At 40.1% G+C, this 107,844-nt stretch overlaps 2 protein-coding genes across 2 annotated transcripts; both read right to left on the bottom strand.

The window, feature by feature from the left end:
- Positions 1 to 7,307: 7,307 nt before the first annotated feature.
- LOC134531296 (serine/threonine-protein phosphatase 2A regulatory subunit B'' subunit delta-like) lies at positions 7,308 to 36,344 on the bottom strand. Its single transcript, XM_063366990.1, has 6 exons — positions 36,229 to 36,344; positions 31,669 to 31,795; positions 14,644 to 14,814; positions 11,391 to 11,458; positions 7,912 to 8,068; positions 7,308 to 7,542 (listed from the first exon to the last, which is right to left on the bottom strand). The coding sequence occupies exons 1-6, from the start codon at positions 36,342 to 36,344 to the stop codon at positions 7,537 to 7,539; spliced, it is 645 nt and encodes a 214-aa protein (XP_063223060.1). The 3' UTR covers positions 7,308 to 7,536.
- A 3,321-nt stretch (positions 36,345 to 39,665) lies between these two features.
- LOC134531295 (serine/threonine-protein phosphatase 2A regulatory subunit B'' subunit delta-like) lies at positions 39,666 to 75,968 on the bottom strand. Its single transcript, XM_063366988.1, has 7 exons — positions 75,745 to 75,968; positions 74,074 to 74,172; positions 50,836 to 50,922; positions 47,142 to 47,323; positions 46,737 to 46,750; positions 41,260 to 41,536; positions 39,666 to 39,817 (listed from the first exon to the last, which is right to left on the bottom strand). Exons 1-7 carry the CDS (start codon positions 75,966 to 75,968, stop codon positions 39,666 to 39,668), a joined length of 1,035 nt encoding a protein of 344 aa, XP_063223058.1.
- Between the last annotated feature and the right edge of the window lie 31,876 nt (positions 75,969 to 107,844).

The following is a 107,844-nucleotide window of genomic DNA, read 5'->3' as shown; positions in this document are numbered from 1 at the left end:
TTGCAGTGGCCCATAATCGCTCAATTGATAATCTCTTAAGAGGAAAAGTTGCAAATATTTTTTCGTCTAATTTTCTCGTAAGAAAGCATCTGCAAAGCGATGTAGTTGATTGAATATTCTGCAAAGAGGCACTAAAAGGTTTAGTCTCGTGTGATTTGGGCATCCTACTCTCATTTTTGAAGACTAGTTTTCTTTCAGCAATGTAATTTTTTTTGTAAATGGAACAGAAAGAATCATGTAAAATTACAGATATTTGTACAATTGTACATTTGCATGAAAACAACTGTATCACTACAAATTATACTGCGTTTGGATTCTTACTCGGGCATTTATGCTTTGTGCTGTCCCAGTACCTCCAATAGTTAACGTTATTTGGAAACCGTTCCCTGAATAGCTTTCCAGTATTATGCGCAAAATTATAAATATAATAAAACCAAATAAATACAAATTATTGAATACTCGATAATCTTATCCATTGTTTAAAAAAATATGCTTGAATAAAACATAAATTAAAATATAAAATTACGCATCGATTTTGGTAATAAATACTCAGTATTCTTATATGCAAAAATAAGCATAGCCATAGGCTGTACAAATTTCTTGTAGTATTGAAAACTTTTTGTTGGCAACTGGTTTCCAAAGGAATGTCTTATAGAAATAGAGAAATATTTTTTCTGTGCAGCGAAAATGCCGTAAAAGGCCCATAACAGAAGACCTGTACATCTAGGATTGAAAATTTTAATTCACTGTTACTAAGAATATTTCATGGAGTTAGTAGATGACATGCTGTGACGTAGTTAAGTCACTTTTACCTCACCATTGCCACGTTTCAACACCTAAAAACATTGAGTGAAATGGTGTTCGACCACGCCTGGTGATTGATGTAAAGTATTAATTAGAATATCCGTCGTTATAAACAGTCGCTGCCAAAAAAAATAAACAGTCCTTTAAAACTACACTTCAGCGAATGTTATTTTGGGTGTCTCGCAAACGTGTTGAAGACAATCCGCTGGACGACGAGAAGAAGCTTCGCGTAGAATCCAAGTAGTAATGCCAATCCCTGGGATATTTTCTTTTTAGTTAGCGAATTTCAGAGGAACAGGCTGCAAAAGTGATCTCCCTCACTACCCTCGCAGTTCCTAGTGAATTCGAATATCAATTATAAAATTACCGTTACAATTTTTCTATTGTCTGATACAGGATTATATATATATACTAGCTGCAGTACCCGGCGTTGCCCGGGATAAACACAGGGTGAAGGGGACCTTTTTCGAAATCAGATGTAGTTAGTAATTGTCTTCTTAATTTGAATGTCAAGTGTGCAAAATAATTTATATCACTTTCAGATCCCGACAGACGTTGTTCTGCCAGTGTATAGTTATTTACCTGTATACATCTAAAAAAAAATTGGTGGTCTGTATGTAATTTAGACTCTATAAAGCACTATAGAATAAAACATTTGCCCTGTATCTGAGGATGCAGTCTCGGGGCCGGGCTCATGGCTCTCTCCAAGAACAGGACTGGCCAACGGGCACTGTCCAGGTGCGCTGTCTTTCCCTCGCCGGCCGAGAAGACACCCGCACCGGATATCGTCATGAGGGCGGAGGGAACTGAGCACTTACCGCACTCTCGAGACCGCACCCAGCAAGTTTTGAGCAAACTTGCAACCCGGATTGAAGTGAGACATATTCCTCTTCACCCTAGCACACACTCTTTCGGTCTGGGACGGACCAGTTGTGAAGGTAGTGTCCAGTCCAGTTGTTGAAAAGTTGAATTAGATTAATGAATCCAGAGCAAGAATTGACCTACTTGGGCACACACACGGTGTGCAGAGCTTCAGAAGGAAAACCCACGCTATTTGAAAACTGCTTAAGATGTCCTAGTGAGGCATGTTTATGAAAATCATTTAAGGATACGCCGAGGGCGGATGAGAAGTTTCGTTTCCGGTTTTCTTTTCTAAACTGTATTGTAAGAAGAATAAAAATGGCTAAAACACACGTTTTAAGAATAATATTTAGGCATGAAACAACCGGCACAAAATTTTGAAAACACTCAAGGGACTTGGATTAGATCTTTATCCTAATTTCGCCGCCATATAATGTTACTGTTAACACTCAAATTTCGCAGTTGCCCCTATGTACGACGGAAAGACTGCGCGCCAGTCCACAGCCTTGCACTTAGAGGCGACACCACGCTAGAAGCACCACCGGACGTCGAACTTATCATCCAGCATCACTAATATAAAAGAACTTCTGACTATACACCAATTACGCTCATCGTGAAGTCTGGAAAAAATGAATGACGAATGATTGAATAAATGACGAAGAATGAACAAATGAAGTAGCCTATGTTTTAACTTCCCATCGAGGTCGAGGTCAGAAGAGAATGATGAAGTATGAAACTATGATGATCGGTGGAATGCGGCGGTGACGGAAGGAAGAGCCACGCCGAGAAGACTCGCGGCAACGTCCGCCACGTTCCCCCTTGTAGATCTTCCGGGAATCTAACCCGGGCCGCCTCGGTATGAAACGAGTGAGCTTACCTCTGTGATCTGTCACCTACCTGGAGAAATATCTGCTGATCCGTGAAAGTGTTCAGTTGCTTTAAAACTGCGGTCAATTATTATTATTTTTTGCTTAAAGTGGTTACCGGGTAAATCAATTTCTAATCATTTCAAGATAGCCACTATTTTAGATATAAAAATTTCGTATTTGAAATAGACTATCATTACAAATGTCCTTGCAGATGTTTCAAATTTTTTTTGTTAAAACTTTTTGTCCATCCAGGTTTTTTTTATACCATGGTAGATAATAAATAATAGATTTTCAAACTTATTTTTAACGTTTTAATTAAGAAAGAATTATAACAACAGAGGAAATAACCTCCAGTGACTCACTGAAGAACCATAATTTTTAAAAAATGCTTTTATGAAAACTTAATTTTTATAACAGATAAATGAAAACTATTTAATTATGTCCATACTACGAACGTGAAATAATGATCACAATTGTGCCAAAACAGCCCTTTGATAGGACAATTTGAAGTCAAAAGAAATTTATGTTTCCGTTATTTGTTTTTCACAGTTAGCAAGCAGCGCCAATATTTTAGAATGCCGTATTTTACAATAATTTAGATTACGCTATATTATTGAAAACAATTAAAGAACGTTGTTTTTTAGTGTAAGTAGCTACTTGCTAACAAACAATCGTTATGCAGTATTTATGCGTTTACTGGTTCTGTCTAAACCAAAATTGTTTACAGTTTACAGTTTGTAAGTGTATGATCTACATTAAAATTTACGTAATAATTTCTGGACAGGTGTAATGGTAGAACAGGTTTGAAGTTATTCTTTTTCGTCGTAATACATTGTTGGAAATCGATAACTATTTATGTTCATTTTGTTCTGAGCGTGGTTCATGGGTTTAGATCCTGTGAATAGACCTCCTCCCTGTGAATGAAAATATATGTGCGTCCTTGGTGTGGTTCATATAAATTTATATATTCCTTGATGTACAAATCTTTGAGTTACTTTTCGAAAGGAAATGTGGCGGACGTTGCTGTGAATTGGTAGGTTTTCTCGGGGTGCTCCCGTCTCCCATCCACTCTCCAGGCTGGCCCGAACGACAGGTCTGTCTCTCTACAGTCTGCTCACTTCGAGTACCAGCCCTATTCCATCCGTGTTGATCTTGCCAAGGACGGGAGATATACACGTGGACTTCCATTTTCCATGCTGGAGTCACGATAGAGCGACGAGTGCCACCCGATTGGCGCGATGCGGACGCAATGTTTTGCTAACGAATCACGTTCGACGCATCAGTCAAGTCAGCGTGACCAAAATGGCAGACGCGACAGATTTCCCGATTAGAAAGTTTTTCTATTTACGTTTCTATTTCCGGGTGCGATGTTACCGAAACGAGCAATGGAATTACGGTTAAACTTGCGCATTATTAGGGTATATTTAAATTTTCTTTATTAAATTATTTTGTGAAATTTGTTCAAATATGTTCATAAACAATAATATTTCCAGATAACTATTATATTTTTATTAAATATTTTCCATGTGTAACATCTTAGCTCTCTGTATACGGCAATTGGTGGGAAAATTTCGTGAATGCGACGGAAGTCAAAGAACGTAAATGTGTATCAACCACGGTGCTGCCATCTGTAATGGATGGCGCAAACCAAAGTTCACAAATGCAGAGAGAAACGTTATAGTATTAATTTATGAATACATTTTAACAAGATTGGCGATATTTTTAATAAAATTTCTTGTCCAAATATGGTCCAAAGTTGGGGTTTAGTATGTTTTTTTTTATTTTTTTTTTTTCACTTTTATTGAAGCCGTTAAATTACATAGTTTAAAATTTCGGTCTACTAATCAAACAATTTTATAGTCGACGTAGATGCTCCGGCAGCGAATTCTAGCAGCGAGTGTGGAAACTAAGAGGTGTGATTCGCGTCCATAAATGTTGAAAACACAATATGCGTATACATTAATAACGTATGGCATTATTTTAAAGAATTCTACGTTAAATTTCGTGTCCGAGTTTCGTATTAGAAGTGTATTTGCAACACGAGTACACATGAATTTGCTCGTTACCGAGATTAGATGTTACACATCACTGGCTAGTACTGAAATTCTCGCTTGCGTTTTCTTTCTTCTTCTGAAACAAGTACATTAAAACAAACGTGCACACATTAATGGCTGTAATAGATGCAGGGGCGTAGCCAGGGGGGGCGGGGGTTAGGGGTTAAACCCCCCCCCCCTCCCCTAGCACCAAATCTTTAATTATATTTCTTATTCATCACTCAAACAAATTTCATATTAAAAATTATTAAAAATTTTACCATTACAATATTTAAATTTAAGTACCGAAAACTGCTAAAATAGCACTATTTTACACCTTAAAATCCTAATTTTCCCGGGGGAGAACCCCCGGATCCCCCGCTTTAATACAGGGGGCCATGCTGTAACACCCCCCATACACAAATCCTGGCTACGCCACTGCATATATGTAATGGGAATGTAATGACAAGGAACATTTTGTATCTAGTTATTTGTTGTTGTTTGCCGCGTGGTTAAATACCACATGGTCACAATAGCGCGATATTTTGCTGTTGCATCGCGTCCTTCGCGTCGCGTCTATCGCACTGTTGTGATCCCAACATCAATGCCACGTTGACGAAAGCGGATGCGCTGTAAAGTGAACGCCTGTAGTAAGCGTCAATTTGGTGCACTGCGCAGTACGACGTATTGCCTACACAGAATAAACAAGGCGGGATAACAGTAGTAATAAAAAAAACGTATGTATAGTGCATTTCTGCTAGTATATACATTTTTGAATCGATACCCGGCAGTCATTTCCGTCAAAAACGGCGAAAAATTGAACACTTAAGGCAGAGTCTCACAAGGCAAGATTTAGATATCATTTTTGTTACAAAACTTTGCTCTAAAAGTTTTTCCTGTACATTTCCCGAAATAGCTGTTTTGCATTTGTTGTTTGCACGCATATTGTGTCACTGGAAACGTATATAATAAAGGTTATTTGTGAGATGTAAAACATCACGCAAATGATAAAAGTTATGAACACTGGCGTCACTTTCACCTGATGTTAGATTATACTCAGTAAATACTTGTCAAAATTTGTGACGGAACACAATACGTAAGAGAGCTATGGCGGTTCATTTACAGAAATAGCCCTTAAATGATAGTAATGACAAGATAATGAAGAAACCAACTAGGCGTGTGAGGCCTAAACTTAATGAAAATTCCAAAGTGTTTATTATTTTCTGGAATGCATTGTAGTCGTTTCCTCGTTACTTCCATCTGTAGTAGTACATTCATGTCAGAGATTAGGAAAGGATACAGATGGAACCTTAGCCATCAGACGTTAAGCCGTTTTTTCCATTTTTTTTTCTGATTTTCACATACCAATATGGTGGACGTTTATTTGTATCAGCTGTTCTAGCCTGCTTATTAACGACTAGCTACAAGTATCAGCTTCGCTGGTTTTTTTGGGTCGTTATTTATTTATAATAATATTTTTTGTATGAATGACATGTGTTAAAAGACTTTTCTTTTATCAAATTCTTTTTCATTTTATTTCAAATTTTTGCATAAAAATTATAAATACTAAGTAAACACAAATATCTTACACATAATAAATTATTTAAAAGAAATCGGATTATTTATAAATTATTTAGAGTATTCCAGCAAATCACAGATCCACCGCTTTAAGGCCCATAGAAACGAAATACCGAGAAGACTGCACGCTAGTTCAGCGCCTGTTGCGTAGAGGCGAGAAGGCGTGAGATTCGCGAGCCAGTATCGCCCTTAGCGCCCCGCGCGTTTTGAGCTCTTGCAGTTCCCTCAGCTTTGTGTCAGACACCAGTCATAATTTAGGATACAACGTAGTCATGATAAACCCAAACTGCCAAGCATTTACGTCTTTTTACTTACAAAGTGAGCCTTATTAATCTTTTTAAGTCATAGAGTACATAATATAGGTACCTAATATAAGTGATGTAAAACTTTTTTTCTGCGGAATTATGTTCGTCAGGTTGGTGCATCAAGTACAATAACTGGAAGGAGCTTCCGTAATCAAAACACGGCATACAATTGTGTCAGTCATTCATCAATAACTAGTCGGCTTCCGTAGCGTAGTCGGATGCACACCGGATTACGGTGCGATGAGTTTTGGGTTCGAGTCCCGGTAAGGCATGGGTACTAAACTCCATATTTGATTGATGATATAATAATAAAAAGGCCTCGACTAAGAAAAGGCATCTACCATTCAACCAATTAAAAAAAATCATCACTCATTGTCACAGTTTGGGGTGATTACAGTAATTTGGTAACTGAGCTGAACAATAACAGGTGTAAAGTAACCTTCCGAGAACATTTACTGTACCTCTGTAAGTCCAGCACAGATCCCGGATAGGTGTGTACTGTCTGTTGTGTTGGAACACACAGATATAACTCCATGTTGTTTGTCACAATTTGTATCAAGAAATGTATATAAATGTCTTGAAAGATGACTTCTTCTTAAACTTTGCCATATTCTAGCACTCAACTTTGAATCCAAAAGGATATAATATTTGTACAAACATCTCCTCATTCATTATTTTAATTTTTCTTTCTATCTCTCTTTTTTCTCTACTGTTTTATACATGTACATATATCAAGGCTAAGATAGTGAAAGTCACGTAAAGTATGCACATAAAATGTATACAGTATGCTTAAAGCATTATTAAAATACCTAAATTCTAGGTACAATTGATTTATTTACAATAAAAAAATCCATACAAACATTCATCAAGTTTTTATATTACGGACACAATAGCGTCAAATATTTACAAGAAGTGTACACGTAACATCTCAATATTTTAAACCTTAAAATTTTATCAATGTTAATAACATTTTTCTTGTATGCAATATTTACATATGTCCATTAGATTATATTCGTATACTTCTTCAGAGCACGTTTTCGTGAAGGCTTTTTTTGTTTCATTTTTACCAAAGCAGGAACTTCGACATCAAACCTGTGAATAAAAACTTGTATTAATATTTTTTTTTCTTCAATTAATCACTGAAAATATTGATGTTTTTGAAGACCAGCAGTTGGAATACTTTTTATGAGACAGGGCAGTCCAATATATACTAACGGGATTTGAGCAAATTGAGTAACTGACTCATACACTAGTTATACAGGTTAGTAAAATGATTATACAGAGAATATTTCTCACATTAGCTACCTGGAAAAGTTTACAGTGAACAATAAAAAATTACAGCGTGACAAATCTATACAACCATAACAAGTGCTGTTTAATGTAGCCAATAAATTAAATAATGAATTGGCAGGGGGAGGGGGGGGCCTCTCTACCACTTGTGGCCTTGGCGGACTCGCTCACTTTAGCCATGTTGTCCATGTTTATGAGGTGTTGGGCCTGCTCGACTGTCATGTCCTGTATCCTGGCGTCCGTCCAGTCCTCGCCGGCGGACTCCCCGGCGTCCTTGCGGGGACGCTCGCAGCACGAGGTGACGGCTCTCCAGCACAGCTTGCCGACCCTGCCATCAGTTACAACAGTCACCACTTGCAATCACCAAACAATCCGCGCAACTTAGGGAGGCGTTCCAAGACGTTCGGGCAAGGCAGCGAACAAGCACTGCCTCGTTGAGACACAACCTAACACGCGGCCTGTATTCCAGAACCTGTCCGAATCTAATCCCAGCAAGGGAACAGATCGGCAACAATTTAAATTTAAAAATAGGTGACCTGAACGAGGCTAGAAACTAGTTTCAACGCATTCTAGCGGACGTTTGGCAACCATCGATAAAATTGTTACGGCAAAAATACTAGAGATAGGAGCACCATCGCACAAAAATATAACATCCTTTAAAATTTTACCAAGTACTTTTTAAGTTGCGATTATTTATTGTTATGGCCATTGAAGTGGGCAGAATGTATTCCAGGATAATTTCGCTATCATGGAGTTTAATTTGACACACCAATACTTTTGGTACGACCCAGATGATCAAAAAATTACTATATACGAGTTAATGGCGCCAGACGCGGGTTCGCCATATGGACGAAATCAACGAAAAAGTGAGCTCTGCGCATGCGCGGAACAGAACGGCAACGGATAGGACACCGAAATCCGTTCTCCAAAAATAAGAAACTGGCCGTGTTCTATCGTACATTAGGAATACGGTTAGGTTACAAACGTATAATATTCTTGGAATACCGGCCTTAGTACTGTCGTGCATTAGAAACACACAATTTAGAACCACCATAACATAAAAAAATTAAAAACATCGTAATTTAGAACTGTACCAACTTATAAACGCCGACTTAGGACTGTAACAGCTCATAATCACACAACATAGAAATATCAGAAGTTTAAAACACACAGCTTAGACCTATCGCAAGTTAGAACCACATAACTTATAACTGGCATAACTTGGCTATATTATCTTGGGTGTTTCTAAGTTGTTTGTTATGAAAGGGCCCCACACACGTTTCGGAAATCCTGGCTTGCGCAGTTTTTCCTCTGAATATTTCCGGAAGTGTGTGGAGTCCATAAGTAGTGTTTTCTGAGTTACAGCGCCGCGGTGTGAGATGGCGCAGTGGTAAGGCACTGCACTCGCAGCCAATCCCGGTGCGACCATCCTGATTTGTTTTTCTATGGTGTCCCAAAATCACGCCAGATACGGCTAAGTTTGTTTTCTGACAATAGGCGATGGTTTACATAATACTTTTCCAGCGCTCCTGATCTGGTTGTGTGTTTAACGTCTTAAGTGATATTACCGATCGTCAACTGTCCATCCGCCATTCGTTCGTCCGTCAACTAAACAACCGATTCACATCACTCCACACGTTTGGCATAATATTTTCCCATTTGGATGTTGCTAACTGACTAGAAGGCTTACATTTTTGAGAAAATTTCTCTAAAGGTTTATAAGTTTGAAGGTTATATACACTAAGCACTCATAAAGCATTAAAATATTTTATTTTTTCACTATAATATTTATTTTAATATATTTTTGAATTAACGGAAGTTATAAATTACACTTTTTTTATCCCGGTCAATTTTTATTTCAAATTTCCAACCATAAAACGTGTTCAAACGCAACAGTCGTCCGTGATGTGGCTGACCCAGACTCCGGCTCGCTTACGGGAACTATACTCGCCGATCGACGGCGTAACACCTCTTAAGCGGGCCGTCTGGTCGGGGTGTATGTGTGTTGGTGAGGCTGGTTGATAAGCGCGACGCTCGCTGGTATTTCTAGCGAAAGGCAGTGAACTGGCGCGCAGTCTTCTCGTCGTCACAGGATAACTGTGTAATATTTGTGATGACCGTACCATTATATGACGGAGAAATTTATGAAGATAAAGGTGTAATGCAAGTCCCTTTAAGTGCTTTCAAGAATCTGAACCGGTTGTTTTAGGCCTAAATATACTCTTAAATCACGCGTTTTAGCCATTTTAACTCTTCTAAAAATACAGTTTAAAAACTTAATCCGAAATCAAAAGTACTTTTCGGCCCTCAGTGAATTCTTAAATGCTTTTCGTAAGCAGATCCCACTCGGAGTAGTTTTGAAATCGCGTTGTTTTTCCTGAAGTTCTGAGCACCGTGTGTGGCGGAAAGGCGGAAGAAATAACCCCCAAAGAAAACGACGTTCGGGGGCTCTACCCTGGAAAATTTAAAAAATAAACGATTTGAAACAACTCTATTTTTTGTTTTACCAAACTGCAACTTAAAATTCGATTTTTTTTGTTAATTTGGATTAATGGTTTTAAATATTCTTTACTGATAATTTATACTCGGGTTAGATTTTTTGAAAACTTTAACGATCAAACATTTTAGAAAAAGCGCTATTGCATGAAGCAAGAAATTCTTTGAAAGATTTTTTTTTCCTAAAAGGAAACCTTGAATATCCCATTTAAATTGAAAGGTATTGACCAGCACTTAAAATTACACGCTAGTTTCAATTTCAATGTTCCTTTACCCATTATTTCAATTATTTTCCACAGAAACTTCGACAAAACCGGGGAGAGGAAAATAAAACGGGTCGGCGCGGGACCCCGGGCAAGTTGCCCGGCTTGCCCGACTCTGGAGCCGTCCCCGCCGAGATCACGTCGATGCGCCGAACTACAGCGAAAAACAATAGAGCACCGAAATGCAACTTTTGAACCTGAAATTAATCAGAATTTCAACCAAAAAATTATTCAAATATCAAAAAAAAAATATTTTTTGAAATACCTTAATACAATTAACGTAAATGTTTTAGCACGTCTAACATATATAAATAAACGGAATAAATGGGGAAGGGGGGAAAAAATAATTTTACTTTGTTTGGCTCTGCTTTTCTTGTTTACTCATTTCTTCACTACGGGTGGTACGATTTTAAACTCACGAATGCTTGCTGAATTATATTGTTCCGAGTAATACTGTCCTGGGAATGCTTATTTCAAGTTATTTTATTATAAAATTGCATCTTATACATATCACAGTATCACGTATATTTTGGTGAAGTAAGCATTGAAAAACGTTCAACTTATTTGTTGAATTATTATTTTTATTAATGCACCGAATTTGTTAAAATAAAAAATATATATTCTGTTTAAGAAAAAAAATTTCTAAACATAAAACGATCAAAACTTATATTCACCTGTAATGCATTCCATCTCGGCTAAAGTCTGGCCTGCGATTCCGGGAATCTGTCGCATTGTGCATTACTTTTAAGTGGTCCGGATTCATCAAAGGCGGGACATTTCTCACTGTGTTGTAACATAACGTTGTAACATTAAGTAATATGCAAGTCTTTACAAATTTGCATGCAATGAATAAATAATACCAGCAGAAGCAGCAATTAGTGAGTTACTCACCATTTCAAACCTGTGTTCCTGATCATCATATTGTATTTTGTATCAACGTACTGGTTCCATGTCGATACCTGTAAAAAAAATAAAAAGTAATCCTCATGCCAGACATTATTATTATGGTTATCAGAAAAAAAACACACAAGTCATGTAGCATTAAAAACTGCGCCAGTAAGATGGAAAAAAAAATGTGAGCGAATCTTTCAGTACTCTCCAGTGATTTGTAACATCTAACATCGGTAACGAGCAGATTCACGTTGCAAATACAGTTATAATACAAAACTCGTACATTGAATTTAACGTAGTATTCTTTAAAATAATGCCTAGCATGATTAATATACGCATATTACGTTTTCAACTACATTTATGAACACGAATCACACCATGTAGATTCCGCACCCGCCGCTAGAATTCGCTGCCGGAGCATCTACGTCGACTATAGAATTGTTTGATTAACAGAATTTTTAACTTTATAATGAAAAAGAATTATAAAGGCAAGTATTAAAAAAACCAGCTTTGGAACATATTTTCGACAAGAAATTTTACAAATATTGTTAATATTCATTAAAACGTTAATACAATAACCTTTCACTTTGTCTTTGTGAAGTTGGGTTTGCACCATCCGCCACAGACGGCAGTTAATATGTTACTCATAAAAGAATAATTCAAGTGAATTTTTTTACTCTGAAAGCCGGTTGATAAACAGGTTTATTGGGTAATTTTGAGTCTTTTTTTTATTTTTAAAATAAATCCGTTTTAGGTTTCGTTAACAGCGAGGTAGTCATCATGGACAACAACCAAGTAAGCTGAGGAAGTATTCGGACATTTCTCAAGGAACCACCGCGGGCGACTTCGGGAGGGGAACCGGGACTGGATCCCTCTCCGGTGCAACGGCGGTGCCTCAAGTGCCCAACCCCCGCATGGTAGATTCTTTTCTACTCTGACCAACACTTCATCCAGACCATCCTCTGTTTCCTGTAAATTCCTGCACGCAATGCATGCCAAATTGTATCCCGCATGAATGTGCCCAGGGTTTTCCCTGTGTCTATGCAGGTTTTACCTGGGCCCAACCTATCTCTAGTTATAGTCTAGATTTAAGAGTGAGGGGAGTTAGTCATGGCGCCAATCGTTGCCATGGCTGGCCAATCCCCTCCTAGCACATGATGCATGCGACCCTCTCCCTGCATGGCTAATCCCAGCATGACTAGGCGTATAGGCTTCGGCCTGAGACGCACCTAGGTCCCTCCCTAACCCGGACCCCTCCAAAATAAACATAGTTTTAGTTAAGTTAGGAAAAAAAATTACAAATCGCCGCGGCGTCACCACGCTCCGGCTGACCGTCGCCGACGAACAGACATCGCCCGCAAGTCTCCGTGAACGTCAGCGATCACAAAACAAAGTACTTACCATTGTATCATCATGATCAGTTTCGAAACTCTGCCTTCGTCAAGACAGAGATCTGAAATTAAGGCACGGTCTCAACACGCCAAGTTAATTTTGTTCGGTTTTTCATCATTACATTTATTTAAGGGCTACGTCTAAAATTTAAACTCGTCACCTTCCTTGCATTTTTTGCTATGCCACAAATATTTTCAACAGATATTCGCTCCGTGTAGTATCATGGGCCGGCAGACTTTAGAGTGAGATGAGCTAAATATTAAGTAAACAAATTCTTCAATTTTTTTAGAGAGCCGCAACATGTATTTTCTCTGTATATACATGGTATGTTAAAATAAAAAAGGGATATAATCTAAATATTTTATTCCCAAATTCAACATAAATTCTTAAAAATAAAGGCTACTCAGGGGGAAAAAAACACGTTAATGTAAAAACAATGGTAGTAATTAGTAGAGCTCTACTGATAAAACCATAAAACCCAAAAATTTCGAGTTAATTATTAAAATATAAAAGCACATGGGCTTTGTAAAATATATTACTTATTGGGAATGGTGATCTTGCATCGCATTCGGAAGCTTAGCTATGTCTGACAAGTAACATGCTTGTGATTGTACTTTTTGAATTTGTTCGGCATATTTTTTTTTTTGTGCTGTGGCAACGCAGTGAGTGTATAGAGCCGTAAAATCCTATGAAATGAGCCGCATGTGACTCGCGAGCCGCGGTCTGCCGACCCCTGCACTACGTGATCACCTGTTAAAAATATTTGTGGCAGAACAACAAATGCAAGGAAGGTATAAAGTTTAAATTTTTTAAATGGCCCTTTAAACTGGGGGGAATATATATATATATATATATATATATATATATACATACATACATACATACATACATATATATATATATACATATATCGTCATGGAGAGTGAAACCGAGCCTTTAAGAGATTTTCAAAACCAAAACATAATGTCTATTGACAGAATGTTTACAGTTGTCGTCATTCCAGAATATGAATTAAATGCTAAACACCAATTACAGTACTTGGTTGAGGCGTTGAGGGGGGGGGATCAATGTTTTATATATATATATTTTTTCAATGTGGCGTACCTTTTCGATCAAGTTATGAATTTGAGAGGTTATTCTACATCGAAAATGACATAAAAACAATAGTTTCGAAATTTACGAAAACGTTATCATAAAGAAAAAAATAATAATAATTTCGGAAAAATTCGCCTATTTCAAATGGTAATAATGAAGATTATGAGCTGTTATTTATTCCGAGTATAGCCTTTATGTACCTCTATAATGAGTCCAAATATAATTCAAATCGGTTAAACAGTTTTTAAGAATTATTTTTTTTTTAAATATTTATTCAAAAACCAAAATATAAAGCGATTTAAAGCTTACAGGATCATCGTATCTTATTAGTACCAACATACCCTGAAAAGATGACCCAGATATATTTCTGGGGCTGATTCACTATGCTTATCATCCTGTGTTATTTATGCAAAACTATATCGGTACACGGAGTTAAAGAGTGCAACTAAACAACCCTTAATTAGTAGAGACCTGCAAAATTCGCGGATTCATTTCGTGATATGCTACAATTCAAATAATTATACCTTAGCGCTGCTTCTACCACTGGTTCACTGTTAATCTGGAGTAATGAGGGCCAATTAGAGATCCTCGCTCAAAGAAGTGTCGAATCACAGACACTCAGTCGAGACGACTCACAAGTCAGCAGCCAATGAACAGGTGGCATTTGCCCAAGTGTGTAGAGTGTAGTAGAGTCTATCCTGGAGGTCATTGAACCCGCGAATTTTGCAGGTCTCTATTAATTAGTCCAAACTGGCGAGTTCCTCACACATCCATCTTCATTGATGTTCCTGTATCGTTTGAATTTGTCGATGTCTTCGAACTCGAAATATCTGTTGGCGTTGACGAAGACGTTGAAGAAGGGGGCCACCATCTTGAACCTCTTGACGTCACCCAGTGTTATGCCGTCCGGGAGGGACGGGCGTAGCATGTAGAAGATCTGGAAACGAAATAAAATGCTGTACCATTCATACATCTGTGCCTGAGGTACGCGGAAACTACACGAGGAGCTCTGGGGTGTTGAACGCTATTGAAAAATGAAAAAAAAAACAACATATATACCACGTTTTGAAAACGGAATAAGAAGTATGAAATAAGTTTTCCTAGCCCCAATCAGATTTATAACCCCATACATATTCCTAACCCCATAGAGATTGTCCTGAACATTTGTAATTGTGAATTTTTAATACATTAACACATTGACGCATTAATATTTCACTTAATTCACTAACACGTTTATTGCTCTGCAACTGATATGAACTGTTATGTGAGTTTTGCCAACGTCATCTACTCCCTACATTCTTACAATTATCTATCGCATGTGCCCAACGTTTTCGTTTTAAATCTTACAAGTATTTTCATACGTATTAGAAATTCACACTCACAAATTTGTAGGACAATCTGTATGGGGTTAGGAATCTGTGTGAGTCTAGGATAAATTATTTTATACTTTTCAGTCCGTTTTAAAAAGTGGTATATTAAAAAATAATATTTAAACAATTATTTTCTGCTTTTTAGTCTTGTGTGAACATTGTATTCAGTTCTAAGCTACGACTTTAGTTCATTAGGAAGTTGGGTTAAAAATAAATTTCAAAATTTGTACCTTACAGAAAAACAAACAGACAGACAAGAAAGCGAGTTAATAAAAACGTGGCAAAATGCTCAGCATTATGCTGTGAATTCAGGTTGCAAATATAAACTATCACTTCTATCAACCAATTATATATTTAAAAAATAAAAACTGTAATTTTCTTTAAATATAGTAAAGTTTACTTAGCTGGTGGGTGAAAGTGTCTGTTTTCAGGATAAAAATATTGATAAAAATTAGCTTAGAGGCTCGATCTCATACGCCATGTTGATTTTTCATTTTCTCATTACTATTATTTAATGGATATTTCTGAAATTCTAACACGATACTTAACTCACTTTCATTTATTATACTGTCACCATATTTGCAACAGATATACTCCAAGTTTAATATAATGGCTTTAAAATGTTTCGCAAGTAATAATAATGACGAACACTAGCGCGACGTTTTACACCCATTATATTAAATTTAGCGAATATCTGTTGAAGATACAACAAATGTAGGGGAAGCATCGTTTTGAAATTTTATAACTAAGTAATAACAAGAAAATAAATATTTAAAAATGTGAGCGAGTCATTCAGCAGTACTTGCCAGTGATGAGTAAATATCTAATCTCGGTACCGAGCAAATCCATGTGTTCTCATGTTGAAAATAAAATAATTCCGAGCGTGATAAATTTACGAAAATTGTGGTTTTAACAACATTTCTTGACACGACTCACACATAGTTTCCACACCGGTCGCTAGGAGAATTCGCTGTAGAAGCAGCTACGTCGACTATCGAATCATTCGATTTGCTAAGCGAAAGGTAAAACTATACAATGAAACGGCTCCGATAAAAGCGAAAAATACAAAAAAAAAAAATACTGAACCCCGGCTTTGGACCTGATTTTCGACAAGGAATTTTATTAAAATACTGCCCATATTGATAAAATTCATTGAACAGTTAATACTATAGGTAAATTTTGCCTTTATATTTGTGAACTTTTGGTTCACGCCATGCGCCACAGATAGCAGTACCGTGGTCACATATTTCTGTTCCAAGCGAATTCCGCCCCATTCACGAAATTACTCCTACCAAACGCTGTATACCGACAGCTAAGATGTTTACACATCAAAACATGAGCCTTAACTATGTCAGTGTGGGAATTTTAAAGAATTGCACGGACAACTCGTACACATACGCTTATATTCTGAGTTACTTAATCTTCATACACTTGACAAGTTCTACTAAATAAATTCTTTAATACCGCGTGCATCTTGAAAGGGCTAGTAGTTCACTGTCCGCGAACAAAAACCTCGACGAGGCTTTTGACACGCATGAAAAATTATCACGTAAACGAGTGCTCGGTGCCACGGGCAACCTCTGCGCATTTTTTGGCGCATATTTGCCTCATCGCCTAGCGTGGAAATAGCACCAAGCGGGCGGGACTGCATATAAACTACTCCGAACTGTGCAGCTGTGTTGAGAGGGAAGTGGCTGGCTAGCGACACGCACACCACACACGTATCCTTTCTCCAGCTAACATTAGAACTGAGGATTCATAAAATGACTTGCACGATGAGAGCAGAATATGTGGACTGAATATGGAGTTGAACCCGTGGCATTCGATTAACAACAACAGCGCGTTTGTTAATTCTTCCCACCCGACGGACTGAATTTAATAGCGGCCGGATATTAGCTATACTTTTTTAGGAGCCTGTAGCCGCCGGCGATGTTTTATGGAGCTCGTATAAAAAAAAAGTCGCTTGACAGCAACTGGTCCTTCAAGCGATGCCCGAGGGTCAGATACAACCGGTGCTTTCGTCCGTTTGCGCCGACGAGCCCGACTGCGGCTAGGCCCAACAGGCTTAAGCTGTACTCTCAATGATCCGTCGTGTCCGTCCGTCATCCGCCCGTCCAACAATTGGCGGAGCGATTCCAAACACTGCGCACTTCCGTCATAAAACCTTTCCATTTCAATCCCTACCAACTGACGAGAAGACTTAAAATTTTGGATAAAAGGTCTGTTGTACAAATATATAAATTTTAAGCTCTCATAATCCAAGAACTTAAAAATAATTAAAAATTTTCCTCGTTATTATATTTACTTAGCGTGATTAATTACCCTTCTGAGACTTGGTCATTTATTTTTGTTTAAATACTTTGCAAATAATTTGGAGATTGTCATTTCATCCGTCCGCCGAATGTTAGAGCTTGGGAAGATTTTGACGGACGGAAGGATCGAACTCTCCGGACCATATGATTGGCTGCAGGTCGCGTGATTGACGGATGATGAAGGACGGACGGATGGAGGCGGACGGGAGTTCAACCTTATCCCGGACTTGCAGGTTGTCGGGAGGAGCGAGAAAAATGCAACTGAAAGAGTCACGTGGCTAAGAAGCTGTGAGTGGCACTCTTAAAGAATACTGAAGTATATTTTCTTGTATGTTGACTTCAGCATAACTAACTTTAAATAATCATAACAGTTATTTGAGGCGTCAAGGAGAGATGAATTCTGAATAAAATGCAGATGCTAGGAGTACAAAATCATAATCATGAAGAAGAACATAACTTGAAACGTTAACAGACTATGGAATTAAATGACATGTTAAATTATAATTTATATCTATTTATAGATATTATTTACGTAATAATCAGTACATGTTTTTGCAAACACTTCAGTTTTACGTCAATTTTAATTTTTCAAAAAGTTTCCATAATGTCAGTCTTCGTTCTTTTATATCGATGGCTTAGTTTTTGTAATTAGGGCTATTATTTTTTTGTTATTTTGCGCGTAAAATAACGCTGAAGGTAATTAGGTAGTGTTACAATCACATATACTTTAACCGAGACTCACAAGGTCTGCTGAATGACCATATAAACAGTCCCATGAAAGGTAAGCATGTAAATGTCGAAAGTTCCACAAAAGTTTAAAAAGTAGGAAATATGAAATTCAGATTCAAATATTCTACAGAACGTTCATCACAGTAATTAAAAATTTTGTAAACGTTAATTCAGTATATTTTAAGTTAAATTTTTTGAAAATGCCATTTTTGTTTGCGTCAAGAGCTTCAAAACAACTCGTACGATTAACCAATTGTTAAGTATTTGATTTAAGGGAATTAATTTGGAGAACCTAAATAAATAGTTTAAGAAGAGCGAAATAAGGTCCCAAAGAACTGTAAAATAAGTAACTGTGAATAAAGAGTTTTATGTCATGTAGGTTCGAATCACAATAACACGTCAAAGGGACGCGAAAGACGCGATGAATTCGCACTACATATATGACAGCTATAAACGTTTACAAACTGGTTTGAGATATATTTGTTTTATCAAATGAAATATTTATTCGGAAAAATCTTTGCACGTGAACATATTTTAAAAGATTCTATAAAATAATTTAGAAAAACCAAAACTAAAAAAAAAAAAAAAAAATACATAAAATATAATTGCATTACCAATGCACCATTTCAACCATCATTTGAAAACAAAATTATATGATGCTCATTTTAGTCTTCCGCGCTGACATCACGTATGTGCCGAACGTGATTTGTTAGAAACAAATAATAGTTGTTTCCTTCTCATCGCGCCCATCGCGGTATGATGCACTAGGGCGACTGGACCCACACTCGGGCGGACATGGGTTCGATTCCCGACCCGATCATCGTCTTTAGTTCGGTTTCCAGTGGTTTTCTCGAGATAACTCCAGGGATTCTCTTACTGTAAACCACAGTCGTGCGTTTCTCCACTTTCACTGAATCGCGTACGTCTCTTAACGGGACAGGATGGGAGGGTTTTTATATCTTAATATATATAAATCTCGTGTCACAATGTTTGTCCTCAATGGACTCCTAAACCACTTAACCGATTTCGATGAAAATTGGCATTTATGTGTAATTTTTTCCAACTTGAGAGATAGGATAGTTTTTATTTCGATTAATGGTCTTAATCTGATAATTTTAGAGTTTTCTAATGTGATGTATGTATGAGTTGGCAGAAAATCACCACGGCAACGGCTGTAGCATTGTTGATGCTTCATTCGTCTCCATGGCAACGACTATTTCATTGTTAGTGTAGTCCTCATCACTCATTAAATACAGACCACCAATTTTTAGATATATACAGGTAAATAACTATACACTGGTAGAACAAAGTCGGTCGGGATTTGAAAGTGATATAAATTATTCAAATTAAGAAGACAATTACTAACTACATCTGATTTCTAAAAAGGTCCAGTGAACTCTTTACCAAGTCAACCGATTTCGATGAAAATTGGCATTTATGTGTAATTGTTTCCAACTTGAGAGATAGGGTAGTTTTTATTTCGATTAATAGTCTTAATAATTTATAATTAATAATAAACTGATTATCAATGTTGATTGGTGTTTAAGCCCGGGAAACAGTGGGTACTTCGTTTCCATGACAACGTTGCGTGCTTGAGAGTCGGGAAACCATCGGTGCTATTCGTTTTTTCTTCGGTACATTACAAAGCATTGTATTAAGTTTTTGTCAAAATTAATTAATTTTCATTTTATTTCATTTATTATAACTGTAAATAGGAGATTTGGTCTCATTTCCCCCCCCATAAATACAACCGTGCGAAGCCGGGTCGGGCAGCTAGTATATATATATATATATATATATATATATATATATATATATATATATATCCTCTTCACGAAATCATAAAATACCTCTAATCAAACACAGAAATGAAATTCTGCGTACGCTCCTGAACTCTAATGACTCTAATGACGAGACGTTAAATAAAAATGAACTCAATAAAATAGCTAGCAGCTTCTATAAACGTGTCACGGAACGATACTACGCTAAGGAACAGCCGAGAATGCACCAGTGTAAGGGTGAATCCCACCGGCCTCCTTCGGAAACATCCGCCATACATATTTATATGTTTAATAATGTTAAATCTTTATTGTGTAATTTTATAAAAACAACTACAGTTTGTGTTATCATACACAATTTTTGTTATTAATACAGCCATTCGTCAGAGTAAATTTACGACGTGGTACTTGTAAAAATACATAAACATATTGAAAAGATCTCATTAAATGTGCATATGCCTAAAGTTTGTATGACGCTAACTTGAACACACCGTTATGCTAGTGCTTTTCCTTTTAGGTTAGCTTTTCAGTATTCACGATGATCAAGAGGTCAAAAGGTTAGTTGGACTTGCGATATAGAAAGTGGGTTTGATGTTCTGCCAGTTAACTTGGTTAGTTTTAGATTTGATTAAACAGTAATAAAATTATAAATAACTTCAAACTACACAATGTGGATTAACAGGCTTAAGATACAAAACAAGTTGAAATATTTTTGGAAACGGTACAATTTTACATGTTCATTTTGACGTGACAACGTCTAATCAATCGACGAACGCCGGCTGCACGCACGAAAAAGTGTCCCGTTACGCACATTGTCCCGTTACGCTGTGTCCCGTTACGCTCATTGTACGCTTGCGCCGCATCTATCTCTCTTCCACTCGATTGGAACAACCATCGATTTGACTTTTTCGAGGCACATTAAACTTGAAATACTCCCATTCGTTTCCTACTTTTCCTATCCTTAAGGGGCCTCCCTAGTAGCTTCAGAAGTTAGCGGAACACTATGTTTTTTAAATAATGATGGGACTTTATTGATCGACACTACGAATCTGAAAATTTTTCACCCACGAGAAGATACTACACGAAATGTCTGTATACTTTTACATTTATGTTTTTTTCTATCAAAATATGAAATAAAAAATCACCAACTTGTCCAACTTTGGGGCCATTTTATACTGCTTAGGAGAATGACAGAAAAAAAGTACAAGTCTAGAAAAAAATGTAATTTTTTTCTGAAGAAATTCATGTATTTAAAACATATAGTCATCGCTTTGAATTCCGAGATATCTTTTCCGCAATTTCTGCAAATCTTGAAAGTTTTCCACCGTCTCGTGCTGCCGCTCGGCGAAGCCAGCTCGCAGCCACAGCACAGGTAGCGTGGTGGTGGACCCTGGCCCGGGGGGGAGGCAGGCTACCTGTGTGTGCGTGCGTGCGTGAGAGGGAGACAACCCACAACCGGCACCGGTAAAAGATAATCCCATGACCGAAAGAAATTCTCAGAATTGCTTTTAGTGTGCCTCGCCACAGTACCATGTGCTCGACTTACTCTGTGACTATATTCGTGTATCTCTAAAACATTGCTTTTGTTTAAACTACAAATATCCTAAAGCTTACCATACTAGATCATGTATTACGAAATAAAGTATTGAAACTAATCAATCAACACATTGAAAGTTGTCCTACAAACTATTTATTGGTGGCTTTACAGTCTCGCTAGCTAATTCGACAAAAATTTTATTTAACTTTTAACATGAACATACACTTCAGTGTTTTCCTTCTATTTTTAATAAATATTCAAAAAACAATTATTATACTACCCAATATTTTTTTTAATTATTTTAGTTTTCCAAAATGATCTTACACATCTTACAACGCTGAAGAAAAATTTATACTGGTATTAACCAAATGGTTAACTATTTACAAAAGTTTTCATACTTAAAAATGTAGGTTTATATAAAATGTATCTTAAACTAAAAGAAAAATCATATTTTGAAAACTAAATGTTATTTTTCTATGCTTTTTGGTTAGATAGATATCTGATGGTCTTCTCTGTTTTAAAAATGTTCATGGAATGATAAATAAAAAATAAAAACAAGGGAAGATCTATATTAAATAAGCTAGTCAGGAGTATATATATGTTCCTCCTGGCGCAGGAGTCACGAGGAGTATTGAAGATGAGGTCAGTGACCGATCGCTCACATATGTAATAATGGATGGTACGTTATTAATTACAAAATTCAAAAACCATTTGGAAGTTAAAAAGTATAAATAGTGGCAATGTTTAATGAAGATGACGTAAATTTTCAGATAAACTTATTTCTACAGCTCGATTAATTAATAAGGACAGGAAATAAATTTTTTACAGCAATTATTCAAAATTATTAAAATTTTACAAACCACAATTAATTTATCCAAAAACAAAAATTAAGTAAATATTGCCCATACATTACAACATCCATGAAAGAACCTTGCAAATTATTTTTTTTAGATGCATTATTTTGCATTCAAGTTCTTTTTGTTTAATACTTCACCTACTTATAATTGTTACATATTTGGCACATTGTCCGTCACGCCCAATTAAAGGGCCTGAATTAAATGAACGCGTTTCTAATCAAATTTCACGCCTGTTACTTTACCTGCAACCCGGAGCAGTGTGACATAAATTATTGTACACTCGTGACGTTGGCAATCAACTTAAATATTTATGAGTTAAAACAAAACATAACTATAACGGATAGTAAAAAAAAAATGTAAAATTTTGAAATCTTGTTATGTTTTTATATAGTACACAAAGCAGTTAAACCATAAATTATTTGTTGTTGGAAAAAAAATCCGTAATCTTTCATGCTTTTTTCCTTGATTTTTATTTCCAGATATTTTCGTTCTAGAAAAAAATTAAGGTAGCCTTATTCCAAATTTGTTATGATAGACGTTTGTTAACTAAGAATATAAATTCGCTTTACAACCACAGCTTGTACACAAGTCGTAAAAAAACATGGGTTCTACTTACAGGCCGTATTGAACTTATTAGGTTTATGACAAACACAACAGCAATAAACATATGGCTGAGTCTGCTTCCATGTACACTTTTTTTTAAGCTATCACTTTTAAAGCGGGTAAAGTGTACCTATCAAGTAGCTTAGCATTACCCAAAGTGAATGTCGTGCTCCAGAAAATGTTCGAACTATGTAATATTTGCATCACTGTTGCGTTACAGACCTGCAACTTTTTTCAGTGCGCGATGTCACTCTTATGTAAAAATATGTCGTGTTTAGCGCAAACGTGTTCGAATGAATCCACATCGAGCTGCCAAAGAATACCTATCGATGTCGGCAACCTACATAAGTATACAAACCATCGTTTACAAGTGTATTCATACGTAAGTATATAACTGGCGGCGGGCCATGATGCAGTTGGTTCTTCGCGTACAGTCCACTGACGGGATAAGAAGCGTCAAAGATCTTATATGGCTATTCTGTAAACTTGTATGTAATTTCACTGCCTGCTTTAGACAAACAACATCCATTACTTTCAGCTTTGGCTTGAAAAGAATTACTCCGGCCGGCTTTCTTATAAGACTTATTTCAGCTCCTCGTGCGACCAGTGTGTATAATTTGTCCGCGGCCTTATCTTTGTGTGAAAGTTATTTGGAAGGGAAGTTGTGTTGGTAATGTTATTGTTCATCATGTATTACATAACAATTCGACTTAGATACGCACATGTGTTTTTAAAATATAGGTATGTTTAATAACTTGCAATACAAAGTACCCATGTGTTGAATTTCATGTATTGAATTTTTTATTACATTATGTACGAACATAATAATTACAATATTTCATAAGAAATTTTTAACACTTTTTACAAAGCACTCTCTAATTTCTTCCACACCTCATGGTTAACCTTACTATTTTATTTCATGTTTCAGTTGATTTGAACTGTTTGGAATCATAATATGACGGACAATGAAGAATATTAGTTTCAGTAAATTTTATGAGAGGATTTACTTATTACATTAAATATACCTCAATTTTTACCTCAAAGGAAAAAGTTGCATATCATTAAATGATAAATATTTGTTTCGCTTTAATATAGTTTATGAACATAACTTATTGTGATAATAGGCCTACCTATTAGTTAAATTGTGTTTTTGCAATGCTCTCCTATTGCAGTAAAATTCTTGGGCAAATTGAATAGCATATAGTCAATCTTTAACATAAGCTTTAGAATACATAAACGTAATAAATTATGTTCTCGTGATTTTAACAATTAAATATTTCTTCGCATGAAAAAATTAATTAACTAAAAAAATATTTCAGTAAATTTATACTCAAGGACTAAAAACGTTTATTTTAGTTTTAAAAAATATTGTATGTATGTATACTTTTCTGAAAAAAATATATTCAAGAAAACAAATTTTCTTCTTTTTTATTTTGATCTTGAACTTACTTGACAAGCAATATTGAACTTCAACTTTATACTTTCGGTATAGCACTTTTCGATTTATTCTTCTTCAAACGGGAATTAAATGTAATGAATAAATAGCATTTTCCTCTATAATTATTGCAGCCGTATACTGAAAAGTTTAACTTTCCTTTATTTGCATGACGCGGAACTCCTAACTAGACAAAACGTTTGTTATTTATTTTGAACGTAATATTTATGTTTCCTTTCGAACTTAAATGAAACTCTTAACATTTAATTTCATCAAAAGTTATACAATATAAGTATCAAGTTAAAATATTTTTAAGTGAAGTTGTGGCTATTTTGTTGTTGAAAATGACACTCTGAAGTTTGAATGAAAGTGAGAAATGATAAAATTATATTTGTAGTTAAAAATAGATAATTCATTTCAAATTCAATCTTTTGTACATGCATATTGCCAAATAAATTCCAAAATATATTAAATTCTATGCATTTGAATCTATTAGTATATTCTGCAGCATTAATTCCTATAAGCAAATACTTATTACGTACAATGTACTTTTAGTCCTGTCGTATAATTATACAAAATGTTTTATCAAAATTATTGTTTCGTCTATGCGGTTATGGTTGAAAAAGAAAAAAAAGTAATTTATATTATTTTTAAATTCGGTTGTTAGTAAGAACACGTATTTAGTGTAATATGACATACATTACTATCGATAACTCTATTTTAGATTTATCTGTCTATGTTATAGGTATTTCAACTTGATTCTTTTTCTTCGGCTTATGACAGCAGCAAATTTTGTTTTATCGCATATGTAATGTTTTTATGTTTTGCATATTATAATTAATGAGTTAGTATTTGTTAGCGGGTGAGGCTTTTTCACAAATGGACGCGTTCTTGGCGGCTAGCAGGTAGGACGCGTGTATTACGCAGGCTGGATAGGGAAGTACGACTGCGGGCGAGCTCCATGATAGAAGCAACGGGAGTAGTAGCACTCGGCTATTTGTATAGGTTGGGATAGCTGTGCGAATGGTAGAACAGACCACGGGTCTATGGTGAGGAAAAAGGTCCCAAGATCGACATCCCGACGATGAGACCGTTTACGAACTGTCGATGGATCATCAGGAAAGTCAACAACTTGTTCAGAAACTTGAGTCCCTCTTTCAAAATTCAGTTTAATACCTGGAGATGACTATATTCGATGTTCTACCAAGCGAAGCAAACTCTTAATTCATTACTAGTTGATGTTTAATATTGTGACGCAAAATAAAATTGTGAATTAGCTTACTTTGCTCATGCCAGGTTTTACAAGATTGGTCAAAGTTAATTAAATGAATAAAAATTGTGTCCCTTTGCTGCTGGCTACCCGCAAGAAATTATCATGGTGAATAATAGATAATAATTTTAAGTCGACATGGAATATTATATGATTTTTATGGGATTGTGTGTTGGTAATGGTGTGTGTATTTATAAGAAACTGTCTTGTGTATTTTATTACATTCACTTCACGAAACGAATTGTCTGAACGTAATGTTATTGTTTGTTTGTTTCAATATTTCGTTTTATTGAACAATAATACATAGTTTGCCGCTTCGAGCGACTACAGAAATGACAATACAATTAGTTTACAGTGTTCCAAACATTTTAGTTTCCTCTACTGTACATGGGGCGAATATGTCTTATGTTATGTTTACTGAAACAATATCATTATACATGCTAAGTGAGATGTTGCGATTGAGTAGAAGCGAAAATATGTCTTAAAACCCTGGTAATGCTATGAATTCTATTCATTAGTTTACTCGGTGATCCGCAGGGTCTGTTGTTATGACTGAATACATGTGCACTTCCTCTATGTAGCGTGGCTTCATTGAGATGAAAGCATAGCTCACGTTGATGAAATACTTATTAATTAAAAAATAAAAATGTTATTTTATGCTTCAATTTCTGTTAGTGTCGTACACAGATTTAAAATGTAATGCAGAGTTCCTTAGTTTTATGTATATCGAAATTTGCTCATGTGTAGAGTAGTTATTAAAAGCATAAAACACATTTATGACGAATTGTTGTGTATTATTTCCATTAGGCGTAACCATGAAAATAGATAAGATTTTATCATTATGTGAAACCTACATTTGAAATGTTGGCGTTTAAATATTTATAAAAGCGTGTGAACTCTTAAAGCGCTATTTAACTATTTAGGAAGTAGGTAGTTTCTTTGATTTTAGAAGGGTTTTTTTAACAAACAACAAAATTAATTCAAAAATTTGAACTACTGCAAGCAAAAAATACTTTATTAAATTTTTATTTTAAAATTAGCCTTATATTCTACCTTGCTTACACTTTATTATCGAAAAGGATTTTTTTTGACAGAGATGAATACCGTAAATTAATACACAAAACAAACATGTTTTCGTATGATACAATAACAGCTAGTGACAGTGACGAAACCAAAATTATTTTGATAGTTTGTATAGAAAATCCCCAACAGTAGTGGTGGTATATGTAGGGATTTCGTTGTAGATGGGTACTATTTCACAATAAAAAGGAGTTATCGTCAATTATCAAAGCAGCCATGTTTCGTATCTTCTTTGACAGCCTAAATTCAGCACCAAATGACGTACTTGGCTAAAAATTAATTCCAGCTGCATGTGTACATTCCGAGAGGAGGGGAGAATCTCAGGGTGGCCCGAACCTCCCTGAAATAAAAAAAAAGCCCATCGGAGGGGGCCCGCTTGGATTTGCAAAATCTTCACGTTATCGCGCGGGCCTCAAGGGAATCCTACAGATTTTCGCCCGTGATTCCAGCTATACATTTCACTGACACCTTGAGCACAACAGTCAGTGCACACTGAGTTCTTACATACCACCCGCACTTGTCTTCGATAAAATCTGAACTCAGGTGGATTCAGCATGACTGACTAAGCCTGCAGTCTGAATCCACCTGTAGGCCGCTGTTGCAACAGCTAAGAAATTTACACTGCTCGTAAACAGTCTGTATGTAACTCGGAACGGGATTCCAGTTCATTCGTGTATATTTATTCATCATATTATGCAACGTTAAAGTCATTAAAAAATATTAAAAAAATAAAATGCTAAACATGTAATAAGTGCCAGAAAATAATAATATGCTGTAATATTTAGTGTAACTAAATACGACGTGAACCCTAGAATACAAAGTTGACGATGTGTCGTTGGTGGGATCACTTGTTTGTTCCTGACATTTTTTTCTCTACAGAATTTTAAAGTGAGTTTGACATGCACTTTTTCTTCAGGAAGTAAGTTAAAAATTTGTTTGTCGTTATTGCGATTTCAAAAGTTGATTTGTGTCTAAGAGTAAAAATATTTAATATTATTTTCATCATTTTATTCCCAGTTTTATTACTCAATCTATTAGTAGGACGTGATTTCTCGTCGCGGTGCGGAAGACTTTTATGAATGAAAGCATAATGTTCGTGCAAAACCATTCATCACACAAATGTCAGTTCTAAAGTATAACGTTGTAAATTTTTTTTTAATTATAACAATTTTTACAATTTTTTTTCTGAAAACACAAGCTAACGCATCAATTTTTGGTGACAATTTTTTGTAATGTATGTAAATCTATTAATTATGTAGAACATAATTAAAAAATAAAAATAAATGTTTTAAACAGAATTGACGATTGTTTGCATTTAATGGATATGGACTGGATCGCAACACTAATTTAATGTTTCAAGTTAATAAACACTGTCAGGAAGCAAGCAAGGCAATATGAGAACATTATCTTTTGGTTGAATGTAGCGAAAGGGAAAAACAGTCACCTTTCTTACCACGATCTTGTTCGCAGATAACGCAGGTATAAGTCCACACAATGACAACCCTCCCATTATACCGCCCCCCTCGCTGAAACGCCCTCTCCCCCCTCCACCGCGGCGCAGGCGACAGGCTCAGGTATATCGCCACGCCCAACCACTGGCATTAGCACGTGGCCAGTGGCCCACCGCGCTAAACATTTTTACTAGGGAGGCCCCTTAACAGAATAACACAGATGGAAGAAGTTAAATAAAAAACATGTATAAAAGTTATAGTTAAAATAATCTGTTCGTTAAAGTAGTAAACATATTTGAATTAATGAGTGCAAATGAAAGTAAATTTATCAATTAAATTGTAGATTTAATTTCACTTCTTCTTTGTATCCATACAAAATAGTGATAATTCAATAAAAATGATTCAATTTTATTCATAAAAGTATGCAATCATTTCATCAATATTTTGTTATCACGTTGTCACGATAAACTATCGTCCGTAAACCGACTTAACAGACAACCAATTTTTTTTTTGTGTTAATTGTTCTAAATATTGCAGTAAAATGAACTAGCATTTGTGTTTTTTTAATTCATACAATTATGGCACATTTAACAAACCATAAGGGCCATTGTTCTTCTACACTGTAGGTGTTATTTTAACTTGAGCACAGTACATAATTAAAATAGCGTGTCAATATGCAATACCATCGATCGGTCACGACTCTGCTGCCAAATGTATTATGTGTAAAATTAAACTTTTTTTTACAGTTGACTCAGATACATCGGGGTTCAAACTCGGGTCGCCTACGGGTAAAAATAATGGCCTAACTGCACGGTTACAAGACTCGAAGTCAATGTGAAGACTTCTGTCAGCTAAAAACCTACCTCCAATTCCTCTAATCATTATAGCCCTAGCCGATAGATTTATTTCCCTGCGTAAATCCATCTGTCCTACAATACTAACTTTTTCCCTATATGACCATACCCTCCCTTATTCGCTCGACTACAAACCGCATCACCCACCATAGCTCCAGTATTATAGCTCCACACAGTCCACAGCGGTCACTCCCTCTTTACAAGCGACAAAAATTAAGACAGTGAAAAAGTGCAACAAAGTGTAAAGTTAGTGTCATGTGTTTGCCTTAAGGGGCCCGCCTCGTCAGGGGTGTATGTGTATTAGTGAGGCGGGATGATAAGCGTGACGCTCGCTGGTGCTTCTAGCGCGGTATAGCCTCTAAGCGCAAGTCTCTGAACTGGCGCGCATTCGTTTCGTCGTCACGGGATAACTGTGAAATTTGAGCGGTGACCGTAAAATTATATGGCGGAGAAATGAAGATAAAGGTGTTATGCAAGCCCCTTAAGTGCTTTCAAGAATCTGTACTGATTGTTTTATGCCTAAAAATTACTCTGAAAACACGCGTTTTAGGCATTTTAACGCTTCTAAAAATACTGTTTAAAAACTTAATCCGAAATTAAAAGTACTTTTCGGTCCTCAGCGAACTCTTAAATGCTATTCGTAAATAGGCCCCACTCGGATATCTTGAGTAGTTTTGAAATCGCGTTGTTTTTCCTGAAGCTCTGCACACCGTATGTGTGACCAGGTAGGCGGGCCCCTTAACGGCCAAAATTAATTAAACAGCAAAGTGCAAAATACAATATACGTCCACAAAAAATTTGTAGTGAAGGGTTTTTGAAGTGAAACTTCTTTGCTTAGGGGGCAAAAAATTTTCAAGCGTTACGAAAATTCCGATTGTATGAGGGAAATAGTTAGTTACGTGGTGGGGGAACCGGTAGAGGAGGAGAGTGCGTCAGCGGCGACGCCACTCCAACGCATGCACTAGCGGTTGAATGGGAAGACGGCAGGGGAAGGGAGGGGGATAGCTACGTATATGCTTTGAATATATATACTGTATAGAAGTCGCCAGCCCAGGTTAAAATTTCTAATACGGTTTTGAGGTAGTTGGTTAATTCACCGCCGCAATCGCCACCATCTCTAGGGCATCGACTTGTGGTGGTCCCTAGCGGACAAGTGTCGAACTCTTCAAACACCCCTTCCCCCTCCCGTTGAACGACTTTGAGCTGCAGTGAATGATTGATGGGGGGTGCGGGGAATGACAGCGGGCGACAGTGCTGCGCTCTAACGTTTAAATAACAACTAAGACGATACAGGGCGTTACGGCAGCGCACTGCAGCGGTGAAGTTCCCAAGCTGCTCATCATACGCTTCTAAAAAACGTAGAGTAAGGCTGGGTTCACAATTTAAAAAATAACAGTAACAGTAACAGTATGTCGTGTGCATAGGATATGAACGCCATGTTTCCTAACCTAACGATTCACAATAGCAGAAAGTTGGTCGTGTGCATGGGAGCGAGGTCGTGCGCATAGGAGTGAAATGAATATATTTTATTTCGGTCGCGTACGCATGGCACAACAGCCAATGGGAGTGAGAAGGGTGCTTTTTTGGCGGGACTAGAAATATGTTTATATTTATTAACCATATTGTGGTAAGAAAATTTCGAGATAATAATAGTATTGTTATTTTGAAAGTTAATATGTTTATTTACTAACACTGCTAACAGATGTCGCATAGTTCGCGAAATTTCATTGGCTGAAATTAACAGTAAGAATTCAATTGTGAACCGATTTTGCAGTTCGCACAGGTCGTGTGCACAGGTCGTGTGCATGGCTTGCTATGCACTCGCTTAATTTTTTAAATTGTGAACCCAGCCTAAATCCTATCCACTCGCGACTTCTATACAGTATATATATTCAAAGGTATATGGTAGTTGTAACGACTGGAGGGGGTGACGGCAGGGGAGGGGTGGAAATTATGCAGCAGTATTGCTACGGAATTCTCGTAACGCTGTTTGTGTTTGTCTACTCCTCAGTTTTTTTAACGGCTAACGATTGACGCTATCATATTTATTTAATATTTATTTAATTTAATTTTAATTAAAGTATCAACAGTTTATTTATTCGTGTGGAGTTATTGATTCGTGCAATTAACTTTATAAGTATCATTAATTTTTATGTGAATAGTGTGATTGAAAATTTAAATAATTTATGTCTATCTATACCTAATAAAGCAAGAAGTTACCACGTACACACATTTTTAAAAATTAATTTTCCCCGTATACATTATCCTATAGTTATTAATATGTTTTAATTGCAATAAGAAGGTGAAAATATAACCCATACCAATAACAATGAAAGAGACTTTTTTTAAAGAGCCTGGGAAAATGTATTCATACCTATATAATATATCAATGTACAAATGTGTTTGTAAAAAAGACGTAGGCTAAAGAAAATCAGAAATAAAAAGCTTATAAAATCAAACCAAAATCAACATGAGTTATATGAACACACGCTTCCGCTGCCTGCTAGTGCTGTACCTCGTTCTGCAGCTCGTCCCAAGGTTGCATTTGTTTCCCTCTGGCTTTCAAATGTTTCTTCTGGCCGTCGTAGAAATATTTCAGGTCCGCTGCGGATATGACACCGTCGCAGTCCTTGTCCAGACACCTGCAATGCGATACACATCTGCACAGCGGAAGTAGGTCACCGGGGTCGAGAACTTGCGGGACCTAGTCTCTCTCTCTCTCTCTCTCTCTCTCTCTCTCTCTCTCTCTCTCTCTCTCTCTCTCTCTCTCTCTCTCTCTACGCTAGTCTGGAAACACCCATTTTCATTTAAAATACTCATGGCGGAGCAGCGAGCTGCGCCTCGGCAGAGAATGAACACATATTATTTTTTTATATGGCATGGGGTGGACACTCTTAGTGAACCAGTTTTTGTGATACATCAAATATAAATCGGACCTTTGAAAAATAAATTATAGTTTTCAATCAATTATATTTTACTTATAATTAAGACACAAAGTATTTCACTATATTTGGTTTCATTTTTATAGCACCCTAAAATTGTTATTACTTTTAAATATCAGAAACAGAATTTGTATTAATTATTATTACGTGTTTCACGTGTTGAAATTTGGCAAAATGAAGAAGACAACATGGCGGGGTAAAAGTGACTGGCGTGCTAGCTGCAAGGGTTTTTATCCAGTGTTATGAATTTTTTTTTTGGTGAAATGTGCGTTAATTTGACATGTACTGTGTGTGTTATCTACAAGGCATAGGCGTGGATCCCGAGAGGCCAGGGGACCTGGCTTGCCCCCCCCCCCCCTTGGAATTAAGTAGCCCCTCACTGAGGGGTGCCTGCCTGCTCTTGCAAAAGCTTGACTGTGAAACGGGTTTGATGCCAAAACTATGTTTTATGGAAAACTTTCTGGATATTTTAAAGCTTTCTGCTTATTGCTTGCACGCAGGACAAAATATGGGCAGTATACAACATACAATAACCGTGTCCAGAGATGAAGCGTCAGTTAACCCCGTGTGCAAAACTTGCCCCCCCCCCCCCCCCGGATATTTGCGAATCCTACAGATTTGCTCAACCGCTATGACAGAAGACTTAACAACATTGATATACTTTTTCTTCAATCTTCCATCGTGATATTAGCTAAAATAACGTTACGAAGCCATAGAAAAATTTTGCATGGATGCTACTCTACATGGTAACGATAAAATTCCCACTTTCCTCATACATATTTTCCATACATTTTTACTAATTTTTGTATACCCACGTATAATGATAACATTAAAAAATGTAGTTTATGAATAAAATAATGAAATACATCATTTTTAGATTTATGACACCAAATTTTATAAATTAAGTGTGACAAAACCGCATTCATGTTTGTCAAGTTTGCGATCTTGTAGCACAATTATTAAAAAATAAAGTGGAAATTAAATATTATTGAGTGTCCACTCTACACTAGTACTTTAGTTACTCTATGTTACAAGAGTTGGTACCAACAATAGTCAGACATGTTCCAACAGTGAAGACGACCTCTGTAGCTTAGCGTATTCGGATGCACGTAGTATTTTAGCGCGGTACGTCCTGGGATACAGACCCGGATAAGGCATGGGTGTAAATAAAAGTGTTTTTATTTATTTATTTATTTTTTAAACTGACACGAACTACAGACAACGAACTACAAATAACCAAACAAAGGACAAGATACAAAAAATAACTGCAGAGCTTTGGGCTGGTGAGCTTAAGGTTCCGGGTATTGTTCTTAGCAGAGGTGGGGAGCTACTATTTGAGGAGAATTTCCTTCTCTGGTCCAGGACTGGATTATTGGGTTGTCCCTTCACGACCATACAGCCAATAAATGTGTTTTTTTTTTATGTGTTAGTAGCTTAGCTAAAGGTGAACGGCATTTGGTAGAAGTTATTTTGTGAACGGAACGGAAACGTGTAACCACGGTGCTGCTATCTGTGGCGGATGGCGCGAATCAAAGTTCACAAGGCCAAAGGGAAACGTTACAGAATTTACTGTTTAATGAGTTTTAACAAGATGGGCAATATTTTAATAAAATTCCTTGTCGAAAATCAGTTTTAAAACCAGGGTTTCGTATTTTTTCAAGTCTTCTCTCTTTTATCGGAATCGTTTCATTATATAGTTTAATCTTTCGCTTTGCAAATTGAATGATTCTACAGTTGACGTAGCTGCCCCGACAACGGGTGCGGAAACTACGCGTGATCCGCGTCAAGAAATGAAGTTTAAAACACAATTTTCATATATTTATCACGCTCGGCATTATTTTATAGAATTATACGTTAAATTTTTGTGTCCGAAATTCGTATTATAAGTTTATTTACAACATGAGAACACTTGAATTTGCTCGTTACCGTGGTTACATGTTTACAAATCACTGGCGGATACTGAAAGACTCGCTCACTATTACTACTACTACTACTACTACTACTACTACTACTACTACTACTGATATACATATGATGACAAAGTAATACATGATTAAATTATATTCAGGCGTTTTTCTAAATATCATATGTATATATTATTAATTTATATTATTTAAAGTGAAGTAGTAATAATTATACCAATTTATTAGTAACTTAGGCTTCACTAAGGACTGATGGAGTAAGGTTCAGCTGGGACGTCTGAGTGCATCAGTACATACAAATCAATACTGTTTATTATTCGCGTGAAATTACATTTTTTCTCTCTTCCCAGCCCTTTTCGAGTCATCCACCGCACCCAGGTCGTGATGGCATTAACTCCGCGTGCTTATAACTTGTCCTTGACGGGAACTGATATTCCCTTTCGCTTTGATGCTGCCTCTTTAATTGCATTTTTTTTTGTGTTGTTGCGAAAATTAGCTTCGCCGCCGGGATCGCCCGACAACGCACCGGCAGGCCTGGCAGAATGTGGCTGTTCAGTTTCTCCCCGCGGCGGTTCGTACTGAGAACACAGTGCGCGCGACGCGTGGAGCTGAGCAGAATTGTTATTGGAAACTAGCTGAAGTACCCGGCGTGACCCGGGCTGAGAACATCGTGAAGGGGATTTTTTTTTTAAATCGTATGTGGACAGTAGTTATCTTCTTAATTTTAACGTCAAGTTTGCACATTCCCATCAATCATTGCCCAAATTCTGATTCAAGGAGTAAAAAAGGGCGATGGTGGTTGGATACGGGGGGGGGGGGGGGGGAGGAGGGAACCCGCAGGAAAGTGGTATACCAAAATCTCACGTATTCAATTAACATTTAGTTAAAATTGAGATGTAGATAATATTGTTCTTATTTTTAATGTCAATTGTGCAAATTTTTATCCAAGAGAGCCAAAATACTGCTATAAAGAAAGAAAACTTTTTTTTACGTTATCTCATTTTTTAATGTGACCTTTTTCTTCTATTGGATTTTGACGATGAATTCCCCCCCCCCTTTTTTTTGGTAAAAACAACTGTTCAAAATTTCACCCAGAACAGCCAAAAATATGTTTTATGGGGTAGTAAAATGGAATTGGGGTAGTTATTTCTAAACTTCCTGTAGCCAGGAAAAGGGGTAGGTTTAACAGTAATTTAAATTTTATTTTTAATATCAAAACATTTCAAGGGGTGATAAAGATTAATGGGTAGGTTTTAAAATATCATGCATTTAATAAACTTTTTTTTATTAAAATTAGATGAAAACAATAATTTCCCTCCTTTTTTGAACATTGAGTTTGCAAGTTTTTATCAAGTTGTACCAGTTCTATACTATAAGTGGTGTGAAAGGTAACAGGGATAGTGTTTCGAAATATCATATAGATAATTTGATGGGGATAAATTTTTAATTAAATGTAGACAGTTAATTTTCCCTTAAACGTCCAGTTTGCTAAATTTCATCAAGAAGTGCCAAAATACTGCATTAGGGGTAGTAAGTAGAAAGGGGAATTAGAGATGGTTTTTTGAAATATCATGTAGACAGGGGGTTGGAAGAATTTTCTCAAAAAGTTTAAAAAATTTGTTTTAGGGGTGGAAAATGAGAATGGTTTCTTTATTTCAAGTAGACAGTTTCCCGCTATTTTGTTTAGAAATAAATTATAGACAGTAATTTTCTCCTTATTTTGATTGCAAAGAGAGGATGGGGTTGGTTTTTTATAAATTTCACCTAAACAGTGACCTTCCTCGTGTTTTAAAGGTCAAATGTGCAAAATTCCATCGCAATCGGATAAATGGTTTAGGAACGCACATGGAACAAACAAACATACTGTTACGATTTATAAGGTGGGGAGAACTGGGTTCGTAAGGGATAGCCCAATTAAGTTGTATTACAGTTTTAATTGATTACTAATATTTACATTCAAGTTACTCACTGTCTGAAAAGATCCGCAGATCGCACTCCTCACAGGAGCTAGGCTCAACAGTGGTTCGCCCCTTACCTCGCGCCTGTCCACACACACAGTCTCGCGCCACTCAGTCGCCGCACTCTCACGATCCAGTCGAACTCCGCGTCGCGCCGCTCTAAGGGGGAGGTCTATCGCCCTCTTCGCCTATGTCGCACTTCCCTTCGCTCGGAATCCGCTCGGAACTCTCGCCGCACTGTCGCGGCACTCACTGGTCCTCGCCGTCGCGAGACTCTATCACCCAAAAACTGTCGTGGAGGCTGGCGTCGCTGCTCGAGTACCTGGGCACCCTTCTCGAACCGACGAGAGCAGAAGTGACGAGTCGCATCATCCCGAGCCGACCCGACGCCCGAACAGTCAATAATGGCGGGGTCCATTATCGCCAATCCGCGCAGCGGCCCGCGGAATTCCCAAGGTCGCTCAGCGATAGATAACGGCGCCGAGGCAAGACGATGCGTGGGGTGCGGTGGGGATCTGGGGGTAGCGACGACCCTTGTAATCCGGCCAGGCACGCGTGGCATGCCTTACGTCAGTGGAGGCCACGTGATACGCGAATGACGCCAGTGGCCTGGCAGGGCCGCCAGCCAGCTCCGAACTTGGCGCGTGTCGCGGTCCATTTTGCAATACAAACACACAAACACAGAGAGAAAGCGAAAGTATTTCAGATGGAACACTGACCATCTAAATCATGTTTAATTAAACAAGTTCTACAACCACTGCAAATTACTTCATTGAAATAATGGAAGTAACACCTTTATTATCCACATATTTTTGTAACTTATTACTTCCCTTCAAATATTTTAATGAAATATTTTTGATACATAAAAAATATTTGCAGTTTTACAGAACTGCATTCAATTAAACACAGTTGAGACACTCAGTGTTTCATCTTAAATGCTTTCTTTATTATTTACAGCAGAAATGTTTTTCAGTATTTTATTCAAAGATCTTTACCAGCCTTGGAAAGCGCTTTAGACCATAAGTGTGTATATGTTTTCAACTTATTTTGTCGATATTAACCTGCAGACGAAATGTATCGGACGAATTCAGACTCTGTATACTACACACTATAGTGTTAATTTACTAATAAAATGTTTACGATTTTTTTAACTTTCTGGTGATTTTTCGGCACTTACCTAGTACGGTGGAACATTAGTATGTATTACTATTCTAAGTGTGTGTGAAACATTACTTAAAATTTGTATTTTCTACAGCGTCATAGCTATTTTATAAACATTTCTTAGAATTTTAGTTGTTTACAAGTTTCCATTAGGCTTGGATTTGTAAAAAAAAAGTTGCACTTTAAAATGATAACAACGTCATAAAATTATTTTCTAGCTTTTCGTCCTCAATCAGAACCACTTAATGGTAGTTTTAAGAAATGGAGAGTAAATAATCGTTGGAGAATAGAATTTCAGGACAGGATAAATTACATTTATTTTTCATCGATTACGTTACTTTGCATATAATTGAAGAGCTTTTGGAAAGAACAACATATTCAATTTTTTTTTGCGTTTTTTGGTTTATCCTTTAAAGATCCCTTGTGGGCATGCATAGAACCAAATGTTAAAGCAAAAGGAACCGTAGTTTGCACGTCAAATGGCTCTGAGATGAAGGGTGGTGTGAACTCGAAGAGAACAGTCATGTAAACTTTTGTCAACATTTGCGAAAAAGACAATATTGAATAAGAATTGCAATATCTGAAAAGTGCTCTTCAAGCAAATGGTTATTAAAATTCAGAAATTAGGAAAGCCATGAAGCCACCTCAACAGCAAAAGAAAGATCATCTTCCTAATAAAGCCTTCATTCCTTCTGTCAAAGAAATTTCAGACCAAATGGCAAACATTCTTAGAAAGTATAAAATTCAAACAATTCTCAAACATACAAACAAGAATGAGGGGTCTCTGACATCTGTGAAAGATAAGACTCCAGCCGAAAACCTAGCTTGTGTTTACAAAATTCAATGTTCTTGTGGCAAGGTATATATAGGACAAACTGGCAGACGAATAAGCACAAGGGTTAAAGAACATATACATATACTATAAGCATGAAAAACCACGATCAACTATAGCAGAACATTCCTGGGAAACCAGACACGGCATTGATTTAGACCAATTGCGCACCATAGTCAACATCCGACAATACAAGTAAAGGTACATTCGAGGATCAGTAGATATATTAAAACACCCAGCAAACATAAATAGAAAGGATGGCTACAAATTAAGCAGAATATGGGATCTACTCTTCAGAAAACCTCAAAACCTAACTCCGCATCTAACAAAAGACAGGTCGCCTCTGGTGGGCCAAACAGCCCAGTCAATCAGAAGAGAAGAGGCCACTGATTTGCCAGCACCCCCAGCCAATCACAGAATCCCAGCTCCGACGATCGGCCAAACCAAAAGTTCAACTAGATGAAAGGAAGACTGTGATAGGCCCGCAGCTGCAGCCAATCACGAAACACTCCCCTCTCAGGCGAGAGAATTAAAAGGCAGGATAAGTTGTAGTAACTTTAGTAAATAACTTTACTCTGATTATGGCGATTTACAAAGTCGACCGAAACGTCGGTGATATATTTGTATCGGACGCGGCTACAACCCAGATGTCAAGCAACTTCATGTTGAGACATATTAGATGTATATGCCTTCTTTACCGAGATAAAACTTTTATAAAGAAGTAAAAAAAAAGTCAAGATTACCTGTAATGCACTTGCTTGCCCTAAAAGACTTATTCCAAACGAATACAACAAGGGCTTTCTCAAGGCATGACGAGACAGGCCCTCCAAGGTAACACTAGATCTCTAACCACTTGGGCGCAGACCCGCGACCATAAATGTGAGCCACGCCGGGGTGTTGGGATCGAACTCGTGATCCTCGGAACATGTGCACGCTTCCGAAAGTGTCTAGCTAGCCGTGAACCAACCATGCCGAGCCACAAGATCTACTTTCAGAATCCTCCCGCCACGCACCTAAAGGCCCGTCCGACGGATACTGATCACTGATTGGCCCATGTGACCTTCTAATGTCATGGGTGGTGTGGACGATGGTCCGAATCTCCCTGGTCTGGAAAATAACGGACATTTATTGGAATTTACTTTTGCCTTACAGAATAAATAAATATTATCGACCTCCTAAAAATTTCACCAGTTAACTAAATATTCGAAACTTAGCTGCACACACATTTACTAAGCATGAAAATAGTAAACAAAAACAATCGAAAAACAATTATTTTGGGCGCTCCATATTTACTGCGCTATGGTGACTACTTTAGAAATCAGTAGATTCGGACACCGGATATAGCAATTATTGTAGGCAGGGCTGTTTTCTGCGTGAAAATGTGACTTCATTCACATTAGGATAAGGACACGGACCGCCCACAGGTTCGGACTGTTGTAGACGGGCCTTAAATGGCATTGCCACGAGTCTAGCGATCTGTTGGCATGAGTCGAGAAAGACGAAAACTGCTACAAGGTTGGAAAAATAAAATTATATTAACGAATGAATGAAACATGAATGAAAACGAACAAAATTTAGCAGCCAGTAATTGGAAAAAATCGAGGTAGGCCTACTACTTTTCTTGACTTAAAATCTAACTAGGCAACTTAAAAAAAATATATCATAGTTTGTTTTTCGTAACGGTTGCCTTGAGAACGCTACCTGAACCAGAACTCGATGGCTGCGGGGTGCTGCTTGTCCACCTCCGCCAGCAGGAACCACACGAACTCCTGGTACGTCATGCGACCCTGGCCGCCGCCGGCAGAGGTGCCAACCTCGAACACGCGCTCCACCACTCTGCGCGGCAGCCCTGCAGCAAGTCACATACATCTTTTTTTTTTTTTTTTTTTTTTTTTTTTGGAGTGACACGGTTATAACTTTAAATTTCCATTTTTTTATACACTCATTTGTTATAAATCTGCATTTTAATGATACGTCGGCTGCGGCCATCGACACGAAAGTATAATGGCACGGGGTTCGACCCGGGAAAGAGTCGTGTTTTGCGAACAGATGATCCCACCACGAAGGCGCAGCGCCGCAAAAACGTGTTCGGATCAGTTACAATAGAGCCGGGCACCTGCGAACAACAGGACGGTTCTCCCTGTGTAATTAACCCAGTCGGACGCAGTTATATGTACGATGGGAAGCCGACAACTTACCGGCACGATACAGTGCAGAAAAAACAACATTGCAGCATTAGTTTAAGTTAAATCCATAAAATTACGCGCTAGGTGGATGGGGATCGCGAAGGAGGAAGCCGGCAGCAGAGAGACTCTGCAGGCAAGTAGCTGCCGAACACACCCCATGTAATTGAATGAAGAAGATGAGTCTAACACCTCATTACAGTAAAACCACATTATGAAAAAAACTCTTTCTTTGCCACGACAAATGAATTCTTGAAATGTATTAACAGCAAAGGAAAACTTATGAAATAACTTTTTTAATGTCGAGGTTAGCTACTACTAGAATTATTGCAATCACAAAGAAATATTAATGTCCAAATAAACCAAATACACTAAACAAATATTTGCTACTAGCTAATATCGTTTTATTCGTTAAAGTTATCTTTGATTCAATGATATATTTTTTAAATTACTAAAAAAAGTTTGGATATGTATTTATTTTGCTATAAATAATTTTTTTTGCAATACATGAGACGGAGCAATAATGGAATTAATCGTGGTGGATCAAGCTTCTCCAAAACGCTAGTCCAAAGTTCCACAGTCGCACCACGTGGTTCGCTGACAAGTAAGTACATATTCGGAGCTGCTGACCATGTACTAACCAAAGACTAAACATATTCTCGTCTGCGCAAAATGCAATAGATAATGGTAAGGATGTCGTTGAGGAAACTCACACAACAAACAGTTCATATCATTTGCAGTGCAATAAAATTATTAGTGATTTAGGTGAACTATGCGTCCCACTTTTTTTATTTTTAAATCTTACAATTATTTTCATAGGTATTAAAAAAAATCACAATCACAAATCTTCAGGACAATCTGTATGGGGTTAGGAATTTGTACGGGGCTAGAATTATTTATTTTACACTATATTAAAAATTATTTAAATTATATATATATATATATATATATATATATAATTTTTGTCTTGTAGGTACATTGTCATCCAGGTCTGTGCTATGTTCAAAGTTTGAAGTCTCATCGGGAAGTTAGTTCAAGACGGACTGCAAGATTTGTGCCGAACAGGCAAAGCGAGCGAACAGGACGGCAAGGTCTGGCCGGCGCTCACCGCCGCGGTCGTATCTCCGCAGCCGGCGGCGGTCCACGTGGTTGAGGCCGGGCCGCCGCAGGTCCAGGAAGGCGCGGCGCGTGACGGCGTGCTGCCGGACGCCGAAGTAGGGCAGCGCGTCGACGTCGACGTCGCCGTCGTGGTGGTGGTGGCGGGGCTCCTGGAGGCGGCGCACCGCCGCCAGCAGGTCGGACCTGCGCAGCTCCGCCGCCGCCACCCGGCCCGCGCGCCGCCCCGCCCAGCCGCGGCACACGCGGTACGCCACCACGGCGAGCACCTGCCGCCGCCCCCGCACACACGCCTCGCTCGCATTGGCCTAGCTGTGTTCATACAGTTGGGAAAGGGGGACAAATAATGATTTGATGTCATGTAAACCAATTCCCCTCTTACTAAGACGGGGGGTCCGGGGGTCCTCCACCGGAAAATGTTGATTTTAAAAGTGCAAAATAGCCCTTTTTAAGCAGTTTTTGTATCTAACCATTGTATACATCGATGTTAAAATTGTTATTGTTTCCTTAAGTTAATTTTGAGAGTGAATAAATTACAAATAAAGTTGGGCAGAATAATATTATAAAATAAAAATATCACGGTCTAGAAAGTTGGGGGGGGACAGTCCCCTCCACCCAAAAATATCAGGGGGACACGTCCCCCCTGTCCCCCCCGGTTCCTACGCCCTTGCTCGCTCGAGTACTCCTTCGAGTACCCAGGGCAACACTGAGGCTCCGGCAACGTACGGAGGATTACAATTCGCCGTAAGGGGGGAAGCTATTTAGTTATTTCCATTTGTTTGAGGAATGGTAGATTTATTAATTTGAAAAAAAAATGGGGGGGGGGGGGGGAGTAATTTTTCCGGGCCCCATCCGTGTTATTTAATGTACAACTTTTCAAACACCACAATAAAATAAAAATCTAAGGATAACAAGTTACCGTCGCCATATATGTAAATGTGATCTTAATTTTTTTTGCATAACTTATAAGGTTTTCCAATGAATTTTATCAGCAATATAATTGTAATTTTTGTCCTACTATCAGGGTGAACACAAGCTTAAATAAATATTTCGTAATTCAACCGTATTTGTGGTCGAATCCCTCTTGACTGCCCTGGCTATAACTCGTGTCCCTTTAGGCCCGTTCTACACTGACACGGAAACGGAAACGTTATCACCTAAACGGAGACGGATCTCACGGAGCAGAGTTCCTACAATGTCATGCAGACGGAGACGGACCCGCACGGATTAGATCGGCAATGCTCAGTTTTTCCTTTTACGTTGCTCCGTGCGGCCAATAAAAGCCGAGTACTTTGCTGAGATGGTAGCCATGTTTGTTTATGTTCCAAATACGTTAAAAATTGGTTTAAGTACAATGATGTTTCGTGTTCTATTATTACTTTGTGGTTTATTTTCATTATATTTGCAAATTCTGCCTGTTCTATGATCTCCAAAAATAATATTTTTTTAAAACTAAATTAATATTATTAACCTACAATGCAATCTCATTATCAGCTATTATTTATGTTTCCGTTCGTAATGGAAGTAGCAGACGCGATAGTGAAATGTTCCGGGAGATCAGTCCCTGTTTACATGATCCGTCTCTGTTTACGTGCCATTGTATAACGGGACTTAGAACTCCTCACAAGAAGAAACCACAGGGTGATGTCTGGAGAACGAGGTTTCCAAGGTTGGTTTGTGCCATAACTGATGAAGGGGGCCTCTTTTAAGACTCGCCATGCATTATTTACAGCACACATTCCCACGAAATAACTTCGAATCTTAATAAAAGCTCTCACAGAAAAATTTCCTGTTGTCTTATGACGCGACGTGTTAACTTATAAAGGCCGAATTTGGGCGTATTAGTTATGACGCCAACATCATAATATTAAGGCGTCATAAGATATCGATAGAGGCATTTTTTGTGCGACGTCTTAACTATGACACTTTATCGTTATGACGAGGCAAAAAGAGTTCATATAATCGATCTGCAGGTCTTTACACTCAGTTTATTCACTGGATCATTTTAAAATTTTCATATTTAATTAATTTATTAAAGTGCCAGCCAGAGTCTTTTCATACCTAAACAATACATGCGAAAAAAACAGACAAGACATACACTACCGGACAAAAGGACAACTAATATGAACTCAGATGATTATACTTATATGTCACAAAAGAGATTATAAAGAGATAACATAACATCAACTACATTATTAGAACAAGTTGTGTAATAATAATCCTCGGTTGGTCTGGTTATAAATATTGCCACCATTTTATTAGAAACTCCCACACCCACGTGATACCACCCCAGGCTAGTCTTTAGTGTACACATAGATGTTTAAGTAATGTGAATTAAATTTAATTTCAAATCTTAATGGGACTGTGTTAGGCACAGGTACTTTAATACGAACTTGTGGCATAGCCAAGTGGATATTGTTGGTGTATTTGAGGAGATAATACATAAAATACACTTTAAATTTCTAGATGACAAGTACATAATATATTCAAATATAATAAACAATAAAGATCGCAGCAGGCTTTCACGGCCATTGTCTGAAGTATCTTGGCTTCTGGGTTTTCCCGATTGGCCCACAGCTCTCAGGCAGAAGAACTTGTAATGACCTCGGTAGGTAACTCTACCCTGATGATGGCGACTGCAATGTCGACCGAAAAGTCGGTGATATATTCGCCTTGGACGCGGCTACAACCCAGAAGTCAAGCTACTTTATAATGAACAATACTTCAACAGTATCAACAGTAGCTTGAAGATCTATCAAGATCACGGCACAGTCTCTCATACACGATCATGCACAAAGCTTCCTTATATTGACCTGAAGATTTAAACTTTTTAAATGTAAAGTTTTGAGTCCGAGGGTCAGTCTTGAGAGTTTGGCGGGCCGCCAAATGAATACGCCTGTTGCAGCCTATCCGACTGGCCATACCGGCGCCGAGCTTCGGGACATACTGTGCTCAGACTAAAAAAACTACTCAACGTTTGTGAGTAGTGTTTAACAAACAATTACTGAGAGAGTGGCGCAGTTGAATGCACGCCGGCTTTCGGTGCGAGGTGCTCTCGCTTCTAGTCCCTGATAAAGCTTTAGGTGCGTGAAATAAGTCCCAAACCTTGTCACGGTCACAAAAATTTTTCAATATGAAAACTGCACCTACCAAGCATTAGTTATAAAATTGGGGATTTTTGGCCCATTGAGCAGCGAGCCAATCATTAAAAAACACACACGCGTATAAATAATAATTTAAAAATATTTGGAATCCAGGTACAAATATCTGATTTATGTTTTCCATTGACTCCTAAACCTGGGAAGGTAAATTGCGTGTAAAGAGATGCTGTGCTTCTGTAGCCTTTATGATCAGTATGGTTAAGTCGGCCAGGAAATTGTATTCCGACGATGGTGCCTTGTGACACCACCATCTTAATACTGTGAAGTCATGGCACTCACATTGGATGAACTTGGATTTTAAATGTCTTTTTTTGTCAGAAATGACTCAGTATTTCTAAAAAAAATCCTAAAATTGTTAATGTGGCAGCCAAAAACATGATAAATACAAGATGGTTATCGTCACCATGCGCCACGGGCCACCTGTAGTTTTCGTGCAGTGTATATCGCGTCACGAAGGTCGGTCGGTATCCATTCAGCCAACAAAGCTATCTTTTTTCCTTCTTTTTTTTAAAGTTGGGAACCGAAGTCAAAACAATAACACTCAACGACTCACAAGGATAGGACGCGAACTTCGGGTCGCCGATTTTATCGTCCCTTTGCGATAGTCAAGTACTTCCCAATAGCAATCCACTATGTAAAGGACAAAACTCTGAATTGCTCTCGAGAAATAGTCGATCGAAAAGAGGCAAAACACTTAACACCCGTTACATTACAGCCGAAATCGTTAAGGTAAAGTGGCTTAGCGGTTGGAGCGTCTGACTACCACGCTGGCGACTCGAGTTCAATCATACTTTATTATTATTATTTTTTCATTTTATCAGTTTTTCATCGATAACGTGAAAATTAATTTTTATTTGAACTCTCTAGACAATATGGGGAAACAATTATCATCCCCTATGTCTGAAAAAAACATACATTTCTGCTTTTATCATTGATTCGTGGGGCGGGCAAACGGATTTCACTATGCATTAAAATTATTTTTTCTCGATTATTGTGTCGAAGCGACTTGCGCCCTCAAATTCATTCTACAAAAGTGTACGCCTTTTTTAGCCGTGTAATGTGTAATTTTATCGGCGGGTTAAACTTTTCATGAAAATATTGGAAAATTCCCCTATTCTTTTGCAAGCGCAACGGGAAATAGCATCGCGCGAAGATGCCATAAAAATATTGCATTTAATGGTTCTTCACCAACTGAGCCACTAAAGTTTTCTTACATGTTGTAATACGTTTGGCATGCTGCAAAACCGATAGAATAACGAGTCACATTCCAAAATGTTAACGAAATCTGTTTCCGTATGTCTTAGTTTAAAAAAAAAATTTCGGTGCTCACTGTCCCATTTATACAATGCAGTTGGTGAAACCAGAACATATGTCTTACGTTTTTTTATGATAAGTATCAACCGAAAGTGTGAACCAAATCTGTAGAAAATGGTAGTGATAGCGATGAGTAAATACTGTCACACTTTGGTATGAGTTAGAAAAGCTAATTACGTTGTGCTTTTAATAAACAGCGTTTTGCCTATTTAATATTACCTTTACCCTAGCATTTAAAATTTTGTAGTTAAAAAAAAAAATGAAATATTCCTGGTGGGACCAAACCTGAATCGCTAGCGTGGTAGTTAGACGCTCTAACTGCTGGGTCAGGTTATCTTGATGCAACGTTTTGGGTATATATAATTGTGACTCTTTTTTTCGAGGACAACTGAGAGTTGGGTTTGTCCTACAGGGTGGATTGCTATTGGGAATTACTTGACTCTCGCGAAAGGGACGTCACATTAGGAGAATCGAAGTTCGCGCCCTTTCCTTGTCAGCTCAGGGATGATGGAGAAGGACCCGTGCCAGCAGTGGGCCAGGGAAAACCGATATCAGGATTGTTATATCGGGATTAGAACCCGGTTCCTCCTGGGCTCGGTCCTCGCACGGTCCTCCACGAGAGTGCCATGCCCCGTCATCGCCCTTCCCAGAAGGGGGAGGGGGAGTGCGTAAGGGTGATAGCCCCTCCCAAACACGAATTTCAATACTATACAAGTTTGAAGTGTAACTTATATTTATATTAATTTAAAAAAAAAATCAAATTCATGCGGTTAAGCTTTTCTTCCATCAAAAGTTGTTTGAAAGTACTAAAGTTGAGTATTTGGACCATCACTGTTGTAAATATTCTAACCCCTAGCTGCGACTGGTTTAAGGGGGGATTAGGTCCCACCAATTTAGATTTTTAGTACGTTTTCTTTAAAATTTTTGGCATGTCAAGGCATACATTTTATTTCCCAGACCTTCTATACCTTGTCGTAACCAGATATTTACTAACGGGTTCTATGTAGCCTGTAAGCAAACTCGTGTTTTCACGTCCGTATTTACTGAAAATATCGGCGAGGACGTATTTCTCATTTTCACGGCGTACGCCGGAAGGGCACTGAGAGTGTCGGAGAGTCACGTTGTCGTTCATGTTTGAACACGCACCGTATTTCCCCCTTTAGTTTACTAAGAATTTCGTCAGCCGATATATATATTTTTTTCACTGATGGTCACGGTACGGTACGTCACGTCATCGTCACGGCACGGATATGTGTGGATCGACCTTTGAACTTATTATTTTCACCCGGACGACTAAACCAGATCACAAGTTTCGACGTCAACAGGTAGGTCCCGCGTGACGCCAAGCCGGGGTACGATGCCGGACGGCGAGGCGCCTGCTCCGTCCCTGGGAGGATACTTGCGGTGGCGACGTAGTGGTGGCGGCGGCCGCCCTCGCGCCTGAGGCGGGCGAGGCCCGGGTGGCTGTCGAACACGTCCTCCACGAGCGGCCGCAGGCGGTGCAGGCCGAACTCCTCGCCGTCGGCGCGCGACAGCAGGAACACGACCCTGCCCGCCTCGTCGCGGCCCGTCGCCGGCAGCCTGCGGGCCGCACTGCGCTGCACTGCACTGCACTCTACATCTACTGCACTCAACACACGCACTGCCCATCACTTGAGACCGGAACAATCCGCGGATTCATTTCGCGAAAGGCTAAAATACAAATAGTTATACCTCAGTGCTGCCTCTGCTATTGGCTCACTACTCACCTGGATGACTCTGGGCCAATGAGAAACACCCGACCAAAGCTTTATCGAATCTCAGGCTGCTACGTTGGGACGTCTCACAAGACAGCAGCCAATGAGTGGGTGGCATTTGACCGAGAGTACGCAGAACTATGGAGTTCATCCTACAGGTCATTGAACCCGCGAATTTTTCCTGTGCCTACCCATTACTAGAGACCGGAAAAATTCGCGGATTCGTTTCGCGTTATGCTGGGATCCAAACACCTGCACCTTCATATTACTTCTGTGATCGGCTCACAGTTTATGTCAAGGACTTTGAGCCAGTGAGAAACCCTTCGACCAAAGAAGTATCGAATCGGAAGCATTCTCGTTGACAGGTCTCAGAACTAATTAGCCAATGAGCATGTGGCATTTGACCCGTATCTATATGTAGGGAATCGTGGAGTCTATCAATGAGGTCATATAACTCACGAATATTTCCAGTCCCTAACCCATTACTAAACGTATATTAGGAAAGTACGAAATAATTAGGTAGATATTAAATTAAATCGCGCTAAAAATCACTATTTGGTGTATTGCATATGAAATGGCGTAAAGATAATTTTTTTTCTAAATTAACTTGACCAATGTAAATAACATATTTAATTGGATAAGGTTTTAATGCTATGTCGGTCAAAAAAAAAACTTCGCAAATAACCAATTTGTAATGCATAAATAGTTACGGTGGGTCATCCTCAGAAAATAAACATATGGTTTCATGGACTTTTATAAGTATGACTTTTAAATACCTACAATTCTGTAGTGCATTAATTTTTTGATTTAACAGTCATGTATAAGTCAGTGTAAACCACGGAAGTGCCCTAAAAGCGTCATTTTACGACTTGATTACAAAACCTAGAGATTTATCTAATATCTTTAAATTTAATATGTTTGAATTGCACACATGAATCTTTCGGAAGGAATACTCTAAATTATAGTGAAAATCGCATTAATATCCATTGTGTAGTTTACAAGAAATAAGCGCACAGACAGACGCGGATAGGGACTTCGTTTTATATACTCGTATTTAGAAATTCACGGCCGAATTCAGCCCGTGGCTGTTTTACAATTCACACAATGATTCTAATATTTTCATTGTGCATACATCACTATGTCGAAAAAAATTAAATTATTATATACTATGTTGATTTAATACTAAAATTATTCGATCCAAACATCAACAAAACATTAAATTATAAAAACAAAACAGAAATATAACATTTGCTTTAATTGTTCTTGTTTTGCAGTTGCGACATCGCTTTCAAACAAAACCGCAATGTGCAGAAGGCCCGTACGCAGATTTAATAAGTCAATACTGTCTGGCGTAAAATCTAATTTGTACAATATATAGTGCATTATGCCAGTAATCACACATCCTTTGATCAACTCTTGATAAATAGGGTCTGGGTACAAACTATAGCGACATAGCATACAATTTTAGAATTGTCTTGCAATTTAATAAAACGGGGTTTTCAAGTATTTCGCCATTGAATAAATTTTTTGAGAAGCGTGTGCTATATATCTTACTGTGTTTTTAATTATTGCTGTGCTTATTTCGACTTGGAATCTCCTAAACTGATTATAAATAGCATTGCATCAGTCGCATCCCGTGAAAGAGAAGTCAGTCATGGTATCATTTAGTGGCTGGAATTCTTTCTGGGCTCCGGCTTTCATTATCCTATTTATGTTGCTTTAATAATAAGATAGCTAAGGAAAAATACTGATTTAACGAATTAAATTATGGGTTAACTTGGAAAAAAAGAGATGAATTAGGATCAAATCCACATTCAATGGTGAGTATTTTCTCGGTCTGTATTATATTTTTGAAAAGGTAATATTAATAATTGTTATGGTATTTTTAATTAATAATTTTATTATAGCTACAATAACTGTTGATTTTATTATCTTCTCCGATTTAATCAGTAGCTTTACTTAGAAGATAAATACTCTTATGTATATCTAGATTTGAGTCATGATTTTATGAATTTTGAGTTACGTGAACTTGAGTTGTACAAAACATTATACAGTAATAATTATTTTCTTCAAATACGTCAGTTAAAACTACCAGAAACGTAAAGTTTCGTCTAATGTGAACGTAAACTAACTAAAGCGTGAAAAGCATTATACAAGCAAAAAAATTTTTAGTTACACAGCTAAAAAAATACTTATATAACAGTGTTTGACAATACTGATTTACTCAAACAATAAAAATAATACGTACGTTAAAGAACAAACATAATTTTCTTGCGAATATGGCTCGTGGCACGGTGCACAACAACAAGCTCAAACCCCGTCGTTTTTCCCTCTGCCCGAAGACTTCCTTACTAGATGCCAGCACGTCTGTTGGCGTCAGGCGGGACCCTACCGCCGCGACCCGCCTATCCCTGCAGCATGGCGGGGTTCCACCTGAGCCGCACGCACCCCGGGCTCCGACAATTTTTTTCATAACTATGTTTCACGAAAATGGAGCATCGAAAATCGGTCTTGAAATTGTACTCCTATCGCGCCCTGAGAAGTTTCAGTTCGAACAGTACGGAAAAAATTATCTGTCATCAGTTTCAGTTAAAAATTAAAAACATTAAAAATAATCACTTAAAACACAAACTATCAATAATATTTCCACAATGAAGGCACATTGTTGTTTTAGTTTGAAGACATTAAGAATTATGGCTGAAAAAATGTCTAAAAAATATTTTTTAAGGCGTGGACACCGTCTTGTCTCGCACTTAACCGCAGATAAAAAAAAGATTAGTTTAACATATAAAAATAAACGTTAAATAGAAAATCAAAGTATTGATCTCTTAAAAAAATATCACAATTCTAAGAAAATAGCTCACACTTAAACTACGGAAATAATGTAAAAATAAATATATATTTTTTTCAATATGTGTTCTTAAAGGGTTGTTTGTTTTTTGCAGAGAAAAATAACACGATATTAATATATAAATATATGAAAGTAGATAAATAAGAACAAAAATTATAATTTACAAAAAATAATACTTATGAAAAGTACACAGTATTACTTTAAAAACAAAAAAAAACTATTCATTATTTACACATATATACTAAGCTAACTAACTTATCACATAAAATACGGCCACAAGGCATTAAGAAGGGAGACAGGAGTGGAAGGTGAGAGTCTATAGCAGGGCCACCGACAGAACAGTCTCTCGGAAAAAACCAAGACTTTGGATGCGAGTCCCAGTCAATGGATTGGCGGGTTATTTGTATAGCTGCCATCTGTCCTGTGCTAACATCTCAGCAGCATCTGAAAATGTTTACAAAGATAGAAGATAACCACAAACTGTTCAGTTTCAAATGAACAGTCACCTCTTCCAAAACGTGATGAGATCCTCGCAGCTGGCTGAACCTGCTGTCAAAGCTTCTTCCCCTCCAGCAGCCAGTATCAGCGGTTTTCTGCAATACGACGGCACACCACATACCTGGATGTAAAAAGTGATGCTGTAAGTTTTTTATCTTATTAATAATTTTTAATATACAATAAAAAAGAATAATTCTAGAATCAATATCAAAACTACTTCCTACAAAACAAATATAGCACTCCTAAAACCGATGTAAACATTTGTAACCACACAGAATTAAAATTGAACAGTTATATGAGTAAAGATTACCTAACATCTGAAACCTCAATCTCTCATAAAGATTCAGAGAAAGTTTCTTGCTTTAAAATTGCTTTAAAATTACACTTCACAGTATTTCTTGAAAAAAAAAATATATTACTCAACAAAATTAGAGGTAACTGAAAAAGGACTTGGCCACAACATACATATTAACCATCCTAGAATTTTCCTGGAGTGATTTCGGTTTATCATAGAACATTAAAATCAGGATGACGAGGTAGAATTCCAACACAGGCCCTTCTGATATATGAAGCATCTAACTCTGGGACTGTACACTGAGAGTAAGCTATTGATAAAGTTTTTTTTCCCCTTCATATAATGCATTTTGAAAAAGAATGAGGCCTTACAAAAAGTTGCAGTCTACAATCAGGTCGACAGAGTTGTGAATGCACTAACGCCAGCCAAATTTAACTCGAATATTGAAAACCAAAGAATACGTAAAGAGAAACGATAAATATTTTCGATTAAAAAAAACAACAGGAAAACATGGGATTTTATTAGCAAGATACGTGCGCGAAAATAATTTCCAACATACGAATGACTGTGAAACGAAGTCGGCACAGCATGTACATTAAGTAAATAGAATCAAAATCGTCAATTTTAAGAGAGTAGGTAACAACTAAACACACTTGCCTAAACAAAATATCAATACCTTAATTGAGTGACTAATTTTGCTTATTGGGCAAAAAAATCAAACTATCCGACGTTCAAACATAATTAAAACAATAAAAGAGTCTTTTGTTAATAGAAACGATCATCTATCAAAACCTAGAATAGAAAAATAAATAAATTCAATGTAAAATTAAGAAGAAACGAATTTTTTTAGTATTAAGTATGATATGATTTTCACCCCGCAAACAAAGTGTGTTAAAAATACTGAAATAAGCAGCTAATGACTAATTATAGTACTAATAAACATTCGCGTTAGGATAACAGTTCATAATTTAAGGAAGCATAAATTATATGCATTGTAAAGAACATGGTCATGAAAACACCTGTATGCACAGTTGACAGATTAACTAAGTGATAGTGAATATACGCTCTGACGAGTTAGCTACAAGCATAATAAAAATTATAATTTAAATATCTAAAATAACACGCTTTTATCAGTTAAACATTAAAAAGTTTGAGTTCCAATATCCACCTCCTGGCTCCATTGTAAGATCAGTTAGATGGTACCAAATTATTGCATTGTCATTCGGATTACACATGCTTGCAAATTTCAAATCGATACTACAATTAGAAGTATGTTAAAATCTACTTCCAAGATTTGTTTACATAGTTCATTAGTTAATTACACGTGAAGCTAATATAAACGTGTTAAAAATGTCACTGGCCTCTGTGCTCTAAATTATGCTTTCACACTAGGTGTACATCTAACACAAGCCACGAAACATTGGCAAGACAAACTTGGGCTGCAAGTTCACCACGACAAAATAAGTTGAAAAAATCTACATGACATTTGGTCTAAAGTGCTTACCAAGGATAGTATACGTCTTTGGAATTGGGGCTGAACAAAATATTTGTTGTATATAATATAGAAAGCATTTAGATAGAACCTGGATAATGTTTAATTAAATAAATCACCGCGAATTTTTTCACTGTAAAAAAAATATTTCAATGAAATAATTGAAGGTAGTAACACGACAAGAAATCTGGGGGAATTAAAATGTTATATAAATGTATATATATACATAAATGTTATATATTTAACACACACATACATCAGAGGTGCCCCCCCCCCAAACACTATGACTCACCCCCCCCCTTAACCTAATGATGCGGCCCCCCCACCCCCCGAAATTTTTTATGCCATTTTCTCAATGATTTACTCAATGATTTTATAATATTATACTTTTTTAGTATTATATTTTATCACATTTTGCATTAATTAAAACTGATTTTCTAATAATAATTTTGGTCATATCAGGTAATATTTCCATCCTGAACCGACAGATGCCAAACTGCTTTTGTTGAGGAAAGTGCGGGGTTGCCAATTTGATTTACAAGATCCCTTTCAATTATCAAAGCACCAGAAACGTATTTTCACATTAGAAGCTATAATTATGTAAATAATATATACATTTTTCTCGTCTTTTAACCAACCCCCCCCTCCCCGGCTGAAATTTTAATGACGCAGTCTGCGTCGTTACCCCCTCTTGTGGGCACCCCTGCATACATAAAACCATTCGTTTTAACACCCCAAAATCTTCTGTTTTGTGTTTTATGACATTCCAGAACATTTGTTGAAGGTGACTAGCCCCACAGTTATTGTATTACCAGTACTTTAGGTCCATGTTGGTATTCCAAACTGCTGCCTATTAGACATCAGTACTAGCATTGGGGCGACGGAAGACTGCCATAATCGAAAACTACCATAATGACAGAATTTCGCCTGGCATCTTCGAAAAAGGGGGAAATAGTACCATAACGGAAAACTGCCATAACGAAACGGAATTCTGCCATATCGAAACGGAATTCTGCCATATTTATTTATACACTCCATGGAATGAGTACAACTGCTTTGCTCTCGAAGAAGCGTATAGAATTGGTAGCCTGTTTCTTAGATTAATTTAAAAGGCTACAGATAGCACTTCTGGCGGTGATTTTCTGTAGTTCGTCATAAATCAACTCAACAAATCGCGCACTAGTAGAAACAAATGTTTCCAAAAATGGGTTTTTAGAAGTAGCCCTGTATATTTATAAACACGATCTTTAAATAAATATGGCAGTTTTCCATTATGGCACTATTCCTCCTGTTTTGACGGGGGGCGACGGAAGACTGCCATACTGGAAAACTACCATAAGTTAAAACGCAACCATACAGTCCTAATAGTCAAACAACATGAGTAAATTATGCCTGTTATCTTAAAAAGAATTGGTAGAAATAAGCAGCATACAAAGTATTGTGATTCTAATTCATGTGTTAACTCCAGGTCACTAGTTGAAATGAAATGCAATCTAGTGACCGAAAATCACAATTCCCTGACAACCGACGATTAAGTAATTAATATTGCATGATTTATATCATATGTTTAAAATGTCACGGGAGATTGTCACCATCAGGTGTATAGCCATCTATATTACTGAGGCGGTAATTCAATTGATTTTATTTTACGTCATGTCTATCAAAAGAACGATAAAATAAACTTAAGCATGAATGATTTAACAGAAAAATATGTTTACGTTACTACATCATTAATAATACCCACATTATGTTTCTGATGGGCTGTTGGGGTTCAATTTTCGTGGGCTGACTTCACTACGACCTTACTTCTTAATAGCTGTGGTGTTGTTTATGTCGTGTCGGGGCTGTCACAGTATATTGTGATTCCAGCATTATGTTTTAGCATGTGCTGAGAAAACCACTATAAGAGTTTTTTAACATATAGATCTAAAAAAAAAAAAAACAATTGCCATTAAGAACAGATAAAAACAATCACAACATTTCCATCCTGAGAACTGTGAATACGGAATATTTGTTGTAGTTTACTTGAGAACGATTCACGTTTGATGTTTAAGTTTTATTGATTAAGTAGTTGTGAAATTATTCCTATATTTTAACTGCATCAATGACTACGAAATCATTTAGAAACACTCAAATGAGCTGGTTAACTGAAAATATTTCAGAATATTAATTTATTAAAGCCTCGAAATCATTTTTATGGATGTTTACTAGAGGAATAGCCTATTTCCGATATTATATTTCTTCTTATTCTGAATTTCTTGCTTGTCCGTGAACAGATTAATAGCGAGGTCAATGCAGACGGCCAAACACAACGCCACAGTAGAGCGACAATGTGAAAGGAATTAGCCATGACCTACAGTAAGGAAGCATCCTACCAATTTTCTAGAATTATTTCATGAATCAGCAGAAAAAATCGGTGGGGATGTATCGGGACTCGCGGCCGTCCGTTTTAACGTGAAACGTCTATGTCAGCGAGTCGCTTTTAGTGTCATGGTTTAAAATGAAAACAATAAAAACGAGATAGTGACTACGTACTAAATTTTTTAGTTCAAAACAGACACTAAATGGTAGCTTACTATTCATTTCAATTAATATTCGACGAAAATTTTATTAAACATTGGCCTGTGCTATTAGTAGAGACCGGAAAAATTCGCGGATTCATTTCGTGATAGTCTAGAATCCAAAAACGTTTGCCCTTTTGCTGCATCAGTGATTGGGCCACAGTTTATCTGAATGATACTCGGCCAATGAAAAATCTTTAACAAAAGAAGTATCGAATCACTAGCATCCCAGTTAACAGGTTTCACGAGTCAGTGGCCAATGAGCAAATGTAATTTCCCCGCGTGCATAGAGGATCATGCAGTATATCCTACAGGTCATTGAAATCACGAATTTTTCCGATCTCTAGCTATTAGATATCGAAGGCATAATATCAACATTGTTTTTGACGTGACAACGTCTAATAAATCGATGAACGCCGGCCGCACGCACGAAAAAGTGTCCCACTACAGATGTCCCACTACGGATGTGTCCTGTTCGCTCATTGTACGCATGCGTGGCATCTCTCTTCCACTCGATTGGAACAACCATCGATTTGACTTTTCAATTATATTTTCGTCGTTTGAATTATTAATATTATGTAATATTTAACGATCGTCCACCGATTTTCAGCACAATCGGTACGGTTATTTAAAAGTAATGTTGAATATTCAAATACGTTTTGAACCAACAATGGCGTTTTACAGTTACACATAATAATTCAAATTACACCCGGGATCTTTTGCACAATGTTTTAAAAAATATTGTAACACATTATAAATAAGTTTGGTGTATTTGGGATGCGTATTTGTTATAAAATCTTGTTATAAAAACGAAATAATATTATTCCCCTACTCTGAAATTTTTTTTTATAAATATATATATAACATCTGAAACTATCATCCTTCAAGTATGGCCTCGTGGCCGTCCGGTCGGCGTCGTTAACTTCCAATCCAATGGTTGTCGGTTAGAATCCTGGCAACTGCGAAACATTTTTTTGTACTTGTAAAAATAAATACGGCGCACGCAACATTTCAAAAGTAATAAATATATTTGAATTAATGAATGCAAATGAAAGTAAATTTATTTATTAAATTGTACATTTTATTTCATTCCTTTGTATCCATACAAAATAGTGATAATTCAATAAAAAAAGATTCAATTTTATTCATAAAAGTATGCAGAGGTAGATTTTATCATACAAAAGATAGAAATATTAAAAAAAAAAAAATCTCCCTCAAAGAATATAATATTTTTAATGCCTAACTGGTTTGGTTGCAAAAACCTATTACGGCTCAGTCTCAGGCCGAATATGATATTTCATTTTCTTCTGGATCAATCATTTCATCAATGTTTTGTTATGACGTTGTCACGTTAAACTATCGTCCGAAAACCGACTTTACAGACAACCAATTTTTTTTTTTTTTTTTTTTGGTGAACGTGCCATCTGTACTGCCCAATGTTGTCGTTTCTCTATACGCAAACACACGAATCACCGCGCTATCACGCCTGAGTCGTGAGCTAAACTGAACAGAATTTTTTTTTCGTAACCTCAATTAAAACCAAGTGTACCTATTTGGGAGGTCTGGTAGGAAAGACTCTTAAGTGCGTCTCAGGCCGAAGTTTATACAGTAAGGAAAATATTAAAGCAAGAAGATAAACCCTTTTCGTCTGTTCTGGTACCTATATGTTTCGCTGTTAATTTTAAGACTTTAAGACGATATGACAATAGCCAGCCAGGATTTGAACCTGTGTTCTCTGGAATATGAATCTAGTGTCTTACGACTCCGTCCATTAACTTCGATTGTGTATTTTTTTTGTCATATTCAGATTGCCTTCACCACTTCACGGCTTCTGACAGCTTGTGAACTTCTCATTTGTTAAACAAGGATAGAGTTCTAGCACAAGCCAGAATGTTTTGTAATTTTTTTATCTACTTTTATTTTTTATTATTATTTTTACTGATATTTTGAAATTTTTTCTGTGATTTTTTGATATCAAATAAATGTGTGTGTCGGTTTTCTCCGTGTGCTCCCGATTATTCTTGTCAATATTTTGATAGTTTTCTCCATGTACTCCCGATTATTCTTTTCAATATTTTGATGGTTTTCTCCGTGTGCTCCTAATTGCTTCTGAGAAACCTATCTAAGCATGAAGGATTTTTTACTTAATGAGTCATGTCATTTTATTCAGAGTTAAATTTAATTAATTGAATTTCTGCTACTAAATCATCACTTGTAATATTTTTATCAGGCTGAATTCAAACGAAAATACCATTATTTAGTCATTTATAATAATAAGCTCTGAGACATCTGAGAATCACTAATAAGCAAGACGAACTTCCTTCTACTTGGTGATTAGCGAAGCCATCCTTCTTTTGCGATCGTTAGTGAGCATCCTGCATCCTACATAAAATAACTAAATAATATTTACCTGTAAGCAGCATGTGGTGTCATCTGTTGCCAAGAATCGATACTACTTTAAACGGGTTATTTTGCATGAGATAAATTAACTCTCACCACTGAATGGTGCTAATGTAGTCAGTTAGAGCCAAGTAGTCTCGAAGCCACGTAGCCTCGTGTCCTGGAAGCTTCGTAGCTCTGTAGCCTCGCAGTTTCGTAAACTTGAAGACTCGTAGTTACGTATTCTCGTAACCTCATAGCTCGTAGTAGTGTAGACATGATGTCTTGGAGTCTCGTATACTTGTAGCTACGTAACCAAGTAATCTTGTAATCTTATAACATAATGCTGTTTGATCAGTTGGAGCAAAAGAGAAAATTCCGTTGAAGACAGATGCAGCAATTGGAGCTTTGTAGACATGTAGCTTCGTAGTCAAGTACTCATGTAGACTTGTAGTCCTGTATCCTCGCAGTCTCGTAACCTTGTGTTCTAGAAGCTTCGTAGCTCTGTAGCCTCGCAGTCTCGTAAACTTGTAGACTCGTAATCACGTAGTCTCGTAACCTCATGGCTCGTAGTCGCTTAGTCATGATGCCTTGGAGCCTCGTAGACTTGTAGTTACGTAACCAAGTAGCCTCGCAGACTTGCAGCTACGTAACCAAGTAGTCCTGTGATCTTTTAACATAATGTTGCTGGAGCAGTTGGAGCTTTGTAGACTCGTAGGCAGTTGAGGAGTCTTGTAGACTAGTAGAATTGAAGCTTTGTAGCCAAGTGGCCTTGTAGACATGTAGCCTCGCAGTCATTTGGAGCCGAGTAGACTTGTATCCATGTAGCTTCATAGCAATGTAGTTTCGTAGCCACGCAGCCTTGTACCCATGCAATCTAGCAGCCATGTAGAACTCGTAACCTGCTAGATCCTTGTAGACTCATAACCTTGAAACCTCATAGCCTCTTAGACTCGTAGCATTCTAGCCAAATATCATTGGAGCTGTTGTAGCAAAGGGCAGTTGTAGCCAATGACTGTTGGAGCCAATGACGTTTGGAGTCAAAAGACTGTTGGAGTCAATGACTGATGGAGCCAATGACCATTGGAGCCAATGACTTTTAGAACTAAAAACTGTTGGATTCATAGACTGTTGGAGACATTATATCCTAACTTATCATTGACGATCGCATCCTACCGAGTTGAATGAACGAGAGAATGTACCTCCTTTTTGTTAAATGAGCTTTAGTTTTGTAGAATTTCCGTCCAAACGTGCTTCGTTTTCATTAAATGATTGACCTGCGTGAACGATTCGTAGTCATTTGCGTGTACATTGCGTACATTGCGTGCATTGCGCGTACATTGCGTGTATTGTACGTACATTGCGTGTTGGAGCGAATGGAGCTTTGGAGCTCTTGGAGCACTTGAAGCTGATAGGTAATTGGAGCATTGGAGCCAAATATAGATGGATCTGATGGCGTGAATAGTAGCTCTTGGAGGCTAGCGTATACTGGTTGGTTCGAGAACGTATCACACCGCATCAAATTTTTTCGATCATATGTTCCTCTTTTTTAAATGAGTTTTTGACTTGTGTATTATAGTAAATGGTTCATGATTTGACTAGCGTATTATTACATCGGTGCATGTATATAAGCGAGTCCTAGACAGCAGACCGCTCAGTTTGTTACTGTCGTCGACGGTGTAAGGATCACCTAGTTTGTTTCTTCTGGTGCATAAGTTGCGTAATAACCTGTTCTTGCGAACTCGATGGAATCTTTACCGACTTTAACGTCGAACTCGATGGAGGTTGTACCATCGTCTACGGGAACCCTGACGTCAGCGGCGACAAAGAAGGAGCAGATCCCGTTGGCAACGACGACCTCAACATTGGAGGAGACTTCAACAGTCGCAGTACCACCAGAAGAAGAGACTTTAATGCCGGTAGTGCTGGCTGCACAGGAAAACTCGTTGAAATTCGTTTCGCCCTCGATGGAGACTTCAATGGGTGGTGATTCGTCAACAACTAACGAACATCCTGCCGTTACTGCAACAAGATGTTCTCAAACAACAGCAATGTTCGACGACACGAGAATAGAGAATGTGCTAAGAACCTTTATCGAAAAATGTTTGGCTGCGAGCAATGTCGCAAGCAATTTACAATAAATGCTAATTTCCAGAAACACTTGGAGACATGCAAAGGACCTGTTGCGCGGCAGAAAGTAAAGGTTTCTATACAACAGCGAATGATTGATGTGCATAAGAGTATGCCTGGAAATGGTACAATTGCAGTAACAGCGACATTTGGATCGGGTCTGAAAGGCTCGTCTTCATCACCGCGGTATCCTTGCAGCTACTGTGATATGACGTTTGCATTTGCTCATGATGTACGGAGACATGAGAGGAGTAAATGTACGAAGAATCCATCTCGCATTAAGTTTCGCTGTGATGAGTGTCATGAATGGTTTACTCGAATTGATAATTTGCGTCGACATGCAAAAAACTGTAAAGGTGAAGTCCGTACGCCTACTGCTGAACTACCTGCAGAAATAACGAATCCTTGATTTAGATTGGAGACTCTAAAGCGTACAAGCAAAAAAACAGATGCGCAGCAACCGATTTCTATGGCATCTGGGCATGGAACTAAACCTAAGACTGTGATCGGTGCTCTACAGGTGAATGATAATGGCTTCGACTTGGTGCAGTCTGCATTTCGTGGAACATTGAAAGACTACTACTGTCTAAATAGGCTTAGTGAGTCGAAAGATATTTGTAATTTTCTTGACGATATCAGACAGAACATAATCAATCAGCTTACTGATGATGTAGAAACAAGCGGAGCTTTGAAATATAACCTGTGGTTGGACTGTTTATATGGAAAGCCATATCCGTTCGATGACAAAGTGAAGAAGTGTGCATTCAAGACTTCGGCTGCAGTAATTTACAGTTCTGACGATGTGAAGCAAACTGTTAAACACGGTATCCAGAAACTCTGCCAAGAAGAGGAGGGCTATGCCAGTAAAGGTTCTGGTTGGTCTCTGTCTAGTACAAACCGATTGGAGCTAAGAATTAGTCATTTCACACCGATGCGAAACTAAATGTTTATGAAATTGTTAACTTTCGCAAGTGATCCTGTAGTAGAACAGAAATTATGTAATAAATAATATGTTTGTGAAAGAACTTGCAGTGTTTTATTTATCGAACCTGACACTTTTCTGGTATTTAAATTAAATTTATTTTTAGCTTCGTCCATAGATCGAACCAAGTATCGATTCAATATGTAAAGTAATGTGTAATTTTTTTCGTTGAATTTTGAAATTTTTTCCCGAATTAATAAGTCAATAAATACAAATATCTAAGATGGCGGTCGTAATGGTTCATAGGATGATGGTAGTAGATTATTTTAAGTCTCTTTTAGGACTTTGATTATGATTTATTGAAATTATTATTTTTTACATAAAATTAAATTTTTTTGCATCGTCCAAGGATCGAACCAAGAAAAGGAATCGATATAATCAGTCATTACTTTAATGAGTGAATTTTTTGATGAATTTTTGATTTTTTTCCCGAATTTCTAGCTAAATAATTACAAATTACCAAGATGGCACCCAAATTTCAAGATGGCAGGCACCTTAGTAAAAATAAATGATTACTGCACTCTAGCAGGTAAAACTTAAACAAGTATGATGGTAATGTACTCTATCAGACAAGAACACACACAAGATGGAGTCCTCCAGCAGACGAAAACAAGATGGTGGCAATATCCTCTAGCGGGTAATATATATTAACTATCGTTCCTGGTAGCGAGTACTAAACACAATATATCGAAACCATAATGGTCGTCAAGGTCAAGGTTAAATTTCAAAATCAAGGACAAAGTTCAAGGTAAATTACAAATTTCAAGTTCAAGGTCATATTTCAAGGTCAAGGTCAAATTTCAAGGTCAAGGTTCAAGGTCAAGGTCAAAGTTCAATGTCAAGGTCAAAGTTCAATGCCAACAGTCGAGGTCAAAGGTATGGTGAACAGAAAATTATACTAACATGGCACTAGCACACTCTAGCAGACGAAAACAAGATGGCTGCCTCCAGTGGACGAAGACAAAGTGGCGGACATGACGTCATACCAGTTGACGATATATACCTTGGTATTGGTGGTGTGAGGTCAGTCTAGGTAGCTTCCGTGGAGGAAGGATCTGTTGTTATTATTTTTTGCTCTTGCTGGTTTCGAACCAAGGATGGGAATCGATCTAATCAATCAGTATTCTAATAAGTATATTTTTTGATGAATTTTGAACTTTTTTTTTAAATCGGATAATAAATAAAGATTTTCGAGATGGTGTCCGTAACGATATTTGATACAGTGGTGACATAATTCAAAATGTTGGGTGTGGTGTAAGATGTTTTTATTACTTTTTATAGAGAATTTTTTTAAATACATTAATAAATTACTGGTTTACTCTCGCCGGAAATCTAACCGAGGACCGAAATCGTTTAAATAACTAAACATTTGAAGTAGGCAATTTTACAAAAAAAATTGAAATTTTTTCGGAATTTATAGCATTAAATTAAAATTACGGATTTTCAAGATGGCGGCCATAACGAAATGTGCAACATTAATAGGATCCAATATGGCGGTCGTAACATAAAGTGTAACGATGACATCGTACTCAAACAATATGACGAGGCATAACGAAACATGCAACCTTTATATAATACAAAAATGGCGACCATAACGATAAGTGCAAAAGTGTTTTTTAAGTAATATTTTATTTAATTTTTATTATTCAATTCGATTGATTAATTTTTTATTAATTTTTAAAATATTTCCCGAATTTATAGCATTAAAATTACGGATTTTCAAGATGGCGGAAATGACATCATACTAGGTGACGATATATATACTTATTTAAGTGGTGTGGGGGGTCAGTCTGCCAGCAGCTTCCTTGGAGGAAGGTTCGGTCGCCATTTTTTTTTGCCCTCGCCTGGTTCGAACCGAGGACTCCGATCTCCATGTCATAAATGTATGTTTTTTAAATATATTTATTAAGATTTAATTAATTTTTTTTATAAATTTTAATTTAATTTTTTTTCATTAAAATCGGATAATAAATAAAGATTTTCAATATGGCGGCCGTAACGGAAATTGCAACGGTGACATCTTATGCCATGATGACATAAACCATGATGACGTCAGAGGCTTATCGGAGGCTGTAGACATGGATGCTTAAGCCTCTATATGGACAAGGTGTTATTTCTAAGGCAAAATGACTTTTGAGATTTTTCGAAATCCTAATTTTTGAATTTTTGAGGAAGAAAACGAGAAATTTTACCTCAAAACGAGAAGAGTCATTTTAAGTCATTTTTGAGGAATTTTGAGGAATTTTTGAGTCCAAGATGGCCACCCTGACGTCACAATCCAAGATGGAGGTTCGGCTCCTCGCTCCTCCGCCTGGCGCCTGTGCCAGAACATACTTTTACATACTACTATACACTACCATTAAATGAACTTTTGATACTGTAACAGTAAAAACATAATACATGGTTTATACTATTACACGTAAAAATATTACACAACCAAAATATTTAAAACCCCATATTCCAACTTTTTTTACAGTTAAAATTACAAATAATCAAATAGCGATGTCACTGCGATGTGCACAAATATATATATATATATAAATAAAACCTTTCTGTGGTTCTGAACTCAAAGAAGTTCATGTTTAATAATCCCGATGATTTAATTAAGTTTCTGAGGGTTTCATTGTATGAAATAAAACATTTATGCTCCTGCTAAACTCTGATTTATACTCCTGCTTAAACCTGAGGTAAGCTATTACCAAGATTTCTGTACTCAGGAGTACTGCAAGTTCCATTTAAATATAGTTGTATTCAAATAATGTGAATATTTCTAAATAAGTAAACAAATCTCACAAAACTAGTGTCATCTAAATTCTTAGTCTTCAATAACTGATCGATTTAAGGTAAGTACTATCATCTCCTGAAATTCCGGCGATGTCAGTATGAAAATGTATCTTTTAATTTGACATATCCAACACCATCATAGATTTAGTACTTAATTTAAGATTTTGAAAACGCCTATTTGCAAACATTGCGCATATTAAGCACGGTAAAACAAAAGAAAGCCAAAAGTGATATAAAAAAGTTAACTTTTCTGTGGCTTTAAAACCAAATAAAATGTTTATATAATAACTTCATGCTTGTAAGCACACACATATTTTAACTAAACACACTCTTTTAATATCTAACATTTATTTCAAAATAACTTTACCATTGACAGTGCAAGCTCTTACATATTTTTTTACTAGTTTATATTTCTATATAATTTTTGTACAGCGGGACTGTAAGTTTGTTTGCAGGAAATTAACTAAAAAATTGCCAGGCTAGTTATACAAATTATATTTCACTGTTATGAAATTACATAATTCATGCTGAACGAACAACATAAAAACACATAAATTTGTTTGTTACCGAGGTTAGATGTTACTGCACGTACTGCGCGTGCTAATGACACACGAAACTACAGTAAACTCGTGGAATATCATCATGTCAGTAATAAAAAAGACTGCAAGTATCCGCTCTACCACTCTGGTTCTGGGGTAGAGCGCCTGCCTTGTGAATTGTAGGACCCGGGTTCGCGCCCCGGCTCCTCCAAGGCGGATTGCCTAGACAAAATGGCGGCATTTTTCTGGTATGAATACAATCCCTTGCAACAAGTCAGGCTACCAAATAAACGGTGGGTGGAAAAAAAACCCTTCCAGATAGCTTCCAAATGGGGAGCCCGTTTCTTTTCTTGGGCTCTCCATGCGGTGGCCATTCCGGGGGTTTCTCCGGGGTCGCGGAGTTTTGTAGCATTATCATTCCAACATGTTATAAATAAAGCTCAAACAAACATTTAAAGTATTTTTTGCTTTTGTACATAAAATATTTGAATTTATTGTGTATCAGTCAGTGAGTGGTTGTACACCGATTGCAGTATTATTGACAGTTAAATTTTAGTTACAAACTATTGACCAATACCTTTTTTATTTAATATTTTAGATGTTTTCGACGAAAAAATATTTATAGGCACATGAATTTTATTCCTAATATAATTATTTATAAAAATCCACATAGTTTTCAATCAGGAAGATCGTCTTTAACACTAGTATTATATATATATATATATATATATATATATATATATGTGTGTGTGTGTGTGTGTGTGTGTGTGTGTATGTGTGTGCCAGTATAACATCCAGACATACATAAAATATTCTATTTATTTCAACATGAGCAAAGCCTTTCTGATTAAAAATTTATCATTTTTAGGCCTCGTCAAGCAATGGGTTGTATATATGTATATATGTTTTAGTTATCTTACAAATAGACAAATAGACAAATACAATTTCATGGTATCAGGTGTTCAGCAAAGTAGTAGTTTATCTCAACTACTCTTTAATATTTGTTAAATGATATTCCAACTGTAATCAGAATTAATCAAGATGCTGATGAAAAACATAAATATAATTGGGAAATATGTTGATGAAAATATTCAGCAAGATATTTGAGCTATCGAGATCTGATTTTCAAGTTAACAAACGACTCTGAATTACGATATCATTTATTTTATAACCTTTAGAAAAAAAACTATTTCAATTAATCAGAATTATTACATAGTAAGTAATGGCATTAAACGTGGTCTTTTAAGACCTTCGAGTTATATTGGGTGTCAAGCTTATTTTCATCAACATTGCAGATAATGCTATTAGCAACACATGAAGATCTTTAGGTCTTATTAAATTTAAAACTTTCTCTGCATCAACTAACTTTAATTAGAATAGAATTGAAAGTATGCAGAAAAAAGATCTTCAATTAATATTTAAAAATTTCAGGCATTTAAATTATTTTGAGTATGCTACATTCCTATATGAACTATTTGCATTTTCTATTTATTAGACGTTCATACAGTGATGCACTTTTTATTTTATACATTTTATTAGCATTTTTGTTGGTTCAAACATAATTACTCGGTTTGGATTAAGAATTCCAACTTGCAATTACAAAATTAGTGACATTTTTAAAACCATTAGTAACTATAAAATGTGTAAAAAATTATAACTCCTTTTGAATAATCTAGAAACATTCATTTGTAAAAAACTTTAGCAAAAAGTTATTTTAAACTTTCGTAATCTACATATTTATTTTGTATTCACCATTTTAGTTTCTGTTCAAGATTTTTGTGAAAACCAAAGTAACAAATTAGTTAACATAAACTTTATCAATCTTTATCTATCTGTGTGTTGTGTTGTTTAGTGTTTTGTCGCAAAGTTATTGATATGTATCAGTGTATGTCTTGTGTTAATGTGTTTTTGTATTATTTTATGTGTCATAATTCGTTTATAGGTGCTGTAAGGCACAAAAAACTGAATTTCCATTTGATCTGACAGTTTTATTGAAGCAGAATAATATGCTACGCATAGTAATATTTTTTTATTTCATAATATTAAAATACTTAAATTTTAGCTGAGTTTACTTTTGAAAGACTGCAAGCCTGTGCAAAGGTCACCAAAATTCGATGTACGAGCCTATATCTCCCCTAGAGCGCCTGTGCTGCTTGACGTGTGCCTTCTACACTACACAAAAATATTTGCCTGGCATTTCAGCATCTTAAAAATACATTTTGTAGACTTTAAATAATTTAATATGGATATTAAAAACCTCAATATCTGAGTTTTTTGTGTTCTGTCACCTTAATAATGAAAACATTACATAAGAAAACCGTTGAATATTTGCGTTGGATTTGCACTCATTAAATAATGATCTACAATTATTTTAATTATTCCAGTGTGGAAAAATGTGATTTCTATTATGCTATTTACATTACGATTTTACGAGTAAGGCCGTTTTAATCATTTTGTAGAATGAATAAGAAATTTTGGCAGAATTCCCCTTTGTCCTTTTAAGTTATGGCAGTTTTCCATTATGGTACTTTTCCGTAGCTTCCGTCAAAACAGGAGGAATTGTGCCATAATGGAAAACTACAATTTTTTTATAAATCGTCGTAATAGGAATACAGTGCTGCTCCTTATAACACATTTATAAAAAAAGTTTGTTTCTACTAGTGCGCGATCTATGCGGTGATTTGTGATTGCAACTATGACAGTCAGAAGCATTATCTGTAGGCTTTAATGTTAACCTGTGAAACAGCTAGATGGTTAACAGTGCTACCTACCGAGTATTATTTACACTACTTCGAGAGAAATGCTGCTGTAACCATTCCATGGAGTGTATAAGAAAATATGGCAGAATTCCTTCTTTGTTATGGCAGATTTCCGTTATAGTACTTTTTCGCCTTTTTTGAAGAGGCCAGGTGGAATTCTGTCATTATTGTGGTTTTCCAGTATGGCAGTCTTCCGCGCCCCCCTAGCAGTTGGTATATTTGAAGCCGACCATGTCCTGAAGCTCAGAATTTAATTACGTAGAAAACAATTTGGAACTGACTGACAAATAAACCAATAAGTTGCACGAAAAAGAATAATACATATTATCAGATTGACCTCATTTGGGGTTCTCAAACAGTTTAGTTTGGGACCTTAGCAGAAGTTGCTAAAACATATTTTCTAAATATTTTTTATCCTTCAGTAAAAAGAAAAGTGATTGGTTGTATTGAAACAGAAAATTTTGATTCTGAATAAATTTTCTTCACTTGTTTAATGTATTAGGAGGTTACGTTTCTTAAAGTTTTTGATTATAGTTTATTTAAATTTATTTAATTTAAATAAACTATAATCAAAAAAATTCAAAAAGAGGAAACTCAGTTTCTCATCTAAGTCACATGCATCACGTTTTATATCAAATTTTACCTCCGTGATGTGAAAAAACTCTTCGTATGGCACTCTGTTATCAGGGAATCTTGAACAGACGTCGTAGATGCTTCTCAAAGTTTTGTTAATATCAGCTTCTTGATCAGGATTTCCATTCGGAAAGTAAAATCTGTAATCATTCCATAACATATTTTACACTGGGCTTGGTACAATAAAAAAAAGAAGAATGTTCATTATAGATAGCATTTGAAAGGGAAATAATGTGATAGCCCATATACAATATTGAACTCGGGGAAAACACAAATATTGATCTTATACAGAAAAAACATTAAAACACTAATTCAATGAAGATATTGTTACAGAGTATATTTCTTTTACAAAAAAACTCGGCTTTTTGTGGGCTACATACAGCAAATCTATCAAGTCGGAGGAAATATACCATCAGAAAATGTAAAGGAATACATTGACTTGGGTACAGGCTTCATGGTCATAGTTAATTGCATGAAAATCCTGTAGTCAGTCAAAACTATTCAAAGCATCAAATTAACCGATACGTATTTCAGTCATCACTCCCGCTCCCCCTCCCTAACCCCTCCCTAAACACTTCTTAAACCCTCTTTAAACCCTCCATAAACCCTCCATAAACTCTCCCCAAAGACCCTCTCTAAACTCTTACTAAACTCTCCCTGAAACCTTCTTAAACACTCCCTAAGCCCTTCCTAAACCCTCTCTAAACCCTCCCTAAACACTTCTTAAACCCTCCCTAAACCCTTCCTAAACCCTCCCCAAAAACCATACCTTAACCCTTCCTAAACCCTCCCCAAACACTCCTTAAACTCTCCATAAACCCTTCATAACCCCCCATAATCCCTCCCTAAATCCTCCCTAAACCCTCCCTAAACCCTACCTAAACCCTACCTAAACCCTCCATAAACCCTCTTTAAACCCTCCTTAAACGTTCCATAAAACCTCCTTAAGCCTTCCCTAAACATGGCCTTGTAAATGGTATATATTAAATCACTTATGAGGTCTTGGGGTGGTTTGTAAGGCGGTGAAACGTTAATACCATACTATCACAGTAGCCATACCAGTTTTCCGTGTGTTCCCTTATATAATATTTATTTATTTTCGAATACCCTTTTATCGAAATTAAATTTCTGAAATTAATTTTCCCATCTGCCATGTGCCGAAAGAATTTATTTCTGAAGCAATAAATTTTCTCGGAGAACCATGCTGCTCTTGCTTCACCTTAGAAGCGAGAGCCGACCTTAGTGGCGCAACTGGTCGTCGCACCATCAACAGTACGCAAGGTTCCGGACTTGAGAGATTACATTTTGTTGAGATTGTAAGCCACCTCTTAATAAGTCCATCGGAATATTAAGCGGAGTCGTTAAGAAGTTCAATTAAAGGCGTAAGTGAGAGGGGTAGGTACTGTCATGTCTGCCTAAGAAAAAATATTAACTATTATTTGGTAAACACGATAACACGTTACATACACTAAAAAAAACTGAATACCCACTATGTTTGTCTTGTGTGTGTGTATGTATGTATGTATGTATGTATGTATATATATATATATATATATATATATATATATATCTGTAGCTCGGCGGCATAACACACTATGTCACATAAAACATATTTTTCATGAGAGCAATTCAAAGAATTTAAAATAGTTTCTCACATATTTAATCAACAATTTTCTACTCAAAATATATAGTTTTTTGACATATCGAAGATCTTAGTGATGTACGCCACTAGAAAGAACGTCAAACGGTTGTCAAGTTTATGATTAAAAGTACATTTTGACAATCGTGGACATAGTGTCTTATGCCTCCGAGGTATAGTGTATACACACACACACATATTGCCTGCTTGACACGCGAGGGTCGCAACGCCATGGTATACGCCTCTGAAGTTGCAACTGAAACCGGTCGTTTATTGGAAATATTTAAATGGAAGTAAATATAATAATGAAAGACCATGTGTTTTGATAATGTTTAACTGAACAAACTTCTACAATCATTGCCAATATTGTCTCTGAAATAAAATTATTTTATTATTAATTTAGGGTAACGCTCTTATTTCCCATATATGTTTGTGATGCTGATGAATAATGTGGTATATGAAGGCTGATTATTAATATAAATGTCAAAAGTAACTGAAAAAGTTACCTTGTTGCACTACTCTATAACCCACAATTTTCGCGAAAAACAAGTATAAAATTTAGAGCGAAATACTTCGACGTCTCTCATGTATACAACACACACAACAATCAGTATGAAACAGCTGAATAAAATCAGGAACACTGATTGGACGTTACGTAAAGCACATACTAAACGTGAATGCTTAATTAAACATAGGTGTAATCAAGCACAGCAATGTCTTCGGACCTTTATTTGTAAATAAATATATTCTTACTAAACATAACTTGATAACTAAAGGACGTCTTACTTTCCATTCCATAATTCACAAAATTTAGCACTTGAAACCTGAAGATTGCGTTTCAAATACGGAAGACAACTGCCCGCACTTTCATTAACATGAACACAGCTACTTACTTCCTCTCAATGCTATGACACATGTACATGTTCCGGCGTTAATGGGACACTCTGTTTCCAGCGGCAATAGCTTGTGGCGTGGCGACTTTCAGAATTGGACTGCATTCCTCACATTTTAAGTGCAAAATTTCGTGAACAAATGTATGGAAAGTAAAAGTCCGTTAATTACAAGTTTCATTTTATGAGAAGATATTTCCTCACAAATAAAGATGCGACCACATTTTTTTATCTTTTGGTGTTTGATCACATGCGTGGTTTGTTCAGAATTTACGTTTCTGTGCTTTGAGTTACGTCTACATTTGTAGACGAAAATACCTCCATTGGCATGTACATCACTTAACAATCAGGGCCCTTGATTTTAGGCAGCTATTTCAATCTAAGTGTTGTGAGTGTTGCAAACCTGCCAGGCGTCGAAGTATTTCGATCAAAATTTTATACTCGTTTGCTCGAAAATGGTGGGATAAAAGGTAGTGAACGAGGCGATCTTTTCCGTTACTTTTGACATTTATATTAATAATCAACCTTCATAAACCACATTATATTCCCGCGTCACAAAAATTAAAGGGATATAAAGAGCTCTACCCTGAATTATTAAAGTTTGATAAGTTTTTATTTCAGTGACAATATTTGCAGTGTTTGTAGAACTTTGTTAAAGTAAACATTATCCATACGCTTGGCGTGCCATCATTAATACTTCATTTTTATTTATTTCCAATGAACGACTGGTTGAGCTGCAACTTCAAAGACTTATTGGAGTGTTGGGAAGCCGAAGTTGGTCGGACGACCTCAGACATCCTGTGCGAGCGTATCAGCGGACATGTTGGAGCAGACTCAGCGCCGGCGGACAAGCGTGGGCGATTACTGCGGTCTCAGGGCGACGGGCGACTGTTCGGCCTCCAAGGAGGTTTCGCGGCGGCGGAGGGAAGTTTGCGATGCGGCGCCCTGCTGGTTACAGCAGTGCGCGGACAAGGACCAACAAGACACTCAGACTCCAGTGACCCGTGTAAAATAGTACAATAATTAGCTTTCCTTTTTAATTTTTGGATAGACATTGGCCTGATATTTAGTGTGAAGTATATAGCAAGATAGTGAAACATGAGAATGAAATAAACGTGAGCGATGAATAGACAAAGAAAAAAATATATATACTGATTCTTCGAATCCAGGTCAGATGCTCAGCTAAATATTAAATAACCCCCCCCCCTCCTCCCCAATTAGTCACGCCCAAACCAAGAAGGGCTGGACAACACACGAGTTTAACGTAAAAATAAATTCATTTCCCTTGAAATTAAATTTAATTAAACTCAGGTCATTTGTAGTCACCAAGCTTCGCAGCGAATTTTCAGTCAGTTATTTCACAATTCCCGTCAAAACTTATTATTTATAGGCACAAAACAGGAGGTTAGGGGCCGCATTCAGCGGCCTGGGACTCCTCGCGGGCCTCGGGGTTCGATGCCAAGTTCGGGTGCTCGGCCCCTGGGTCCGCTACTGGCGATGGTGATATCCCTGTTAGTCAGTCAGCAATGGCTGCTTGGGGTTGCTTCATTAAGCACTTGATCTGAGCCTATATCTCTCACTCGAAAATGTATGCATGGATACGCCAATACAGATAAACAGATAGAAACATTCGAGAAAACATCTCAACATTATTCTTGTGTACTATTGTTTTGCCTAATGACAATATAAATTGTGACAGTAAATCTATAAGATTGTAGTATCATCACTGTCATTATGAAATGAAACGTAAAATCATTGGATGCAATTATAATCATGTTACTAACCGTGGGATAGCAGCAGCCAGTCGTTCAGAGTCTTTTATGTCGTTCACCTGAAACAATAATAAAGAAAACGCAAATGTTCCCGGCGTAGTTTTTTTTAACATGTCACAGACTAAAACACCTCTCATGTTTTTTTAAAACGTTTTTCTTCTTTTGTTGAGTTATAAACTTGGCTAAATTTTACAATATTAGAGATGAAAATATGAAAATGAATGTCTTAAACTCAATTTTCCGTTATTAGAATGAAGTCATTGTATTCACAAGCGCTTACTATTGTGCATTTATTGTCTTCATTCTAATAATTGAGTTCAAAACCTGCCCAGCCAGAATCATAACCCTAAAATAAATAAGGGAAAATTGTAACTTAGTAAATGCGTCACACTTCTGTAACAAAATATATATAAAAATATTGCACAAACAAACATTTTAAACCAATGTATTTCTCAATTAAAAATAAAATTTAAAATACTGAACGTTCCTTGATTTAACTGCATGCGTTATTAAAACGTCTACTCGCCATCTATTAAAATTACAAATGATTTAGGGGCACCTAAGAATAAAATAATTACGACACATCGCAAACAAGTAAGAACTGAATAATAATATATTTGAGATGATAGTACACTATTTTTCATAATAGCATATACCTATTTTATTTGTATTGTTTAGTGTCGTTTGCAATGATATTAAAACTTAATATACCTATACTGGATACATATCGTAAGTAAAAACTACACCATACAGGATTTTAAAAAAAAATCCACAATGTTCTACACCAATCTCATTTCTACTAGCTTCACTTATTTTTCTTTCACAGTTTTGTTTACATATTTTTATCTCCTTTATCAGTTCACGTGACTTATTTTTACTGTTATAATTTATTTCCCCTTAAAATACATCCTTATTGATAACGAATTCGTGTTATAAGAAACTTTCTAAAAAATAAAACTAGCACAGTGAAAATTAGTTCGTATTTGAGATACGTTTTTTAGAGCAAGAAAACATTCAGTATTATTATTCTCTCTTGAAGAGTAGTTTTGAAACACGTTGCGATAGCTTACGGTTCACCTATGTAATTGAAACTTCCCTGTGTGTACTATGGACAAACATACATCGTGAAGTTATTAAGAACATTTGGCAAGTCCTGGTTTTTTTTTAACTTGGGTTTTTTAATATCTAAGATTAAAAAACTTTCTGTGCCTTGAATAAGTTAGGAAGAACAGACACACTAATTTTAGAATTAAAGTTTTGTCTCATTGTTGTCAGCAAAAACGTATTCTACCTACCTACTTATTATTACCAACTTTTCCGAATAATCCAACGATATTTTGTTCCTAGTTTTCTGCAGTATGCAGACTTATTTTAAGTCTCATCATGTTGGGTGTTCTCGTAACATTTACCGGGCTTTCAGGGTTTCATCACGCTGAATCGTGAACTACCGGAAGTTATTTTAGGTAAAACTATTCTTTAAAAGAATTTCCACATATTCAGATTGTTGCTAAGGCAGTTTCGTTATAAAATAACGAAATTTTATGCTCATTTTTTTGCTCAATATGTGCACAACTTCCCGCATTTTTACGGTCTGCTCTCTGATTATGAACTCAAATTCTTTCATTTTAGTGTGCAAAGCTTTTTCTTTTCTTTTAGTTTAACTTAACATCTCGTCAACAATGACGTCAACAGAAACGGTAAAACACAACACAAATCAGGATAAATTGGGAAAAATAACTAAGAAAATCTCCACACTTTCCTGCTGGAGTGATTTAGAGCGACCGTGGAAAACATATATGGATGAAAATATCGGGATTCTAACTAGTGTCTTGCATATCTAACCTCACTCCATTGAATAAAATAACTTTGACACAATACATTTAAGTATAGATGTAAACGGTTTGGTTAAAAAAAAATAGGTCCTAAATGACTAAAATATCCTAAATGGGTTGTGCTACACCTAAAGTGCCAAATGAGATTAGCTTAAGAGAAATAAAGTTTTTTTTCAATTTAGTGCATTGTTACATATTGGAAGTTAACTCTGTATCAGAAACGGAAATGTTTATTAAAGTAATTGAAAGCATTTAACCATGTCTTATTTTAACAAAAAATATTAATAAAATAAAGAAATACAAAAACTACTAGTAATACAATTTGTCTCTACTTACCCATGGTGTCATTCCAAATGTAACTAGGATAGAAGTATCGTAATTCCTAATTGTTAACAGTCAAGATTTATTTATAAAAAATAAATAGAAATAAATCGTGCTGATTCTACTGCATAATAAACTACTCATACGTGACGCGCACTCTTCATGGATGTAATAAGTACACATGGACAAACTTCGCGAGCTTGTTTTGCTTGTTTGTGGTTAGGGGAAATCGACTGACGGTACGTGCAGAGGTGCTTTCCTCTGAGCGCGGCAGTTGAACGGCTTCGTGCGGGAAGCCAGATAAGATGCTTGTTGCTTCACCTCCCTTTCCCCCGTCCTAAAAACATTCCTCACGTCACGTCACCTGGGTCCTCTCTGGCGCGTCGCACTCATGTGGCGAGGGTCGTGGCTTCGATACCAACCCCCAAGACACGACTTGTATTTATAAGCGCCGGGTTGCTACCCGCCTGGTTTAGAGCCCACTATTATCTTGGAGGTTCTGTCAACTTAAGCGACATTAAGGAGCGAAATTAAGGAAGTCAGGGGCGTATATGTGTCAGTGAGACAGGATGATAAGTGCGACGCTCGCTGGTGTTTCTAGCGCAGTACCTCTTTTAATTAACTGGCGCGCAGTCTTCTCGTCGTGCATAGGACAACTATGATATGTGAGTGGTGACCATGACATTATGTGGCGGAGAAATTAAGATTAAGGCGTAATGTTAGTCCTTAAGTGCTCCCAACAATCTCTACCGGACGTTTAATGCCTACAATTTATTCTGAAAACACGCATTTTAGCCATTTTCACTCTTCTAAAAATACAGATTAAAAAAAACGAAATATATAAAGATAACTACTAATCCACCTTCACCGTATTCATAAGGCTTATCAAGAACAGACCCTACTCCGATGTCTAGAGCAGTTTTCCAATCGCGCAGTTTTTCCTGAAGCTCTGCACACCGTATATGTGCCAAGGTAAGCGGGGCCCTTTAAAAAAAATCACCTGGTGTGGAGAAATATTCTCACTTCTATAAATTATTGTTTCATAACTTTTCTTCTTTCATGTTAAAGTTAATAGAGTAATGTCAGGTTAAATTACTGGTGTGGAATAGTCTCTGAAGCATTTTTTCTCTGTGGAAACTGTATTTAATATTGTTTGTTATATTGAAATTTATTGGACCTATGCAATTTTTTTCTGTTAAATTTCACCTTTATTTCTAGTTATAGAAATTTCTAGAATGATCTAGAAAATTCTAAAATGAGTGCAATTTATTATAAACGATTTAAAATGTTCTAGAAAGCTTTAAATATTTCTAGAATGATCTAGAAAATTCTAAAATGAGTTCAATTTAGCAAGTGTTGTAAAAATAAATTCAAAACAAAAAAATAATACTAAAATAAAAAATGTAAATGTATAATATATTTCAATATATAATGTAACATGTAATATGTATATGAATAATATAATATGTAAATATGTAAATAAAACATGAATTTTTCATTTAGGTACTAAACTTTTGCTTAAAATTATTTTAATTCGTTAATTAGTTTACTTTATTAGATATACTCTATATACAGCGCATGTTTAATGGCCGAATAAGTCTCTCATAATCGAAAATAGAAATCTATAATATCTATGTTAAAAAATGTATCCTTATATATTTTTTATACCATTAAACATGCGATGTATCTTAACCCGAGAAACGCCGGGTTTCGCTGCTAGTAGATTTATATTATGCTCTATACGATTAGAGGTTTGTTATAAAATAAAGAAATATATTTTAATTAATTTTTAAAAGCATTAGTTTTGTGTTGTGATAAATTGAATATATAATGATCACATACTTGTTAATATCATCTTTGTTCCCTTAAATATGTTTCAAACAAACCAGAGCTGTTATGGAATTTATACGCCGGAGAGCTAGTGACGAACTCAGTTCCAGTGGCCTCAGGGTCCTCGTTGGGGATAACTGGGGTTGTGGGTGTTGGATTGGGTGTTACTCGCCCCTGGGCCAAGCCTCCAGTGTCCTTGACACCGTCCGACACCAAACGCAGGTCATCTCTGTGCACCTTGAGAGGCCGACCGCTTGGCAGCCGCTCAGCGTAGGACGTGGGCCCCCATTTCCGTAACTGCATTGGCGCGTCGCCTCAAGTAGTACAGTAACTTAGGCAGATGCATATCCTACTTCAAGTGGTCTTCCCATAGGTGGAGTCGGAGCTTAACTTTGATTTCCTGATTCCTCCGCTCAATGAGATTTGCTTGGCGATAGTAAGTGGTGTGGTGATCCAACCCCCATCGGCGACAGTCGGCTCGCCATAGTCTGCCACTAAACTGGCAGCCATTTTCAATTTAATACATTATGTAATCTACATTTTAATTTGTAAATTTCAACCACAGCATTTTAATGTAACTAACTTAACATAACCAACTGTCCACTCTTTTAAAGTGTTTTTAATGTATCTAACCATACATAACCAACAATTCAATCTTTTAAACTTGTTTTTAATGTAGCTTTGACGTCGACCCAAGTGTCTCCCCTGCTCATAAAGTCCGTTATGCTGCGCCAACCCCTGATCCTCCCCTGCCCCGTGCAGTGAATGTGTGTTATGTGGAACATACTGTATATTTAATAACGTGTCATTTTTATTACCTATTTGTATATATTATATTTTTCGTAAACTTTTGTCATTATAATTATATGTTTTTCTAAAGTATAATGTTAATTTCTGTAACCGGGCGACGAAGCCGAGGCCAACACCCGGAATCACTCCGAGCGCTGCATGTGTCGCGAAGTGGGGGGGGGGGGGGGGATGACGGGCGGAGAGGCAGAGACGCGGCAGGAGGGGCCAGTAGTCATCTGGCGGCCGAGCAAGGCGGTCTCACGGCGAGACGAGTGCGGCAGTGAGACGTGATCCACGACTGGTGAGATTGGATCCGGGCGGTCGGGACTTTCACGTTCACGGACGTTACGGCGGACACGTGTGTGCCGCAACGGGACGGACTTTACGTCGCTGGCGATGGCGTTCCAACTTAATTGGTTTCTCGCTATCATAGGGAAGGGGCAGAGACAGTTCATCAATCGCATACGGAACCAGGGGGTGCAGTCCGCACTTGGCGCCTGCCCAACCCCAAACACGTACAGCCGAGCCTTACTCCGCGGAGGGACGGGTGTTGTGCCGCGTATTGCCCATGTACCTAGATTACGCGAAGGGCTCAATAAATACATGTGGTCAAACTGTCGAAACATCATTGTAGCTCGGATAGTGTTAATTTCCCCCGCCACGAGGCCTGAACCCTTCCTGAGAATACTACGCAACCCGCATCATGGGGGTGATATCAGGGGCTACGACAAGTGGCGCCCAACGTGGGGCCGCTGCCCGAACACTTAAACCTGATTGCGACAAAACCAGTACCCAAGACACGGAAACAACTGCTGAAGCCCATGGGGCTACTGAATTGGCTTAGGTCATTCATCCCAGACTTCGCCACCGTGACAGCACCAATGACTGACCTACTATCACCTAAGACAAAGTACCCGTGGACAGAGGCGGCGGACCGCGTGCTGACCGCGGTCAAGGGTTTGTTCTGCGACTGTCGTACTTTGGCGAGACTGACCCCGGACGAGCCCCTGTACCTGCAGACTGATGCCAGTCAAGTGGGTATGGGGGCGTACTGTACCAAGTCGGGCCCGATAATTAGCGGCGCGTGATTGAGTACGCGAGCGCGAAGTTCGGCCCGGCCGCTCAGAGATACGATGTCAACAAGCATGAATGCTTGGCCGTGGTGTGGGCAGTTGGCCGCTACCGGCACCATCTGGAAGGACGTAAATTCACCCTGCGCACTGAAAACCAGTGCTTGAAGTGGCTCAATACCATACTAGGATGGAAGTCCAAGTTTGCACTTTGGGCCATAACACTGCAGAATTACGACTTCCAGGTGGAGCATGTCCCAGGAAAAGCGAACCAGATGGCCGACGAGCTCTCCCGACACCCAGACACGACAGTAGAATACGAGGACGAGGGCAGTTGGGACGACCTGGTACCACCAGAGGGCAGAAGACACGACACCGCGGACGTCAATGCACCCGCAGTACTGTACGCTACAGCACAGCCCGTGCCGGAGGCGAATCCAGGGCCGGTGTACACTCTGCATGACCTGGTGCAGGCCGTAAAACAGACCCAGGTAGGGGACGCAGACACACTGACTATGAGGGATTCATGTGAGGCGGAGTTCTCGCCATTTCAGCGGTGCGTTGACGGAGTCGTGCAGACCCGGAGTCCAGGGGCCATGGGGACCTGGTGCACGTATGTACCAAAGGGGGCACGAGCCGCTGTTTTCACGTTTTTTCATAATCACAGTTTAGCTGGACACCCTGGGGCTGACCAGACTATAGAGGGGGTACGTAGGACATTCCATTGGCCAGGGGTGATGCATGATGTCCGTGATTACGTCCGCCGGTGCCAGACGTGTCAACAACGCAAAGCATGGAGGTCAGACGGGGAGGAGCAATAGCGACCACGCCGCCCACAGCAGCCGTTCCGGACGGCAGCACTGGACATCATGGGACCGTATATCCCCGGACAGCCAAGGGGAAACGGTTCCTGATTGTGGTAATCAATCTGTTCACGCGCTGGGTGGAGGCGTACCCAGTGTCCAACGTAAGGTCGGGTACACTGGTGGCGCTGTTGGAGAGGGAGGGGTTCCCCCGGTTTGGCTATCCGGCTGTGCTGTTAAGTGACAACGGGGGACAGTTCATTGGTGCCCACTGGCGGGAGGCATGCAGGAAGTGGGGGTCGAGCACCACACGACCCCTACGTACCATCCCCGCGCCAACCCAACCGAGAGATGGAAACAGGAGGTCAAGTCTCAACTCCGTCTCCGGTTGGGAAATGATCACACAAAGTGGGACGTACATATCCCTAACTTGCTTTATTGTCAGAGACGTCGGACCAACGCCGCTACCGGGTACTCGCCCGCGGAGCTGGTCCAGGGCCAGAACTTGGCCCTGCCGGGCGAGTGCCGGGTGGCTGCCGCGGCGACGGAGGGGGAGCTGGGGGAGGACCTCAGGACAGAGTTGTCCGTCATGCGGGACCAGGCACGTCAGCGCCAAGAGGTGTATGTCCAAAAGACGACGCCAGTGACGGGACGTTCTTCTCCGCCGCTGGAACCCGGTGACATTGTGCACGTGCGGCAGCACCACCTGTCGTCCAAGGCTAAGAACTTCAATGCAGGGCTGGCTCCTAAATGGTCAGAGCCAAGGCAGGTCATCCGCAAGTTCGGGCCCACGTCGTACCTGGTACGGACGCCGAGCGGACGACCTGCAAAGATACACAGGGACGACCTTCGGCGGGCGGGAGGAGACCAGGCGGAGTCTGAGATGACAGAGGTGCATGGGGGGTCACCGGGGAACAGGAGGCAGGCGCAGTCTATGGACCGGGAGGAGGAAACGCCCCGTAGAAATGCGCGGGGAAGTTTTGGCCAGGGGAGACGTGGGGTGCAGAGGGACGTGGATTTTGAGTCACACGAGAGCCAGGAGCGAGCTTTTGCCGTGCGGACAGAGGACACGAGCTCCGGGAGGGAACCGGACAGGAGCCCACTGGCTAGTGCGGAAGGGGTAGCGTGTGATAAGGGGCGGGGCCAAAGGCAGGCAACCCCGCATCATGGTAAAGCAGAGCAGGTGGCGTGTCTTAAGGGGCAGGAAGGGGAACACGACATAGGGCGGGCACGGGAACTGAAAGGTGAGGAAGGTGAGGGGATTGAGGTTACGGAAGTGGAGGAGAGGGACATGGTAGTGTGGCCGTCCAGCCACAAACTGGCGGGGACTGAGCAGGAGGGCACCGTCACGGAGCCAGAAGCGGACAGCGATGACACGGAGTCGTTAGGGGACTGGTACAGCCCTATCTGGCCAGTGGACATCAGCCTGGCTACCTCCAGTTTTACGTACTCCGTTATGGAGCCGGAGTCGGAAGGGGAGGAGTCGGACGTGAATGGGTCAGTTCAGGGGAGGAAGAACCCACCACACCGACGGCAGGCACCTGTGCAGACGTGTTGTCCAGCGAGTCCTGATGAGGGGGCTCACGACCACACGGAGGCACCGGTGGGAATCCTGGTAGACACGTCATGCGACGTGTCGGACGAAGCTCTCCAGGTGTCCACGACATCAGGGGAGGAGACGGGTGTGAGTGGGTCAGTCCAGGGGAAGAAGAACCAGCCACGCCGATGGCAGGCACCTGTGCAGACGTGTTGTCTGGCGAGTCCTGATGAAGGGGCTCACGACCACACGGAGGTACCGGTGGGAATCCTGGTAGACACGTCGTGCGACATGTCGGACGAAGCTGTCCAGGTGTTCACGACATCAGGGGAGGAGACGGGTGTGAGTGGGTCAGTCCAGGGGAAGAAGAACCAGCCACGCCGATGGCAGGCACCTGTGCAGACGTGTTGTCTGGCGAGTCCTGATGAAGGGGCTCACGACCACATGGAGGTACCGGTGGGAATCCTGGTAGACATGTCGTGCGACGTGTCGGACGAAGCTGTCCAGGGGTCCACGACGTGAGGGGAGGGGCGGGGACCCGCAGTCCAAAGAAACGGGACAGTAAGACCCTCCCGAGCACGCAGGGCGCCGACCTACCTGAAGGACTATGATTACCACCCACTACCTACACAGACAGCCACTCGTGACGAGACGCCACGTGTCAGCGTGATGAACCTGCTGCCCTGTTTCGCGCACAGGGGTAACACGGACAGGACATCCCGTGTCCGGCCAGCTGGCACGCAGCACGTACCCGATTGTGTCTTGTAAATATGTTAATGGTAGAGGGGCGTTGGCGCTTATAGCGGCCTCGTTGAGGGGGGGGGAGGGGTTGATGTCGACCCAAGTGTTTCCCCTGCTCATAAAGTCCGTTATGCTGCGCCAACCCCTGATCCTCCCCTGCCCCGTGCAGTGAATGTGTGTTATGTGGAACATACTGTATATTTAATATCGTGTCATTTTTATTATTTGTATATATTATATTTTTCGTAAACTTTTGTCATTAAAATTATATGTTTTTCTAAAGTATAATGTTAATTGCTGTAACTGGGCGACGAAGCCGAGGCCAACACCCGGAATCACTCCGAGCGCTGCACGTGTCGCGAAGTGGGGGGGGGGGGGATGACGGGCGGAGAGGCAGAGACGCGGCAGGAGGGGCCAGTAGTCATCTAGCGGCCGAGCAAGTCGGTCTCATGGCGAGACGAGTGCGGCAGTGAGACGTGATCCACGATTGGTGAGATTGAATCCGGGCGGTCGGGACTTTCACGTTCACGGACGTTATGCTATCGGTCGTCATTGTAACTAATTTAATTGTAAATAAGTCTTTTCTTGGTTTTTTTGAGGCGGGACATTGCGCGCATCGGTGGACACGTGTGTGCCGCAACGGGACGGACTTTACGTCGCTGGTGATGGCGTTCCAACTTATTTGGTGTCTCACTATCATAGGGAAGGGGCAAAGACAGTTCATCAATCGCATAAGGAACCAGGGGGTGCAGTCCGCACTTGGCGCCTGCCCAACCCCAAACATGTGCAGCCGAGCCTCACTCTGCGGAGAGACGGGTGTTGTGCCACAGATTGCCCATGTACCTAGATTACGCGAAGGGCTCAATAAATACTTGTGGTCAAACTGTCGAAACATCATTGTAGCTCGGATAGTGTTAATTTCCCCCGCCACGAGGCCTGAACCCTCCCTGAGAATACTATGCAACACGCATCACGGGGGTGATATCCGGGGCTACGACAGCTTACCTAACCTAAACAAATGACCACATATCAAAAATATATTTTTAATTTAGCTAACCTATCCCCACTGACCACTCTTACAATATTACAAATTTGTAATATTTATGACTAACCTAAACACTCATTAAATGGTTACATATTAAAATTTTGGAATTATAATCTACAGAAAAGTGGCTTTCTTTCAGAATAACCAATATTTTGACCAATCAACACAAAACTTTTAACAATAGCAGCACATATATTATGCTAAAAATAGTTTTATAATTAAAAATCCTCGATGTTTTAATTTTAAGTAAAATAGACAACGAAAAACAGGACAGGTTATGAATTTAAATTACTTGCCATTATTGCAGCCAGAATTTCTCTTTTCTATGCCAGAATTGTAGCAAGCTGTTTGCAAGCAGTAAGCACTGTAGGGAATTATTAATTTATTTTTCCTTTAACCCTTGCTTCACCCCCCCCCCCCCCCTTTCAAATGCAATTGTAAACGGTCATATTAAAAATATATTATGAAAATGATTTGGTGTCGCTCTAACGAGATGTAACAACTTCATACAGATGAGATATTGGTTTTTAAGGGAGTGTTTAAACTTGTTACTGTACATTGAATCAAATGTGTAATGTTATAAAATTTCAGACATTTATTCTAAAAGTATGTAATCTATAATTAATTTTTGATATTTTACTTTCTGCGCATCACATGCAAACAAATAACTAAGTTGTCTTAGTATTAAAAAATAGTAGATTTAGGGTTAACAAGATTGAATTTAAAACTCTAGTTACCTAACATTAAAAGGATAGGGGAATTGGGTTTTGCTTTAATCTAAGGCTAACAGGTATGCAGTTAAGTTCCTATAAAGTGTTCGTATATTCATTACTTAAATTATACATTCCTTTCCTAATATAATAGGTTAATTTTTCTTTTTCAAGTTACTAGTGATCCTGTAATTTAATCTTATTAGAAGTAAAACATATGTCACAAAGAGCCTACCGAGTATGAAATAACCAAAACAATCGACTTAGCTATATATTTGAAAAATATAATAATAATTATATAAACAAAAATATTATTAATACAATTTTTCTTGAAGTTATATTTGTATTCAATAACCTGTAACTAAAGAAAATAGTTTGGTGTATGACAAAATTTAAACCACAGATACAACTTCGAACTTTAATCTGTGTCTGAAATATTTCACTCTAACCATTAAACTGCCGAAGTTCTAAGGAACACTAGAGGGATATTAGGTATTATTACAGCAAATGCCACAGTTTGTTTTAATATTTTTAAAGCCCGGCCTCCACCCACCAGTACTGAACCCTGCTTGCGGAACGCACCCCTAGCCCACCCCCACACACATTGTGGAGAGGGCCGGAAGTCAGTTCTCCTCCGCCCTTCTCCGCGTAAACCAGCGCTTCACGAGAGCTCCGGCCAAGCCGTCGTGAGCCGTACACATAGCCGCAGATGGGACTGAGTGAGCGTGCAAGTAATGAATGGTGACTCCAGTGAACCAGTGCTTAGTGAGTACTGTTTTCCTGCCGACATAAGCAAGACCACCCATTTACCGCTAGTTGTGGTCTGTACAAGTGCACCACTGCCGACGACCCTAGTGGGACACATAGGGGTGAAACACCCACGACCCACAACGACGAGCTAGCCTGGAGCCCTCCGGGAACACTCAAGCCACCAGTCCCCACTAGGATCCACCGGGTCTCGTGCTCGAGACTGCAGGTGATGGCATTTGGCGCCCATTGCTTGTGGCAAAAACGGAACAAATATAACAATTTTCTAACACTTTCTACAGCAAGCAGCAAAGGTGGGCACGAAACGGCCATTTTGTGAGCGACAAGTGATAAGGGCCAGACAGGCAGGTGCGACAGGGTGGCGGAGAAAGGATCCCCTCCTCCCCTCCTAGACACTCCAATGGATCAGGCAGCGAGAACACGTGACAGCACAGCAAAGCGATCATTCCTCCCCCCCTCGAAAAAACCCCGATTACCATGCTCACCTCTTTGTGCGGCTGTCCGGGCGCCCCCTCCACTCGGCGGCCTTACTCGGCGCGCGCAGCCAGCCACCCCCACCTCCCTCTCACATAATCATGCTCTCCGCTTTGTGCGGCTGTCCGGGCAACCATCCAACCGACAGCCCGACTTCGCGTGCACAGCGACCTAACCACTCCCCGCTCACACCTGTGAACAACAACAACATGCAGCCACAGCCAACTGAAACTGTTTGTGCACACTGCTTACTGATGCGGTACAGCACATGCCAATGTACAGCTCACAGGAGCAACGCCCCATTGGCCGGGAGAACCACAGGCTACACATGGGTGAAACCATGTGATGAATTGCAGGAAGTGGCCGACAGACAACTACCCTGGCAGTGGCAGCCAACCAAAATGCCCCTGCTACCAGCCAAGACCGAGGCCATGGCAGGCAACACACTAGTGGACACTGGAACAACTATGTGTCCGACTTGCACACATGCCACACGGAATCAAGTGCACGTTCGGGAACGAGCGTCGCTTACTGACCCGGGTGCAGGGGTGTACATCCGCCCACTGTGGAGCCCGAGCAAGTTGGTGCTCCCAGAGTTCAGTGGGATTACACACGAGGACCCGAACACCTTCATACAACAGTGTGAAGGACGACTGGCGAGAGTCGGAATACCAACGGACGAGTGGTCAGGGCACACCAGTGAACAGTTGAGGGGCATGGCCTGCCAATGGTGGAACCTGTGGGGACAGTTTGGCATGCCATGGGAAGAATTCGCAACCACCCTCACACTCCGTTTTGACACCGACCAAGCTCTCATACAATCTACCTCGAAGTTCTATGGCGAGCGACAACGGGACAACAAACCCGTCGAGCAGTTCATTGCACAAAAAATGCAACTGTTCAGACGTGTCACCCGACGCAGAACCAACCATCGCATTGAACACTGTAACAGCACTGCTGCGAGACGAGCTGCAACCATTCCTTAGATGTTCCCGGCACAACTCCATAGAGGACTATGTCCAACAGGAAGTAGACACAGAAAGGAACCTACAGGGACTTTGGCATCGGAACACACCAAACATTGAAAGAGTACGCACCAGCATTGAACCAGGTCGAGGCCCACCCACAAAAAAGACATTAGAAATGAGTGGACAACAGGCACCCACACAGCGCCGTGCCATTGAGGACGCGAACCTGTCTTATGAGCGAGCTACACGGGAGCAGCAAGGCAACATGCCACGACGGAGCAACGCACAGCCGCCGCAAAGTCAACGGGGATGCCCCCACGGAGTACGCCATTGGCACGTTGACTGCCCCCTGCCCCGCCGACAACAACCACCACCAACCGTCACTTCGGTAAACGCATCCCCGGGGGCATGGAACTAGGATCCGTGCCTCCGACAACCGCAACTGGAGAGACACGAGATGAGGAAGACGCCGCACCGGCCCTGAACCAACTGTCCCGCCCCTAGGACGGATTGCTACGCATCCCAGTGGAGGAGAACAGACAACCCGCGGCAGCCCTTGTGGACACGGGCGCGACCCATATCTTCGTGGCGCCGAGTCTATAGCCACCTGGCATGCTACAACCACACCAGGCAGAGCTACGGTGGGCGACCACCACACAACCAGGCTTGACGATAGGCCAGGCATAACTTAAGGTAAGCCTTCGGGATTTCTCTACAACAGTGACAGCCCTTGTCGTTGAAAACTTACACGAAGAGATTGTACTATGTCAACCTTGGTTAGAAGAGCAGGACACTGTAATAGAAATGCGACCCGCAAGGGTGCACATCGGCGCCCAGGAGAACCTCACCGTGTACGCGATGGGTTCAACACCCGAGAAACACTCAGAACTGTTGACCTTGAATCAGTTATGTCACGATGTTCCACCTAGGTACCAGGGTGCAGTGAACCGAGTACTAGCTGAGAGGCAGGAAGTGTTCGCACTAGCAGACCCCCTCAAGTGTACCACAGTCACAGAACACCACATCTCGACCACTCACAACACCCCTGTTCACGAACCTCCTAGAGGTTATGGCTTCCTCGAGCAACGCACCATTAGGGAGCAGGTATCCGAAATGCTCAGAGATGGAGTGATGGAACCCTCTAACAGCCATTACAATGTGTGTGTTGTGTTGGCCCCTAAGAAGGATGGTTCTCTGCGCTTCTGCATGGATTTTCGCCCCTTGAACGCGATCATAGTCAGTTCCCCCATCTCAAATCAGTGTCGAAGCCGTCATAGCCGGACTAGGTCAAGCCAGGGTGTTCAGCACACTCGACTTGAAGGCTGGCTACTGGCAAGTGCCAATATGACCTGAAGACCGGGAAAAGACTACCTTCATGATCCCAGATGGGCGTAAGTTTCAGTTTAGGGCAATGTAATTTGGACTAAAGTGTGCCCAGCCACATTTCAAGGAATGATGACCCGGGTACTGGAGGGTTATGTAGGCCAATTCGCTCTCGCCTACCTGGACGATGTAATAGTGTTCTCAGAAAGGTGGAAGGACCACGTCAGGCACTTAGCACTAGTCTTAGAGCACATAGCCATACATCACCTGACGGCAGCACACCACAAATGTTACATTGGGATGCAGGAAGTAGAATTTCTGGGCCACATCATGAGCGCGGAAGGTAACTGCTCCCAGCCCGGCCACTTGCAGAAGATCGTGGAAGCGAAAGTCCCACGAACCCGTAAGCAGTTACAATGCTTCATTGGCCTCATAAACTGGCTCAGGTGCTACATCTCCGAATTCTCCCAGATGATAGACCCGCTGACCAACCTCCTGTCACCACAGTCATGGTACCGGTGGAGCGACTCGACCCAGCACACCTTCGACAAGGCCAAAGCCACATTCACCAGGTGCCACACACTGGCGCGATTGGACCCAGAGTGCCGTCTATACCTACAGACAGATGCAAGCATCCTTGGAGTAGGAGCGGTACTATTCCACATGAGCCAGATCAGCAACAAGGAAGTAGTGGACTACGCTAGTGCTAAGTTCGGTCCGGCCGAGCCCCGGTACCATAGTAATGAGCAAGAATGCCTAGCAGTATTATGGGCCATAAAAAAGTACAGTCCCCACCTAGAGGGGAGAAACTTTACGCTGCGGACAGAGAACCGTTGCCTCACGTGGCTACGCACAATGCAGGGTAGGAAAGGAAAATTGATTCGGTGTATGCTGTTCCTCCAATCGTTCGACTTCGAGGTAGAACATGTCCCTGGCACCGAAAATCAACTACCCGACCTGTTGTGATGAGAGCCAGACACACAAGTCCAACTGACTGACGAAGATGACTGGGAGGGGATGCTACTCCCTAACCCACGGAATGAGCGAACACACCCAGACTCAGCATGCACACGCATCACCGCTGACGTACATGGAGACGAAGACCTGCCCAACACAGCAGCTGATGTCCACTGGCATGTGCTCAGGGCGCAGGAGACGTCGCAGGATGCAGTCAGACCCCGCCAGCAGGCCACCACAGGGGACCACGAAGCGTGGTGCATACAGAACGGGATGGTGATGACCCGGACACCAGGAGGTCTCAATGACTGAAAGACTTACATACCACCCGAAGCACGGGAGATGAGCTTGAGGTTTTTCCATGACCACGACCTCGCCGGACACCCAGGGAAGGACCAGACACGACGGGCAGTAGGCCAGCACTACCACTGGCCCGGCATTACCCACGACGTATGTCAGTGAATGCGAGATCTGCCAGGTGAGAAAAGCGCGGAGACGGGATGGAGAAGAACAGCAATGGCCAAGGGAGCCCACCACTGCTTTCAAGACCATCGCGCTGGATGTGTTGGGCCCGTACCCCCGCACACCCCACGGCAAACGTTTCCTACTTGTAGTCACGGACCTGTTCACATTGTGGACAGAAGCGTACCCATGTGGGAATGTGAGGACCCCCACAATCACTGGCATCCTGACCAGGGAGTTATTCTCATGCTGGGGCTACCCCCAATCCATCCTAACATAACGCCAGCCAGTTCCTGGGATGCCACTGGAAAACCTGGTGAAACGACCAGCAGGTCGAACACCACATGATGCCCGCCTTCCACCCAAGGGCCAACCTGACAGAGCGATGAAACCAGGAGCTAAAGGCCCATTTGCGCATCCGCCTTGGAACGGATCACACACAGTGGGACCTACACGTGGCTGACGCTTTTATTTTGCGTCCGACGACGCACAAACGTGTCAACTGGAATGACACCTGCGGAAATGATACAGGGACACAACCTACCGCTACCGGGCAAGTGGGCCACCCACGGTACCCCACACCCCATGGAGAGCACAGAGAAACGCAACCAACGTCGCACGGCAAAATGTGAGGATGCCAGGCGCCAGCACAGAGCGTACTCCGAGGAGATCACACCAGTAACGAACCACCCCCCACCCATCGTGCGAGTAGGGGACCAGGTATTTTTGCTGGTACACCCGCTATCAGCTGCCCCCACATCTACTGTGCTGGGCTAGCCCCATAGTGGGGAGGTCCCTACACCGTACAATGGCAGTTAGGTAGGACCACTTACTTGGTATGCCTAGGCAGCCGAAGAGTGAAGAAGGTGCATCGGGACAACCTGCGACTCGCCACCTTACCAGGGGAGAGGATCCCAGAGGAAGAGACCCCGCCGACCCCTGACGCTGACTTGACGCGAGAGGAAGACGGCGGACCAGACCAGACCCCGGCCCGATGCCGGCCCAGGTAGGGACAGCCCCGCTCAATAACGTTCAGAAACACGGCAGTAACCGCGGCGGAACCAAGCACCGATGAGTCCTCAAGGACACTGTGCATGGAGGAGGGACACAGAGATGCGATTGTGGAGGCACGCTGCAGGCTGACAAGTGGGGTAGGGAGTTACCACAACCAACTGGCAGATGCCAACCATCCTGTCCACGAAGATGGACCCGAGGATGAGACAGGACCACACCCACGCCGACACAGACGCCAGCCAGGCCCACTGTGGGAATGTGTACTGGCAACCCCTTAAGGGGAAATCGACTCCCCAGCGAACAGCTCCACAAGAGATAAAGGAGTGGCACGACACGGCGAACCACAGGCAACAATGTCATAGCAGGACAGGGGTTCGAGCCTCGAAAACACCCCACCTCGACAATGTCCACAATGTAGCGACACATGGGAGCTGACAATAACAGAAGTGTCACATACCCCATGGGAGTTTGAAGTGAACGACGACTCCGGCCCGACACCATTGATAACGGGGCCAGACGAGAATGACCAGGAGGTACCCGAGCCCTCAACACATGACCCGCTCGACATTACGGAGCGGGAAAGGAGACAGTACCAGTCAACACCGCAGCAACGGCCAACGGAAGGAGCCTTCATGCGTGGGGCCCACGCTGGACCCCCCGACCTGGAAGACGCCCCCAGCAGATGACCCCGATGAGCCCGCAGACTCCTGGGGTACCTGGCAGACTACGAACTGGTAGCATAATGCCGGACCTACCAGCTGCAGCCACCATGCACACCACCAGAGTAGACCTGCTGCCGGAGCTAGGGGTGCCACCACATGGCGGGGCCAATCGTGGGTAAGGCTGGGCTTCTCCAGGGGCGGGGGGGGGGGGAGGTTTGTCGTCATACCGCCGAAGGCCGTAAAGGCCGGCCTCCACCCACCAGTACTGAACCTTGCTAGCGGAACGCACCCTAGTCCACCCCCACACAACTTGTGGAGAGGGCCGGAAGTCAGTTCTCCTCCGCCCTTTGCCGTGTAAACCTGCGCTTCATGAGAGCTCCGGCCACGCTGTCGTGAACCGTACACGCAGCCACAGATGGGACGGAGTGAGCGTGCAAGTAGTGAACAGTGACTCCAGTGAACTAGTGCTTAGTGAGTATTGTTTTCCTGCCGACATAAGCAGGACCACCCTTTTACTGCTAGTTGTGGTCTGTACACATGCACCACCGCCAACGACCCTAGTGGGACATGCGGGGGCGAAACACCCACGACTCACAACAACGAGCTAGCCTGGCACCCTCTGGGAACACTCAAGCCACCAGTCCCCACTAGGATCCACCGGGTCTCGTGCTCGAGACTGCAAGTGACAGCATGGGTGTCATGAATGTAGATTTAATTTTTCTGATGGTGATATGAACTATATCAACCATCATTAAACTCATCGCCTTCCACATCCATTGTACTCATTCTGTAATCGATATGTAAATAAATGGGTCTGTTTAGCACTTGAATATGTAAACACCGGTCACAAACAAACACTAAACTCATTTAAAACACATATCAAATTGCTTCAGCACTTCATATAGGATTTATATTAGTTTAAAAATACGAGGTTCATGAGAATCAGCCATTTTATACACTGCGATATGATTAAGCAATTACTTGAGACGTGTCTGCAGTGGTCTGGCAAAGATGGTCTTATTCGTGTTCTTAATCAAGGTCTTAGCGACTATGAAACATGCTTACGCGATGGTGTTCTCAAGCAATGACTATGATACAAGAGAATGCCCTCTCGGAAATAAGAAATATGGGACTATCATAAGATGGTCTTCATCAAGACTGTCTTGTTTGCGATCTCTTGAGACAATCCCAAGCAGCGTCTGTGGCACACAAATATTTAAATAAGAATGCATATAAGAATTTTTTGACTAAGGAATTGCTTAAGACATGTATTAACAAAGCCCAAGTTACACGAAATTTAATTACAATTAAAATTAATCAATGACAAGTAGTTCTTTGATGCAGAGCATTTTAGACTGCATTAGAAATGAATTATCATTCATTTATTGTTTTGAAATAGCGACATAGAAAGTTCACCAACGCATATGTTTTTGACATTTGGCCAAGGAGCTTTTGGCAAAGAGGCCATGTTAGCACAAATAAATGAACGAAATATTAAATTAATGTCATCGTTAGGGAAAATATATTTTTGCGCAGTTTGCGAGCATGATCCATATTTTACATGATTTGAAAACCGGAAATCTTGACCCTAATAATCCTACACGAGAGTCGTTTCAAAAAGTGTGGGAATTGAAGTTTACAAAACAAGTCTTTTATGACAATTTAATGTTGCCCACATGTTCTAAAAAAAAAAACCAGAAGGTTTGCAGGCCAAAGTTATGATACATATTGGATGACATTAGGTGTCATTTCTTCCCTATACGTATTGTAAATAATTTATTGCATATCACAGTTTGATGTACCTCCTGTGGCAGTAAAACCCCGGTTCCCACCCAGTCAGTAACAGCCCCTACTGGCGGGATGCACCCTCTCGCCCAGCCCACACAAGTCAAGTAATTATGAGTGCCAATATGTAAATATCATACCAGTGTCTTGTATAATCACGCCGTATAATTTGTTTACCAAACAATTCAGGAATTATGTAATCAAATAAATATCACCCCATAATTCCTACAAGGGAATGCATGATGTGATACATGTTTTTTTTTTAAAGACACCATTAAATTTTTATTTACCTTTCAATTAACTTTAGAATTTCTGAGCGTTTAGCTACTTTTTTATAATCCAAGTAATTAATATCAAAGAACTGTAATATGTTTAGTTTATAAGTATTGACGTCGTCTGGCCGACGACCACCCCAGAGCCCGACCTGCACCCGCCAGTATACGCTCCCGCTAACGGAACACACCCCTGGCCATGGCCCACCCGAGTCAGGCGACCCGAACAGCAATCAAAGACAAAGCCGCGGAAACCTGAGTAGACAAGAGAAGAACCGTACCCATTCCTCCTAAAACATTAAATTAGGATTTTAGCGACAATAAAATCTCTTCCAGACACACCCGTTTGGAGTCTAGCGTAATGAGGTCACGCCTGGCGCGAGAGAGGCCGAGCCTCCCTCGGACGCCATGCCAGTTCGGCAGTTCAGCGCAGCTCACGGACCGGGGCGGACCTACGTCCCACGGAGAGGCAACATCCTTTGTCTACATCGAAAGTAACGTCCGGTAAATATAGTCACTAATTAACAGAACCCCTTTTATTACTTAACCTCTCCGTGAGTACCCGGTCCCTTTTTTCGGTCCAGGACCTAATCCGGCCGCATCAATTTAAAGACACCCCGCACCACACTTGGTCAGCGGGGCTGTTCTTCAGTATACGGCACGGGCCGCCTCCCGCAACTTACAGAACTTTATTTAAGGTCACGCGCACGGCGCTGACCACAAACCCGCAAGGGAACTTGGACAAACTTAATTGCGGTGCGTGTTTTACCACAGTGGGCACAACACCCGCGCCGAGACATTTGCATACGGGATTGGCCGTCTCCAATCGTCCACCCCCTTAATTCAGTGTATTTTTGTATCCCGTATTTTGTATTGCTAACTTACGTTACCCGAGTAACGAGTGCCACGTAACTTGTGCGCGCCCCCTTAATTCAGTGTATTTTGTGTCCCGTACTTTGTATTGCTAACTTACGTTACCCGAGTAACGAGTGCCACGTAATTTGTGCGCGCCCCCTTAATTCAGTGTATTTTTGTGTCCCGTACTTGGTATTGCTAGCTTACGTTACCCGAGTAACGAGTGCAACGTAACTTGTGCGCACCCCCTTAATTCAGTGTATTTTGTGTCCCGCCTTTGTGTTACGAAATTACGTTACCTGTGTAACCAGTGAGACGTATGAGACGTAACAGCGTCCGAGGCCACGTAACGCGGAACACAAACCATACGGCGCCACGGAATAACGAGTAAACCCCCCCCGGGGACCTCTGTAGAGTGTTGTATTGTGTACGACTCGTTCCTATGAATAAAAGGTACGACACCACCACCTTAACTCCACGCCTCTTATTTAAAATCATCTCACGCAACACCGCCGCCGGCCCTAGTGGGCCACGCAGGGGCACATACATCCACGACCCCCAAACTCACGACTAGAACCGAGCTAGTCTGGCGCCCACCCGGACAATACGTAGCAAGAACCGCCTTTTCCCACTAGGAGCCACACCGGGACTCGAGCCCGAGACCCCGGACGACGGCATTTGGCGCCCGCTGCGTGGGGCAGAAAATAACGTGAAAAATTTGTTTTTTCTCACTTCTGGACATTTTCGAAATAAATTCACCAACAGGCGACAGCGGAGACACGAAACGGCCATTTTGGACACAGGAAGGGTCGAAGGCCAGACAGACCGGCGCGACGAGGCGAGCGGACAAAGGACACTCCAACCACCCCCACCTCCACACGTCATCACGGCGAGGCGAGCAACGGAGCGACGTCACCACCCCCACCCCGCGCGGACCGTTTTCGCCTCCTCTTTGTGCGGCTGTCCGGGCGCTCTCGGCCATCGCCTCACACGCCCATCCGCACCCCCGCCCATGCCGCGGCCATTCTCGGCCTCTGTTTTGTGCGGCTGTCCGGGCACCTGCCTAGCCGGCGAGCGCGACCCCGCGCGCAGACTTGCACAGCGCGCACAGAGCCACGAGTGAAAAACACGACTCGACACAGCTGAACACGCACGATAACAAGAGATGGATGCAGACGAATGCAGCGGGTGTTACCACCTCTACCCGAGATGGTACTTAAACGGCAGGATCGCCGCGGGGTACGAGTGTGGCTATTGTCAGGAGTATCGCACATACGGGATGACGATGTGTGGAAGCCGGTCGTGTCCTGGAGGAAGTAGCATGGGCTACCACTGCGACGAGTGTACCGACCTATGGCATCGTGACTGCACCAACGAGCGTGAAGGTACTTTGAGGCGCGAGTCCTTCACGTTCACGTGCGCGCGATGTACAGCAGAACGAGCCACCCAAGTGCAGTATTCGGGAGCAGCGCTACTAATTCCTCCCCTACGATACGCCGCGACAATTCACGACATCGAGACGCCACTCACGCAGACGCATGACGTATCACGAACTCATGCCCCGACGACATCCGCACCATCACGTACAACCGTCCCGACGCCGACGACCTTCATCATGCCGCCAACAATCCCGCTCCCGTCGCCTCCTGTCCCGGAGCCACCAACCTCGGCATCCCTCGTAGACCTGACGCCTCCCGACCCAAGTCCGGAAACACCGTCACCAGCGAGACCACGCTACATCAACCTGACGCCACTCACGCCGACGCACTACGCCTCACCAAGGACGCCTTCCGTCCCGACGCCGACGCTCGTCAACCTCTCGCCGCCAATCCTGCTCCCTCCACCCCCGGGCCCAAAGCCACCAGCCTCAACACCCCTCGCAGACCAGACACCACTCAACATGACTGTGACGACGCTGGACCCGCCGAAGCCGACCGAACGACGCATGACGCCGACCGTCCCACCGCAGTCTGTCACGACGTCACGAACCCGCCTCGTGTCGGAGACAACTCACGACGCCGGGATGGCCTCGCCACCGCACCTGACCACCGTCACCGTGCCGCGAAGGACCATTCCGACGCAACCCGCATCGTCTCCGACACACGCCTCATCCGGGACGCCACCAGACTCGACAACGACACGTCGCGCCACACCGTCGCCACCGCCTAGCTTCAACGTCATGCAGCCGGCCTCACTGCCACATGAGTACGCGGTCTCAAAACAGCAGCTGGACAAGGCAACGCCCAGGGCCACGACGCCGAGACGCCTGTGCGAGGCCCCGCCGCCTGGATTCGCCCCGCGGTGCCCGCCTGGCTTCGAGGCTCAGGCGCCACGACGCCGCCCCTCGGCCGGCCTGCCACAGCAGCCGCCGAGGCGACGCGCACTCTGCGCTCCAGAGGCGCCACGACGCCGCCCCTTGGACAGTCTGCCACAGCAGCCGCCGAGGCGACGCGCGCTCAAGCCGCCAGAGGCGCCACGACGCCGCCCCTCGGACAGCCTGCCACAGCAGCCGCCGAGGCGACGCGCGCTCAAGTCGCCAGAGGCGCCACGACGCCACCCCTCGGCCGGCCTGCCACAGCAGCCGCCGAGGCGACGCGCACTCTGCGCTCCAGAGGCGCCACGACGCCGCCCCTCGGACAGTCTGCCACAGCAGCCGCCGAGGCGACGCGCGCTCAAGCCGCCAGAGGCGCCACGACGCCGCCCCTCGGACAGCCTGCCACAGCAGCCGCCGAGGCGACGCGCGCTCAAGTCGCCAGAGGCGCCACGACGCCGCCCCTCGGTCAGCCTGCCACAGCAGCCGCCGAGGCGACGCGCGCTCAAGTCGCCACAGGCGCCGCGCCACAACACCGTGACGTCACCGCGGCTACCGGGTCGCCTGAGCTCCCTGCATCTGCCTGACGCAATGCAGGTCGACGCCACGGCACCTGGACGCCCGACCGCCCCACCACCGCACGTGACCGTCACTCGGCCGATGACACCTGTCATCCGTCTGGCAAGACGAGCCGCGAAACGCCCGCATGTCAGCAAGGCTGAGCCGGGCCGTGCCGAGCGCCGCCCGCGCTTGCTGCCCGCCTGCCGAGAGCCACCTGACCTTGGTCGCCGCCGCCCCTGCCGGCCGGCACCCTGGCCACCACCGCACCGCCGCTCGCTGCGAGACACCGCAGCCACACTCGGAACCACTGTCACCCCCCGAGAACGAGTCCGGGGAGGTGCTTAGGGCACAACCGCACAACGACCACGCCGACACCACCCTCATGATGATGGAACTGGACGACGGGGACGAGGAGGCCTCTACTCCAAACCCGCCCGGCACACCGGAACGGGAGAGGAGGCTGTACCCATCCACGCCGTACCAGACGCTGAGGGCCAACGTCAACAGGCCACCTCGACGAGTCGACCCCCGGATGTTTGGCGTGGGACGACCCGGGACAGGTGCTCGGGCCCTACCAACTGCGGCCACCGAGAGCGCCACCCGGGTGGAGCTGTTGCCGGAGCTAGGAGGCGCCACGACGCCGCCCCCGGCACGCCTGCCACGACGGCAACCGGGGCGGCGCGCACGTTGGCCCAGTCGGCCACAATCACCAGGTCCAGTGCGCTGACCCTATCAGCCGCTGACCCCACCCAGGCGCCACGACGCCGCCCCCGGCACGCCTGCCACGACGGCAACCGGGGCGGCGCGCACGTTGGCCCAGTCGGCCACAATCACCAGGTCCAGTACGCTGACCCTATCAGCCGCTGACCCCACCCAGGCGCCACGACGCCGCCCCCGGCACGCCTGCCACGACGGCAACCGGGGCGGCGCGCACGTTGGCCCAGTCGGCCACAATCACCAGGTCCAGTGCGCTGACCCTATCAGCCGCTGACCCCACCCAGGCGCCACGACGCCGCCCCCGGCACGCCTGCCACGACGGCAACCGGGGCGGCGCGCACGTTGGCCCAGTCGGCCACAATCACCAGGTCCAGTGCGCTGACCCTATCAGCCGCTGACCCCGCCCAGGCGCCACGACGCCGCCCCCGGCACGCCTGCCACGACGGCAACCGGGGCGGCGCGCACGCTGGCCCAGTCGGCCTTGATCACCAGGTCCAGTACGCGGAGCCAACCAGCTGCTGAGCCGCGAACCACGCCGGGATGGAGTGGCCGGAGCTAGGGGTGGCCCCATGTTAGCGGGACCATAAGCGGCGCAAGGTCGGGCTTCACAGGGGGGGGGCGTTTGACGTCGTCTGGCCGACGACCACCCCAGAGCCCGACCTGCACCCGCCAGTATACGCTCCCGCTAACGGAACACACCCCTGGCCATGGCCCACCCGAGTCAGGCGACCCGAACAGCAATCAAAGACAAAGCCGCGGAAACCTGAGTAGACAAGAGAAGAACCGTACCCATTCCTCCTAAAACATTAAATTAGGATTTTAGCGACAATAAAATCTCTTCCAGACACACCCGTTTGGAGTCTAGCGTAATGAGGTCACGCCTGGCGCGAGAGAGGCCGAGCCTCCCTCGGACGCCATGCCAGTTCGGCAGTTCAGCGCAGCTCACGGACCGGGGCGGACCTACGTCCCACGGAGAGGCAACATCCTTTGTCTACATCGAAAGTAACGTCCGGTAAATATAGTCACTAATTAACAGAACCCCTTTTATTACTTAACCTCTCCGTGAGTACCCGGTCCCTTTTTTCGGTCCAGGACCTAATCCGGCCGCATCAATTTAAAGACACCCCGCACCACACTTGGTCAGCGGGGCTGTTCTTCAGTATACGGCACGGGCCGCCTCCCGCAACTTACAGAACTTTATTTAAGGTCACGCGCACGGCGCTGACCACAAACCCGCAAGGGAACTTGGACAAACTTAATTGCGGTGCGTGTTTTACCACAGTGGGCACAACACCCGCGCCGAGACATTTGCATACGGGATTGGCCGTCTCCAATCGTCCACCCCCTTAATTCAGTGTATTTTTGTATCCCGTATTTTGTATTGCTAACTTACGTTACCCGAGTAACGAGTGCCACGTAACTTGTGCGCGCCCCCTTAATTCAGTGTATTTTGTGTCCCGTACTTTGTATTGCTAACTTACGTTACCCGAGTAACGAGTGCCACGTAATTTGTGCGCGCCCCCTTAATTCAGTGTATTTTTGTGTCCCGTACTTGGTATTGCTAGCTTACGTTACCCGAGTAACGAGTGCAACGTAACTTGTGCGCACCCCCTTAATTCAGTGTATTTTGTGTCCCGCCTTTGTGTTACGAAATTACGTTACCTGTGTAACCAGTGAGACGTATGAGACGTAACAGCGTCCGAGGCCACGTAACGCGGAACACAAACCATACGGCGCCACGGAATAACGAGTAAACCCCCCCCGGGGACCTCTGTAGAGTGTTGTATTGTGTACGACTCGTTCCTATGAATAAAAGGTACGACACCACCACCTTAACTCCACGCCTCTTATTTAAAATCATCTCACGCAACACCGCCGCCGGCCCTAGTGGGCCACGCAGGGGCACATACATCCACGACCCCCAAACTCACGACTAGAACCGAGCTAGTCTGGCGCCCACCCGGACAATACGTAGCAAGAACCGCCTTTTCCCACTAGGAGCCACACCGGGACTCGAGCCCGAGACCCCGGACGACGGCAGTATAAGTTTTCATATAAAATTATTTACCCATTTATTGGTTCATTTTGGTGCAAGATGAGACTGTCCTCCTCCGATGCGCTATTACCTTCCGAAAGTCATCAGACTGTGACCTGGGGTGGACATCTTGTTCTATGGGGAACCTTCAACTTTGTCTGATCTATTCATTCTTGTAACTGTCCACCAGTGTGTCCATGGGCCCGCAACACGTGTACCAATGAGTGTTCCAGTTCCAGATAGTCTGCTAATCTCTATAGCTCTGATGCAGGTGCATCTCCCAGCAAACCACACTGTAAAAATGGTTCACACACTGCCTCACTGTGTAAGAGGCTGCTCTCTCTAAAAACTGGCACTGGGCAATCACCACCATCATCATCAACACCTGCCGGGTGACATCTGCCATGTCTCCACACACTCCTGGTGGATATTGGCCTGCACCAAAACTATGTGTTTTTTATCTTTAGTGTTTACATTGAATCTTAAACACTATATTGTTGCTATGAATATAGTTAGTTATACGTGAAATAAAACTTACACTCAAACACTGGCAGTACACAAGTTTGATAAAATTTAATTAAAAATTTTACAATCACATGGATGCAAAAATATATGCTTGGTACATTTATTGCTTTTGGGCAATGATGGAAGAGGGGGGAAGCCACTTATCATAATTTCTCATCCGGGCAAAGGAAATCCTAAATCCGTCCATGTGTAGTGTGATGGGTAAAAAGTGAGCTGTTGTACTTTTAATTTTTATGATTCTGAGGTACAATTTCAACTAAAAAATCAAAATATGGCAAGCATTAAAATAGGTATAAAAAAGAATATTTCAAAATAGGTACAAAATAATGATGAATTCCTTAGTTTAATTCTTGATTACTTGCCCTTCTAAAATATAATTTGGAAAAATATAATATAAAATAAAATATAAAATAAAATTATTTATTTACACATACTCTTAATGGTAATTTTAGTATTTCATCACACAAAACAAGTGCTAAAAGTTAAAAAATAAAATAATAAGTTTGATGATGTGGTGCAGTAATGATACAGCTGTTGAAACTGATTCGGCACAGATTGCCATAGATAATGCCTCTCTATCCAGTCTTTCAGTAATAGCATAGACCTTCATGCCATGATGAAATGTTTTGTAGAGGCTCCAACAAAACCTTTCACTAAACTACTGCCTGAGCCTGTATAAGGAGCTATGTATGTTTATCTGGAAAAATCTATTAAGGTGTCGTTACAGGGGGGCTTTTCGGATAGATTGAAATTGCGTAACTTGGGCACCACCACGTATAGGGGCACGTGGACCCGGCCGTAGACTCCTGGCTCGGGGCCGTGACGTGACCCGTGTGGGGACTAGGCTCGACTCCCCCTTTGCGCAGTAGCACTAGTGGGCTCTTAAGGCGTCCCACACGCCTCGGGACTCAGAAGATTCTGCACGCGGCTGCTGAGTGAAACTCACAGAAGTCTAGGGAAAGCTCTTTATTGATGTCGAGCGGCACAAGGAAATAAAATGTTACATAAGTAATTACGTGAAAAGAGTTATTCACTGATGCACTGAAATAACATGGCAACAGGAATATTACCCCAGCTTAAAGGCTGACCAGGTCACCTCGTGGCCTGGCCTCGAAAGTTCGTTACGTATTAAGAAATAAAATATCCAACTGGATTTAAATAATTACGTTAAAGAGCCATCCTCCCGGGGTAGACCTCGAGGAAAAGAAAAAGGTTTAAGAAATAATTATGGAGCGACGGATGTTAACAGATCAGTGATACTAAAATATTGAAGTCGACGAGGCGCGCGCAGGCCTTCTACCCCGGGTGGCGAACGGAAGCTGACTGACGAGGCCAGGGCATCATGGCCGCCGGGAAGCGTTAAGTTCCCGTTATGATTCCAGGTATCCACTTGGTAACATATTGACATGAAAAACCCTCTTAACAATAAGCAAAAACTGACCACAGTGATTTACCATTACCAAACTTAACTTATTTTTAATTTATTCGTTAAAGTTCAAAAAAGTAGTTGCGGGTAGTTACGGGGTTGCCCGCCTGGGGCGCTGCACCGTCCTTACTAACTACAACTTAAAACATAAACACTTAGGAATTTAAAAAAGATGAAAATAAAAGGTTTGCATTACAATTACTTATTATTTTAATAACGTTTTTACGGGAACGTGACACTGAAGCTACTGCCTCTTGCAGGGCCAAGGCTCACACACCTGCACACGGGGTGGGAGGTTTGAAATAGAGGGTGGTGGTGGGAGGAGAGGGGTGTCGACGGCATGAGGCACATCGGGCTTAGGGAGGGCATAGCCCCGGTCGACGTCAAAGGTATACTATATATATTTCACTGTTCACTCACAGCTGTAGCAATATTAATTTATGTATTATGATGAATTTACTGTAGTAATTCATACTTGAAATTTTATAGAAATTGCTTACTTGAAATAGTTATATTGCACAAGGTGTTATGTTTAAAAATACAATGTTTTTATCTTTTTAAAACACACTGATCACTCTGACATCTATCTATTATTAACCTCCATACAAGTGCAAAAAACACACACATTGTGGCCCAGTCAAACAGGCAAAACATGGCCTATAGCAGAGTTGGTGGCCGCTGTTGGGTAGCATTTAATTAAAAAGATTTAGTATTTCTTAAATTTGGTGAAATTTTTTTTGCCAGACTATCTCTTTTCTATGAGAGGCGATATGAGAACAAAATTATACTTTTGTCACATCCAAGTGACAAGACTTTGGAACAGCATTTAAAAAACTGACTGTAGGAGAGCCATAAGTTAAACGATTAACAACAAATACTAAAATATAATAAGTTGTAATATTTTAATATAATTATTTAATAGTAATTTTTTAATGAACCACTAAAAATTGTGATGGGTTCCAAAAATCTAGTGTGGAAATAACTCTTTTGTTTTTCAGATAAAGTTATCTGTAACATACCTCCCAACCCCTGCTCCCTAATAATCATATTCATGTGATGCCTATTTGTGTAACAAGTTTAACAGTATTATTTGTGACATGTTTAGTCACTAGTCAATTTAGTTTAGTCACTAGTCAGTTTAGTTTAGTCAATTAGTTTGATCATAAAGCCATAAAAAAAATTTCTGGTTTGAATGCAAGGAGATTGTGGGTATAGCTTAGGTAATTGTGTCAAGTCTAAAAAACAACATTCCAACTGGATCTAGCTTAAATATTAACACCAGCATCATTCACAATCAGGATACAAGACTCTCCTACACAACTGTGTTAGGCACCCGTATTTATATAGAAAAATTAAAATTGAAACCTTAGGAATTTAGCCTGAAAGCCAATCTTAGGGTTTAGCGAGCCGCATGTCGCCCACCGCCTGTCTATTGAATAGACCTACGTTAAAACGCAGTAAGCTCCAAACTATAGTTCGCGTCAAAGTCTTGCGAGCTGAGCTCCAGTTTGATGGAAAAGTGTTGTTCGGACAGACCAGCAGAGCCAATAGAATAGATGCGGACTTGGCACGGCCCAGTTACACATTAACTGTTCTAAAAAAAATTAATTACATCACAGTACTGATGTCACTGCATTTTCTACATATCAATGATCATGTGCTGCGGTAATGAATATCACACAGACAGATACAAACCATTACAGAATAAGTGACCTTAAAATAAAAAAAAAAAATTACCTTTTCATCACAAGCAGTCAGCTCTTAAAGATTAAGTCAAATGGACTACATTGCTTGCTAAGCATTTCATGGTCAAAATATTTGGAACAGATATAGCACTCTTTAAGAAAATACTTGAACCAAATCTTTGGCTACAACTTTCCCTTTCAACTCACTTACCTCACATTACTCACCACAGCGCTGGCAGCTTGCAAGACTTCTGGCATGTGTTACTTTACTACAACCTCCTGTACCAAGTTGAAAGTCAAGCACAAGCAGAAACTATCATGTCTGATCTCCTTGCCATGTAATCGTGCACAGCTACCAAGAATATTTATTTAAGTTACCCAATGGCTGTGTTGAAAACAACTTTTAGTCACATGATGAGTGATGATTCAATGTACAAGCTGAGAGAGAGTTCAAATTTAATGAGTTTAAAGAACACTGCCTGATCCTTTATATGCTACATATGATTTCTTGAAAATCATAGTTGTCTCAAAGATTTTTAGACATAACGTTTTGTTCCATTCAGTAATGTTACTTTTCCAAATAAACTGCAGATACCAAACCAATGGTAAAAAGTTTATAAATTTGTGTCAATCACTTTCACACCAAAATGTTCTTGAATCTTCCTAAAGCCACACAAGAATAAAGTATTTTTAATTGACTTGTTTTGGAGTGTGTAGGGAAAAGTAAATGAAACAATATCTCAAAACATTTCTTTTATTGTCGAAAGTACGTACCATCATCTTACTATCAATCTGAACAAATTGTTGCCACAATACACCACAAAAATAACACATGACTGCAAGTTTGAATATATAGGCAAACATTAGCCTGTCATGCTCTTTCAGCAGTTACAAAAACACAGGAAAATGTAGTTACTACACTGCAAACAAAAACCTTACAAATCAGAAAAGTGAAGATTTAGTATAATACATGTTCTAATATTGTATATATATTGAAAGCATTTTGACATTTGTAAAGCTTTAAAAGCTATAATGAACTAAATTTTTTTTATACAAAGTAATTGTCTCATGAAAAAATTTTTTAACTTGCCCTTTGTGTAAGTATTCTTACAATTTGTGCCTGTGTATATTCTTCCTGTATATTATCTGCAATAAAGTAAATTTGCTTCATCAATTGTCAATTCTGAAGGAGTTTCATTGTAATTGCTGTTAGAACTGTTACTATCTAAACATGGTAAATATTTTCACATTTTTGAAACAACTTTTCCTGGCAAAACTCACTATATACCGAAAGCACCCAATAAACACAACAGTGCTACAAAATAGTTCAGAAAATGTCTTTTAACTGCTCATTAGACTAATTGCTAAAATGGGATATAATAAATAAGGAAGTTACGCACACCAAATCCCAAATATTGCTACAACTATTTTTGAAATAAATTGGCACATATTTTCAGTAAGTATTAATACTTTCATCTAAGATATGAAATGGATAAAATGAGTGATGCATTAAAATATTTTAACAATGAAGTGCTAGTTTATTGATGAACAAAAATTCAGTCTTTGAAGAGTTGCCAATTTAATTTTTAAAATGCAGCAGCTCACTGAACAATAACTCAAAATTAATGTTAATTTAGATGTCAAAAATGATAACCAAAACCATTTTCTAACTGCAACATGACTAATTGCTCAGTTATGGCACTTCAACTCAGCACATGAATGTGAATCAGTTATATAATAATTTCATACAAAGACAAACACCAATATCGCTATGTTTCAAAAGTACTGAGTTGTGTAAAAATTTACTTTTTTACAGCTGATTAATTGGGAAATCAAACAAAACCATACTGATTAATCATAATGTAGAGTTGATTCAATGTTGCATCCTATCAAATGGAAGCAGATGTTAGCATCCCGGAATCCTGTTACACAGTCAATTAACATGAATTAACACCTCTTACTAAAAATTAGAGGGTAAAATAGTGCAAATTTACTTAGTTGCCAGGAACATGACCAGCAGAAGTGGAGTATTGTCACTATTATTAAAACACTTCTACCAAAAATACTATTTTCCCCCCCCATCATAAATCACTTTATTACAATTGTTACAAAATATTTTTCTTTTTACAATTGTCTATGTTCCAAAGACACATTTAAGTTGAATACAAAGTGCACTGTACCCAGTGTGGTGTATATATATATATTTATACATATGTACTTACATATTATTTATGCTTATATCACACATCACCTCCATAATCTTTTTATGCCAATTCTTTTGCTGATGTTACAGTAAAACTGAAATTATAATATATATGTATAAAGAGTGACAATCATGGATTGGAAGCCAATCTTAGAATAAACCAACATAAAAATTACAAGCAAAAAAAAATATTTTTTTACGAGCAGCAGCTGCAGTCAAACATGTATGTTTTCCATTAATTACTCAACTGTCCAGGACATAGTTTGATGGTAAATCTACAACAGCCCAAATTCTGTACTAAGAAAATGTCCCTATTTTAGTTTCCCCCACGATAGTAATTTCCGGCAAATGTTTGAGATATTACCATTAGAATACTCTGTTGTGCACTTTTTAAAAGATTTTTGTCACAAAAACGCAGGTAAAATATGTGGACTTGAGTTCTGAAGAGGTGATCCCATTCCATTAAAAAAATAAATATAGAGAGATAAATAAACAACCCAGGATGGTTTATGAATTCGGTGATAAAAAATTTGAATTCTTAGATGGGCCCTTAGAAATGACAATGGGGATAAATTTAAATTTCAATCGAAATCACAAATACATTTCATTGGACATCATATTATTTTTAAAGCCAATTAATCATGCAGGCAAAACATGATTCAGGATATTACTTAAAGCACTGACTGACATTCTGATGCGAAAATATTTGCCATAGTCAAATTAATATCCCAAAAAGAATACTATTTTTCCGAAACCTGAACCCTTTTTTCGTATGGGAAATGGCTATTTGCTTTTGTAATGATGTAATAATAATAATAAACCCACATCTCACATGTTGTTCTGACCATGTAGGAAAAAATCATCAATCTGAGAACCAATTTGGGTAAAAGAACAATAAATAAACTTTTCAAATTTTCTACACCAGGATGTGCTTGCCAAAGTAGTCTTGCACGAACTCCACCTTGGAGCTCTACAGCTGGCAGGCTGGTGCTCGACCACCGAGTAGACAGAGAGTTCTTTGCAAGTCTAACTGTGCTCGTGTGGACACGCACCATGCGTGGTTGTAGTGCCACACCAAAATTTTAATTGGAGAAACGTAACGTGATAGCAGCACCATTGACAACCTAACGAGAGGACAACATACTCACCTTTACGAAGGAATAGCAGACGCTTGGTTAGTACTTCAGCTAGCACAGTAAGAGCAGAACCACAATTATACAGACTGTAGTGAAATTTAAATGTTTTAATGCTGTCATCTTTTGTACCAAACATATTGTCACAGAAAAACCAACCTTTAAATGATGAAATTCAAACCCTCCGTACATTTTGCAACCAGTCCTTTGCTACCCCCCTCCACCCCTTTACAGAATTGATCTTTTCCTAGGGTAGTCGTACTGTGGAGGGTTTTTTAAAAATTTTATTTTTAGAAGCATGAGAATTAAACACCTAACTACTGAAACGCTGAGAACGAGATACGGCTAAGACTGTTCAAGTGGGACAGTTGTGTTCAGTGAGCTTGAAGCGGCGGGGTTGTATTTATCTTGGTGACTCGTTGTCATATTCTGTCACCAAGATCTGACTAATCAAGAACAGCACAAATATTCATGTTTACTTTTTTCAAGAATTTATTTATATTCCACTAGCTAAAAATATGGTCTTTATAGGTACACCTACTCAGTTTTGCCATTCATAACATGTTTACTTTCAACGTTCGTGAGCTACCGACTCCAAAATATATAACTGCTTAGAACAGTTTTAACTTTCACATAACTGTATCCTAATGAAAAAAAAGTACCATTTCCATGGAGCAGTGCAATAATAACAAGCACAGCACATGAGATAACTTTATGTGAAATATGCATAGTGTAATTTGAAGTTGTTTGGTTATCAACTTTACAAGAACAAATGCCGATATCTTTCCCCATGGCTGCTGGCCGTCAGCAAGCTGTATCAATCAGCCTTGCGGTCAGAGGCCTTGCATTTGCTCCCTATGCCATGGCACACCCCCTTTCCCATCCCTAAGTCGCAGTCACATACAGAAACAAGGACTAGGTAATGCATCTGAAATAATATGTTAACATTTCAATAACAAAGCAACTGCAACAAGCAAAAGAAAATAGACTTGGCACACTCATTTAAACGTACATGGAATGCCTTGTTTTGGCTTATTTTAGTAATAAGGGGAGGTGATACATGTACTTATAACTGAAGGTATGATTTTTATCGCAAATAATCTGCCCAATAAAATACATCAATTAATCATCAATAAATCAGCAAATCATTTACATGCTAGCGTAGGTTGAACATGGACTTATTGTGAAAAATATAATTTTGGTGGTTTTTAGGAGCCTGAGATGGATCACATTCAGTCCAAACCACAATGAAGACCCCTTAGAAATAACAATTCTTTACTTAGGAACCCTGAATGGTTGTAGAATCAAGAGCTGATTGTATTTAATACGTACTTTACAACGCAGCAAACTATTTGAGCCAACCGAGATAGTAAGCGTGGAAATTTTACTATTTCTGTTTCCAATAGAAGCTTTTGTTGTGTCACTTAAATTCCTATTATTATAATTATTGAACAGAAATAGGAGCGGTTGACAACAAAGGCAATATGTGCTGTATTAAACAATCAAAAGCAAGTTTTGGAAAAACATATCTAGCTCCCAAAAACTCTTCGGCATACTCTCCTACAAACATATTACAAATTAGTTTAACAGTTTAACATCTTACTGACTAAAAGAATATGAACAGGATGTTTAGAAGTGTTCATTTCAATTCTAACACTACCTAACACTTTTAGACATGTTATGAAAAGATTGTCAGTTTATTACTATGGGAATATTTTTTACATTTATTCTTCTTGATGGGAATGTGCTTTTTCCTTTTCTCAAGAAATCAGATGAAAGAGAACAGGACTGACCAAATAAGACACTAACTTTTTAATGTACCTCTTTAATTTTTATATAGGGATCATTATTTCAATTAATAATAACATGTTATGTTTATTAATTACACCCTCACATATCCCCATATCAAGATTTTCTGTAGCTCTGTCTAATAACACCACTCGGAAAATTTTTATTACAAATAAAATTGTTATCAATTCTTAAAATATGAATGGAATAAAAAACACAGAATAAAATATTTGTATGCGTAAAATAGACTGCAAGTTTTTGGAATGCAAATTGAACAAAAAACAGTTACTTATACTTCTTAAAGCATAATCAAATTAATCAAAATTTCTGATTTTTATCAGTTACAAGCACCATTTTAAAGTAAACTAATTTTCGAGTACACACGCGTTACAAAAACTCATACTTATTTTAACAGACAACACAGAATTTGGACGTTTATTTATTCGTACCTCGCGACAAAATAAATATGGAAAAACATGACTGCAACTGTGCAATCATCAAGAACTAGCACAATTTCTACCTTTTTTTAAAAATTCAAATGTAAAGCAAACCAAGATCCATAAAACATGAAATACCTACAAAACAGAACTTTTGAAAAATGAAAAAGTATTTAGACAAGACACAATTGAAAAAGATATATTAAAACATTTATATCCTTACCATCCACAATGAGACTAACATGGGCTTAGACTCAAATACTAATGTGGCATACACTCTAAAATAAAACATTACCAGCTGTTTTCCAGCAGAGCCCGTCAATACAGTGTGAAATAACTAAGGCATTTGTAGTGGTATCTTACATAAAGAATTGTCTACCCCAGACCAGTAGACCGGTGTTTTAGAGAGCTTAGTCACAATAATATTGCCGTTTATCGAAAATACTGTACAAACATATATTATATACTCCTATGTACGAATTTATATTCAATTTATATTACAGAAATATTTCACAAAAAAATTCACACATTTACAACAACCACTCATATGGCAGTATCTTACATGTTTATGCACTACTGCTGATATCTTTGTTAAACACTTATTTTCAAAAACTGTATAGCTTGATATTTATATGAAATGTTAGTTTATTCATAAATAAATATGTATTTTTAATTTGAATTTCTTATTAACTTCAATTTACAAAATAACGGAAGAAAATATTCCCACTACATTGTTTCGAGTAAATAATACTAATAAGGTGTTGGGGGTTTGACTGACTGCAATGTGCTTTTGTGTCAGAAGAACAACGCCACATGGCTGCTACATAGATTCACAGATGTAAAAAACAACTACAGTTCTTGATTTCTCTCTCTCTTTTTTACTAATGACTTGTAATGTAAACTCACAAAATAAAATTGTCTTTTTTTTTCCGCAAACAAGTAATCTATTAATTACACCCTTTCCTTTACTCATCAATAGTTGTAAAAACCAATAACTAAGAGCATCCAGGTACTTAACTTCAAACAGCAACAACACACAAGAACAGTAAAGTAGAAACAAATGGATGATTACATGAATGCAAAGCACCAATTACTGTGTACATATTACATGAGGAAGCCAACA

This window comes from Bacillus rossius, chromosome 3 (genome assembly GCF_032445375.1).
Source record: "Bacillus rossius redtenbacheri isolate Brsri chromosome 3, Brsri_v3, whole genome shotgun sequence".
NCBI classification, from domain to species: domain Eukaryota; kingdom Metazoa; phylum Arthropoda; class Insecta; order Phasmatodea; family Bacillidae; genus Bacillus; species Bacillus rossius.
Note: the sequence above shows the minus strand (reverse complement) of the source record. Positions and strands in the feature narration are given on the sequence as shown.

Bases quoted from the DNA above. Each gene is read 5' to 3' on its own strand.
- LOC134531296 (XM_063366990.1), bottom strand. From the start codon at position 36,344: ATGCGACTCGTCACTTCTGCTCTCGTCGGTTCGAGAAGGGTGCCCAGG. The intron at 14,815-31,668 runs GTACAGCACTAG...TTTCGTTTCCAG, and splicing joins GGGACGAGCTGCAGAACGAG to ATCTTCTACATGCTACGCCC. The intron at 8,069-11,390 runs GTGAGTAACTCA...AACTGATGGCAG, and splicing joins AGGAACACAGGTTTGAAATG to GGTCGGCAAGCTGTGCTGGA.
- LOC134531295 (XM_063366988.1), bottom strand. From the start codon at position 75,968: ATGCAGTTACGGAAATGGGGGCCCACGTCCTACGCTGAGCGGCTGCCA. The intron at 74,173-75,744 runs GTATAAATTCCA...GAATGTTTTTAG, and splicing joins TTCGTCACTAGCTCTCCGGC to GACGGGGGAAAGGGAGGTGA. The intron at 47,324-50,835 runs GTGACTGTTCAT...TGCGGCCCGCAG, and splicing joins CTCATCACGTTTTGGAAGAG to GCTGCCGGCGACGGGCCGCG.